The sequence below is a fragment of the Vigna unguiculata genome, chromosome 3 (assembly GCF_004118075.2).
Source record: "Vigna unguiculata cultivar IT97K-499-35 chromosome 3, ASM411807v1, whole genome shotgun sequence".
Taxonomy (NCBI): Eukaryota; Viridiplantae; Streptophyta; class Magnoliopsida; order Fabales; family Fabaceae; genus Vigna; species Vigna unguiculata.
The window spans coordinates 59458564-59602742 of NC_040281.1; the positions used below are offsets into that span (position 1 = coordinate 59458564).

General features: G+C 29.3%; 11 protein-coding genes across 15 annotated transcripts; 6 read left to right on the top strand and 5 right to left on the bottom strand.

The window, feature by feature from the left end:
* Nucleotides 1-1340: 1340 nt before the first annotated feature.
* LOC114175877 (caffeoylshikimate esterase) lies at nucleotides 1341-2520 on the top strand. The gene has a single exon (XM_028060719.1). It carries the CDS (start codon nucleotides 1397-1399, stop codon nucleotides 2360-2362), a length of 966 nt encoding a protein of 321 aa, XP_027916520.1. The 5' UTR covers nucleotides 1341-1396; the 3' UTR covers nucleotides 2363-2520.
* Nucleotides 2521-3025: 505 nt separating this feature from the next.
* LOC114178136 (protein TRANSPARENT TESTA 9-like) lies at nucleotides 3026-12709 on the bottom strand. 2 transcript variants are annotated; one of them, XM_028063864.1, is made up of 22 exons: nucleotides 12416-12709; nucleotides 12267-12318; nucleotides 12097-12173; nucleotides 11882-12015; nucleotides 11686-11782; nucleotides 11454-11511; nucleotides 10863-10971; nucleotides 10600-10723; nucleotides 10322-10508; nucleotides 10047-10182; nucleotides 9859-9919; nucleotides 9078-9166; nucleotides 8934-9004; nucleotides 8212-8316; nucleotides 8022-8087; nucleotides 6652-6789; nucleotides 5973-6078; nucleotides 5816-5887; nucleotides 5669-5727; nucleotides 5337-5496; nucleotides 3939-4105; nucleotides 3026-3555 (listed from the first exon to the last, which is right to left on the bottom strand). In XM_028063864.1, exons 1-22 carry the CDS (start codon nucleotides 12466-12468, stop codon nucleotides 3232-3234), a joined length of 2445 nt encoding a protein of 814 aa, XP_027919665.1. In that variant the 5' UTR covers nucleotides 12469-12709; the 3' UTR covers nucleotides 3026-3231. The 2 variants fall into 2 exon arrangements, with proteins under 2 accessions (XP_027919665.1, XP_027919666.1); XM_028063865.1 differs by lacking the exon at nucleotides 12416-12709 and having other exon boundaries at nucleotides 11882-12025.
* Nucleotides 12710-32600: 19891 nt separating this feature from the next.
* LOC114177183 lies at nucleotides 32601-33211 on the top strand. Its single transcript, XM_028062440.1, has one exon. It carries the CDS (start codon nucleotides 32815-32817, stop codon nucleotides 33016-33018), a length of 204 nt encoding a protein of 67 aa, XP_027918241.1. The 5' UTR covers nucleotides 32601-32814; the 3' UTR covers nucleotides 33019-33211.
* A 16030-nt stretch (nucleotides 33212-49241) lies between these two features.
* On the top strand, nucleotides 49242-53112 carry LOC114179774 (nucleolar and coiled-body phosphoprotein 1). Of its 2 annotated transcripts, none has more exons than XM_028066230.1 (7): nucleotides 49242-49594; nucleotides 50314-50378; nucleotides 50841-50884; nucleotides 51167-51693; nucleotides 52168-52257; nucleotides 52371-52432; nucleotides 52752-53112. In XM_028066230.1, exons 1-7 carry the CDS (start codon nucleotides 49370-49372, stop codon nucleotides 52855-52857), a joined length of 1119 nt encoding a protein of 372 aa, XP_027922031.1. In that variant the 5' UTR covers nucleotides 49242-49369; the 3' UTR covers nucleotides 52858-53112. The 2 variants fall into 2 exon arrangements, with proteins under 2 accessions (XP_027922031.1, XP_027922030.1); XM_028066229.1 differs by having other exon boundaries at nucleotides 49243-49594; nucleotides 51161-51693.
* A 13183-nt stretch (nucleotides 53113-66295) lies between these two features.
* Nucleotides 66296-94875, top strand: LOC114175892 (calcium-transporting ATPase 8, plasma membrane-type-like). The gene is given in 37 exon segments (XM_028060737.1): nucleotides 66296-66450; nucleotides 71822-71903; nucleotides 73782-73862; nucleotides 74283-74449; nucleotides 77122-77238; nucleotides 77321-77357; nucleotides 78434-78549; nucleotides 78640-78771; nucleotides 78855-78944; nucleotides 80073-80142; nucleotides 80345-80415; nucleotides 80515-80598; nucleotides 80685-80762; nucleotides 80842-80913; nucleotides 81577-81660; nucleotides 81738-81820; nucleotides 82231-82339; nucleotides 82466-82521; nucleotides 82875-82888; nucleotides 82891-82916; nucleotides 82998-83081; nucleotides 83397-83534; nucleotides 83632-83697; nucleotides 83782-83874; nucleotides 84033-84143; nucleotides 84410-84577; nucleotides 85179-85238; nucleotides 89284-89448; nucleotides 89526-89642; nucleotides 89844-89942; nucleotides 90191-90328; nucleotides 90428-90528; nucleotides 90897-90942; nucleotides 91116-91250; nucleotides 93556-93663; nucleotides 94101-94192; nucleotides 94446-94875. Coding segments are annotated over 34 exon segments (3237 nt in total). The 5' UTR covers nucleotides 66296-66450; nucleotides 71822-71903; nucleotides 73782-73862; nucleotides 74283-74293; the 3' UTR covers nucleotides 94567-94875.
* Nucleotides 94876-94917: 42 nt separating this feature from the next.
* Nucleotides 94918-98591, bottom strand: LOC114175893 (choline monooxygenase, chloroplastic). Of its 3 annotated transcripts, none has more exons than XM_028060739.1 (10): nucleotides 98251-98591; nucleotides 97707-97752; nucleotides 97349-97484; nucleotides 97034-97102; nucleotides 96725-96937; nucleotides 96381-96476; nucleotides 95992-96113; nucleotides 95755-95848; nucleotides 95263-95313; nucleotides 94918-95177 (listed from the first exon to the last, which is right to left on the bottom strand). In XM_028060739.1, exons 1-10 carry the CDS (start codon nucleotides 98528-98530, stop codon nucleotides 95040-95042), a joined length of 1245 nt encoding a protein of 414 aa, XP_027916540.1. In that variant the 5' UTR covers nucleotides 98531-98591; the 3' UTR covers nucleotides 94918-95039. The 3 variants fall into 3 exon arrangements, with proteins under 3 accessions (XP_027916540.1, XP_027916539.1, XP_027916542.1); XM_028060738.1 differs by having other exon boundaries at nucleotides 97028-97102; nucleotides 98251-98590; XM_028060741.1 differs by lacking the exons at nucleotides 94918-95177; nucleotides 95263-95313 and adding an exon at nucleotides 95350-95514 and having other exon boundaries at nucleotides 97028-97102; nucleotides 98251-98590.
* A 2296-nt stretch (nucleotides 98592-100887) lies between these two features.
* On the bottom strand, nucleotides 100888-102674 carry LOC114177455 (pentatricopeptide repeat-containing protein At2g37320-like). The gene has a single exon (XM_028062794.1). The coding sequence runs from the start codon at nucleotides 102594-102596 to the stop codon at nucleotides 101043-101045; it is 1554 nt and encodes a 517-aa protein (XP_027918595.1). The 5' UTR covers nucleotides 102597-102674; the 3' UTR covers nucleotides 100888-101042.
* A 533-nt stretch (nucleotides 102675-103207) lies between these two features.
* On the bottom strand, nucleotides 103208-103893 carry LOC114177456 (agamous-like MADS-box protein AGL61). Its single transcript, XM_028062795.1, has one exon. The coding sequence runs from the start codon at nucleotides 103886-103888 to the stop codon at nucleotides 103316-103318; it is 573 nt and encodes a 190-aa protein (XP_027918596.1). The 5' UTR covers nucleotides 103889-103893; the 3' UTR covers nucleotides 103208-103315.
* Nucleotides 103894-114839: 10946 nt separating this feature from the next.
* LOC114175019 (plant intracellular Ras-group-related LRR protein 6-like) lies at nucleotides 114840-118390 on the top strand. The gene is made up of 3 exons (XM_028059774.1): nucleotides 114840-115296; nucleotides 115862-116031; nucleotides 117221-118390. The coding sequence occupies exons 1-3, from the start codon at nucleotides 115093-115095 to the stop codon at nucleotides 117900-117902; spliced, it is 1056 nt and encodes a 351-aa protein (XP_027915575.1). The 5' UTR covers nucleotides 114840-115092; the 3' UTR covers nucleotides 117903-118390.
* Nucleotides 118391-124399: 6009 nt separating this feature from the next.
* LOC114176858 (nucleotide-sugar uncharacterized transporter 1-like) lies at nucleotides 124400-129221 on the top strand. The gene is made up of 7 exons (XM_028062038.1): nucleotides 124400-124669; nucleotides 126285-126436; nucleotides 126537-126745; nucleotides 126822-126915; nucleotides 127451-127617; nucleotides 127741-127911; nucleotides 128625-129221. Exons 1-7 carry the CDS (start codon nucleotides 124597-124599, stop codon nucleotides 128896-128898), a joined length of 1140 nt encoding a protein of 379 aa, XP_027917839.1. The 5' UTR covers nucleotides 124400-124596; the 3' UTR covers nucleotides 128899-129221.
* Nucleotides 129222-134381: 5160 nt separating this feature from the next.
* LOC114176195 (auxin efflux carrier component 2) lies at nucleotides 134382-137097 on the bottom strand. The gene is made up of 6 exons (XM_028061150.1): nucleotides 135708-137097; nucleotides 135275-135551; nucleotides 135093-135178; nucleotides 134824-134981; nucleotides 134636-134712; nucleotides 134382-134468 (listed from the first exon to the last, which is right to left on the bottom strand). Exons 1-6 carry the CDS (start codon nucleotides 136936-136938, stop codon nucleotides 134402-134404), a joined length of 1896 nt encoding a protein of 631 aa, XP_027916951.1. The 5' UTR covers nucleotides 136939-137097; the 3' UTR covers nucleotides 134382-134401.
* Between the last annotated feature and the right edge of the window lie 7082 nt (nucleotides 137098-144179).

The following is a 144179-nucleotide window of genomic DNA, read 5'->3' on the forward strand; positions in this document are numbered from 1 at the left end:
ACATGTTTTCCAATTGATATTAAAGTGAGAACGTGTCAAATGATGTAAACAACTCAAATAATATTATTTAACATGTAAAAAATATTTAATGTAATTACACTAATATAGTTCTCTTACCTCAATTACGTTTAATTTTATTTGCGTGTTAAATTTGTTTTTCAATTGACATTAAAATGAAAACATGTCAAACAGTGTCAACACCTCAAATAATATAGTTTAACATGAAAATATTTGATATAATTAGGTTAAAATTTATTTTTAAAATTTTGAGTTTGAAAAAAAACAAATTCTACTAAAAATATATTTAATCTAATCCTAAATACAAAGAATGATGTAAGTGAAAAAATTAAAATGTCTCTAATCTAACCACCGCACATGAAGTGTCATTATTACTCAAATAACCAAAACTAAACCGTTTAATGGTCTTGTCATAATGTCCTCCTGTTTGGACTACTGTACACATTTAATATTGGGAGGTGATATAAACTAAAGATGTTATATTTCTCTAATTAAGAGTCACAAATGTAGATTATTTCACGTTCCTGTGTATTCCATGCTCCTAGCTTGTCGTTATTCAAATTCACCAAACCAGCAACCCAAAGTCTACCTGTCATTAAGCAAAGAAAAAGTAAACAGAAAAAAAGCTTATAGATGATTTGATTAATATATAATAAAATAAATTTAGTTGTATTAATATATTTAGAAAATAATGTATAAAAAAGTTAAAATCATTTAACATAAAAAATAAATTTTAAAATTAATATGTTTTTATAAATAAGCTTTTATACTGAGATTTAAAATTAATTACTTCTATTTATTTATTATTTAATGATCATTTAAATTATTTATTTATAAATATAGTTATTAATAACATTATTTTCATTAAAAAAATCTAATAATCAAAACAGTATAAAATATAAATATAATACAATATTTAGAAAGATAATCAGCTATGTTTATAATTGATTATTTATATCAATATTACATATGAAATTTTGTAGTATTTTTTTTTCGTTATTTCAAATGGAAATTAATAATGTTTTTCTCTTCTATTTTCATATTTGTTCTTAATTTTCATTGTTTTTTTTCGCGTTTTCTCTTTTATTCTTTTTTCAAAATATTAACAAAGTCGCAATATGTTTTATATTGATTTCTTATTTTTAAAATGGTGAATTGATTACCTAAAGTTAGTCACCATGAAAGAAAAGGCATGGGGCAAGGGTGTCATGAGACATTGACATCTTCACCAACAAAATGTTTAAAGTTTCTTGTAGTGGTGGGGTTGGTTGGTTCAACCACTCCCTGGGTCCCACTCACCAACCCAATTAACCTAACACACTTCTCTCCCTCTCTCTATTTCTTTCAACTCACCTTCCACACAGCTACACACACAAAAATGGCACCGGAACCATCATCGGAGGTTCCCCCAAACTTCTGGGGCCACATGCCGGAAGAGGAATACTACACCTCCCAAGGCGTCCGCAACACCAAGTCCCAGTTCCAAACCCCCAATGGCAAAATCTTTACACAATCCTTCCTCCCTCTCCACCAACCCATCAAAGCCACCGTCTTTATGACCCACGGTTACGGCTCCGACACCGGTTGGCTCTTCCAGAAAATATGTATCAGCTTCGCAAACTGGGGTTACGCTGTCTTCGCCGCCGACCTCCTCGGCCACGGCCGCTCCGAAGGCCTCCGCTGCTACCTCGGCGACATGGAGACCGTCGCCGCCACGTCCCTCTCCTTCTTCCTGGACGTCCGCCGCAGCGAGTCTTACAAAACCCTCCCCGCATTCCTCTTCGGCGAGTCAATGGGGGGCTTAGCGACGATGCTAATGTACTTCCAATCAGATCCGGGGACGTGGACGGGCCTGATTTTCTCGGCGCCGCTTTTCGTTATCCCCGAGGATATGAAACCGAGCAAGGTGCATTTGTTCATGTACGGTCTGTTGTTCGGTTTGGCTGACACGTGGGCAGCGATGCCTGATAACAAGATGGTGGGAAAGGCGATTAGGGATCCTGAGAAGTTGAAGGTTATAGCTTCGAATCCTCGGAGGTACACGGGCCCACCTAGGGTGGGAACCATGCGGGAGCTTCTGAGGGTGACGCAGTATGTGCAAGATAATTTCTCCAAAGTGACGGCACCGTTTTTCACCGCTCACGGAACTGCTGACGGCGTTACGTGCCCTTCGTCGTCCAAGCTGCTTTACGAGAAGGCTTCCAGTGAGGATAAGACGTTGAAGCTTTATGATGGGATGTATCATTCCTTGATCCAGGGCGAGCCTGATGAGTCTGCCAACCTTGTGTTGGGGGACATGAGACAATGGATTGATGATAGGGTTCGAAGATATGGTTCCCAATAGATTAAGTAAATTACATGATTAATGGAATTGCTGTTGTTGTGGACAATGTGACATGTAAAAATGCGACAAATTTGGGAGAAGATTGCTGAACTGATGATCTTGGTGGAGAAAAATTGTTGACTTGATATATAAACTCAATCTTGTTATTTTAAAAATAATACTAACTTGCACATGTATAACTTCTATTCTAAATGAAATTTTCAAGAGTTATGATACAGTTAATTTTTTTCAAGAATACTTATAATAGAGTAATTTATAAAATTTTAGAAATAATAAATAAAATACATAATTATTTTAAGAATTTGACTCTGACTATTCAAATGCATAACCAATTAAAACTAAAACAGTAGATATACTATAAGATAGCAGAGATAAAAGTAATCAAAATAATATAACTATTTAAGCAAATAATTAAAGTACATATAATAAAGTTACTTAGCTATTTATTTGTTTAATAAATAAATTAAGACTTATAAAAGGAATCAGGGAGGTAATAAAAAGAAGTCGTATAACCTGATCTCATGCACAAGCCTACAAGTTGTTGCTTGTTTAAACTCTTGTCAGACACATTAGTATATATAAGTGGATTAAACAAAGCAATATGGGACAAAACTTTTTAAAATACTTTAAAATAAAGCCAAAAACAACCACGACCAAAAGAAAGAACAGCAATGAAATATTCCAATAATCAGTATTAACACACTGCAACGCAAGACGGAAGCGAAGGAAAAAAAAAGCAGGAAAAGCAAGCTTTCTATACGATGTTCCCTTGTATTTACATTTGTCGCAATATACAAAAGAATGACACAAGCAATAACTAATCTAAAATATATATTTCTTTGGAGGCATATACAAAAAGGGCGTCGAAATTAATTGGGATGTGTTCTGTACGAATAAGAATCCTCCGGAAAACAAAAAGACGAACCTGGTAAATCTATTGGAGTTTCAAGGTTGAGCAAAGGCTTTAGTCTTCTATGAACCTCATTACTCAGAAAATTGATTTCCTCAACAGTCATGAGAAAAGCAGATTTGCAAGTCTCCTCATCTTTGAACGACAAAGTCCATCTGCCATCTACCGAAGCTTTTGTTTTCTTTTTCCGAAAGTCTTTGAAGTGAACAGGATTTACAAAAGGTAAAGAGGAAGTCCGAATCTGCAAGTGTAACCACGTTGCATGATTGTCATCAATCCTGGGCTATACAAAAAGAGGACAACTTTGATAAGAAGGTTACTATATAATCAGGGTAAAAATAATCATAAATTTTCAAAATACATCAATGGTTTGGCTTTGTATCATCACCACCAGAATAAATCGAGAAAACTATGAAAAAAAAATATTTGACACAATATTTCAAGTTTAAAACACCAGTCAGTAATATAGGTAATTAAGTTAAAAAACAGTAATTCATCAATCAATTGAGAATCATTTATCCCAAGCTGAAAATAATTATCTAAGAATTTTTTTTATTCTATTTTTTCAAAATGACTTTGCATCATAATTGTCAGATTTAAAAGAAATGTTTCAAAACCAAATGAAATTAACTCAAGACAGATTCAAAGGAAAAAAAATATACATACATTGCACCCAGCCAAAGGGGCAACAGACCGAACCACTCCATGAGACTTCTTCAGTGGCAATTCTTCTGCAACAACAAGCCACCCAGAAATTCCTAAAGATATTGCTAGAAAGTACACATGAAGCTCTTTTCCCTTCTCGAAAGCTATCCTACAAGGCAGGGCATTGCCTGCAAATGGTAAATGAATAAGAGAATTTTATGAAAATAGAAAGGATCCCAGAAAGATTAGAGCTAACTGCTGTTTCATAATGATCTAAGCTAATTTAAACTACTCAAAACATAATTAACTTATTACAAGAGAGCTTTAAACATAAATTAAATTGTCTTCAAATTATCTTCCAATATTTGCTTGAGATTACTTTGTCATCATGAAATTTTGAACTCAATTCTTCCTCTTTTGCCAACAAAATTAGTTGATTGCAGACTAAAGATAATAGCCTGATGTTGCTCCATGGACCACAAAGGAATAACATGTGACAACCTAACAGAAGAAAACCTCCAAATACACATACAATCAAAAAGACCCACAAAGAAAAAAAAGTAACACTAAGGAAAACTGTAATTAGTGATAATTATTATTTAGAAGAGACCACCATTTTCTTCAAACTTCAAATAGGTGGAATTTAAATATTAGCTGCCTGCTGTCAGGTTTATTGCCAGAAATCAATAAATATGTGGTTTAAGTAACCCTTTTAATATGTGATAATGACATGAAGGCTCACAATATATTTTTCCACTTTAGTTTCAAAATCATCCCTTCAACCTAATACTTTGTAACACAATCAGTTCCTATATGCACTGAACCACTACAGCCTACAGACATGCCCATGTTCAGAAGTACAGAAGAGAGAAAATCCTTTCACACATGGCCAATGCCCATTTTAGACACTTCAAAAAAAGTCAGTATGACAATGTTAGTTTACTTTGATACAATAGAATTTATTAAGGAAGAAAATGAGATATAAAACAACATGATAAGGTATCCTCAAAAACTAAACAAAGAAAAGAAAAAGAGAAAATCAGAGTCTAAGCATGAAACACCAAACAATGCACACCAGTCACTCCAAGTCCCTCATGACTGTCTACACCAGCTTTCTCTCTTTGTTGTCACTTGTCTTTTCATTAATTGGTATAAAGTTGGTACTTGTTACTATTTGATTGATTAGACTATTAACTTTGGCAATGTACTTGGATTGGGTTCTCAGAAAATCCTTTGCAGCTGAGATTACAACTGAGATGTTTTTCTCCTCACTCTTTTTATTTCTACCCTCCCCTTTTTCCCTCCTTATTCTCTTCTTCCTTCTTTTTATTCTTCTGTTCATCCTAAAGCAAAGAATAAATCTCAAATTAAGTAAAACCATTGTAGAGAGTAGAAGAAACTGCAGTTCACATCACTGACCGAGGCTGACTTCAGTTCCTGCCTTTGGGCCTGACACGTCAATCCCAGAACCTTGGGCGCGACAGTTTGCAGGGAGATCACCAGGAGGGTAAATCAGTGGTTGCTCTGATAAAGTTCTGCCAAGAGTGAATATCTGAAGCTGGTGCAGTAGTACAAATACCTAAATGGGAAAATGACAACAAAAAGATCTTCATCATATAAAGCTACACATTAATACACAACCCAGGAAGAAACAGAATAGAGAACTCCAATTCACATTTTTATGCCACACTGCACTTTTAAAAAAAAAAAAAAAGCCTGTCGGGGCAGGGAGCATAGAAAGAGGTACAGACCTTCACCAACTCATGCATTCTTTTACCAGCAGCAAAAGATGACCCCTCTGGAATATGACCTGCAGTGACAAGAATCAGAGGGATCACTCAAAAGGCTTCTCACTCTTCCCTCGTAGGAAAAATTAATTGAAACAGATACAAGCTTACCTCCTGAAGAAATCTTCCATGGTAGCAAAAGTATGCAATTTGGTTCTTTCCGAGGAGATGATGACTCCATTGCTACAGGTAGGAAAAAAAATTGTTCAAGAACATAAGTACAACTATCACAATCAAACAAGCAGAACAATGTGATATAAAAATTCACCTCTTTTGCACTTTCTCCATTCATCACAGAGAACAGAAATAAGTAAGTCGGACCAAATACCTCTAACCTCCTCTACAAGAGCAGAAGCATAACTCTTGTATGAAACCTGTATACAAAAGAATATTGATATAATTGCATTGGGAGATGAAAATGGTGCAGATGATACTAGTAGGACAGACAGACATTTTCATTTTCCATTACAATTGTTTCTACTAGATCATCTCTTTTGCACTCTCGATACATATTCTATTCATTAATTTCTACAAACAGCCTACTAATGTGACTATTCATGAACAAGGCATGATCTATCAAAAAGTACAATCTTCAGACAACACATTTATTATTTCTATAAATATTTATACTGATATCTTGTCTCCAATTACTCAGCTTTCTTAAAATATCTACTGGATTCCTACTGAAAACCATTGACTGAATTATGTAAATGGTTCAAATGATATCGGACCTTGATTGTACCAAGACATCTATATGGGAAATATAGAGGGCATAATGAGAGAAGGGTCCAAGAAGGGGAGGAGTTTGGGGAGGGGGGTAAGCACTAATTTTGAGGACTGATAATAGTACTCTTGACTTCCATATTTTTGTAAACACCACGTGATGACAAGAGAATGTATTCAGTTCTCAAGGGTGTTGCTAGAAAAGAAGCCCCATCCATTCTTACTTTCAGTAATTCAAGGTGATGGTTGTTGAATTCTGAAACACTGTAAGGAAGCAACTGACGCAAAAGCCATCCACCATCCCATAGTATCTCTGCAGATATATCAGAGCGACAACTGAGGCTCACTAATGCATTAATCACCTGAAAAAACAGAGGATTCATAATAAATCAAACATAACAAACTGCAAAGAAGCATTTGGTGAATAGTAGTTTTGGACAATGCTTGCAGCACCAAAACATGAATTTTTAAGTATTACTAAGAAGAAAATGGAAATGATGCCAATAACATTTCATCCTTTAAGGCCCAACAAGAAATAGTTTTAATGGCAAACGCATACATTTGGTATGAAGTCTTCTGAAATTTACACTAATATAAGAGGGCAATCCAGTACATGAGGCTACCAACTAGCGTGGTGCGGGAAGGTTAGATTCTTAGACACACATGACCTTACTCCACCAAGGAGAGACTATTTCCAGGATTTGAATTCAGGACCTTGAAGTCATAAGACGATATTTCCATTGTGCTAAAACTCTACCTCTGATAATTACTAATAAATGGTAAATTAAGTTCAATGAAAATTATCAAACTAAATTATTTCACAAAAAATATAAATGTATGCATGTATTTGCACACTAACAGATATACAATAACCACTTATCCTGAGTAAACAGTAAAAAATCTGGTAACTTCAGTTTTACATCGATAGTCTAAAAGTTTTTCACATTAAACTTTTACAGAATAATTTCGAAAAAAGTTAAAAATGTTTCATAAACTGCTTTGGTTTTGATCTATTGAGCACATATTCATAATACTATTATGAATTTAAGCAAAAAGGTTAGTGGAAAAATGTAATGTTAACTAAATTTAGAATAACAAATTGTTTGTGAAGAATAACTCAATACACTTTCCTCTACTTGTCTAAAATTAAGAAATACAGGAGAAGGAATATCTCTGCTCCTATGAGACAAGAAGGAAACTTTGGGAGGCAAGTATCCCAAGAACATGGACCTCCTTATCACACACAGAAGGAGGGAAATCGGCAGGCTCAATCTCACACCTCAACTTCTTGCGCATGAGCCCTCCAACACTTGGTACCCACTTTAAAGGAATAAGGAGAGTGTTGGTATATAAAGCCTTGAAAGAAATTGAACTAGCAGTGTGGAACTTTTGCTTTTCTTAAACACACAAAAACTACAACAATAATCAACTGACCTTGTTTTCCCACCATTGAGCCTAACAGTTAGGGTTCCATTATTTTAAATGAAAAGACAAACCTACTAACTGCAATGCAATCAAGGACTTTCACGAGGCACAGTGAAACTATAACAAAAAAATAACATATCAACATGACTCCACTATATACAACATTTACTTGAAATCTATGTATATGAGGACTTATTCCCGCATCAGAAGGCAGGAAAGATACTCCATACTGCTCCTGTAAAACATGGTAAACTTAAGAAAGTCAACCTTCAAGCAACATAGATTCCAAAATCTAAATAGATACTGGTTGTTAATATTAAATAAATCAACAATTGCTGTGAAAAGATGGAAGTTCAAACCTTGATCTTTTGATGATAGACATTGATATCAGTACCAATGCCATCCCTATTACTTTTAGATGAAAAAAGTTGTTCTTCGCCTGAACCCTCACCAACTAAAGCTTGCTGCACAAAACATGCAAAGCCAATTCACCAGAACTGAATTGATGGGCTTCAGGATTTTTCTCCTCTAGTAAGTTATCTCTATAAAAAGCCTAGCACATGTGACTTGTGTATGATCCAACTTCAAGGAAGTGCTTGAAATGTATACTGTTTTGTGTACATTTAGAGTAAATTTCTAGGTTCGATGTATAAAGAAAATATTGTTGTAACTAGAAAATAGTCTTCGCCTGAACCCTCACCAACTAAAGTTGCTGCACAAAATATGCAAAGCCAATTCACAATAACTGAATTGATGGGCTTCAGGATTTTTCTCCTCTAATAAGTTATCTCTATAAAAAGCCTAGCACATGTGACTTGTGTATGATCTAACTTCAAGGAAAGTGCTTAAAATGTATACTGTTTTGTGTACATTTAGAGTAAATTTCTAGGTTCAATGTCTAAAGAAAATATTGTTGTAATTAGAAAATGGTCTATTTATTATATTCATTGTATAAATATCAGGTTGGTGTTGTAGTTGAAATAAATGGTTTTACAAAAACCCACCCCCAAACTATGTACAAAAGCACACCATCAAATATTCATAAAATGAAAAAGATAAAAAATGGAAGAATACAGCTTACCAATAACAGTTTTTTATGTTGTTTTCGTTGTGGAAGAATTCCAAGCCCATCAAGCATTGATTCATCAAGTTCTACAGAACAATAAATACTACGTAAACAGAAAACAGTGCAACAGTAGGACACACAAAAATTCAATGAGACAACCTTTAGTTTGCAGCAGAATAGCAAGCACACTCAAAGAACCCAAAACTAGGACATCATTTCCTTTTGTTACATAAGCAAGCAAAACCTCCCTACATCAATCATAAAAGTCATTAGGAAAAACATGGAAAAGACTTCCTGTAAACGAAGTTTAACTCTCAAGTTAAAGTAGAACAAACACAAAAATATCAATTCAAGCCTACATAATCACCAAGTTACTACCTATTTCAGCATAGTTTTACTACTATTGTAAATATACCTTTCCTTTTTAGTTAAGTTATTGACAGCTATACTCTGTAACTATCTTACAGATATTCTTAGACAGTTACATTCTGTTAGTCTCTCCAGATCAGCTATACATAGCTGACTTCACTCTCTTGAACTGTGGCTTTTGATTCTCAAAAATAATACAGTTTCTCTTTATTCAAAAATGCTATCAGAGCAACATCATAACATTCTGATACTTTGGCTTTTGGTTTTCAATAATAAAATGATAAAACATAATTTTACTCCAATATTACCAAATAATTTACTGAAACATTTTTAATTCTGAGATAGAATCAGAAGGATGTACACAGTGTCATTTTCTTTTCTTATTCGGATAGCAAACAGCATTACATATTTCACTTGAATAACTTTTAGTCAGGGTAGTTTAAGCTGGCATGACATATTGATTGTTTCCAATTCTGGTGACAGACAGAAATACAAAAAGAAACTAATATATCTAACTTATTACATATAGTAAGAAAAAACACAAGTTATGTAACAAAAAATGGGGTTTTACCTTAAAGACAAATTTGAACTGGTACAATCATTTTGCACTAGAATACCATCTGAATGAAAACCTGAAGAACTAAAAGAATGTGGAATACTAAACATTGTGTCTTGTCTCCCACTTGGTGAGATTATCACTATCTAACCCTTGGCATTCAGATGTAAAATCATGATCAGATATAAAGCAATTGAAATTACCCTGAGAACTATTTGTAAAGGCCTTTGAGGGATAAAAGAGAGCAGCAGCAATGGTGTTTGCCAAATCTTTGATTTTGACAATCCTCAGGATGCAACAAAGTAAGTATAGAGAAGGGGCAGCACCGTGTTGCATGTCCTATAATAATGCATATCAAACAATGATAAAGATATGTTGCATAATAAGAATCAAAATCTCTCCGGAATTTTTGAAGACCCTTGAACAAAGACAAAACTAGATTAAAAAAAATGACAAGGCCATAAAGTGAAGTTCATACATTATTGGGCATGACCCTTAGGGAAGGAAGAAGTAATGGGAATGTCAAAATCATCATAATGCCATCAGTAATCAGTCTCCCAACATCAGGAATTCCAGCAGAAACAACATCACTGAAGTAGTACAGATTATCCTCAATTTCATCTATAGCAGCAATAATTGCAGACATTGAATCTGGGCCCGGATTTCTGTCTCGGATTCAGGAACCACAATTGCATTTTCAGGGTGCAAGAGAATCTTAATGTAAAGTTCAAACAAAAGAGAAAAGAAATTGCTTACAGTTGTGTATCAGAAAGCAGTTTATTTAAATCCATGCTCTGCTTCCTAAAGAATGAAACCAGGTTTGAGAAGTAATCTTTGTGAGGAGTGCTGGTTATATATCTATTGACAGAGTCATCTCCAACTGAAAATTGTACAACAAATGTATTAGAAGAAAATTATAATTTTTGTCAGCATAAAAGTTGAGTTAATGTTTTCGTGAAGGAAATGATACGGACAAAAAAATTGCAGAAGAGGGCTTATGTAAAACAATAAAATCTCACCATGGTAGACATTAAGAGTGACAGTTCGTACTGCAGTGCGAACCATGCTCTCCTCGTGAAAAGCAAAGCGTATGGCCTCTACATACAGTGGAAATGAAACTACTTCGTCCTAAACACAGAAGATAGAGTGAACACATTTGGATAGCCCAAAACTAAAAGCAGAATAACATCCTCCACTGCCAAAAGAACAACAAAAACTATACTCAAAAGGTAAATGAATAACTACACACAAATGATCAAAGTATGAATATGAGAAAAACATTAATGATCTCATAAGATTTAATCATTAATGAGAAAAACTTGGAATATACAACAGATTTTTACTGTATTTATGCCTCACTTCCTATCTTATCTTTCTACTAATCAAGAAATTTTAATGATTTCTGTTCAAAGTACAAAAACCAGTATTATTTATCCACCTTATAAAATCAACATTTGAGAGCAAACACCTAGGGAACCCCACTACTATATTTGCAATCCCAATGATAAGAACATCAGGCCCACTAACCAATGGTTTTACAGACAACCTTTTAAAACTACTTTGAGGGCTATAATTGAAAAACATTAGAATAAAGAGAACATCAAACTTACACCATGAGTCTTCACAAGCAGTGAAACTGTATTCTTGTTCAATTTTCCACTTATTGCCCTTCAATAACCAAAAGACATGTAACAGAAAACTGATAAGAAATATTATAGAAAGGAGATGGGAAATGAACAAAAGCAAATATATACTGCCACCACAAAACAGATTCTATGAATGCAATCATCAACCACCAATCACCAGTTCAATAAATAAAATAACTTAAAGGTCAAAACGAACCTTAAAAAGGATATGTAGTACGACAGCAGCTCTTCATTTCGAAAGTCAAACGGGTAAGTAATCAAGTAATTTATATATTCATTACTGAACATATAGTCTGCCAAAAAACACCCAAAGAAGTTGGTTAACCCGCAACATTTGTACACCTCACTGAGAAACTAACGAAAGTCTAAATTCAATTTGGTTTTCAACTAACATATAGCATGTTCACTTTTTAGGTTCTGGACCATAATGCTCACTGTTTGCAGCAACTGAAGTGGAACGCTCACAGTCCTGGTAAGTTTCAGAACACGTATAAATTCACCCATGACTTGCTTTTCCATGAAGAATCTGTCACAAGCTAGGACACATTGAACTTCCAGCAAAACAAATATTACACCAATAAAAAGCATGAGCACCGAAGAACCTCACTCGAAAAAACTCGGGTCATGTTGGTCACCATATGTTATCAACTCCGCAATTGATCTCAGTGCCTCAATTACAAAACCCTTCCACACATAGCACAATTAAGAAAATTGGGAAAACCATGAAGAACATATCAAGGAAAGTTGACAGCAGAGACTAGCTAATCACATTCTTACCTTATTAACCTCATTAATAATTTGTACCTTCGTCAATTGATCGGTTAAGTACCTTAATAGTGAAAACCAAGAAAACAGTAATCAATAATCAATGGTGATAACTTGGGCAAATTTGAACGAAATGAAGTGAGACAAGATAGAGTAGTGACCTGAGTTGGTCCAGGGAGAAACGATCCCTGGATCTCCAGAAGGAATTCCACATTATAGAAGAATTAGACCTCGAAATAAAGCTTAATTGAACTTGAATTTGAATTCATTGTGCATCGAAACTGAAACTGCAGGATCCTTCGGAGCATCTTCATAGGAAGTGAGTGAATGCGGTTTGTGTGTAGAGACTAGGGTTCTTCCAAGATCGTGAGTTACCAAACACTTGATTTTGGATTTTGGAAGTACTTGCAGTAAAAGAACACTTACTCAACGATACTGAAGAAGGGGACTATACCTTCCTTACCAAAGTTACCGTAGGTATTCATATCTCATAATATATACTTCTTTTCATTTTTGTTAAATTCTATTTTACATAGTAGAACTCCAAATATAATTAAAGAATAATACATATCAGGATTAATTATTTATTTAGTCTCTTAATTTATTGATTTAGTTTATTTTGATCCATTTATTATTTTCTTATTTAATTTAATTTTCTAATTTTTTAAAAAATGTAATGTAATCAAGTTAACATTAACATGTCTATTCATATTACGTGTTAGTTTTTAAAATTTCTATATTTTATGTGTTACGTTATAATTGTCTTACATATAATTCGTGAAACTTTTAATTTTATTGTTTTTAATTAAAAAAATTGTCATGAGACAAGTTATGATTGTGTCATATGTTAAGATAATGGAGATGATTTTCAATTTAGTAATTTTTATCATCATTTAATTTTATTCTTTTCAATTTTTAATTTGAAACCAAATTAATAATTAAGCTTAATTACAATTTATATATCTACATTAAAATAAATTTTGAATTTATATATCAAATCACTACACCTAATTATTTAAATTATTTCGGATGCTGAAATAAATTTTAAAATAAGTATTCCAAAATATATTTTTAATCTATAAATAACTTTCAAAATACCTATTATGGAAACATTTTTTATATTTCGGAATGTATTTCCCAATCAAGAATATATTCCAAGTCTGAAAATACCTTTCATAACATCTTATACAGAATACAAAAATCTTATACCAAATTGGTATTTGGAAGTATATTTTCAAATCCAAAGAACATCCATTCTGAAAGTATTTTTCCAATTTTTTCTTTCATGTGCAACTCAAGAGTCCTACTCTTATTCTTGACCCAACACATGCAATGGATAAAACGTGGTAATAGGAAAAAAGTATGTTACAGAATGGTTAATTCGGGATGCGCGCACCCACTTTCAATGTCTTCTGCGCTTAGAATCATGGTGCATGGGGAGACACAATGTTGAGTAGGGCACAGTGCATGGGAAGGTGTTGTGTTTTGGAGAACAGTGAAGAAACAGAGGGTAGAGGGAGGAAGCTGCGACATAAATGGGGATTTAAAGTAGCAGCTCACTATGAGATGAAGAAAAATTGAGGTTCTTGAACTGGGCCATTTAAAGTAGTCCAAATCTCACAAAATAGACAGGCTTTTGTTTTCTGCACCTCTTTACTACTATCTGTACTCTCATAATTTTTAAAATGATTAATGATTTTTCAATGGTGTCGGTGAGCTTCCTGGAACAGTGAGTGTGTGCGGGTAAAATATAAACTCTAGAAAAACACGTAAAATGAATAGTTATTCGAACTCAAAATAAGAGCTTTCAAAACAAAGCAGAAGTTATTTGAAAGCTTTTTTAGTTTTAAAACCACTTTTAAAACTAACGAAATGTTTGTTGGAAAAAGAAATTTAATCTTTCGAAAATCTGAATGCTGGAAAGCATGTTTTTCGTGCTTGATTTACTTCTCAAGAGATAATATTTTCAAGAAACATATACACTAAGACTTATTTTTAACTAAATTTTTCAAAAACCAATGTTACGAAATAAATAGGTGGTAACTTTCTTGAATAAAATTAAATTTTACTGAAAAATATATCTTGATAATAAACTAAAAACAATTTACAAAAATAATGTACTACTTATCAGCGTTAAGGATTTTTTTTTTTTCAATGATTGATTTTATAAGAGGAAGTAGATGAATTCGAATAGACTTAAAAGATGAAGTATTTTTTTTTTCCTTTTAACAGAGTTGAAAACTATGATAAAGTAAATTTAGAATGAAACATATGAAAATTTGTGAAGAATTTTATTGATCTGACAAATTAAAAAATAATTAATTAAAATATAAAATTATTATTTTTCGTTATAATAAAAAATAATATATTATTAATATTATATTATTATTATATACTTTTGTTATTTATTATATTATTATTATATGTTATTTTTTATCATTATATATATATATATATATATATATATATTCATTTATTATATATATAAATATATATATTATTATATTATAATATTAAGCATATATAAACCATAGAATTGATTCCAAAAAACAAGGAATCGATTATTAGTATGTTTAGTTTGACGTTATAATTGATTTTCAAAATATATATATATATATATATATATATATATATATATATATATATATATATATATATATATATATATTATTGTAATATTATACATATATAAACCATAGAATTATTCCAAGAAACAAGAAATCGATCCCCTATTATTAGTGTGTTTGGTCTAGTATCAGATTAATGTATAATTGATTTTTTTTTAAACTATATATGTTTGATTTCAAATTCAGTTTTAAATTAAAAAATTAATGTGAATGCAAAACAAATAATATTAATTTCTATGTCGAATAAAGTGCTTCGGCCAAATAAACATACACTTTATATCTATAATAATATATAAAGAGGATATCTTTTTGTATTCACATTTCGATATTCTAATTTTATCCATAATTATTATTTTAAACCCTAATTATTTTATCAATAGTTTACTTCTAACCGTTAGCCTAAAAACCTCTTTTGTCTCTTTTGTCTTCAACAGTTGTTTTAAAAATTTCTCTTATGTACATATTTTATTTTTTTAATTTTACATTTAACAACTATTTTAAAAATTCATTATATATTATTTGATGAACTGAATCGAACAGAACCAAATCGAATTGAACTGAATTGAACCGAACCGAACCGCATTGAACCAAACCAAACCAAACCAAATTGAACTAAACTGAACCGGACCAGACCGAACCGAACTGGACCGGACCGAACCGAGCCACACTAAACCAAATTGAACCACACTGAACTGAATCAAACCTAACTACTTTGAACCGAACCGAACCGCAATGAACCGGACCAAACTGAACCGAATTGAACTGAAATTAAATACTCTTTATTTTTGTTGAATTTTAAAACACCTTCATTAAAAGAGGAGAAAATTTAAGGACAAATTTTACACTTTTATAAATAATTAATATAAAGCAAAAGGAGAGTTGTTTTGTAATATGCGTAAAAAATATAACACCCAAAAGCTTTTTCAGCATCAACACCACAATTGTTAGGTCCCTCTTCAGAAATTGAAACATAATGTTTTTCCCCAAATTAAATATAGCAAGTGTATAAACAATAACATAAACAAATTGTATACTTTCAATAAAAACAACATTCAAAGGACAAGCTTAAATTGGTTTATATTACCTTTCACGTAAATAATTGTTTTGTCAAAGTGGAGAACATAGAGTTCCGAAATTGGTAAAAACCTAAATATTTAAGAAAAATATTATAAAACGATGAAAAAAAATTGAAATGGGAGTAGTGAAGCATTGAGTACAAAAAAATGAGAAAAATGCAAAAGACATATAAAAGAAAGATAAAATATCAGTTATAATTAAGGTTCAAAAAAAGAGATATCCGTTGGGTGTGAGGTGTTAGAATTGCACGGAATGTGGTAAGGTGGGATGACAAGAGCAAGGCAGCATGACCTTATATAATAGTGACGGGATGAGAAGTTCACGATTATTGTGTCAATGGTGATGACTGAATTAAAAAATGGAGTGTGCGCGGTGTTTAGGATAAGAGGTCATTGAAGAAAAATGAGAAAATAAAATATATAATTCAATTAGTGAGCAGTTAACCGATAGAAGTTCATTTTTAAAAAAATAAACGATAAAACAATACTGCTTAATTTTTATTAATTTCTTTTTACTTTAATATTTATTTTTTGTTATAAATAGCTTAGTTTTTTTTTTTTGTACTTTAATATAATACAAATAATCATAGCTAAGTTTAGTTAGATTAATTTTTTTCATCTATAACAATATATAAAGAGGATACCCTCTTTTGTGTCCATATTTCGTTATTCTAATTTTATCCTTAATTATTATTTTAAAAACTAATTATTTTATCAATAGTTTACTTTGAATCGTTATCCTAAAAACCTCTTATGTCTTCAACAGTTATTTTAAAAACTTCTCTTATGTACATATCTTATTTTTTTAATTTTACATCTAACAACTATTTTAAAAATTCATTATATATTCTTTATTAAATTAAATTGAACAGAACCAAATCATATTGAACTTAACCAAACTGAACCGAACCATACCAAACCGGACCAGACCTGACCGAACTAGACCTGACCGATCCAAACTGCACTAAACTAAACCGAACCAAACCACACTAAACCGAACCGGACCAGACCAAACTGAACAGAACCGCACTGAACCAAATCAAATCGGACCAGACCAAACCGAACCAAACCACACTAAACCGAACCAAATCACACGAACCGAACCACACTAAACCAAACCTAATCACATTGAACTGAACCGAACCGGATCGAACCGAACTAAAACTAATTGAACTGAACCAAATTGAACTGAACATAAATACTCTTTACTTTTGCTGAATTTTAAAACACCTTCAAAAAAAGAGGGAAAAATTTAAGGAAAAATTTTACACTTTCATAATTAATTAATATAAAAGCAAAATGAGAGTCGTTTTGTAATGTGAGTAAGAAATGTCACATCCAAAAGTTTTGTCAACACCAATACCACAATCATGAGGTCCCTCTTAAACGATTGAAACATAATGTTTTTCCCCAAATTAAATATAGCAAGTGTATAAATAATAACATAAACTTAAAATGTTTGTATTCACCTTTCACGTAAATAACTATTTTTGTCAAAGTGGATAACATAGAGTTCCAAAATTGGTAAAAGCTTAAATATTTAAGAAAAATTTCATAAGATGATGAAAAGAATTAATTTTTTTTTACTTTAATATTTAATTTTTATTATAAACAATTTGGTTTTTTTTGTTACTTTAATATAATATAGATAATCATAGTTAAATTTAGTTAGATTAATTTTTTTCATCTATAACAATACATAGAGAGAATACCCTCTTTTGTGTCCATATTTCGTTATTCTAATTTTACCCTTAATTATTATTTAAAAACTAATTATTTTATAAATATTTTACTTTTAACTGTTAGCCTAAAAACCTCTTTTGTCTTCAACAGTCAGTTGTTTTAAAAACTTCTCTTATGTACATATTTTATTTTTCTAATTTTACATTTAACAACTATTTTAAAAATTCATCATATATTCTTTATTGTACTGAACTGAACCGAACCAAATTGAACTGAATTGAACCAGACCAGACTGAACCGAACTGAACAACATTGAACCAAACCGAACCGGACCAGACTAGACCAAACCGAATCGAACCAAACCGAACCGCATTGAACCGAACCAAACTGAACCAAACCGAACCGCCCTGAACTGAACCGAACCGAACCGAACCGAACTGAACTTAAATACTCTTTAGTTTTGCTGAATTTTAAAAGATTTTTTCAAAAAAGGATGAGGAAATTTAAGGAAAAATTGTACACTTTCATAATTAATTAGTATAGAGCAAAAGGAGAGTGATGAGTGCGTATTTTTGCCCTCAGTCAGTGTTTAATTCTGGGTATTTAATTGAATTTGTGTGTTTAAAGATTGATTTAATTGGAATTTCCTATAATTGGGTTTATTGAGCATGAGGTACAAAAGCATGTTAAAAATAGCTTTTTAGTTGCATAAATTTTCTTTGGATATTTTGAAGTGTGTTAGTGTAGTTGCAGCTAAGTTGAGCTCATGGAGGTGTGGAAATAAATTGATTAAAGCTTCATGATACCTTAAAGATAAATCCAAGAATAGGAAATTATCAAAATCACAAAAATCCAAGCCAAGCATTCCATGAAGACGACAAGAAAAGCTTGAAAAAGTGAAGAAGTTTGGCTAAGGCAAGAAGAGAGCAACAAAAAATTGGACCTTGCGATTTTCTTTATCTTTATGATAGAAGATAATTTGGGAAAAATATATCTTAGATATTTTATTTGATATTTTTAAATAATTATCTTATTTAATTATATCATAAAATATTAAAAGATAATAACTACCAAATCTTTTTAAATATGACAAGATCTTCTTGAATCTTTTTAGTTCCACAACAAACAAAAATATCTTGAAGATATTGGATTATTTAGAAGATAATTTAAGGAGATTGCAAAATGTTGATTTGGAAAATTAATACAAATACTAATTGGTGATAATTTATCATATATCTTTAATTAATTAATTAATTTAATTATATTAGATATTGATATTATCAACCAATTATATTTGTCAAATAGTCTATATCTCTCCAAATATTTTTAAATATTTATCTTTATCTTTATTTTAAAAGATATTTGAGAGATTTTAGCAACATAAAAGCCTAGTCCAATTCCTATATAAAGAGACCAAGGGAGAAGCAAAAAGAACAAGCTCGAGACTTCGGAGTTTTGGAACCCTTAGGGGTGCCTAATTTCGTTTCCTTTCTCTCTCTTTTCTTCTCTCTATTCTTCTTTTGTATTCCATGGATTGCTAAACTTCTTGGGTTGATTCCATTGTAATTTCATTATGGATTCTGAGGTTATAATGAAATAATTTCTTTGTTCTTTTTATTATTGTTGAGGTTTTCATTCATCTATGTCTTTTATCTTTGAATCACGTAAAAAGTAATGATTTTAAATCTATATGCATGTTGATCATATGAGTTCAAGGGTTTTTAAATTTAATTGAGACTTTACTTTGATTTTATTTAGAGACTTTCATGTGATTGAATGAGTTTTTACCAATAATTGAGACTTTACTTTGATTAAAGGTATTTACTCTAACTAAAATTAATTGAGACTTTACTTTGATTAATTAAGCTTTTTATTTGGTGAGGAGATAAAAGACTAGACATGATTAGGCATAGTAAATTTGATTGAGACTGTACTTTGATTGAATTTACTATGGATAATCTAAAGGTTCTCACTTTTAATTAAGACTGTACTTTGGTTAAAAGTGAGAACGTCAACAAATTAATTGAGACTTTACATTGATTAATTTGCAAATCTACAACAATAATTAATTGAGCAATAATATTTAGATAACCGATGATGAATCTATTTTGAAAAAGCAATGGAATCAATTTATTTTCCTTACTATTGTTTTTATTTCTTTTTATCATTTAAATTTTATTTCTATCTTTGTTTATCTTAATCTCCTATATTTTTTTATTTTATTTGACTAACTCATTTGTATAGTTTTATAAGAACTAATTTGTTAAAAATCAATTCCGTGTTCGTTGGGAGACGACTTTGGGTTACTTTACCCTTACTATTTTGTTGACTACTTTCTTAACAATACTGAAGTTGTTATAAGATAAGTAGTATTAATTTGATCGCGTTAACGACAGCGATATCAGAGAGTTGCTTTTGTAATGTGCGTAAAAAGTCTCACATCCAAAAGTTTTTTGAACACCAACACCGTAATTGTGAGGTCCTTCTTAAACAATTGAAACATAATGTTTTTCATCAAATTATATATAAAGTGTATAAACAATAACATAAACAAATTGTATACTTTCAATAAAAAAAAAACATTCAAAGGACAAGATTAAATTGGTTTGTGTTCACCTTTCACACAAATAACTATTTTCTCAAAGTGGAGAATATAGAGTTTTGAAATTTGTCAAAGCCTAAATATTTAAGAAAAATATTATAAGACGATGAAAAAAAAAGTTGAAATGGGAGTAATGAAGCATTGAGTATAAAAACTGAGAAAAATGCAAAAGACATACAAGAGAATGATAAAATGTTAGTTAGAGTTAAGGTTCAAACAAAAACATATCAGTTGGATGAGTGTGAGGTGTTAGAATTGCAGTAAAGGTGGTAAGATGGGATGACGAAAGCAAGACGGCATGACCTTATATAGTAGTGACGGGGATGAGAAGCTCACAATCATTGTCACAATGGTGGTGATTGAATTAAAAAATAGAGTGTGTGCGGTGTTTAGGATAAGAGGCCATTGAAGAAAAATGAGAAAATAAAATACATAATTCAATTTGTGAGCAATTAACCGATAAAAGTTCAATTTTTTAAAAGTAAACGATAAAACAATATTGTTTAATTTTTAATCTTTTTTTACTTTAATATTTAATTTTTATTATAAATAGTTTAGTTATTTTTACTTTAATATTTAATTTTTTTATTTCACATATTTCCACGGTTCAAATTGATGTTGATTTAAAAGTATGAAAAAAAAATATTCAAACACTTGCATCAATTGTTTTTTCTATTAAATTATAATTTTTGTAAATTAAAGTATGATTTGTGCCGTATATATTTAAGTTTGTCAAAAAAATAATTTATATACATTGAAAAAAAAAATCTAAATGTTACATTATTTTAAGGGAACATCGTGTATAATAGAAAAATATATTTAGTTTTGACCGACTTTTGTGTCTCATTTAATATATAAAGAGAATTTTCTCTTTTGTGTCAACTTTTCGTTTTCTAATGTTATCCTTAATTATTATTTTAAAAATTAATTATTTTATAATTAGTTTATCTTTAACTGTTATTTAAAAAAAATATTTTTAACAATTATTTTATTTAATAACTATTTTAAAATTTATTATATATATTTCAAAAATAAATATTATTATTATTAACTTAAATTCTTATAAAAATTAAAAAATACACACCGTCGCCCTTGTGTTTTCGTATTAATGATGCTATATGCAACATAACCGATTCCTGATGCTAAACAAAACCATGGTGCGCTCCATTCATGTCATTCCAAATCATTCTCAACCTCCATCATTCTTCGTCATGTTGATGCATAACTCAAGTCACCCTTTGTGAAATCTTCACATTACATCATGAAGAGCCCCTATAGAGGTCCACTTGAGCTCCTTTGATAAGGATATTTTTTTAAAACCTTGTTAATCACCTTCAAATCTTCACAAATATAGCGAGATTAGATTTTTGAGTAATCCCGTAATTCATCTCTCATCACCTTCAAATTCTGCAAAACAAGCACACTCTAATCACGTCACTCCAGGATTCCAAATTGCTTTGCATAATAAATCACTTCAAAAAACACAACATAAAGGTTTATAATAATATTTTCCAACAACGAATAATTTATTAATATTATGGTTAAAAAAAATGTAACATTTCTAAATTTCACCAAGTTCTAAATTCTCAAATTTTAAAAATGTTCTTTGAAATACAATTTTTAAATCATTTGAATGTAGTAAATTTGCTTGGACATAAAATGCCGAAAGTAATTCTGGGATTAACCATCTGTAATTAAGATGAAATTTTATATTATTAAACACATTATTCCTTTCACGAACATGTTAATATATAGTCCTACAAAAAGATGAAGAAAAAAAATTAGTTGGCGGTGAAATTTTTTTTTTTCAAATAGTCTTACAATTTGTCAGTTGTTCCCAAGACAATTTTTCTGTCCCCACCTATTGTCTCCAATCCTGTGTCTGTGATTAGAATTTTACACTACACGTTAATTGACATTTTGTATATCTTCTTGTATATATATACTTAATCTTTTATGTGCGTACACATCTTAAAAATATTATTTCAAGATAAAAAAGAACCAACAAAAATACTAAATATTTTAATATCATTGTTCCAAGCGTCTTTTTGTCTAAGATTTGTATTCTTAACCGTATAGTTTTAGTGTTTTTATCTAAAATTTATTGAAATATTGTAATTAATATTCTGAACATAATATCTATTTTAGTATTTTATCTTGATTTTCTTTTTAAAATATATATCTCAAAAAGTATAACAAAGAAAAACATCTATAAATTAAGATTAAGCAATATAAATATGAAGTTATTAGATTAGGAACATTTAAAAACCGTTATATGTCGAATTAGAAAAAATAAAGACAAAAAATAATTATCAAAATATATACACGGGCCAACTTTTTCTTTGTTTTGAAGGGGTGGATGTGCCTTAATTAGGTGCCCTTTCGATGAAATATATAGCCACTCGAGTGAGGTGGTGGCAATATCCATAAATAAGGACCCATTTGTTTTATGTTGATAAAATTATTTTCTTTATAATCCACAGACACTTAACAGAAAATTTATTATTAATGTTAATTTCAACATATATCATTTTTAGCTGTAGCACATGTACCCAAGATATATTTAATGATATAAAACTTAATTTTGTTGAAAAAAAAAAACACTGGTGGAAAGGGTAACTAAGTTATTCATCACATTATATAACTAATTACGTTATTAGTAAAGAAATTGAATTTAAAATGTAAAATTCATGGTTATTTCTATGTCTGAAACAAATTGGAATGTGTGAAAGAATACCTTAACGCGGAATCCACTGCATCCGCATAACACGTTAGGCAAAATCAAAAACTTCTATATAATTAATGACGATGCATTCTGTTGCATTCTCGTGATTTTTTATTTTTTTTTAGAAAAATCATCATATCCATAAAGTTATCAATTTATTTTTAATTTATAAATAAATAATATATTTATTCATTGGTACAGTTTATTTATGCTTAGTGAAGTATGATTTTTATCCAAGTGTTATGCTTTATATGTTTTGGTATGTGAGCATAGTTCATGTATCAAATTAATAATGATGTCTAACGTATCTTATTTGAAAATTAATCAAACTTAACTATTTTACTAAGTTTTGTTGGGAGTATAACAAAATAAACAACAAAAAAGCATTGATAAAATATTATATATATATATATATATATAATACGTAAAAATAAAATATGTAAAAAATAACAAAAAAAAAGAGAAACTAATACATATTTCAAAATAAATATGCAGAAAATAAAAAAAAAACTCGAGATTTAGTCCAATAAAATCTTCTAGTGATAATATCTAATGTATAGATCACAAGTTCTATTGAAAATTTTAAAGATCAATAGAGCAATATCATTTTCTTTTCACCAACAAGGTAGATAACAACACAAAGATACCTCAATAAGTATTTAGCTAAACAAAAGAATAAATATAACATATGAAATAAGAAATAAAACATTTTTTTCAAGGTAGTTTTCTTTGTACATGTTTGCACAATATAAACTAGTTGTTATTTCCTTCTTCTTTACTCTTTTTGATGACTTTATTTTTCTTTATTTTTTTACTCTAATTTTTGTCTATTTGTTTTGTCTATTTGTCTCTCACTCTCTTTTTTTTTTTCATACAAAAAACCTAATGTAAAGGATTACTTATTTTTAAATTGCATAATGGATCAGGAGTCCATAAAGAAAAATACTTCATTTTTATTTATAGTGGTAGACCAATAAATTAGTGATGCATCTAACAAATTTAATTCTCAAATTTATCTTCTTGAGCACTTCAGCATAAAGTGTATCATAGTCTCTTGTCTCTCAATCTATCCAAATTTGACAGACTAAAATAAAATTTTCAATTTGTCAGTTAATGTTGATAAGGACAAGACAGAATGGAGTAGATTGACCTACCAGTCCTTTTTTTAATTAAAATAAAATATAATTTTAAAAAATAATATTTTTTATATAATACTACTTTAAAAATAATATTATTATAATTTAAATCATTAACACTTACTAATTAAATTTTAATTATTAATTATAATAAATGTAATAATTATTTTAGTTTATATTATTAAATACACTAAAATCAATTAAAACTTGATAAAATATTTGTAATATTAAATATATTTTTAAAAAAACGTATAAATTATATATTTTATTGTGGAGATGGCCTCTATCAACCAGTCGGTCCACCCTTTAACATGATTCAATTCACTAAAATTCAATACTCTAAAAGTATTTTTTTTAAATATTTTTTAATTCACTGCAAAGAAAATATATTTTTACAAAAATCAGTATTTACAAAAATTCATAGATATAATTCAAATATTTTTTTGTAAATTAAATATATTTTATATATTTGATATTTAAAAAAAAATTATATATCTATATCTATATTTAAAGAAAATTTTATCTTTTTAGTCCATATTTATTTTCAAATTTTACCTTTTAAATATTTTGTTTAAAATTTAAATAATTATTGTATTAATTTTTTTAAGTGACCATTTGTTTAATTTAAATTTTATTTTTCAAGTTGACTGAATTTTTAAACATAATCATAATAAATCAAAATTAATTAGAGTCAAATTATAAAATTAATTCAAATATTTAATTTTATAATTTTAAGAATGATAATAATAATAATTTTATTACTTTTTCTTGTCATAAAAAATAAATAAATAGAGAGATTTAATTTGTTTATATAAAGACTATTTTGTACTTAATTATTATTTTGGTTCTTATTTTTTTTTAAATATCATGTTATTTTCTATTTTTTTTACTTCTAATTTGGTTCTGATTTTTGAAAAATTAATACAATTTGATTTTTTTTGTTAAATTTATTGACACATATCAAGGTTTTCCATCAAGATTGGACTTGTGAATAAGAATGATTTATTTTGTTGGTTGTTAGTGTAATTAACATAGTCCTAGTTGTGAGGATCGAACGCTCACCATTAGAAAAAAAATTATAGTCATTAGTCAGGGCACAACAAAAAATTATAGCTATTAGTGAGGGCACAACTATTTTTACTTAAGAGTGTAACACAAACTCAAGCACCACGATTCGATTGTGACCCGGCCCACTTGGCCTCTGTCACGGAACAATTGATGTTACCTACAACAATATCCAACTACAATTGTCCTACTACGAATCCAACACTTGGATTGTGACTTGGTCCACCTGGTATCCGTCACGGAACAATTGTGCACTCCTAAAAAATAATTCAACCAAAATTTTGACACTCCAAAATATTGATTGAAGATCCATCAATGTTAATATTAAAGATTATTTCAAGAGGAAAATAATTAACTTTAAAGATGAAGAATATTTTTTTCACATATATCATATTTTAGATACACAACTTTATTTGTTTATTTATTTTAGTGAAGGTACTTAGTATAGACTTATAATTTAAAATTAATAATATTCTTAAGCATCCTAATTGGAGTAAAATAGTAATCCAAGTTGTATAAGAAATTATTTCTTCCCATAGTCTAACCTCCCCTACATAGTTCCAACTTCCTGGTTGAACCCTAGTAAAAGCAACATCGTTCTTTTCATCGTACTAATTTTCTATGTACAATTATTGCTTCGTTTGTTTGAATTCACTCATAAAACAAAGCAATTGGGATATTCTCACGTCAACTTTTGAAATTCTTTTGTATTAATAGAATATAATTACTACATTATAAGAAGAAAATATACACTGTTTTTTATCAGTAACAAATTTTTCTCAAAAACCCTAATTTGATTAAATATTTTTTTTAATCCACCAAATGTAAATCTAAAGTTTTGCTTAAAACTTCGAGTTATTTTACAGATGATTGTGTTGACTCTTACCCATATGAAATGCTCACTTAAACTTTTAAAACATATTGATTACTGAGAAAGTTTGATATAATGGATTAATCATTAAAAACGAGTTTTTAAACAAGCATTCTTTTTATTACGTAAGCGTAAGAATGATGCATGCATGAATATGAAGAGGACAGCCACATGGTACTGGAGACAAGACAACGAGATTTGCGGACATCTGTTACAGATAAATCACACAACAAATTCACTATATCAAACATGTTTTTGCTTTACTTTACCTTATCATTCTTCAAGAGTTCAAGTAATTCCTAAACAAGGAAAACCATCATCATCGTGCAAGTTTACAAACTCTTCAACTACTAATTATTTCAAAGTTTATAGTTGTACCAACACGTTGAACATAAACCATAGGAATTAATGTGTTTTAATCTAGTAGTCATAATTCATTATCTTTGATTCAATACTATTATTATTATTATTATTATTATTATGATTATTATATTCTTTTACCATATTAGTAAAAAGATTGAACAAGTATAAACCTCATTCATTACTTTTACTATACATGATTTACAAATCTTCTATAAAATCCATTTGATTTCATTAATGTATTAAATACAGTTGAAATAAAGTTTTCAAAATATTTTTAGATAAGAGAATGCAAAACAAGAAGGAAAAAAAAACGAATTGAAAAAAAAATCATAAAACTTACAAGTAAATGATAAAGTTTTTCAAACAATTAATAAATGAACAAGATAAAGGTAAACATAAAAATTAAAATTGCAGGATAAAATAATAAAAGAATAAGAAATTAAAAAAAAAGTAAATGAAAGAAAAAACAAATGACCATATGAACTAAGAAAGAAAAAAATTACAGAGAGAAATGTAAATTATGGTGACCAAAAATATAATTTCTAATTTTTTTTTGTTTATCATTTTATAGTTTTAGGCATTATAGTGTTTATCATTAAAGTAATCGATTTAACCACATAAAATTCCTATTGCTAAAACTTATATAGACAATTTTTTTGAACATTTATCATTCATTATAATTTTTTTTATTTAAAAACCTACATTACACATAATTATTAAATTCACTTTTCGTGGAAGAACATGTACAATTTATAACTTATTATTTCATGTGTTTATCGATTAAAATTTGAATAATTCATGTCTCAAAAACATATGTTTTTTATTGACACCTTTTTATTCTGTGATGTATTTTTTTTCTTTCAATATTTTTCTTTTCTCTTTTCAATTTCAATAAAAATAACTTCCAAAATTTCCCCAATGCCTTTTTTTGTATAAAAATCCTTTATTCATTACTTAACTTATTTCTCGTACGTCATATTTCAACATTGTCATCAACTTCTTTTCTTCTTTTATAATTATTTATGAAAGGCTTTTTATTAATTTCGTTAACTTATTTTCCTTCATCTTGTCACATTTTTTATATAATTTTCACGCCATTAACAATACATTCAATTTAAAATAAGATTGTTTAAGTGAAAAGGAAAAAAAGTATTCATGGTCATCAAATTTGGGGATTTTATTCACATGATGATATCTCCTAAAGAAGTTCATCCTCACACAATCACAGTCTCAATACGTTAACTTGCAAAGTCATGAACACGCCAAAGGTAGAGGCAAAAGTAGCAATGTATTCACTTAAAGTGCCAAAAATAAAAATAAATCACCAGAACCAAATGCACCTCTAAAGGAAAGTGCAAGTGACTATAATTTGGTTCTAATGATTTAAGGTGACTTGCTATGATAAATGTACCAATTCGTTACAAGTAGTAAAAATGGAAGTCCAAGTATCGTTTTTCCAAGGGATTTGTGTTCGTTGTCTAAATGTGATTATTTACTAATTTTAGCAATAACGTCAAAGTAAAAGATTGATTTAATTTAAAAACAACATGCAAAATTTATAAACACTAAAGTTATAAAAGGATTTAAGAAACACTTCATCAAGGTTGGATTTCATGAACCATACTAACGCAATATTTCCTACACAATTTCTCTATCGTGCTCAAACATCCTCATCATAAGCTTACTAACCACTAATTCCTTAGAAGTAAGTTTTAAGTCAAATATGTCAAAATATTAATTCCTTAACTATTTTAACACATGACTTGCATTAAGATTTAATGTATAGAATGACCTAGAGATTACGTCTATTTCTAGAACCCAATCTCATGGTTGTTCTATCCAAGGTTAAGTTCCAATTCATTTTCCAATAATTAGATACAACCAAATAGCAAAGATTTCCATCAAGCACATTTATAATTGAGATAAAACATATGAACAACGAAAGAGATTACATTGCATAGGAAAATTACAAAGAGTATAGGTTCATTACATCCAACCCCAATGAAGGAGGAGTTTAGTCACTCCTAAGCATCTAGAACAAAGTATGGATGAATTTGATGGAATGGATGAATTGTTGTGAAGTCTCCTTGCCCTAGAATGGCGCTTTTTCGTCTCCTTTCTGGTTCTGTCGCGTTCCCACACTCCAGCACACCGTTTCGTGTAAGTTTTCGAAACTATAACCACTTCAGAAAACCGTCTTCTCGCTGGGCGAGATGACTTACTCGCTGGGCGACCGGTGATTACTCGCTGGGCGAAAGAGAACACTCGCTGGGCGACTGGTCCATTTCGCTGGGCGACTGGGTCCTGACAGAATAACTTCACTTCTTCTCCAATCCTTCACTTTCCTATACAATAATCTCAAAGATAACACAAAATATATCTAACCTAAAAGAACCTAAAAACAACCTAAAACTTCCCACAAAACACATGATTAAGTACAATTAAGAAGTCCAATAAAATAAGAATAATAAGTATTTTTCATACTTATCAATAAATAGTTAAGGAAAAGTGGATGAAATACGATGTACTTTTCTTTAAATATATATTTAATGTCTTTCTTATATATTTCCATTTATTGTCAGACATGTGAGTGTAATATGAATTAAATCTTTTACAAAAAAATTTCTCATTCTATTAATCTATTACACTCACTATATTTTCTTTGTTTTTTTCACTTTCACCCATCCACTCAAACAACATTATAAAAAAAATATGACTAGGCTAGGTTCACTCCAAGTCATATAAAAAAGGAAGAATAAATTATATATTTGATCTCTATTTTCGTAACAAAATATTGATTTGATATCTTTATTTTTATTTATCTCATATCGATCCCTATTTTGAGAAATTTGGTGTAATCGAATACTTTTTATTAGTGGTGTAGTAAAAACGTGATAGAGGTGCCACGTGTCAGTTCTTAGACTTTTTATTTTATTTTTTTGATTTTTTGATTTATTTTTTGATTGATTTATTTATTTATTTTAAATTTTTTTAAAAATTTGACACGTATCAAATGGAGGTCGTGCCATGTGACAGTGACAGTGCACATTTCACTGTTATGCCAAATGTTATTTCCTCATTCTAAATTTGGTCCCTGTGTTTTTATTGTCTCAATTTAATTCATTTTTTGTAAAAAATGAGCAATTTTGTCCCTATCTAAATTTAAAATGAAATATAATTTTTATATAAATGTACACAACTATTTTTATCAAAATTGATATTTCTAGTAAATATTTTTAACGAGATTAATTTTATTTAAATTTATATTTTATATTTAACTTTGTTTAAAATTATTTTAAAGTTGTTAATAAAAAATAATGCTAACAGAAAAAAATTCAATAAATTATATTGATATTTCATTTCATTATACTTTAATATTGTTTTTGTTTAAATTTATATTTTAAATAATTGTATATTTTTAAAATGTGTAAAGTTCAATAATTTCTATACAAATGTTTGAGTTGGTGTAAAAATAACAATTATATAAATTCATATGTAAAATTTTAAAATAATTTTAATCGGTTTATATAACAATTGAAAACAAATAAAATTAAAATTTAAAAGTAATTTTAAATAAAGTCGAATATGAAACACAAATTTAAATAAACTTAATTTTGTTAAAAATATTAATTTGAATTAAAATACCAAATTCAATAAAAATATTTGTATAACGTTTATATAAAAATTAAATTTTATTTTAATTTGGAGAATGATGAAATTGTAAAACTTTTACAAAAATTGGAACTAAATCGAGACAAAATAAAAATACTGGGACCAAATTGAGAATGGGAAAATGACACGTGACATTGTCACATCTAGGGATGTCAAAAAAATTCGTATCCGCGGATAAAACCCGCAACGGGTAAGAAATTAATATTAAAAATGGATACCCGCTACTCGCAGGTACGGGTATAATAGTATTTGTACCCATGGATACCTGTACCTGTTAAACTTTAATTCATAAAAGTAGCCTTATATATATATATATATATATATATATATATATATATATATATATTAGTAAAAAATATTCTAGCCTAATTTTTTCTAAGTTGTACATCTTGTCTTCTGTCTTCATTCTTCAAACTTCAAGTATTGGTACGTCATCTTCTTCCAAGTACATCCCTTACATTCTTCTCTTTCTTTTATTTGAAATTGTGCATATATATCAAATCTTATATAGACAGTGACGTTTATTATATGCTTATTGTCAAATGATTGAATCAAAATAAGAATACTTGGCACGTAACAATTGAGATTTATTATTTGTTTATTTTGTTTATCTTTTAAGAATCAATTGGAGAAAGTTGACTTTTTGATCAAAACATTAATTAAAGAATTTTCATTGTGTTGAATGTCATTTTATATTTACTTTTATAATTATTTGGACCTGTATAAATTTGAGTTTATTTGAACTTTATTTAAAATTTATGACAGTCATATATTTTTATTTTATTTTATTTGAATCTATGATTAAATATTTATTTTTTAAATACCCGTGGGTACCCATAGATACCCGCAAATATGAAAAAAATAGACGGGTACCCGCATAACGGATACCCGACAGATATAGATATGAGTACGGGGCAGATATTTATCCTGCGGGTAGTATACGGGGGAGCTACTATGCGTACCCGTCCTGTTAACATCCATCCCACTTTCACCGCTACATGACATGTGAAATTGTTTTTATTTTTTTTAAATTAAAAAAAATTACAAAAAAGAAAACCAAAAAATTTAAGAACTAACATGACACACCTCTAACGCTATTATTATACCACTAACATATTGTTTGCAGTATAAATATAGATATAAATATAAATTAAAATAAAAATAGAAGGACAAAGTCGATATTTTTATAGAATATTGAGAACTGAAAACAAAATTAAAAAAAAAAGGATAAAAGGATCGAACCTGAAACTACATTTTAGATATAATAAATCTATTTCTTAAAGAAATAATAGCCCTTAAAATTTGTTAAAAGAGAAATTAAAAGGACTACACAAGTCTAATCCCAACAAAGATGTCCATCGACCATGGCATTATTAACCAATGCATGTGCTATCACAAAGTAATAAATATAAAAATGATGAAAACAATGTGAAAAAACATTTAAAAGCTAGTAAAAACTGAAAAATAAAAACATGTTATAATTAATGAAAACATATTTAAGCCATAAAATTAATAATTATAGAAATATTACATTTTTTATTTAAAAAATATATAAATCCCACTTCTTTTTAGTCTTATCTTTTTATTTACTTCGTTTAAACTTTTATAGAAAATAAAACATATAAAATATAGAGTCAAACTGAATTAACCCATTTATCACAAGTTAAAAATATATTAATTCAACTCAACTTTTTGTTATCTAAATATTTTGTCACTCAATTCTACCCGTAACATATTAATGAATTAATGAATTGATTCGGTTGCAAATATTTTGATTTTACAATTTAATTTATTTTTATTATAGTACATAAAATTTATTGGCTTGATTTATCTTTTTACAGTAAAATCAAAATATTTATTGCATTTTTCAAATATTATTACAATAATAACAATTGAAAATTAAAGTATAAATTTAAGTAATTCGATAAACAAATAAATTAAAAATATAATAATATTTTAATATTTAATAAATCAAATTGTAAATTTATATAATTAAAAATAGTAAATAATTTTAATAAAAAACTTATAAAAAATAATAATAAAATATTATTGTTGATGAATTAGTGGTTTACTAGTCAAATTCACTTAACTAGTGAATCAAATAAATTGGACTAACTTTAATTACATTAAAAAATAATTATTTTCAACTAATGAAACTCAAATTCCAAATTAACTCACATCATAACCATTTTAATTCCTCTAGTCACAATCATTTATTTATTTATTATAAAATAAAACAAACAAAAGGTAACATTAACTAACTTCCTTAAATCCTAATATAATACAGCTGACAGAGAACCCGAATAAAAGCCACCATTCATAACAAATAAATACATCATTGAATAACATTTCATCATCATATACAACGATATCAGTACATAAATGCACAACCATTAGTCATAAAATATTGTAAATACATGATTCCAAAAGAATTGAGAAGCATTAGAGAAGAAAGATAAATATAAGTTATGAATAAAACAAGTTACCCACGGGGTGATGTCTTAGCCCACTGTTTCTGCTATCTGTTATTAAGGGGAAAAAAATATGGGTAGCTGAATTTAGCATCAGTGTCCGCAACAAAACAACCTTAGCCGTTTGTCTATAAATAGGACCGACCGAGCCAGCTGCACTACTACTTCGCCCTTAACTTTTACAAATTCTAGATTTGGACGTTCCCCCTTCTTCAGCTGTCCCACAAGCAAACTCTGTTTGTAGTTGTTGTTGCTGTTGCAGGAGAAAAATGTGGTTCGTGTACGTTTGCGAAGAGGAAGAGAAGGAACTCGGAAGACAACAAGCCCCTGGTTCGTGTCCCTACTGTGGAGCCAAGGTTCAAGCCATGGATGTTGAGATCCAGTCCAAGCTCTGTTTCTTACCCCTCTGTTTCAAGATCAAGAGAAAGTACTTCTGTACCCACTGCGCCAGGCGTTTAGAGTTGTATTACTGAACCCAAACCAAATCCTCACTCCCATAAACAACAACTTCTTGTAAATATACATATATAAGTCTAGATTAGATGCTATTAATCTTAGTTTTCTTTCTTTCTTTTTTAACTTGTATGTTTCGTGAGGATTCTTGGGTGAGAGATGCTATGTCATATTTTGTCATTGAATCAATTGAAGATTAAATCTTTTTTTCTATTTTTGTATGTTTCCCTCTCTCTCTCTCTTTCTGCATCATCTAAAGTTTCAATTTTTTAAGTTTCTCTTTTAAATAACTGGGTATCCTTGAAACGATATACAGAGGTTTGGTTTGTGAAACTGTACAATGGATATAGGAGTGTTGATGGGTACTGGTCTGGTCTGGTTTGGGTTTCTTTTTTCTTACAATTTCTTGTTTTTTTTTTTTTTTCTGGGTGGGTACAAATCAGAGTATGCAAACGTCAATCAAATCCTCAGGTCCCAGTTCTGCACTTTTGAGATGGTGTTTTGTCTGAAGATTTAATAATTGTTGAGTTTGAAACCAAAGTTGCTGGGTCAGATATACCTATCTGTCTGCAACTAAAAAGTTGAATGCTTTGAAAATCAATGGCATAAATGCATAGTGCCTCCCCGGGTTTATCACTCTTATTTTGCTTTCGTTTTCTTTGGTCTTTTTTGGATTATTTTTCTGATATGCACCAATCCCTCTGAAAGTGACTCTTGCAAAGGTGTTCATGAGGAGATCAGAATTAAAACAGTAGAGTTTTTCTCAGCCTTCAAAAGCTTGGTTTTATGGTAAAATGTTGAGAACCATGTGGTCTAAAATTTAATGTTTAATATAATATATTATAATGTAAATATTAATAAATTAAGTTTAACATAATCAAATTTGTTTTTTTGTTGAAGGCATAGCTAATCCGGTAACTTGTGCGGCAATCTCTATGGGTTGGGGTGGGATTTTTAACCTAATTAACATTTTTGTTTTTTATCTTTTTCTAATCTTTATCGCGCATTAAACTTTTCTTCTATCTCTTTGTTTCTTAACCTTGCCTTAGATTCTTAGAAGTTCACTATTGTTGATTGAGTTTGAAGAAAAAATATAGAGATAAAAATTAAAAAAACAGATTAAAAGTAAAAATTAAAAATTTAATTATTTAGTAGAGTAGAAAAAAGTAAAAATAACTGTAATTTGATTTATTTAATACAAATATTAAAATAATACAATTTTTTTATATTCTTGTTCGAGTAATAAATATTAATTAGTTTTCTCTGCTTTTTTCACTATCCAACGAACCACGAACACATTTTCTTTTGGGATGGTGGGTGAGCTTCACCACCACCGCATCCATTTTCGGAAATTCTGACATAGAAGACAGTCTTTTGTATTGCAGAGAGTAATTTGGACTTATATTCATAATAAAACACAAAAATCTCATTCACCATTTATTTATTTTTGACTTTATGCTTTTCTACAGAGATAAAATAAAATGTCCATTCTTCCTCAATACTGTCTTGTCCACATCAGCTAAGTGTTCTTAATATCACAAATATTTTACACTCAAATCTTACAAATTAAATGTTTCAGATGATAGAAAACACTTTAATATTTATTTTATGATTGATAGAATTTGAAATTTAAAAAAATAATTACAAATGATATTCAGTAAAAAAAAAAATCATAATCGGCTTCTTACAAGAAGTAAAAATATATATTCATTCTATTCACTCAATAATGAGAACAAAATATATACTATTGTCATCTCCTCTAGAAAACAGTAATACTTTTCAATAGTGTGAAAGCGAAATATAAATACGGATATACAGGAATAAAATTTACTTGAAGAGGTGGAATTCTAGAAATTACTAGTTTTCTCTTGATGGATTAGGATTTTTAACAATTATTTTCGCATATAATTAAAAAAAATGACAAGATTGAAATGGTTAAAAAATACAATATCATAATAAAGCTTAAACATATAATATATAATATTTTATTTAATTATTTTTTATTATTTATAAGATTCAATTATATTTAATTTATATTAGCATACCGGTATCCATGAACGTAGACGACATATCAATACATCTATTTCAGTTACACGTTGTTGTTGTCCTCGTTCTCATCTCACATGGTCCACCTAAGCACTAATATATTAAAATTAATATAAATTTGAAAAGTACTTAGGAGAATTAGTGAAAGTAATTGTATTGTCATTCAGTACCTAATTTTTGAAAGATACTGAAGTTCATGCGCAACATTATCGTGATTAAATTAAAGGTTAATTTGATTTCCCTGCAGTTTGTATGAAATTCTCATTACATATACGTAGAAGATACATATACATACACTGTAAATACTGTAAATACGTATATTGGAAGTACCACAAAATGAAGAGAATGAGTGAAAAGACGACACCAGAAGAAGACAAAATAGAATGGTTGTTTGCCAGATATGCAGTTTTGTCGTTTCATGTAGTTTTTTTTTTTCTAAATGTGAAATATAAAGGTACGTAGAAAAAGATAAAAAAAAATAACATATCTTTCATCTAATTTCTCTGGTGTTGTTTGTATTGAGTTTTGTTGTCTCCTCTGTGGCATCTGGTGTGAGTGTTCACGGGTGGATTGAGATGAGGTTTGTGGATAGAAATACAGCGACACCAGAATGAGATGCAGGGACCCCAACACATGCAGGAACTGAAAATTTGTACCTTCTTTGCACATGCATACTCTCTCTTTCTCCATTTTTTCTCCTTATATATAGTCAACTTTCTGCGCCTCACCTATACGTTCACCACTCTAGAAAAATGGACCTCCAAACTTTTAGATTTATTATTCAATTATTATTTTTTGTAAAAAATATTTAAGAATGATTTTATGATTTATTATAATATCGTCGGTTTTTTTGCGTATTTTGTTTGCTATAGTATTTCTGTTTTTTTATATGTCTTTTTCTGTTGTACATAAAAATTTGATGAAGAAGATGGAAGAAACTATAATACTTAAGTTAATATATGTATAAATAAAGCATATTTTTAAAATCTTGTCTATTAACTTCTATAATCAATTTTGTGAAACATATACTGTCACTATAGTATAGGTCATTTAGCCTTTCTCTGTTTTTTGTAATTTTTTTGCATGAGTTGATGGATGAACATTGATTTATAGGTAAGTGAGAGTTTAGTTTAGGTGAAATGTGAAGATTTGGAAAAATGAATCGGTGAATTTGATGGCAACCAAAACTTAAGGAAAGTCATACTAGCATAGAGAAATATATCATTTTATCATTATGATATCATTAATATCTTATAAGACTTTTTTTTTTTTATCACAATGCAATCTAACTTGATCCATTTGTTTTACAAAATGCGGATTCAAAAGTTTGGACCGTTTCAAGTAGGTTCTAATTTAGAGACCCACTTCGTAGTTTATTTTCTTTATTTTTTATTATAAAATTTTCAATACTTTCAATGTTCAATAAATTAAAATTTTTTAATAAATTCACAAAATTAAATAAAGACTGCGAAAAGTTAAATGAAATTAATAATCCAAAATTGTTATCATATACATATCGTACTTTGACATACACGATGAATTTTGTAAATTTTAACACATTAAAAAATACATAATACTTATCTTCTTCACACATACAAAAATTTTGAACATCCATATAAAAATTCAAAAAGATATCCAGCATATACAAATACAATTTTTTATGCACGTCAGCCCCTCTCATCCCGCCTTTAGCCCGCACATATTGTGAATTATGCAAGTTATATTTTTAAAGACCAACAAATTTAATATCTTAACCCGTGTTTTTTCGACGGACCCGCAAGCTGATCCAAACCCACATTATATTCCTAATTTTTTTATGTGTGATGTTTACATAGTAATTATTTTTTCTTTTGTGGGTTGTGTTCCCAAATAGTTATATAATACCATGGATGTTAATTTTATAAATTGATTTAAATATAATGATCGAGAATGTTGTACTAACTTGTTCATTCAACAAAATGTCCGCACTTAAAAACATTCATAACAGGATTTACATGTTCAATCTTTATCAAAGAATATAAATTTAATATTTATAGGATATAAATTCTAAGTATTTATAATTATTTAATAACTACCATAGTTTCTAAACAACTTCCTCTTTGATTTGATATTTAATCAGCTTTGCTTTATTAATATTTAATTTTCATCATTAATAGCATTTTAATCTTAATAGAAATTTGTATTTGACAGATTTTTAATATTAAGGTTATTTTGATATAAAAAATAGAAACACTACACACAAAATATTATGCGAAAATTAGCAGATCTCTTTCGTATCTACTTTATATATTTTGGAAAAGTAAAGATATTATGTACAAGAAATACTGTACATTATATATTATTATAGAAGTAAGAAAAAGAATACTTAAACAATACATTATAAATAAGAGTTCCAATAGTCTGACGCTCCATAAATTATTACAACCACTTCACATCTATTTCTTCTCAAATGACCATATTACTCTAAAAAATTATTGTCAAAGGATCAGATGTAAAAAACATTAGAATAATTTTTATATATATAATAATAATAATAATAATATAACCTAAGTTAATATATATTTTATTTATTTAGATTACCACTTTGACGTATATGACCGACACATTATCATTTACAGTTTGTTTTGACCCTTGTTAATAAATTAGCATCACATTGTTTCACTACTACGAGATAATTAACAGTGTTTGCTAAGACATGTACACCTATGCTGGTCTCAATAATACAAAGATGTTCAAGTTAGAGGTAATTAAGATGATTAACAGTAACAAATATTAGTCAATAAAATATATTTTATCACTCAAATCTAAAAAAATTCAATTTAAAAAAAGAAAAAAAATATGGGTTAAATATGTTTTAAGTTTCTTAATTTTCAGAAAATACGTAAATTTAATTTTTTTAATCAAATTTTGTTAAGTTTATTTGATATTTCAAATGCGTTTCATAATAGTATTTTATTTAACATTAAAGTAAAAATATGTCAAATATTATAAACAACTCAAATACAATAATAAAATGCGTACATCAAATAAACCTAATAAAATTTGATTAAAATAACTAAATTCACGTATTTTAAAAAATGAATAACTAAATTAATCTAATATTTCAAAATAAACTGATTCTGAAATTCATTAAAAGTTAAGGAACTAAAGGTATATTTAACCTTTTTAATATTCTTATTTAATATGAATATATGCTTTTAATGTGTTCGCAAATGACTAAAATCATGTCACTATTAGATTGTATTTGGTGGATGTAAAGGTTAAAAAAAGACATTAGTTTTTTATATAAATAATGAATCTGAGATTAAAAACATGAAACACGTAAAAAGTAATAAATGCAAAAGATTTTGATGTGTGTGTGAGAGTTGCTTTCAGTTGTAGCTTTCGATGTTTAGGCATCATAGCTGGCATCACTGGTGTCTGGTAAGAAGCCATTGAAAGACTAAAAAAAAGGCTGAACTGAACTGCACATGTGGTGGTGGTGGCCAATATTTGCAGCTACTCAAACAACACACTTTTCAACCTCAGTAAGCATCGTTCATTGTTTTTCCACTTCTGCAATATGAAAATGACCCCATAACATAGTCAGCTTAAAAACCTTCATCATTCAAATCATACATGCTTTCTTTTACTCAAATAAGGAGAAGAAATAGTTTTAACGATTAACTTACTCGCACCTGTGTCAATCAATGTATATGTAGATCAATATTTTCTTAATTATTTTGTTTAAAAAAATAAAAAAAACTCTACGTTATAAATAAAAGAATATGTTTTCTATTTTTAAAATTCAATTTACGAAAACATTTCATACTTGTATAGTAAGATAGAAAGTATGTTGTACTTAATAACATGAATGGAAATACCTAGATCTTATCTTTGCAAATTATGGCAATAAACTTGTTTTTCCCATTTTGGAATTTTGAATTCCTTAATTATGAAAATGAAAGTAATAATAATAAGCGTACCTTTTGTCGCTTTAAATATTGAATGATGATGGAAACTTCTAGTCATGGGTTATTGTCTTGTCCAAACAACACAAACTATTGATTATTTTCCTTAATTAAAAATAAGATTTTTTAGCAGATAAAATTATGTTTTCCTTTTTGAACAAGTAATCACGTGACTCATGTCCTTCTGCTATAATAATACCAACTGAATGTGATTCCATATTAAAAAGTTTAATTTATGTCAAATAAATATATGTATAATTGATCATAATGAGTACAGCCAAGTAATGTAATTCTTCAATTTTTAATTAGTGTGTCTCTCTCTTATCCTATTAGACACAATGATGACTCGTTACAAGGAATGTATATTATAATTTCACAACTCAAATTTTATCAATTAATTTAATGGAACTTATGAAAATATATATTACTTCAAATCCTATATATATTTTAATAAAAGCATAGATACCGTGTTAGAAAACTGAATAAATAATGTCTTTAACTATCAAGTGTCTTCTCAATTTAGTATTTACTGGTAATATAAAATATTAATATTTGTGAAAAATTTCATAAGGCGGAGGCTTCTTTCAATTTTGTATGATTAACAACAAAATATTCATTGATATCGATCAAACTAATAATTGATGGTTAAAGCAAAGTCATGGTTTGTTTGTGCTACATTAACTATCACACTTTTACGATCAATTCACAAAAAATATTCATCTGAATCATTATCTTATAATTTTCCATAAATTACTTCAATATGATTTATCAACTATCCATGTCAAATCATAATTCACAATATATATACTATTTATTAAATTTTGTAATATAAAAAAAATAGTTTAAATTTTTAAAAGATAACTCTCGATTATTTTAAGATTGAGACTATAAACATAAATTTTATTAATCGAGTTCATTCTGCAAAACACTATCTTTAAAACTTTTTTTCTAAACTCTCGTATACTTTCTCTTTGTATATTATAACATTTCCTTTATTCTTTTGAATATTAAAAATCCATAAGAGTAATTTTGGTCGAGAGTTTTACACATCTATCTTATCAAAGTGAATGATAGAATAAGTTCAGTTTTTTTTCTCTTTTTTAAGTAAATTAATATTTTGAGTTGCATATTTTTTGACAGTCCGATGTATGTCATTTAAAATTCAAAATAAATTTTTGTACGTTCATGATTATAATGATATTTTTAGATTTCTAATCATAATTTTTTTTGTATAATTGGATCATTCTACGGGGAATAAAACTCTAAGGAGCAGTTTGAGTGAAATAATTGTCTTTTAAAAGTAAGGGAAGCTTATAAATTTTATTTTTTATTTTGGGTTAAAAATGTTTTTGGTCCTTCAACTTTCAGTGAAATTTGAAATTAGTCCATCATCGAAACTTTTGACCAATTTAGTCTTTCATCTTTAGAAATGTGTGAATTTAGTCTTTTTAATCAAATTTTGTTAAGTTTATTTGAAGTTTCAAACGCGTTTTATGATAATATTTGAGTTAGTATTTAAACAAAAATGGGTCAAACAATGTAAACAATTCAAATACTATTATGAAATGCGCTTGAAATGTTAGATAAACTTAACAAAATCTGGTTAAAAGGACTAAATTCATACATTACTAAAAATGAAAGACTAAATTGGCCAAAAATTTCGAAGAGGAACCAATTCCAAATTTCATTGAAACTTAAGGGACAAAAACATATTTAACCCTTTTATTTTTACAGATTTGTGTGTGGTTGATACATGTGAATGAAATGAATGGTTTCCTAATTGGCTTTTGAATAATGATATAATGATTTGACCTAGTTGGTGAGTGATATAGTGTGTTGTTGAGATTGTGAAATGTGCTTTGTGATGGGTTGTGTGAATTGAATACAATTTTTTAAGTGTGATGTAATTAAATTGGTTTTAATGGTACTATTTGAGAATGTTTTGAATCAAAGGATACTAATTCCTTTATCGGAACTTTTTATAATTTTATAAAAAATAATTAATTGATATTAAAATAATAGGTTCAAGTCTCATGTATACCTATTACGAGATGATAATGAAAAAAAATATACTCATTAGGGTTTGATACAAAGATGAAGATGATTTTTTTTTTCTGTAGGAATGAGTATGAAATAACAAAACTCATCTCTGTCCCTTGCCATCCCTTGGTGTCTAATTATAATTGTAAAAATCTAATAGTAAATCATTGAGTTTGTGTTTTTTGTGTTGTCACTGTACAAATTTATTTGATGTTATTGTAAGTTCTTTTGTTCTACAATTAATTTGTCCTTAAATTTAAATCCATTAACTTACCTTTTTTTTTTTCCTTGTGTTGATTGTTTTGATGCGATGATCGTATAAATGTGTGAGCATATAAGAACATATGGGTTCATTCAGTAGTGTTGGGAATGATCTAAGTGTGAGTCAAAGTCTTCATTGAGTATAAATGACAAAGTTAAATACTATATAAGATGAAAGACTCCTGAATTAATTGTCTAAAGATTTTTTGTTAAAAGTGGTGTCAATTATCTTATGCATGTAAGGCTAATGTTATACATGGAGAACCACAATCTCTCAATAACAAACCCCTATACGAGAAAAATAACACCATAAATCTCTCAATGACAGACTTTATCCTTACTTAATATCTTTTTTATTTAAATTAATTTTTATGAAATATTTCAGTTTTAGAAATATGTTTCAATTTTAAAAATTAGTTATTATTTTATATTAAGATTAAGATATTGTAAGTATTTTATATTTGATATTTTATTACATTTTACTTTATATATTAATAAAATAGAACAAGTTCTTTCGTATAATATGTCTCATATCTCTCTCATATTTCTAATTTCAAAAGTCCTAAAAAAATTTCAGCAAGGGATTCCAGAGCAAGAATCTATTACTGATAATTTAAATTAGTGATTAATTAATAAATGAAGTATTTGTTTCTAAAGATGTTTAGGTGAAACTATTTTGATATACTATGATAAAGTATTATAAAACAATAACAAAAGTTCGGTCAAAATAAAATAATAACAAAATTTCAGTCAATGCTTAAATCGACCACTATTCAAAATAATTACTTACTACTAATGAATCACTACTAATTATTGTTTTCTTATTTATTAACTAATGCACATTAATTAAAATAGTAATTCAAAATAATGATAAAATCAATAACTGAAAAACCAAACCACTAATCAGTTGCTAACCCATTTTTAAACACTCTGAGATGACCATAAAACTATAACGGAAATTTGTTTACTAAATTTGTAATTACTTTAAAAAACTCTATTTCAACATATATCAAAACTATTTCGAGACTTAAATAATGGTTTGATTTTAGTTTTTATTTAGTTTTTTTTTTAATGTGGTCCTATTTTTGTTTTCTTTTTCAATTTGGTTTTAATATTCGTCAATTTTATTCAATTTGATCATTTTTGTTAATACTGTTAAAATAGTTAACGAATGTGAACCGTAACTGCCACATGTCATTTTGTGATTTTTTTTATTTTTTTTATTTTTTTTTTATTTTTTAAATATTTTTTATTTTTTTATAATTTTTTTTTAAAATATTTTAAAAAATGTACATGTATCAAACTCATATCATGCCACATGTCATTTTGTGATTTTTAATTTTTTTTTTAAATTTAGCTGTTTTGTTTCTCTCCAAAGACAAAATATAATTTGTATATAAATATTGTATGGATATTCTTATTAAAATACATATTTTTATTAAATAATTTTAATTTAGAATTAGAGTTGGTTTAAAATTAAATATTTTTAACCTCTTAAAATTTTAAATTAATGGTGTTATTGCTTTTTTTCGTTTTAATTTTAAACTAACTCTAATTTCCAATTAAAAACATTTAATAAAAATATGCATTTTAATAAGAATATCCATATAACATTTATATATAAATTAAATTTTGTCTCAGAGAGGAACAAAAATGCTAAATTAAAAAAAAAATAGGACCAAATTGAAAACAAATAACGAATATTGAGACCAAATTGAATATAAAGAACTGACCCTAACACGTGGCATGATATTGGCTTGACATGTGATTTTTTTTTAAATTAAAAAAAAATAAAAATCACAAAATGACACGTGGCATGATGTGAGCTTGATGCATGTACATTTTTTTTAAATAAAATAATTATAAAAATTATAAAAATCACAAAATGACACGTGACGATTACTGTTCACATCTGTTAACTATTTTAACGGTGTTAACAAAAATGACCAAATTGAATAAAATTGACAAATATTTAAACCAAATTGAAAAAAAAAAACAAAAGTAAGACTATATTGAAAAAACTAAACAAAAATTAGGATCAATCCATTATTTAAACCATGTTTCAAAATGGAGTGATAGTTTAGATAATTATTAAATAAAATTAACAGCATAGACTCCTTGACAGTAATTTCCTTTAAATTCTCGGGTTGACCCTGTACAACATCTTAAAAAACAATACCGTCAGTTTACATTAATTATAGCTAAAAATAATTTTGACCTATCACAATCTATTAAAAAGGTACACGAAATATATTGTAAATTATTTTATTCAAGTGATATTGGATACCTGTATTTATTTGGTTTTTTATCAGTGCATTCAAACTAACACATAATTTATAAACTACAACAATATATAATTTTTTATATAAAACACAAAGAAAACATAATTGAAATGGTTGGAGTATACTTTTACTTCAAGATTATCATATTTCTTTCCTGCTTGAAAAACGAAATTCAAAAACTTATTATTACATTAAAAACCAAAAGAAGGAATTAGTTTAAAGAATTTATAACTAAAGTGTAAATTTAAATGTCAAGTTTCAAATTTCTGTAACTAAATTGTGTGTTCTCATATTGAAAGTTTTTGACTTTGGAAGGTAAGAGATTGTGAATCTTAATTTCGTTTTTTATTTATTTAAGACTTAAATCCAAGTTAGTTTACATATGATGTACTGATACTTCAATTTAGATCATGTATTCGTATCCAATACGAGTCTGTGTCCGATACTTTAAGATACATTAACAATTCTTATCAATGAAGTAGTTAACTTATGAAGTCAAAGTCGACTACAAAAAATCATTGAATAATTATTAACTTTAGTGACAAAAAATAATTAGTTAATAGAGTAACCAATTTAGGTATCAATTTATAAATTAAACATTATTGACAATTAAAATAGTTCAAAAAATTATAATTGATCCCTAAACTGGTAACTAAAATAGTTTTTATATACATTGGATTATAAATCGGTCATTAACATTAGCTACTAAGGTTTTAATTTGGATTCACACAGTAACAATCATATATTTATTATATTATTAAGAATTATTGTACACTTTTCAATATTTATATATCATACATCTATTACGTATCGTATCCTATTAATTTCAAAACAAATATATCGACGAATTAGATACGTGTTGTATATGATACCTGTATCGTATCCGTGCATTCACAGTCTAAAACATGTAAGGATAAAATATTAGGTTCAACCTTTTCACTGTCTTGATTTATAAGTTATAATAAAAATTATAATATTCTTGAAAAGATAAATCAATCTAAACCGTTTGTTGATTCACAATTATAGACGATAATTGTTAACTTTTTATGTGACATTTTCATTTTTCAACTTGATGACTCAAATTAAACCACTTTTTTACTAAAATGATTTGATTAAAATTAGAAGAATTCAAATCAAATTGAGTTAAGTTAGTTACTTTTTGATGTATTACTTCTCTAATTAAAATCAATTTTAACTTTATTCATTAATGCTAATATTAAGAGAGAATTATACTTGAAGATAGCAACTGTGATTTAAACTTTAGAAATGTGTTCAAATTAAAATAGAAAATAGTCTTTTATTCGACAATAATACATATTAATTATTAAAATTTATTTTCAAATGTCACGTTATCCTTTTTTAGTTAATGTTTTTGTTGTTGTTTTATTCCGTGTGTTTACTAATTTTATGTACATTTACAGAAGTAACTTTATGTTTTTTGAAAAAAAATGTTATAAAAGGCATTAATATTTATGAGACGAACTCAATATATTTTGTAAATAATATAATATAATATAATAATTATGTTCTTTGTGTGGGGCTTTGATTAATAGCTGATCATTAAATTTGTATATGCTTAAACACTTTGTTTTATTCATTTATAGGTGTGATATATGTGCATTTGTTTTTAAATTAAGTGTTTTATGACAGTGGGGTAAATCGGGGATGAGAGTGGTATTTCGGGAAGGTACAGATAGTAAATAGACTTGGGCTTGGACTTCAATAGAACAGTAATAAAATGGTGGGGTGGGCACATTTCCTGCACCTCCATGGATTTCACCATGCACCACTATAGGCATTCAAAATATTTATTTTTCCTTTTACCTTATTTCTTTCATCTTCTACTTTCTTTCGAATTATATATTTGGGAATGTTTCTAAATTATAAATTATAAATTCTAAAGTGTTCCTGAATATTTCAAAACTCAAAATAAAAATATATTGAAATTATAATTTTCACATATATGGAAGTTTTAAATAAAATTATAGAGATGTAGGGTGAATTTGTGTGATGGATGCCTGCACCAATTTGAAATATTTCTTTACTTTATTTATTAAAAAAATATTGCAAAGGAAAAGAGCATGTCCTTTAGGTAATATAGAATTTATACTGGTGTTATTCAATCTTTCTCTCCTCCTTCAAACCATGGTATATATATATATATATATATATATATATATATATATATTAGTAATTTACATAAACATTTTCAGTTCTTATATTATAATCATAATTTTTTATTGATCTAAGTTACCAACTTCTTTGTTTGAATATCTCTTAAAAGAATAATTAAGTTTATTATCTTATATTACTTTAGTTATGAATAAATTGCTTGAGTAACATGGTTTTAATAGAAAGAAAATGAATACTAATTATTGACACTCAAGTATGGTAGTGGTTATTTGAGTAATAAACATTCTAATCAAGGTATTAATTCCATTAACATTTATCTTTGCTAAAAATATTATTAGATTTAATTAATACTTCGATAAAGATCAAGGTAAATATTTAATCAATATTTCCTTTTACTTAATTAAATCATAATTTTATTTAAAGTCATGTTTATTTTTGTTTACGTGGGTTTATGAAAAACATATGTCAGTATTTTGAATTTTTAAAATTTAGTTCTTTTATTTTAGTTCTTTTCTTCATCCATTAATTTTTTCCTCTTCTTCTCACACCATCTCTCAATATCCTTCGTCCTCCTTCATTAACTTTCGTTTGTTTTAGGGTACTGCACAATTCACGTATGTGAGGATGAATTTATGATACTGTGGGCGGGATGTTTGTTTGGATATTTGTGAAACTATATGTATATGATCATTTTGTTAAAAATTTAAATATGAATTTAAGTTTTACATCGGATAAAATTAAGAAAATAGAATAATATATAAAAATAAAAATCCACAAATTTATTATTTTAAGGTTCTAAATTGATAATAATGTTACTTCCTAATGTGGTTGGGCTTAGACATTATTGATATTATATGTTTCCAATAAACATCCTTTTGCTCATATAAAATAAATTTGTAAGGAAATATTGTTTAGTTTATGCATGTGTAAGAAAAATAATACTTTCTCGGCCTTAAAAAAATTACAGCCATTCTACTACCTATTTAAAAACAAAAAAAATATATTATTATTTAAGTTATTAAATGAATTTTAATCTGGTAATAATTTAAGTTGTTAAATGAGTATATTTTGTTTGGTGGATGTGAAACATAGCATTACCATAGTATTTAAAAGAAAATGCAATTATTATTATTTTATTATAAATATTAAATTTGATTTAATTTTAATATCATTTTCATTATTACGTTTAAAATTGTATTAATCTCCCTTCTCAATTCCATAACTCTTGATTGTGATCCGACCCACTGATCTCCATCATGGGAAAATTGTGTAATACACAACAATATTCTCCTTAACAATTATTCATCAAGAATCGAAATTATGATCTTAGCTCTGATACCAATTGTTAGGATCGAACGCTTACTTCCAAGCCAAAAACTAAAACTATTGGTCAGGGGACTATTTTTTCACTTAAGAATGTAACAATCAAAGTACCACCATTCTCGACTGTGACCTGACCCACTTGACCTCCACCAGGGGACAATTAATGTCACATATAATCATCTCTCTCTCAGCAATTGTCCTACTACGAAATTCACTTTGATTATGACTTGGTCCACCTGGCCTCTGACACGGACAATTGTGCAACTCGCAACAAAAAATACAATATATTTACTTCTTCAATTCTTTATAAATGATTTAGAAATCTGAAATATTAATTATTATTGTAAGTATAATTTTAAAATTTATGTTTTTACATTATTATCACTATTATACAACATTATTAACGAATGAACTTAAGTTAAGAATAAAACCAATGAATCGTAATAATAATCTTTTTCAAATCCCCCTCAAATCATATAAGATGAGGAGATATGCAAAAATAAGAAAATTTCTATATTTTTTTTTCTTTCTCAAATTCCTAGACACGGAACTCATCCTCCCCCAAACAATGTTTCTTTAATCTTTTTTTACAATAAATCTCTTCAAATGAACACAACATCATTCTTCATCAAATCACTACCCAATCCAGACACACCCTCACACTTTGTTCATCAAGACAATGTACTTGTTACTCCTTCATATGTGTTGAGGAACAACAAATTGAAACTACAATGAACCAACAAAATCATTATTTGAGTTTCTTGTCTCGCATACTTATACCTACAAAATCTTTATGTTTGGGAATTCTTTTGATGAATAAAATCGAAAGAGAAAGAGAATAATAGAAGTCAGAGGTGGTGTGAAGGTTGGGAACTCCACTTTCCCTATCTTAATCATTAAAAGAGTTACAAAAGTTAAAAAAAAATATATGATGTTTTGACTGTTATACACCACTTGAATTTTATTGACTTTAGTAAATCGCAATTTTTTTTTTCAAACTAAACTTTTTTTTCTGTTCAAGTACAATCTCCTTTAATAAAAAACTAAATTTTTATTATTTTTTTCTTCTGATTTTGCAAGTCTTTTATTGTTAGATTCCTATGTTTTGAGAAACGAATACTTAAAAGCATGTTATAAATTTGTATAGTCATTTATAATAAATTATTTTATTAAAAAATTATAATTATTTTATAAACTCATACAAATATAAATTTAAAAAACAATTTTAATTTAATATTTATAAATTAATAAGAAATAAAATTTTTGAAGAGTGATTATAATAATTAAGATTCTAAATATATTATAATTATGATAATTATCATAATAAAATATTATATTTATCGTTGTTTTTTTAAATAAATTATGAGAAATGTATATTTATTTAGTTAAAATAATTTGTTCAATATTTTTTTTGTGTAATTTAAGTTAAAAAAATAAAATAAAATAATAATATGATTGGTGAAAATATTTAAAAAGAGATTTAATGTAAAGATAAAAATTAGTAATATGCATATTAAATTTATTTAAAGAAAATATAAAAAAATAGAATTATTTTAAACAAGTTTTATTTAGAAAAAATATATCAACTTAAAATATAGAAAAATATAATATTTTTAATAGAATTTTATAAAAAAGTTAAGATACAAAAGGTATAGAATTCAAAAATTCAAATTTAAATTCAGATTAAATAATTATTTGTTGAATATATTAGTTATTTAAATTAAAGTTAATAATTAAAAAATATTACTCGGAATTAAAATTTGTAGTTTTGAAAAAAGTTAGTAATAAATGTATAGTATATAAAGAATGAGAAATATGATGAATTAGGAGAATTGATTTGAATTAAATTCGACAAATATATACTTATGTAGTTAAAAATTTATTTTATTTTTCTAACTTAATAAACACATATTTTCTTATTAAATATATAAAATTGGTGCGTATGAAATATTTTTATCTACTTCTTTTTTATTTTGAAAAATTACTATAATTAATTTCTAAATAATATATAATCTATTTTACTGGGTGAATTTTATTAATGTTCCATACTAACATAATATCACAATCAATTTTAAAAGAAAAAATATTTCTTACAAAATATCAAAATAAAAATTAATGACTAATAACATTTTTAGAACTTATTTATGTATTAAAAAAAAACACATTATGTAATCGTGTGGGTATATACATATATGGGTTTATTGGCCCGTTATAACACTAAGCAAGAAAAGGGTTTTGGTGAAACCCTAATTGAACCCTTCGTCTATAGCTTTGTGGCTGTGGCAGGGGACTAGTTTGGTTACAGAGAACGGAGTGAAAGGCCACTCTGTTTTCGCATGCCTGCAACTCCACCGTGTAACAAAGGAAGCTCAACCATCTTCGTTTTCACTCCTCGCCAAGTTTTGTTAAGCAACCAAACCATGAAGAACACCGCACAGAACGGAACCTCAAACTCCAAGCGGGAACCCACACTTCTCCTTCACCAATCCATTGCCCGTTACTTGGAACTCTCTGGCTTCTCCAAGACGCTCAAAAAATTCCGCTCCGAAGCGCAAATTGAGGTCGGTTACGTAGCCGAGTTGGAACTTCATTATGTTGAACCCTAATTCTATGCTTGAACAACTTCTAAGTTAGGTATAGGATATTTCACAAAAGGACCGTAATATTATGCATTTGGTTCTAACTTTTTTTTATTTTTTTAAACTTCCATTTTGTGGTTGACGTGGAATCTTTATTAAATCATGCTTGTTTTCAGGTTACACAACGTAATTTTTATTCATCAAATAAGTTGGAATGCATTGGAAATGGAAAGTCCCTTGTCTTGATTATTGTACTATTTTGATGATAAAAGCCTCGTTCCCTTAGATAAAATGGATATCATTAGAAATTACTACATACATGTATAGGTTCTGTTTGGGTTAGTTCCTCCATAAACTATAGTGAGAAAAGAAACTACAAAGTTAAAACAAACTAAGTTTCTCAAATTTAGAGAAGCTGTATGAGAAGATTTTATAATAGTTAAGTGCCTAAGTTAATTTTAGATTAGTGAAAGAATCTCAATTCGTTTAATCTTCTCATTTTTTTCTCTTACAAGTGCTTTTGGTACAATTGGTCCAATTAGGGAGAATACATAAATGAACTTTATATGCCTGATGCCATGTTTTTAGTAAAATTCTTCAATGTTCCATGTTTTTTATTCCGTATAACTGCTGAGTGGCAGATTTCATGTATCTGGGTCTTGTGTCAGTGTTTTACTTTGCTGTTCATGCTTGTGATGCAGAAAAATGATTTGGAGGAATCGCCGGTTGATCTAGAAGAAATGTACTTCAAGTATATAGAAATATGGTAAGACTAGTATGGTAATGTTAGTTTTGCATTGTGAAGTAATTATTTAGGATTTTTTAATTTATGGAACCTTTAGGCATATAACTGTAAACCAACTAAAATATAATTATGGTAATGTAATATTGTTGCTTTTGAAGAATATAATCAGTGTTTTCTTGTTTTAAAGTTTTCTTCTTTAAAAATGTTGCTTTTGAAGAAGGTCCTTTTGTTAAAATTCTGTTTGACCCACGTGCTTTTTCCCTGTTGATTTTAGTGAGATTATCTAGAATCTTTCCTATCTTAACGGAAAATATTATCAGGAAAAAGTACAAGTGTGACTGTCAAATATCTTCCAATCCATAAAAAGTAAAAGAAGGCATAGAATCAAGCTGCGAATGAAGGATGTTTTGTATATTCAACTATCATGTCTGTGTCATTTGTATGTTAATTGAGTTTTTCCTTGTTTATTTTGTCTCTTTTCAGTGGCAAAGATGCTAAGGCAAATATCAATGATCAAAATGAGCAAGGTAAGCTTAAATTCGTTGAAATTTTTTCTTGTCTTCGTTACTTCCTTGGCACAGGTAAAATTGTTGCATTGTGACATAGAGGTCTGGTAAATATTGGAAATGGTCTCTTTACTAGCAAGGGTATGATTATGTACCCTTGTAGACTCGACCACATGAGAGCCTTGGGCTCTGATACACCCTTTTATTGTCATAACTTTAAATGCCTTCGTATCTCATTATGTTACTTCCTAAGCTCTGGCAATTGAATCTTTATTTGCCTCTTCTGCTTCTGAATAGTTGCAGATGTACCTGACAAAAACAAAGAGGGTAAATCCAAGGAAAAGAAGAAAAAGAAAAGCAAGTTAGTTTCTGAGTCCCTCGCTAATAATGTGGAAGGCAATCAATTGGAGTCTGTTACTACTGTTGCAGATAATAAAGTAAGCGCTGATGTTTCTACAGATGCTAAAGTTATTAATGGTTCTGAGGCGCAGAAAAAATCCAAGTCTAAGTCGAAAAAGAAAGACAAGCGAAGTGGTCAAAGTGATGAAATAGCACATACTGAAGATCCCAATGAAACTGTTTTGAAGGAAGAGAATATTGTATTGTCAACCAAAGAGAAGACTAGTGAGGAGAAAAAAGATTCTAAGAAAAGAAAAAGAACAATTTCTGAAGAAAATGGTCAAGAGGTTGCAGATGTAAAGGCAGATGAAGAAAACAAACGCAGAAAAGTAGAAAATACTAATGCATCTAAGGATGGAAACATTGAGAACACTGGAGAGAAATCTTCTGTACAGAGGTCTCAGAAGAAACAGCAAAAGGAATCAGTTGAGGTATGCTTTAACTAATGGTTATTCTCTATATATGTCACTTTCTGTTTGCTAATATATAAAGCTCCTCTGAATGAAACTCCATGTTTATTTTTGTATTGTTTTAAGATATATACCTTATATTTCTTTCATACTGGCCTTCGCCAATGCTATTGGTTCGAGTTGAGTTAGCCTTCATTATTTTTATTGAGGAAATATACGTTGTTAATGAAGAATCACATCATCAATCAATGCTATTAGTACTCTATTAGACTAATAGAGTTTTGTCAAAATGCCCATAGTTTACTACGTTTCCCATATCTGCTATCTGTCTGTCTTTTTTAGGTTGTTTGCAATGCTTAGTTTTATGTTTTCTTTCATTCTTTGCCGATGATTGCTGTAGTCTCCAATTTTTGTTTATTTAGTTATATGAAAATATCAGTTTCTTTGATGAAGCTAACATGGTGGAATTCATGTTTCTGATAACTGTAATTGCAGAAACCAGTCAAGACGGCATTTCAGCGAGTACAGGTGGACAAGATACAGTTTAGTGATGAGAGGCTTCAGGATAACTCTTACTGGGCAAAGGTGTGATAAATTGATAGTTTTTCACTTTTTTTTTTTATTGCATTTGGTGTTGTAATTTTCTCCTTTTTTTTTTGCATTCTCCAACAAATTGTTACTGGTGTATCTATCTGCAGGATGGTGCCGAGAATGGTTATGGTGCTAAAGCAGCAGAAATTCTTGACCAAGTTAGAGGAAGGTTTGTGATTTCACGAGTAGTGATTTTTGGCTTGCAAGTTTAGCGCTTTTATGGACAGTATAAATTATTCGCATGGTTGCATTAGTTCTATTTTAGTCTACTTTCAAGGGAAAATCGTTGTTTATGGGCTATTCAGAACTTAGCTTAGCTTCATGTTATGCATTGTGTATATTAAGGTTGTCATTCAATTCTAAATTCTGTTCAGCTCACTCAATATAATTGTTTAAAATACAGAGCCATGTCTTTATGCACAAGTTCTTTAACTGTCTTTTGTCTTTTTTTTGTGTGTATTGACATCAAACTTTTTTCTCTGTTTCAGGGATTTTCGTCATGAGAAAACCAAGAAGAAACGTGGAAGCTATCGGGGAGGTCTTATTGATTTGCAATCTCACTCAGTAAAGTTTAATTATTCTGACGAGGAATGACTGGGAAACATCTAGAATTCTTTTGCCTCAATTTTTGTTATATGAAATTTTGTGATCGGGGAGTATATTTATTACAGCCAACAGACTTTGCTAGCTCGCGGCTAACAAGTTGATTTTCATATATGCATGTTGTCTTTGTCTTTCATGCCTGATAGATGTTCCCGAAGGAACGGAAATTTTTGTCGGCAAAATGAAGAATCCTTTGTCTGAAATTGTGATAGTAGATGGATGAAATTTGTACTTGATTTTCTATTATGTGTGGTTGGTCTAGTGTTTTTGCAGTTCAAACCGTGATATTAGCTTGGGATATCGGCAACATGATTTTCTGTGCATATGAAACCGTGATGCTAGACGAACCTTAATTTTAAATTTGAACAATTATGAAGAGTTGGAAAAGCTAATTTACTTTTTTTAATATTGATGTGACATAAGTGACTATTTTTATTTATTTCAAAAACATGCTTATATCACGGAAAATCAAACGTATTTTCGTTATTGATTGTAAATCTGGAACATTAATGCTTCGGACCAAGTTCTAACTTCCAGGCGCCACAATTTTCTACAACAAATAAATAAGGCAAGGAATTCATGCACCCTGCTGCACTCCATCAACAATTTCCGGAAAATTATTTCGGTAATAGAAGTGGGGGTGATTGTCTAGGTGTTGGGATATGGTGGAGTAATATAACCAATAAATAAAGACACAAAACAAACCTTTTTATTTATTTTACGAATATGATTGGTACATATGATTACTCTAAAGTGCATAGTTAAGATACAATTAATTACTGTTGTCAGTAAATTTTGATAACAAAACTGCTAATTACATGAGATATCATAACAAAAGCTGTAAACAATCATCTTTCACAATTCAAAGCCGGGATATCAATTTTGACAGCACAACAAGAACTCGATAAGACAGAACCCGAAAGTAGCTACATCTTTTAACATACAAAGTATAAGGTCAAATTCCTTTTTATATTCTATTGTTTAAATTATTGAGAAAATGATATAAAGTAAGCTTTTAAAACTGACAACATAATGAGCTTTATATGCATATATCTTTTATTGCCTATGAAGGGTCATGTTACTTAACGTTGGTTGGTTTTTAATACGTAATGGAAAGAGAAAGGATTAACATGTGAATAAATGAAATATGAGTGGTAGTTTGAATAAGTGGATGCGTCAAGAAATATATGAAAACGGAAGGCACGTGATAATACTCTCTCTAGTTGTCAAAATGAGTTAGAACCCGCAAGTTAACCTGATCTATCATGGATTTGAGTCAGGTTGGATTAAAATTTTGGTTAAATTACTCTTTTGGTCCTTGTATTTGTCAAGTAGTGTCAATTTGGTCCTCAAGTTTTGTCTGTCTAATTTGGTTCTTGTTTTTTTAGAAATGATTCAATTTGGTCTTTACTGTTAGTTTGACCAAATGGTATTAAAGTCAATGTCACAAGCCAATTTCTGTTTTTCTTTTTTATTTTTTTAAATTTTTTGATTTTTTTAATTTTATATGTGTCGTTTCACTGTTGTGTCATTGTCAAAATAATTCAATTTGGTTCCTATATTTGTTTTTTGTTTAAAAAATGAAGCAATATTGTCTCTTCTTAAATTGAGACATATTTTATTTTTTGTATAAATATTATGTGTATAAATATTATGGTGATATTCTTACTAAAATTAACATTTTTATTAAATATTTCTTAAAATATTTTTAAATTAACCTTAAATTGTATACAAAAATTGTTTTGTTTTGAACTTAAAATTTAATTCCTATAAAAAATGTAATTTTTTTATGAAATAATAGACTGTGTAACCCTGTAATCAAATATGAGACTTGATAACAATGATGGCAATCCGAAATAGATTATGGATGTATTTTTTTATTTGTTATTACAATAATAAATAATTTAAAAATATTAATCAATAGATAAAATTAATAATAACTTTTGTGAACCAATATTTATTTTTGCTTTACTATTATTATTTTTTCTCTACCTAACAAAGTATCAAATAGTGTTTCTACTTTTGTGCATATTGCCTAACATGTGTTTCACTCCAAATGTGGGTTGTGGAAAAAGAAAAGGGTGAGTTAAAAGCTAGTTATTTTGCGTTGGAAAATATTTCAATGGTTGACTTCATGTTAGTGAGGTCTAGTTCTTCTTTATATTTAATTTTATACTATATTTTTTTAATAGAAATATGTAACTTTACTTTCATCAAATGTGCTAACTTTGGGAGTATAGTGATCATACTAGAGTAATTAAAGTTACGCTTTACTCAACTTGGTTGTAGTTTAATAGAAGTGTTTGATATATTTAAAGTATTATTTTTTTAAAGTGAATATTTAATGTCACTAAATCTAAGGATTAATTTCTACAAAATTATTTTAACTTTAATAAGTGATATTAATTTTCATTTATAAGAACTAGCCTAAAAAGTAAACACAAGCACTTTGCATGCATTTTTAAATCATTTTTAAATATGCATTACATTATACAAAATAAAATCATATTTATTAAAAATAAAGTGAGATGACCTGAGAAAAGTAAGAAAATAAAGGTTGATGAATAGGAAAAAAGAAAAAAAGAAGATAGACAGTTTTAAATCATTATTAATTTTTAAAAATTTAACAAATAATTATATTTTAAGAGTAAAACATGGACACAAAAAGAGAAAAATACTCTTCATATATAATTATATATAATAATAGATATAGGTGCATCAAATATTTAAACAAAGTTTTATCATGTGGTTATGGGTGACCTTAGTGGAACAATATTTAGTGGATGATTTTTGTGACTTATATAAAGAAATTGGTAAAGGATAAGAGGGAAGGGGAAACTAGTGGTGTGTATTTTATTTTCAAAATCTAATTCCATCTTCTTCTTTTTTTATAAAAGAGAATAAGTTCCTTAACTTTTTTTTTAAGATTTTTCTCTTCGAAAGAACTAAATTCAATTTTTTTAAAAGAAAAAAAAATCAACCAAATCACTGTAAGAAAACTTTTAAATAATGATCCATTACTTTAGTAACCAAGATCTTAGTAACTAATGTTGCAATCAATTTAGAAATCAATTAATGATAAAAAAATTATAGATCAATTAATGTTGGTGTGTGTGTGGTGTGATATTTGATTAAGATGTTTTCATTCATTCTCAGAGCATTTAATTTTAGGTATTATTGGTTATAATTGAGATTAAAACCACTCTTTTAAGTGAAATTTGTCTAATTGGGATCAATCGAGCAAGTATAATCATTAATAAAAATTACTTTCAAAGTTTTAATAAATGATTGGACCTTCTAGTTAGATTAATCTCACTAAACGATCTAATTTGTTGATTTTTACTAGACAGATCGACGAAACGTTTATATATTAAAATTTGATGATAAGATACTTATATTATATGTGATCTTTCAATATTTCAACATGTTTCTTATGCAGATGAGGAAAAAATTGAAGCATGTAGGGTCTATAGCTGGTACAACTATAAACAATTTAGTGAACTTTGGATGCTCCAATAACTTATTTGATTTGTTTATTTGAATTTAAATTTTATTCTCAAAGTACACACAATCCAATCATGGAGAGAAACGATTGTGATCAGTTGTAATTTTTAATCCTATCTATGATATTACTTAATTTATTTCAGAAAAAAGAGACAAGAACACTTTTTTTTTAATATCATCTAAAAACTTTCTATATAAAGCGTTTTATAAGGCTTTTTATGTCAAAAGATGAAGATACACGTCTCATAATGCAAATTATGTAAGATTAATTGTTAACTGATTTAGAGTTTCAAATATTTTATTGAAAGGGCTACATAAATACATATTCTGCATAGTGCTATGAGCACCACATGCTTGACCTCTACACTCTACTCATGGTTACCACTGTTTTTTTTTTCCATTTAAATCTTTTTTTGTTTTCTTCGTAGAAGGCTAAACCTTTTTGAACTTTTTTTTTTCAGATTTATGAGATTAAACGCACACACAAAGAAGGTAAACAAAATAAAAGTAAAGACCACGCTATTGATAATTGAGTTGGGAACAAACTAACAAAAGTATCGATTACACAATCTTCTTGAGGAAAAAAAAATATCTCGATAAAAATAAAATATATTCTTAAAACTCAATAAAATGAAAATTTTTAATAGTACATTAGATTCCAAAATTTAACTAAGCCTAACAAAATTTATAATAACAAGGATGAGAACGAAGTAGGGGCAGTAATATGGACCTAGCCCGTCGGGCTGGCCCGCAAGCTCGCATAAAAAAAATTGTACTTGTGTGTATCAGTCAATTTTTTTAGACTCTTGTATTAACATTCTTAATTCTTGTATGACTGAAAAAGACAAGCATTATGTATTGTTTAATGTACTAAAATTTGAAGAATACATCTTGTATGTCAAAATACGAATATTCATGAAAATGTTGAATTACCAATTTATCATCAAACTTCCCAAAGTTTTTGTTTTAATAATTTTGTGAACTTCTTAAAATTTTCAAATTTTTTGAACATTGAAAATTTTATCATAAGAATTAAAAAAAAAATAAAAAAGTGAGCTGGCCTGCGGCTCGCACTTATACGAGACAGACCAGACATTTCAGCCCGTGTTAATAATGTGGAACAGAGCGGACCAGCCTGCATTGTGCTGGCCAAATATGGGTCGGGTCTAAACAGGCTGGACCGACCCACATTATCACCCCTAGAACGAAGAGAAACCTTTCCAGTATATTAATAATAAAAGTGATAATAGTTCTTATAATAATAATAATAATAATAATAATAATAATAATAATAATAATAATAATAATAATAATAATAATAATAATAATAATAATATGACGCTTTTACGATAAATTTTGTAACAAAGATGCATGGACTAGAGAAGTGATATATATGAAAGAAGTTGTAACAAAAATAAAAAAGATGACAACCACACATTAATAGTGAAAGTGACATGACAATTTCAGTGAAAGTGCTTACAAGGAGAACAAAGACTAACAAAAGTAACGATGAAAGTGAAAAATGACTATTTTATCTCGTTGTCTTCTACCTCCATTATCTTTAATAAAATAAATATACAACATTGATATAATATAATTAATGTAGTAGAAAAAAAATCGATTATATAAAAAAAGGATACATATCCTATTATTATATTTGTGTACCCTAGGCAATCTAAATTGTTTGATTATTTATGATATCCCCAATTATGAAATTTTAAAAAATAATAATAATAATAAACAATTAAAGACGACCTAGAATATCAAAGCTCGTGTATATATTGCCAATGACTTTCAGAGGTCATTTGTCAAATTACCGCAAATTTTCAGTGTGGAGGCAATTTTCCTCGTCGAATATATACTACATATATAATATAATATGGTTAGTTTCTTCAATGACTACAATGCCATCTGCATCAACCCATTTATGAATACAAAGAACAAACCCAATTCTTAATCTAAGTGAGCATTTATCTTACCATGTGAATTGAATAACATTCTTATAATTTAATGTGTATTTTGTTTTAAAAAAATTGTTTTTTTTTTGGGTAAGTGTTTTTCTAATTTAATTATCTTTATTTTTTGGGAGTAAATTTTAAATTTAATTAAGTATTACAGAATTAGTTTCTGAGGTAAGATTTGTATCCATAAAACATATATTCACTATCGGAATATTAAACAAGGAAATGGAGGAACTTGACAATGGATGATATGACATATTTAACTAATCTCGTTTATAATATTGATAAGCTCCGGTAATATTTTAAATAAAATTTAAAGATAACTCAATCTTATCAAAATAATTTATAAATCAAAACTTGTATCTATTAGTATATTATAATTTTATTTTATTTTTAATTGATGTGAATTATTCAACAACCATTTATATTGATATTTTGGACATAAGACTAAAAAAATACGATAATAATCCCAAATATGAAATAAACTTATATTATCCTCAATATTTGATTAACTATTTCAGTTTCAATAAGAAGTGTTGATTATCATATAACTCGTATGTTGATGCTTTACAATTTTATCAGTTGGTAGTCTATAGTAGAATTGGATATTCTAAGATGTGTGTAGTTACATAAAGTTGTTAATATTCATATATTTTGTACGCCCTTTAAATGTTGTGTTTAAAAATAACATTAAATAATGCTTTGCATTGCTCTAACGAAACTGTTTCTAGTATGGTATTAATATAAGAGTCTAAACCTTTCTTACAATATTAGGATCAAAGTAAAGATGGTTCTTTACCTACATATTTTTTTCATGCAACATTTTTCAATAATAATGTGCTCCCTTACGAGGATTTGACATGCTGTGAATGATCTTGAAAGAGATGGGTGCCTTTGGGAACACGGACAGAGGAGATGCATGACTATCGTGAGCTCGTGTCGTAAGATTTTGGGTTAAGTCTCGCAACGAGCGTGATCCTCGTGTTTAATTGTCAAGATTAAGTTTGGAACCCTAAGCAGACTCTCGGTGATAAGTCGGAGGAAGGTGAAAATGATGTCAAGTCATCATGTCCCTTATGTCCTGAACTACACATTGAGAATGAATAAGAGGCTCATGGGATTACACAAAGGATGGATGAGATATATTTCTGGGAGCGAACTCCAGTCGAATATGAATCGTCTGGATAAAGGTGATGTCTTGGAATGAAAGAGAATTCCAAATCATCTTTATCTACGAATAAGGAAGCTATAAGAAATGCAACTAAGAATTTTATGAAAAGTTCGATCCTGACTTAGGATGAACGCGGCTTTTTTGTATTTAGGGGTTCTTTTAAATTCAAATTTGTAAAAATGGGTCTGTTGAATTTTTTTTTGCAAAATAGGATCAAGTCGTCGGGGTGGAGGATGACATTAAAGGTGAAGTCGTCCTCCACCGTGCCGGTTTCTTTCTTTTTTTTTTCCAAAAAACGAAATCGTGCTCTCAAAAGCCGGTTTCCATTTACTTTAAAAGTGAAGTCATCCTTGGGCCTGACGACTTCACTTTTTGTTTTTTTTTTTTGTTTTTTACATTCAGCTTTATATATATATATATATATATATATATATATATATATGTATATTTTTAATTATATATTATTTAGTTTTTTTTAAAATATTTATTTACAGTAGAGAAACAAAGTGACATCCTCCTTTGCAATTTTTTCGCTAGTTTCTTCAGATTTGGTCAAAACGTTCTCTACTTCTTCGTTTGATTTTACAAATTTAGTATTTTATTAAATGATATTTGATAGTTAGTACTAACTAAACCACAAATAAAATAAACCTAAACAAATTAAATATTCAAATATAATTATCAAAGGATTTTTTAATACTTTTTAATTTGTATTATTTTATCTTTTTAATTTTGTATTAAGATTTAACGACTAAGTATTTTAGAATTTTTTAAAACTATTTTTTATATTTTTACTATAAACAAATATTTAAAAAATAAATAAATAATATATATTTAAAAAATATACATCAAGCTAGACGTAAAAAAAAAAAGTGAAGTCTCCATGCCCAAGGACGACTTCACTTTTAAAGTGAATGAAAACCGGCTTCTGAGAGCACGACTTCGTTTTTTTGAAAAAAAAAAAGGAAACCGGCATGGTGGAGGACGACTTCACTTGTAATGTCGTCCACCGCGACGACTTGACCCTATTTTGCAAAAAAAAAAATTCAACGGACCTACTTTTACAAATTTGAATTTAAGAGAATTCCTAAATACAAAAAAGCCGAACTCCAGTCGAATATGAATCGCCTGGATAGAAGTGATGTCTTGGAATGAAAGAGAATTCCAAATCATTTTTATCTACGAATAAGGAAGCTATAAGTAATGCAATTAAGAATTTTATGAAAAGTTCAATCGTGACTTATGACAGCATGCCTTACACATGCAGGTCAGACCAAAACTCCTATTTTATAACAAAGAATGTGATGAATTTGAAAAAAATGTTAGTAACTTTTGTTAATATAGGAGATTAATTTGGTAGAAAATAAAGACGAAATCAAATTAAAATAAAATAAAAAATCTTAAAAATAATTGGATAGGGGTTTGGAAATTGCCAAGAAATTTCAATAATGTACGAGCTGGTTGGTTGTCATTAGTTTCACATGGGGTTGGGTTTGTCCTCTTGTACGGTTCTTGGTCCGGCACAAGCATCCTATGAAAAATGTAAACGTGCACGGGATGAAAATAACAGAAACACAACACATAAAATAACGTAAACCGCGGGGATAATTTTTATTTAAAAACCTGAATCTAAATTTAACACAGAGGTGGTATCATCTCTAATTATCTGTCTCCTTCTTGGCCAATATCTTCACCCGTCCTTCGGGATATACGCTTCTATGATTTCTTAATTCTTATGAAAGTGGGTGAAAGACAAGTAAAAAATAAAAGAACATAATAGAATGCTCGAATCATTTGATTTATAGTAAAATTCACACTCGTTTTAAATCATGTTATGATATGAATTGATAACTTGATAATTCATGCATCAAATTGTATGATTCTGATGATGATCCCAAACATCTGATGCATAGAGCTCTGGAAGAACAATAGTACAAAGGATGACCCCTAGTTTAAATTTAAAAAATATAATGCAAACTAAATAATTCATACTATGTATATAAATCCTAAGTTTACCAAAAGTAAATCCTAAACAATGTTGTCCTAAGGGTACAAAAACTGGGTTTTGGAAGCCTGTATCATATTTCTATGGTGCAGAAAAATCTGTTATTGCAGCCACTTTTTAAAACACTCCACTGTTTGAGTCTTGGTAATTACATCACTGTATACACTGTATATTTAAATTAAAATAATTAATGTTAACTATTCTTGTATCCCGTGTCCTCTTGTAACGGAAAATATAGCCCAATTTGTTTCCTAAAAGAACTATTATAAAATGCTACAACTCGGAAAACAGATTTGTCAAGGTACATGTAGCTTGCTAATATACTCTTGATCACAAACAAGTGGAGTACACAGCAAATTGCAGTGAACGCGTGATGAAAGATGAAGGATGCACGCTAATGGAGCAATGAGTTCAACAAAACCTGATAATTTTGATATACAAAACCACAGGTGAAAACAACTCTTTCCACCAAATGCCATGCATTTTGTAACACTACGTAGAAAAAACAAACAAAGGTAACCACGGACAAACCACACCCAAAAACACATTCAATCACGGTTACGCCAAAGGTCACATTTATCTTCTTGAACAACAAAAACAACAAAAGGCCAAAGGTAGTGCATTTATCGTCTTGAACAACAAAAAAAAACAAAAGAAGGAAAAGGAACACACAAATGTATACGTGAAGTTGTAGATATATAATAATAAATAATATTGAATAATTTATTTAATTTTAAAAATATATAGAAAATGAAATTTTAACTCTCTTAATTAGATACTTTTAATTATTTACGTTTTACCGAAACTTGAATTACAGACGTTATTTTCATAATTAGACAAAACAACATATTTCTCCATTGTTTTAAACCATTTTTATTTTGTATACTATATTTTTTTTAACTTCATATTCATTCTAATTTTAAATTTAAAATTAAATGTTTAAATGAACTATTTTAGAAAAAAATATATAAATAATTTATGTTTAAATGGATTGTTATATCAAGTCATGATTACAAAATAATTTCTTCATATAATTTAAATTTAAAAGATTTCTTCATGATAATAAAAATAATAAAATTATTGTAATCGTTGTTATTATATGTTACGAATTATTAAAATAAACACTACGCTAGAAAAATGGGAGAGGATTTGTGATCAAAATAACACCCATTTTTTATAAGTTTGTAATTTCCACTACACCTTAACGTGTAAATATATATATATATATATATATATATATATATATATATATATATATATTACAAAAATAAATAATTCTTTTATAATAAGTAATTATTTGAATTTTAAAAAAAGTAGTTATTAAAATAATAAAATTAAAAAATAGTTGTTTATTACAAATAATTGTTTAAATTTAAAAATAATAATTAAGAGAAAAAATTAAAAAAAAAAAGTAGAACACCATAGAGGTATCTTCTTATATATAATTATAGATTATTAAAATGATAAAAGAGTAAATAATTCTTTCAGGGTTAAATATGTTTTTGGTCCCTTATCTTTTGGTGAAAATTGGAAATAGTTCATTCTCGAAACTTTAGACTAATTTAGTTCCTCAATTTTGGAAATGCGTGTATTTAGTCCTTTTAACCAAATTTGTTTAAGTTTATTTGACGTTTTAAACGTATTTTATGATAATATTTGAGTTGTTTACATAATTTAACTCATTTTCGATACAATGTTTACTTAGAAACACGTTTAAAATGTTAAATAAACTTAACAAAATTTGGTTAAAAGGACTAAATTCACCCATTTATTAAAGATGAGGGACTAAATTGGTCTAAAATTTCAAATAGGGACTAATTTCAATTTTCACTAAAAGTTAAGGACCCAAAAATATATTTAACTCATTCTTTTATAATGCGTAATTATTTAAATTCAATAAAATAGTTACCAAAATGATAATACTGAAAAATATTTTTTTATTATGAATAATTTAAATTTATAAAAATAATAATTAAGAAGGTAAAATTGAAAAACAGAAAAGGACACCAAATAAATGTATCTCTTTATATATAAAAAATACATATCTTTGGTGTACTTTTTTATTTTTTTCAAATGAGTCGATCAAAGCTAAAGGTCAAGTAAAGTTAGTTAATGGCAATGGTCGACCTGAGTCCACTTGGTTTAAAAAAATCAAGCTGAGGCAAGCCAAGATGGAAGTCGAGACAAATCATTGTAGGCTGAAGGTCAAAACTAATTGGCTCAAACAAAAGGGTAGAGTCGAGTCATTATGGGCCTAGGATCCAACCGAGTCAACACGAGCTCAAGTCAAGTCGAGTTGACTTAGATCGAAGTTTAGCTTGGTTGATCCAATCCTAGGTCAAGCTGGGTCAAAATGAGTCAAACTTAATTTGATTCCATTTGTGCCTAGGTTGACTCAAGTTAGCTCTAGCCGAGATTGAGGTAAAGCAGTCCAAACTCAAGTTGAGTCGAGTGAACCATACCCAAGTGAGTATGAGTCAACCTGGGTCTAGGTTTATTCGAGTCTAGGTTGAACCAAGTCAATCTGAAACAAAGGTTGAACTTAATCGAGTCAAGATCAAGTGAAACCAAGTCAACCCGAACCCAAAGAGCCTAATCAGTTCGAACCCATATTTAGTCAAGTCGACCCAACCTGTTTCTAATAGGCCCAAGAGTTACGTTTAATAGATCTAATCCTATTAAGTCAATCTCATTAGATTAAATCTAATTGAAAAAATGGATTTAGTCTAGATTTAATCTAATACAAATTAAATTAAAAAAATCCAAAACTAATTAATTTAATTAAAATAAAATTAAATGATAAATTAAAATTTAATATATTTTCAACCTTCTTAATTTTGAGAGGAGAGAAAGGATATTGAAGGAGAAGAAGGTGAACATCATTTTTAATGTTTTCTTTTTGGTTTAAGTAGTAAGATGATATTCACTTTCGTTTGAATGTGTGAGTTTGATATCCGCTTTTAAAAAAATGTCAATTGCGTCTCAACTTTTGAAAAAGTGCCTTAATTAGGTCCATTTTAGAAACAAAAAATTATTAACGTCATTAAAGGCGTGGCGTACCACATGTTAGTCTCTAGTTTTTTTAATTTTTTTTTTCGTTTTCTTTTGTCACGTGTCAGGTCCTTGATGTGACACGAAGCATTATAAGTGGCACATGGTAAGGTACTGTCACGTGGTAATGTCATTACCAACTGTCATTGTCTTGATTTCAATTTAATTTTCACATATGTTTTTTTTTGTTTCAATTTAGTCCAAATTTTTTTTTAAACAGACAAATATTTTCTCTCCCTTAAGACCAAAATTATTATTTATATAAATGTTATATTGATATTTGTTATTAAAAATGACTTACAAATTAAGTATTGATATTTGTATTAAAATTTAGTAGTAAAAGTCATGAATAGCAAAACATGTGTTAACAAATTAATAAAAATGTAATATGTTATAATGTAATTTCCAATAAAAAATATGAGTATAACATTTTCACTAATACTCATATTTTTTATTAAAAAGGACATTATAACATATTACATGTTTGTTAATTATGAACCGTATTTTGTTATTCACGACTCTTATCATTAAATTTTAATACAAATATCAATACTTAATTTTATAAGTAATTTTTTTAATAACAAATATTAATATAACATTTATCTATAACAATATATAAAAAGGAATCCTTCTTTTTTGTCCACATATCAAAATACCAATTTTACCTTTTAAAATATAATTATTTATTAAATTTTTGAAAATTGACCGTTATTTTTACAAGTGTTTCATAAAATCATCTATCTTTGCTTCTTCTCTTCTTCTGTATTTATCAACGGTTATTCTCTCATCTTTTCTGATATATTTCACTTTATTTTTAATAAATATTTTATTTTACATATTAACTTATTAACATTACAATATCATCACCTACTAATATAATATCACACATATTTAAAAAATGCCTACACATAGGTGCGATAACGTCTGTGTTTATGTTAGTATAAATAATAAATTTTGTCTTAAGAGAGAGACAATATTTCTCTATTTTGAAAAAAAAAAAGACTAAATTGAATCAAAATGACATATGTGAGAATTAAATCGAAACAAATAAATATGTGAAGATTGAATTGAAATCAATATAATAACATTAGTAGTGACATTGACACGTGACACCAGCTTGCCATGTGGCACCAACTTGCCATGTGATACCACCTTGTCATGTGACACTGACATTGTCATCACTACCTTGTCATGTGGCACTTACATTGTCATGTGTCACACTAGGGACCTAAAATGTGAAAAAAAAAATCAAAAAATAAAATAAAATGACATACTGATACATGACACAGTTAATGACATTAACTATATTTGTACTTTTTTAATTGATACTTTTTAAAAAACGAGTACCAAACTGACAAATCCGAAGATGGATACCATTTCACTAATTAAACATTTATTTTTTATACACTCGATGGTTCCTTCAATTACACAAGTATATATATATATATATATATATATATATATATATATATATATATATATATATATATATAAACTTTTTCGGTGTTGGTAAACATAGTAAAAATGAACAAATTTATCGTACAAATAGTTTATTTAATGTGATATTACTGGGAATCAATTATTGAACGAACAAATTGAAACATAACAATAAAAATAAAAATTAAAAAAAGGTAATAATCGTAGAAAATAGTATGTATAGACCCCACTTAAATTTCCAAGAAGTTTCGTTTTTGGTGAAGAGAAGAGTGTAGTATATTTAAGGCGACGATGATGCAGTGCTTAAAACTTAAAGATTACTCCAAAGAATAAGCAGATTCAAAACTTGGGATGAGAGCAGAGAGAATATTGCGTTTTCTTCGTCACTTGCTGTCGCTGTTCACTTTCATCCATGGATCCATCTATCCCTTTTCCTTTTTTCTGCTGCACTGAAGGTATGATGCCTTCTATTCTATTCCATTCTCACCACTTTTAATCCCTTAATTAGGGTTCAAGCCAAGTACTTAGCTTTGTAATATACTAATTACTTTTATAAATCAAACCCTTCTTTATTAATTGTGGAACGAAACAAGATATACTAATTAGTTTTATGGTTTGGAAGCTTCTGAAGTAAATAAAGAAATTCAGTTTTAACTGTTCATTTGTTTTACGAATTTTATTATATTTTTTATTTTTATAAATTTTACTGATCAATTATTATATGTATAACAACATTGTGTTGGGTTTAGATATATTGATTAAAGTTGTGATTTGAGTTTAAAGGAGAAAAACAATTACCGCAGGGTTAATAGGGAGATCTAAAAAGGGAAATTTTGATTTGTAATGTTTGAATCATATAAACTAAACGACTCAGTGTAAATAGTTTTTTTTTTTAATAAATATGATATGCATTTATTATTAAAATTTAGAATACAAAAACCATAAAAAAAAAGCAGATTCCTATGACATATTTTATTTTTAATCTTTTGTCTTTAGTATAATGTTTGTTCCATTACGACATCTACCATTATTTGAACCATAAACAAATAAGGACCAAAAAATTAAAGGGATAAAAAAATGTAATAGAGACTAAATAGTTATTTAAATCAATTTTGTAAAATTTAGACACTAAGTAAAATACCCTTACGATTTTGTAAAGGCCATTTTGTAGCTATCACTTTGGCCCACAATTTTAAAATTTTCATTATAGTCTTCTAGTTTTAAGAGAGAGAAAAATAGAGATAATTTTAGTCTTCTAATTTTAACTTTCCAAATGTAGTTCATACATTTGAGAAATAGACGATTTTAATCCTATTAGTAACTTTTAGCATCTAATTATTAACAGATGTCATAATGTGATAAATCCATATATAGATATCAGTGTGATGTTAATAAATTTTTTTAAAATGAATTCCTTTAATATAAAAAACGTAAAATAAAGTGATATTACAATTGTTCACTCAAATTGGCTAATTAAACTGACAAGTAAAAGAATGGTAAAAATTGAATTGTAAACTAATAATATAATTAATTTTTTATAATTTTTCAAGGGTGTCATAAAAATTCAACAATTAAAATTGTGTGGGTTATTATAGTTGTCCGTTTATTAAATATATGGACTAAAGACAGTAAATTAAAAGTATTTCAAACTCGTCTTCAACTAAACTAAAAAAAAAAAAATCAAAGCAGAATTAATTCTCTTAAATTAATGTACCATACTTCTCCTGAACAATATTTACATTTTCTTCCACTTTCACATTAGATTGTTTTATTTTTGTTGTATAATTTTTTTTATTTAATAATAGTATAAATTAGAAAATCCCATATTTCTCCATCGAATATTAACCACACAATCTTTCCACTAAAATAATAAATAAAATTATATACGTTTAGTATTTTTGAAGTCAACATCACTCTATCATACTATTAAAATAAAATTATTTTATTTTTAAGGTATTTTGATTAAATAAAACCATTAAAATCTATTTTTATTTTTTATTTTAACTACCACAAAATAATACAATCATTGGTGACCTCGATAAAAAAATTATTAATATTCACACTAAAAAATTAGTCACTCTTGCAATTGTATAACTCTGGTTGATGTCCATAAAAAATAGTATAGAAAATAACTTCCAACAATGTCGACTGATTTTTTTTATTTACACTATTCAAAAAATAGTTTAATTAATATCAATAAAAATTCAATTAGACATCAATTCAAAAATAGTTTTTGTTAATATTGGTTGAAAAGTAAATATAACTTAAATTTTAATCAATATTGATGACAAAACAACTTCAACTAAAAATAAACTCAATTTGTCATCAACAAAAAATGTTTGATAATTAAAAAATATTAGAAATATCGACAAATAAAATTCTAACTAACATTATCTATGAATAAAAAAGTCTCTACAATGATAAATAAAAAATAATTAAAATTAACTTTAATAAAAACATATCTTAAACATTAGTTGAAATAACGGTATCAAGTCGTGAAAGTCCATTACTTCTCGAAAAAATTTGACTCAATTATATTTTGACTGGGACTGAGAACAACAAATTTATAAATTTGAGAAGAGAAGTAATATATATATATATATATATATATATATATGATTATTCTTTTTGTGTTCATATTTCAAAATATCAATTTTACCCTTTAAATATAATAATTTATTAAATTTTAAAAAATTTGACCATTACTTTTACAAGTTTTTTATAAAATCGGTTATCTCTGTTTCTTCTCTTCTTCTTTATTTATCAATGGTTATTCTTTCATCTGTTATCATATATTTTATTTTATTTTTAATAAATATAATTTTAGTTTATATATTAACTTAATAACATTACAATATAATATTACGTATATTTAAAAAATTGCATACACACAGCCGCGATAGCTGTTTACGCTAATATATATATATATATATATATATATATATATATATATATTATAATTATTTATTTTTAGATGGATTTTAACATTTTATAATTTTAAGTTATCCATTTATATTTATAAAATTTCAATTGTTTTAAATTTGTTATTAAAACAACATATTTCATCATATAAACATTTTAAATTTTTTATACAAATAATTTATCTTCATTTTTTTTTTCATTCAAACACAGTTACTTTAAAAAAGATGCATCCAGTACTAGTAAAACATGAAGCAACTTATTTTTGTAATCATAACCAATAATATATAGATAAAAAATATTCATTACTATATTAATTTTATGTTTTATACAGTAAATAATATTATTTATTTACCTTTAATTTTTCTCTCACTTAAAATTATATTAACATTGATTACTTTGGCCTTTTCACTATTTTTTAATAATTTTATTGTCAGTTATGTCAACTAATTTGAAATTATATTGAAATACGAGTTATTGTTCTTACTTAACAAAAGTAACACATTAACCATAAATATTTGTTAATGAAAATATATGAACTAATATAATTTTTTGTGAATATTTAAATATTTTTATTTCATGTTAGGAAGTTACTAAAAAAATATGGATCTAACACTATATTTGACTTGGAGTAATTGTAGAAAACTTTTATGTTTGATGAAAACTTGTATATTGTTTTTTTCTTCTTTTCTAAATACGAATAATAAAGCACATGTTACGTTATTTAAAAATTATTTTTAAACAGTTAAATCTATAAATACTCATCCAAACACACATTCGTTATGTTGACTTCGCGAATATTAATTTTTACACATGTTATATAATACTATTTAAAATTAATTTACAAGAAACAAAATTTTATTTTATAAATTTATATTTCTAAACTATAAATGTCAAATATGAATTTCTTAGACAATTTAACTCATCATTGATTCGAGAGGATTTGAATCGGTTATTTTTTTTTTAATATAAATTAAATTAAATTTACATTACTTAATTCTGTATTATTTTTTTTTGTTTTTTTCATAATTATATTATAATTAATTATTATTATTTTTAATTATATAAATGGACAATTTAATCTTTTAAAATAAAACAATGTTGAATCACCTATATCATTATATATTATACTAATTTTATTATTATATATTATAATAATTTTATAGTCTTATTCTTTGTGTCCTAAATGTGCCTACATGTAATTATATATATATATATATATATATATATATATATATATATATATATATATATATATATATATATATATATATATATATATATATATATATATAGCCATCTTTACATAATTATATAAAATACATATATTCATACAAAGTCATTGGAAGATAAAATGCCTTACTAAACACGCAAATATACACATCTTTAAATATTAAAAAATGAAAAAATCTTATTAGTTCTATTTAATCTCTACACTAGAACTTGCAACACCACTTATTTCAATATTGAACATAATAACTGTAATCCACATTATGTACACAAAAGAAATAATTAATTATTTTATAATCACTACACAACATCGTATACATATGTGGAATCAGTTTAACGAAACCATTAGAAGCATTTTCAAAACAAACAATAATATGATAATAATAAAATACACAAACAAAATAAGGAATAATAAGAAATATCACACCAAAATAACTTAGTAGTTCGGGTTAAGTGTTTTCAAAACCGTGTCTACAATCAAAATTCTTAACGAATAGAAGTTACAACTTAAATTTTTTCTTTTAAACTCTGATTCAACCCATTTTCCCATTTTTTTATTCTTCTTATAACTGAACAACAACTCTCAAATAACAATAGTAGCTTATATAAGTTTAGGGACAAATTTTTGTTGATACTGAGGCGACCTTGTATATTAGTATAAATATACGCACTATTGTATTAATATATATTTTTTAAATATATAATATTATATTAATAAGTAATGATATTTTAATATTATTAAATTAAAATAAAAAATAAAATTATATTTATTAAAAATAAAGTAAAATAAAGAAAAAGAAAATGAAAAAAACAATTGTCGATGAGTATTGATGTACAGAGGAAGAATAATAAGAGAAGATAGACAATTTTATAAAAAACATTGTAAGAATAACGATTAATTTTAAAAATTTAATAAATAATTATATTATAAAGAACAAAATTAAAATTATAAAATGTAGATTCAAAAGGAAAAAATTTTCTTTGTATATAGTTATAGATTATAGATAAAATTTTGTATATAAATAAGAAATTAACTTTTAATTTTAATATATTTATCCCTTAAATTTATATATACTTATAAATATTTGGTATTTTAAAAATATTTATTGAAGATTCGTTATAAATTATCATTTATACACCATAATTGTTATAATTAACATTTTCTGAAATACACCTAATAAACTAATATTACATTTCCTACTTGTATTTAAACACTGAGTTGCAACATCACACAGACGAAATGGACTAGATAATCATATTACATTTCCTACTTGTATTTAAACACTGAAATGGACTAGATACTACGGTTAACTTTATTTACCTAATGTACCTACGACTGTCAAAAGCTTCCTTTATTATACAGTTCCCAAATTCTAACCACTCTTTATAGAAGAAGCATTTTGGTTTTCCCAAAAGGACAAGACATGTTGCAATACCTTTCTTGATTCTGTAAACAAATTTATTGAGTAATGGAAGTTTCAAGGAAAGAGGGATATACTATACCAACAAATAAAATCAGCACTCTGCAACTGCATTCTTCAAATGCTCTTATTCCTTCATTTCATGCATGGTGAAATGAATTTCAAACTCTAAAATACTAGTTAACATTATTTGTTGAAGACAAACTAAAGTGTTCATTTCTGAAGAGAAGATATCATATCTTGCAAGGAGTTGCAGATTTGTTCTGACTGCAATCTGCTGCAAATGATGTATACATTGCTCCAGAATAAATAGTTCAAGCCAGCATCATTCTGTAAAGGTAATAATAATCTCTCTTAAACAATCTTTTACTTCTATCTGTCTCTTAAAGTTCAACTTTTTTTACTTGTTATGAAATGTTAAGCTCTTCCATAAATGAATTTTACTCCAAATTCTTATCCCCACATCGACGCGAATTTCAAGTTTCGTACAAGTAAAATGATTTGCCTTTTCTTATTTTTGGAGGGACAATGTCACGTGAAATAGGGAAACTTTTTTTTTTTTCTTTCATGTATAGAAATGTTTGGCCTAATGTCATTCATTTTCTTCTTCGGTAATAATGAATTCAGCGGTGAATCTGATTTCCTTACTCGTGTGTGTGGTGGATCTAATGATCATCTTTTAATTTTACAATTTTCAATAATAAAAAAATATATAAAGTTTAAAAAGAGATAGAAGTCAATTGCATATTCTGAAAGTATTAAAATGTATTAAATTAATGATAAATAATTCAGAAAAATTTAATAAATTGTAATTAAATAAAAAATTGAAATAGATACATTAACATGAAAAATTTATTATTCCCGGTTGGAATTCCAATTTGTGACCAGAATGGCGTGCATTCGGCCATGATGCACGGAGACATGCTCTTCGGTATTATAGTGACTGGTGGAGAAAACCTATAATCTACTTAATTAAGTACACATTAATTTCAATAATGATTATTATTGAATAAATTTCTCTATTATAATAATAACAAATCGGCTAAAATATCAATATAATATTAAAATAATAAATACAATTATTAAAAGTAAATAAATCATCAAAGGGTAGTTATTTCCTTCCTTTGTAGATGTTTTCAAAGCTCAAAAAACAAAAACGGAAAAAAAAGTGTATTTTCTTTTTTTAATTGCTTTCTCATCAGCCACTGAAACTTGTTTTTTCTTTTCAAACTTATCCTTAAAAGCAGATTTTGAAAATTAATTACTAAAATTGTTTTTAAAGAGTAAAAACGAAAACTAAATCAATACGAAATTGAAGTCTTTTTACCTTCAAATTATTCTCGGCGCGTTCAACAAGATCTGCATAGCTGTGTTACAGAAAAAGAAGAATGCAAGAGCGTATTTTATTGTTTGCCAGCAGTGCGCAACCCAAACCAAGTATGGAATATAAGAGTAAGAGAGTTTAAGCTCTAGCATTATTGAAAGTTTGTTTGTGTGCGATTTCACTGAATCAATCAACTGAGAAGTGCAAACACTGAGAGTAACGTTCCATTGAATATTTTATGACGGTACGGTTCGTATTATTCACATGCCATTGTTCATTTCCTCGCCTGAACTCTGAAGCATCCAATCTCACGAATTGCATTAGTGAGTGCTCACTTGCCGCTTTTGATTTGTGCCACAAGTTAGTTATTCGTCTTTTTCAACCATTATTTCGATACTTCCTGCATCATATGTCAAAACTTACTTTGCATTAACTAAACATATTCAGTTTTTTTGTCATTGTCGTTTCCAAAAGTGAAGGTTCTGATTTGTCGTGAAAAAAAGAGGTTCTGATTCTCGTGCTGTTGTGGCTATTAATTGGACTGAATCAAACCGAGCCACTTTCCACTACAGGAAATGTTGCGTTTATCAACTGATGACGCGAAAAGGCTTCTATTAGAAATTGGAAAAAAGGTTGATTCAACAATCTTGGAAATGAGAAAACGAAAAGTTAAAGAGAATATAATTTAGGCGCGTAAACTGTATACTGCACTTAAATCGTGAAACGAAATTTCCTCGAAGGAGGGAACCGATGCGTATATATATTCTATTAATGAGGATTCTTTTGCATGAGGTGGAAATCTCGTGAACGGAAATGGAAATTAATTTAATTGTTGTTTTAAATGCTGTTGCGTTATTTATTAGTGTAATAGTGTTCTTTTTCTTCTCTGAAGGGTTTCAGGTTTCAGAGGAAGAAAAAGACGAGAATACCGCTATCGGCACCAGACTACTGATATAGTCTCTTTATTTTCCCAGTAAGTCCACGGGCTACTATGCTTATTGCTACATAATAAAGTGATGATACTCATTATGCACTATATAAGCCTAATGTAATGGTGCGTATATATTAGGGGTCTTAATTTTCTAGAGATATGTGCTTTACTGTGCAATTGAAAGTGATTGACTTGAATTTAGGGATCAGTGCTAAGTGAACTGCGACTTTGAATAATAATGAAACGACAAATATCAGTTGAGATTTGAAGGGTGGATATTTGAACTGCTTTCTTTTCCGAAGTAGAAAAACTGAATTTAGGTTTTCTTGTTGTGATACGGCGAGGTTTGTCCCGAGAGTGGAGGTGGAATGGTTGTTAATAAAAACGGTTATTAATGATATACTGTGAAGTGGTAGTAGTAAGTGATACTAGGTGGTGACGGTGTCATCTTTACTGCGACAGTTTTCGGAAGCATGAGCTTCTCCAAGGGTTCTCCTGGCAGCCAGACGCCGGGTGATGTAGAGGCCGGGCCTCCCACTGATGATTTTGATGATGGAGACTTTTCTGCTGATCCATTTGATGTTACCAGAACAAAGAATGCTCCGGTTCAACGCCTCAGGCGGTGGAGGGTACGTGTCGACATTATTTCTAATTCACTCTATTGCTGTTACTATGTTATGTCATATTATTTTCAATAATACGACTAATAAATTTTATCTGCTTTTGAATTTGTACCGAATACATATATTATTCCCCATGGGCATGGGTTACTATTTCAATGAAGCTAGTTAAAACTATTTGCGGTTTTGACCTGTCCAATAATCTTGTAGGGGTTGGGCATTTGTTGGTTTCCCTAGCATGCTATTGATGTATTGTCTTCTGGGATTTTGGGTGCCGTCCCCTACATGGGTGGCAGGGATTCGCTTGTTGAGCCAATATATTTTGCCAAACTTTACTGTGAACATGTTTGGTTCAATGTCCCTATAAACGCTTTTAGGAAAAGAAAATTAGAAGAAAGGATGAAATAAGCTTCTCCATAAACTAAAGTTAATTTACATATGAATTAAAATTCATCAGATAGAAAAATTAATATGAAAGATTTTTTACAGATTTGCTTAAGCATGAGTTATTTTAGTTCTAGAGAAACTCATTTCATTTTTAATGCTTATGTTTCTCCTTTAGAGGTGCTTATTATTTTTTTTTTAAACAAACTCTAGATGACGCAAACATAAAGAGATATAGGGAGGGAGAGAGAGTACTTCCCATCATTTTAATAGTCAACAAAACCTATATTAAGAGCCGCAGAAGGGGAATGAATCCTCTTTCTTTCATGTGTTAGGGCCATGTGAAGAGAGAGAGAAAGACATGGAGAATATAGGGCCTTATCTGGGGTGTTGTTTAGGGTCTCTTGAACTCACATGAAAATATCCATTCCTTAAATGAAGTGAGATCAGGGGCTGTGGGAATACTGGATCGACAGTATGGTTTCTAGAAGACATGTTTGAAAGATAAGTGGATAGTAAATGGCTTAAAAGATACCAAGTCCATGTGCTGACTGATTGGTTTTTGCAATATAAATTTGAATTTTATTTCATTTAAATTTCCCCTGCTAGTACAATATTTTAGCATTCATGCACCTACCTGTAGTCATTGACGCAAATATTTGAACATGTACCAGTTTAGCATTAGTACTCAAATGCTGTCAAACCGGAGTAACTTTTCTGTTGTGGGGTTTAGGACAAGTTTATACAACCTGTTTCTTATAGATATTTCTTATAGATATACCCGTTTATTAAGAGGTCCAAAATTATAGTGTTTTGAATTATGAGACTAAACAAGGTTCTTTCTAAGGAGAAGACTGATAAAATATACAATATTAGCATAAAGACTAGGAACTGATTGAATTTTTGTTGCCAAAGACTCAGCATATCTAACAACAGATCTGTAGTGGATTATTAGAGTATTGAAGACAACACAGTACCCATTCCAATTAGCACAGTTTTGGGATCTTCAGTATTATTTTGAACATCTTGTGAATCTCTTCCAAAACACTGTATTCCAAAGTGTTTCATTGGAAGTATTACTTTGAATAGCTTTCTGTACTTGGAAATAACATATTTGAGGTATTGTCAGGACTACCAGCGGCAGTCCAGGATTCTTATTATCTACAAACAGCAATATCAAAAAGCTCAGTTCTTAATCTTTCTAGAGAACGTCCGTTGTGAGGGTTTAACCTCACCTCATAAGTTTGGGAAAAAGTACTTGAGAGGCAAAAAGGCCTGCTTTGAGTCTTTGATTTGCAGGAACTCCAGCTGTGCTTGGTAGCATAATATTTTGATTGAAGATTATATTGCATCCATTTCAAATTTTTATCAACAACCATTGATATGTATGGAGTCAAAGAGGGAGGGCATATTTGTGTAATTATTTTGACAGTTATGGTTGAAGACAAATTTGATCCCTTGTTTGCTGGTCGCTAGATAATGAGGACAATAGTCAATTTGGAAGCTACATTGGGATCAGTCCTTATGTTTCTTGTAAAGGTTATCGAAGGATAAAGTGCTTATGCCCTTATTGGGAGCCAGTTTCTGAAAATTTTGGTTTAATTCATTTTGATCTGAAATGCCTTCCTTGTGTTTCCCAAATTCTAATTTTTGCTAAGGTGGTGAGTTTAAGAAGACTTGGATTAGATTTAGGGATTTGAGATTCTGTTAGGGTAATAAATTTGGACTCCAAAAGACTAATGCAAATTGCTGGGTTTCTATATTTTTGCCCATTGCAAAATATAGATGGATAAATATAAGTTTTATTAATGGGACAAAAGCACGGTGATATTTAATGGAATCTTTAAAGTTAATTTTCAATTCTTCTGGCATTTGAAATTTTCAGATGTTGCAGGAGGTAAAGAAATCATTCAATTAATAGAAGGGTTTAACATTTTCACGTGGGGAAAAAGTTTTGTTTGTGACAAGATAATAAGTATTACTATCACTACAATTCTGGTAGTTTTGTCGTAATAGGCTCTTAATGATTGTCTTTTTCATGCTGGTTTGAATATTCAAGATATATTGTATTTACAATGGCTCGAGACACAATACATCGCATTTTCTTGATCTTGCACCAGGGACTTGAAGCCACCTTTTTTCACTATTTCTGCAGTATCAGAGTTCTATTTTATAATAACCGTGTTAGCATCAATTTCTACTTGTATATGACTATTTTTGACATGCATTTAATTTTTATCTTTGGGACACACAATGTTTTGTTCAATGACGAGACAAATATTCCTTTGGTGTTTCAGCAAGCAGCACTAGTACTCAATGCTTCTCGTCGATTTCGTTACACCTTGGACTTAAAGAAAGAAGAAGAAAAGAAGAGAGTATTAAGAATTGTTATAGTGCATACACGCGCCATTCAAGTTTGATTCTTCAATTGACTTTCTTTATTATTTCTCATGTTACATGTGTTAAGTATACTAATTAACTAATTGACTCTGTTAGGCTGCATATCGATTCAAAGAAGCTGGGCAATTGAATGGTGAGTCACTAGATTGTTTTCACTATTATGTGTAAAAATTGTAGTACACTAGTAATTCATAGTAGTTTTCCAATTTAGAACTTACTCCTGTCTCCTATATTGTTAGAAACACTTTTGTTGTAAATATATTTCATTATTGTTCTGCAACTTATAAAATTTACTCTCAATGTTTTTACTTATCTTGTGTATCATTTGCTTTGATTTCTTGTTCTGCTAATCTGCATCTTCAGTCTGTTTGACCATGAAGGTTGCCTGTTCTAGTAGTTTGTGAACAAAATCAATAGGTTTCTTTTGTACCTTTGTACTACTTTTGGTCATAAAGAAAGGTTGCTATAGTCTGGTGTACTATCACCTGATTGGCTGCATATCAGTATGGAAAAAGTCTGAAATAATTTGTCTGGTATAACTGATCTCCCTTGATAAGCCCTGTTAACGTTAATGACCTAATATTCATTCCAGTCGCTACATGTGTCTGAAAAACTTCTAGCTTAGTAGTTAAGTACTATAATGTTTTTGACATATCTGGTTTTAACTGATAATCATTCTAAGTATTGTGTCTGACATGTTTTTTAAGGTGAACCAATTATCCTTTTAGCAGATCAACTCCCTTTAGCATGTCAATTGTAGTTTTATGACTTGTCCATTCTCTTTTATATTGTTTTGTTGCTATACATTATTTGCATGTTAGTTTTCAGCATAGGTAATGTTTAAAAATTACTATTACAGAGATTTTTAATGGTCTTGCCAATTTATTATTATAGAAAGTGTGTATTAATACCTTAATTCTAAACTGCTTCCATGATATATCCAATTATTTTTTGTGATTATCAAGCCTTGGACATATTTATCATTTGGGGATTGTAGTTCTATCCTATTTCACAATGATAAAAGGTGTTTATAATATTATCTTAAATTGTAAACTTAAATACCAAAGTTGAAAATGCTTTGATATGCTGCTGATGCTTGATGCTCCCTAGATCTTTGTTAAATCATTTACAGCGAGTTTACCCTGGTATACTAAAATTGTAGACACTATTTTCCTTCCAATATCAATACTCGGTACTTTTAACTGATAGGACTTGGAACTATAAAACCTCATTTAAGCGAAACTGGAGAATTTTCAATTGGACAAGAACAACTTTCTTCAATTTCAAGGGACAGAGACACTACTACTCTGCGGGAATGTGAAGGGGTAAGTGTAATAAGAATGATTTGCTTAAATATGTAATTATATTTATTAGAGTCATCATTTTCACTTGATTCTTCTGAATCACTTTATAAGGTTGTAGGGTTATCAAATTTATTGAAAACCAATTTAGAGAAGGGGATTCGAGGTGATGATGCTGACTTGGTAATACGGAGGAACGCCTTTGGTTCCAACAACTACCCTCGAAAGTCTGGAAGAAGTTTTTTGGTACATTTTGTGCACATTAATCATTTGAAAACACCTCTTTTTATTGGAGGGTTATTGTACTGATGTTGTTTTTGTTGCCTTAGACGTTTATGTGGGATGCTTGCAAGGATTTGACATTGATTATTCTAATGGTAGCTGCAATGGCTTCATTAGCACTGGGGATAAAATCTGAGGTGAGATTGGTTGAGAAAGTTGATATGATCTTGAGGGGGCTGATATAATTTTTGTTTTCTTTGTAATTTTTATTATGTTTTTTTTATTAAGTGGTTGAATGGTCACATTAGAAGACAAAAGAACCACAAGAAGTTAATTACTAGTGGAAATTAAAGGTCACGTACTGGAAATTAAAGTGAAATTTAGAGAGTCTTACATAATTTAGTCTGTAAAAGGATGTACTTGTAATGCAATGAGGGAGATTATGAATTCTGAAAGAAAATTAAGTTTTTTCTTTGTAAGAACTTTATGAAATGGAGTTATAAGTACCCAAATTTGATCTTATTGGGGAACCTGCGGCATTCGACTCCTTGACTTATCACTCACCTTATTTTTTTTGAGTGTGATGTTAATAACTTTCTCCAAACTGCATATTTGAATGATTCTCCTTCTGTTTTCTCATCAGTATTTACCTTATTGTGATCTTTTATCTTCCCATGTGACCATTCAACCACTTAACTAAAAACATAATAAAAATAACAAAGAGAACCTAAAATTATATTGAACCCTTCATGATCATATCAAAAGTTGTGAAACAATTCTATGCTTTATGTGATGATAAAGTTTTGGTAGTTTGTCTTTTTAGGTAAGTAGACAGTCTGATTCCAAACTTACACTGTTTTTCATTAAAAAAATGCATGGAAATATTAATGTCCTGTACTTTCAGTCACTGATTACTGTAGTTTCCCCCTTTACTAACTCAGCCCGCAGACAAAAATTAATCCTCCCACTGTGTGTTGTCATATTGCCCGTTTCATTGTAATGCTTCCTTATTGGTATTCTTTGATAGTGTCAGTTGCATGCTAGATAATTTTCGTTTCCTTTTTGTTCAATCTCTATATTGATTTCTGGTGTACAACCCTTCTGTTAGCTTTATAGCTCTTATACCAGTACCATGATAGCATCTATACACCAGGCTCATCTGCTTTTTATTTGACTAATCTATTACCAACAATAAATTCTTTTGACCTTTAGTGCCTTTAGTGCTCCTTTTTCATTTCTCATTTCATTCTTGCATAATTCGGTATTAGGAGTATACTTTTGTTAATGCTAAGAATTAGGTTCATCTTCAGAATTAATTGTTTCAGGGCATCCAGGAAGGATGGTATGATGGGGGAAGCATTGCTTTTGCAGTTGTTCTTGTTATTCTTGTTACAGGTATTAATATTGTCTCTGTATAGTTGATAATGCATTAAAGCATTAAGATTCCGCCTCTGAATTTTCAATTTTATATAAATCCATTTGCTGTAGACATAAGTCCATCATCAACTTTGTTATCTGTTATAGCTGTTTACCGTAATAGCTATAATATTCTCCTTTGATGGGCAAAATATCCTTGTTTGTTTCTCCTCTTTTGTAGCTATAAGTGATTATAAGCAGTCTCTTCAGTTTCAAGATCTAAATGAGCACAAGAGAAACATTCATTTGGAGGTACATTCCTGGCTTAGATATACTTTATTATTATTACTATTGTTATCATCATCATCATCATATATCTTTAAATTTGTGATTTGATTTGTGCTTGAGAAGGTCATTCGAGATGGTAGAAGAGTTGAGATCTCCATTTACGATGTTGTTGTTGGTGATATTATACCCCTTAACATTGGTGACCAGGTATTTCATTTCCCATTTTTTCATAATCTCACACCTAACCTAATAGTTCATTTCTTGTTATTTAGTTCTTAACTGATGTTTTCTAGGTCCCCGCTGATGGAGTTTTGATCTCTGGTTACTCTCTTGCAATTGATGAATCAAGTATGACCGGGGAGAGCAAAATTGTTAGTGTTTATTTCTATCTTGTGGAGAATAAGTTTAATTACTGCTCACTTTTCCTAAGTGGATAATAATTTTTTTCAGGTCCAAAAAAATTCTAATGATCCTTTTCTGATCTCTGGATGTAAAGTTGCAGATGGCAATGGAACTATGCTGGTAAATTCTGGACTTTCGTTTTCCCTTCTATATTTTGCAATTGTCCTGTCTTGATTTTATTTACAAAAGGTGAACCCAAAGGGGGTTGTTGATATAATTAATAAATAACCCAAAGGTGAACCTTAACCCCTATAGCTTAGATTGGAATTGTCCCAAGGGCCCGAAAAACATGTAAAACACCATTTTGGTCTTTGAAAGGTTTGAGGTGGACCATACCAGTCCTTGAAAAATGAAAAATGGATCATTTAGTCTTTTATTTACATCAATTAGAAGAACTAAATTGATTGACATTTTCATCTTTTAAGGTCCAATAATTAATTCAAATCTTCCATAGACTAAAATGGTGTTTAACCAAAATGGTGGAAGCTTTTTCTAGTTGGATCTGTAAGTAAATTTTTCATTTTTTTCTTCTGGAGAAGTCACTCTGAAATGATCATACTGGTCAGGAAGGGATTCTTGCCACTGTTTGATTTTTGAAAACAACAGGCAAAGGGAAATTAGATTGGTGAAATATGGATTAGATTGTACTGAACTTCTTTCAATAATTCAATATATTAAATTTAATTATTTATTCTTTTTTAGTTTTAGTCCATCTACTTTATGATTGATTAACGATTTTTTTTTTTCTGATGTTTCTTTTTGTTGGTTGCTTTCCTTCCTCAGGTAACGGCTGTTGGTATTAATACTGAATGGGGGCTTCTGATGGCTAGCATTTCAGAAGACAATGGTGAAGAAACTCCTTTGCAGGTCCCTTTTTGACATGCAGTTTGTTTTTAGTTCCTGCTTCCAATATTATGTTTACCTATATAAAGCTCTCAATGTAGGTACGCTTAAATGGTCTCGCTACCTTAATTGGTATTGTTGGACTCTCTGTGGCTGTTATTGTTCTGATAGTGCTACTGGCCAGGTTTCTATGTTTCTTTCTATGATCTAAATCTATTTTAGTCTAAGCTGATTTTTTGTAACGCTGTCCCTTTATCAAATAGACCTTTGGTTTTTGTTTTGATGTTAACATTCTTGGAATTTCAAATTAACCTACTTAAAATAACAATGTGTGGCTTCTTCTCTGCTAACTCTTTTGGATAACTGTCAAAAATTGGAAGTGCGGTAAATTTTCTATTTATTGAGTCAATTATTGAAATTTGTTATTTTCCATGTATTGAAAGTTATAGCATGTTAATTGTCGACTGTGAAAGGGTAGGATTATTTGCCAAACGGTCAAAGTTTAAGTGGATAGTTTGCACTTTATCTTAGTTTTAACTTTTGAACTTTTTCATATTTTTTACATGTCCCTGAAATGGCAACCTGTAAACACAGGTATTTCTCTGGGCATACTAGAAACCCAGATGGAAGTGTTCAATTTATAGCGGGCAAAACCAAAGTAGGTGGTGCTATTGATGGAGTAATCAAGATATTCACTATTGCGGTATGTGCATTGAGAATTACCAAAATGGCTGATCGTATATGATCCATTTAAAGATAAATATTCACATCCTTTCACAGAATTTAATGTTGATAACTATAAGGTGATTGTAATGGGTTGAATATGTAGGTCACCATTGTAGTGGTTGCAGTGCCTGAAGGGTTGCCTTTAGCAGTTACGTTAACGTAAGTTTCTTAATTTTTATCTCAGTTTTACCTAGTTTTGATGGATATGTGGTAACATGAAAAGTTCTTTAATATGATTTATAGATTTTATCTTTAGTTCTTTTAATGATTGTACCAATTATTGGTCCAATGTAGATTTTCTGTTTAATCTGATATTTTTCTATCTTAAGGTTTTTTTCTTTTTAATTTTACTATTATTTTCTTATCATTATATGATGGCTTTCATTATCTCTGTTCTATCCATTTTAGATTTTCAATGTGCTCTTTCGTATTCAATGAGGTGTTACTCTGTCTCTCTCTCAGTGAATCTTATTTGTCTCTACTAACACTGTTTCCCATCAACTATTTTACAGACTTGCCTACTCGATGAAAAAATGATGGCAGATAAAGCTTTGGTATGCCAATTTTTGTTTGTACTATTGAATTTTGGCGTATCTATTTGAAAATGATGTATGATATAACACATTGATTTGCAGGTGAGGAGGCTCTCTGCCTGTGAGACAATGGGGTCAGCCACAACCATCTGCAGTGATAAGACTGGAACATTGACTATGAATAAGGTTAGTTGTTATTCAGTGTTTAAACCTTTTTTATAATATTTATTCTAAGTAACTTATACTTGCTGGAGAGCACTTGTTGCAATATTTTAATTTATTGTGGCGTATCTGTTTCCCAGCTTATATCAAGTAGGAAACATATCAACATGTACGATTAGGACTTAAGAATAACTTTAACGAACAAGAATAGGCTATAAAGTATGGTGTTTGTGAAGGTTGACCAGTGGCTATATATTTTGGGTGAATATTTCGAAGTAGTTTATGATGAAAATAATAAAGTGTCCAGCAAATTTTAATTTCTCCAAAATTCTGATATAGATGACTGTGGTTGAGGCTTGCATTGGTGGGGGGAAGATCACTCCTCATGATAAATTAGACCAGTTGTCTCCTATGCTACGCACTTTGCTGTTTGAAGGTGTTGTGCTGAACACTAATGGAAGTGTTTATGTCCCCCAGGTATGATAGAAAGGTTTTACTTTGTTCAGCTCCCCCCCAATAATAATTTCATAATTGAGTGCTTCTTCTAATTTTTGAATAATTATATTTGTAACAGGGTGGTAATGATGTTGAAATTTCTGGATCACCAACGGAAAGGGCAATTTTAGAGTGGGGAATAAAGGTCTGTTTTGAAACTTTAAATTTGGGCTTCATTTTAATGACCTTTATGCAATTACAACTAGTTAACTCTTAGATCAAATTTCAGCTTGGGATGCCTTTTGATTCTGTCAGATCATCAATTATCCATGTCTTCCCATTTAATTCAGACAGAAAGCGAGGAGGAGTTGCAATACAGAGGGTAATAATTTATTGGCATTTTAATTCAAATATGTAAATCTTTTGCTTCTGTTCTAAACTGATATGTTATTTGGGAGCTAATATATTATATGGTGAGATACCTATATGTTGATTTTCATCCAGACCACTATTGCTAATAATTTTTTTACTTTCACGCAGCCCAACTCTGAAATCCATATACATTGGAAAGGTGCCGCTGAGATAGTCCTTGCATGCTGTACAGGATATATTGATGTTAATGATCAGTTGATGGAGATGGATGAAGAGAAGGTTTGAGTAAATGGTTAAATATTTAGATCCGTAGTTAAGCAAAGGCATTGATTATTCCTCCCAATCAAAATTCTCTTTTGGAAACCTTATCTGATTACCATTTTTTGCTAAGTTTTCCTATTCTGTCTTCTGTCTTTTCCCTATCTTTCATACACTAATGAAACGACAGCTAATACAACTATTAGATGAACTGTTGGATGCCATTTGATACTTGCTTTTTGACTGATTTTTATAATGTTCTTAAGTAAAACATTCCTGTCTCGCAGATGTCATATTTTAAAAAGGCTATTGAAGATATGGCTGCTGATAGTCTACGCTGTATTGCCATTGCATTTAGATCATTTGAAATGGAGAATGTTCCAACTGGTGAAGAACTTGCTCACTGGTCATTACCAGAGGATGATCTTTCTTTATTGGCTATTATTGGCCTGAAGGTAATATTTCCACTAGAAATTAGATTATCATGGAGTTGCGAACCCACAAATGAGAGAGTGGACAGATAGAATGAAAGAAAGAATGGAAAGGAGCTGTTATTGATATATGAAACTTCATGAAAAAGGAGAAATTCTCCTTTCATGGGTTTCCCCTTTCACAATAGAGCTACTGCTGAGTTCATTAATCTTATCTTCACAGAACGATCCTCGTCCCTTGCATTCCCTTATGTATTTTTCTTACTAACTTTTGTAACTGTCAAAACTAGATATTTTGTCTGTCCTCCCCTTATTCTTCCAAGTAAATACCCTTCAGTCATAATGCACTGTCATATTTGTTTTGTTTCCAGTATTATAACATCCTGATTGTATTCTTGACTTATATGTTATTACTCACATTTTTTCTTTAGTTTTGTGTTGAATGACAGTACCACTATAATCTATAATTTGCTCAATTTGTCATTCTTTATCTGGTATATCTTGTTTAGAGTCTATAGTCATTCTTAAAGGGCCTACACTTTATTGCATGACTTCTACACGTTGACTTCTACCTTTTAGTATGTTCTTACAATTTGTTTTATGCCAATTTTGCATCGAAATGCAGGATCCTTGTCGACCTGGGGTCAGAGATGCAGTGCAGCTTTGCCAAAAGGCCGGGGTTAAGGTATGTCTATACATGCTTTTGATGTTGAAAGTCATTTTGTTTCATTAAGTGGCTTAAGTCATTTTAACAGTTATAAAATGTTATAGGACTCTATTTGTGCTGGTAAGTGGCCAATGTTTCACCCACCGATGACTTTTATAGAGAGAATGATTTATTTTAGGAAAAATAAAATTCATTACTCAGGATAAATTCTGTGAAAACTATTTAGTTTTTACCTATGTAGCACACTATTTAATTTTTACATATGTAGCACAAATACTAACATAGACACTAGACACAATAGGACACAAATACTTCAACACATGTAGTCTCCAAAATTTAGGACACAGGGACATGGATCTATATATTAAATGAATTATTTAATTTAATAGCCAATGTTTATATACTCAAAATCATATATAAATAAGGTGAGTCAAATATAATAATCTAAACATATCGTCACCTAATACAAAAATGAATTTAATTCATCTATCTAATATCCTAAAAGTTAAAAGTAGTGATCATATAATAGTTGTTCCTTATCTATAGTTATATATAAAAGGGATTCTCTTTTTTCGTGTACACATTTTCTTTCTAATTTTACCCTTTCAGGAACTATTATTTTAAACTAAAATAGTTACATTTTCATTTTTACATTTTAAATAGCCGCAAATTTAAATTTAATTATCTTTTAAATTAAAATAATTAGTTTATCATTTTATTCTTTTAAATCATTATCTATTTAAATTTATCTTTTATAATTAAATTAATTATCTATACTAAAAAAAGAGGACACATGTGCATTGGGCATGTGTTTCTACTAGATTCTATAATTATAATAGAAATTTATGAAATAAGTTTACAAATTTATGGTTTTTAGAAAATGGTAGTGAAAAATGGCAAGTGCATCAGTTGCATATAGCAAGTAATAAATATCATTCTCTCCATAGGGATTTGTACAACACATGACAACTCTCACAATTCATAACTCAAGTAGATAACAAAGATCACAAAAGCACAAAGAAACTCTTTTTGGTATTTTATCAAACAGTTGGTGTGTAACAAGAAAGTTAACATAGAGTATTTACAATTATCAATATTAGATTTTATTCACTTCATTCTCATTCATTCACAAACATCTCAATTCCATATTCATGTCAAAAATCAACTTACAGGATTACTCAAATCTTATTTTTAGTGACTTTGAGCCTATGATAACTCATCAAAGTCCAATTCCTTGGATCATCAACAAGCAATCATGCATGAAGTTCAAGAGTCTTAAGATTACTAATGAATTAAGTTTTATCCCTAGATACAAGTTCCATTAGGTATTCAATTTCAATTCTAGGTTCAAAAGACATTTTCCAACACCTCAAGAACCACAAATCATGCATGGATGGCCAAACCAAAGCAAGCATTAAGCATAGAAATCCAATACTAACATTGAAATGGAAAAAACATATGTATAGTAACAACACAAAAATAATTGAGAAATATCTTCATTATATCTAATCTCCACAACAAGGTTTATCTCTTCATGGTGGAGAACTTAGGGTTTACAAATAGAAGAGAAAGGGAAGAGATGAAAACCAAGGAGAAGATGCAAGCCCTCTCTCAAGGTTCTTGGCAACTGCTCTATGCTCCAATTGTGCCTCCCATTCGCATCTCCATCTCCAATTCGCAACCCATCTTCCTCTCTTATCCCAAACGGGGAAAATCACCATGAATGGAGGAGAAAACCCAAGGAGGAGTGGGAGAGCTTCCCAACACTCCTAGCAACCTGCAAGAGGCTCTTCAAGCACCCAAAAGTGTTTTTCTATCGTGCCAAATGAGGAATCCCCCAAATCCTTGTGAGAAACATGTTTAAATACCCTTTTTTGACCTGTCAACGTCGTCACCGCTTGGTGCCATCTCAACACCGCCAAGTGCTATCAATAAAACAACAAAATAGGCAAATCTAGAGAGTCAAATCTAGAGAGTCACTGCCGGGTAGCAGTCCTCTACCGCCAGCACCTGGCGACCTCCTAGCGACCCTTTTCCACCGCCAGGTGCTTTGTTGCTCTGCAGCTAATTTTGATTTCTGACTTTGTAGCGGTGGCCGCGATTCATTATTAACTTATTTAACACACTCAAAATAGAGATTAAAGGTAAAATAAACATAAAACAACTAAAATACAAAATAATACAAAACACACTAAACTTGAGAATATAACAAGATAAATTTGGGTCACGTCTCTATTCTCATCTATGATGCACCGATACTTTAATTTGGGTCATGTATCCGTGTACGACACGTATCCTTGTCCTATACTTTTGGTTACTTTATCGATACTTATCAATGAAGTATCTAATTTATAAAGTCGTAGTAGACTAAAAGAAAACATTTGAATAATGATCAATTTTAGTGACAAAATAATTAGTCATTATGGTAACCAATTTAGGTACCAATTTATAAACTAAACATTATTAGCAACTAAAATAGTTCAAAAAATTATAATTTATCTCTAAATTGATAACTAAAATAGTTTTTATTATATATTGGTTTATAAATTGGTTACTAACATTAGCTACCAAGGTTTTGACTACCAAAATAATCATCTCTAACTAGGAGATTGGTCTCTAACATATCTTTGTTACTAAAATTAGTCATCATTTAAGAGTTTTCTTGTAGTGGTACTTTTATGATGACAATAATTTATATTTTTTATGTTGAAGACTTTAGTACATATGATTTTAATTTGGATTCACACAAGCAACCATATATTTATTATGCTTTTAAGAATTATTGTACACTTTTCGATATTCATATATCACGTATCTGTCACGTATCGTATCCTATTTTATTTTCAAAATAAACATATCGATGTATTGAATACGTATCGTATCCGATACATATATAGTATCCATGCTTCATAGGTTCTCATTAACATTGTGTTGAAACCATGTCAAAATTATGTAAGAAACAAAAGAAAAAAAAAAATCTTCCAAATTAGACACTTCACCGATATGTGTGTCGTACATGTCATAGGGACACAACATTTGTGAGGCATGTCCGAACTTCATAAGTTTTCTTCAAAAATAATCTATTCTAAAGGGGAGTTTATAAGAGCTTATTTCAATAAGCTTCATAGAGAAATGTGTAAAATAAGTTCTTTTTAGCTTATTTTTGCAAGCTTCACAGTCAAGCTAATGATTAAGCTCTCACTTGATAAGATTTTCTTAAATACATGCTTATTTAAGCTATTTACCCAAACGTGCCCTAAATTCAGTGGCATTTAACTCTTCATTTTGTCAAAGCTATCCGCGTGAATCTTCTGAAAGTTAAAACTTCCAAACAGTTTCACAAGAGGATAGTCAAGTCACACCTCCTTTTTATCAAAGCTGCTCCTCATGAGTTTTGTGAAAATTGAAACCCCAAACGGTTTCACCAGAGGATCGTCATGTCACTATTACCTTGGCTTATGGAGTTTTGCATGCTCCTCTTGATATTTCTATTATCAGTCAATGTTCTGTTTCTCACAATAAGAGTTAGTAAGCATGATATATGTTCTACAGTTTTGATTGTCTAATATGCTTGGATTCCTCATATGAAGGAACCTTGGGTGGTATCAGGGGCCTTAGGCTGCGCTACATTCTCTAGGAAAATATGGGGTTCTGACTTAGGCATAATCCTTCAAGAGTTCCTGAACTTTCTTAGTGTTCCTTACCAATTGGTCGAATTTCTTCAGGATCATCTCTCATAATTGCTATCACCTATCCAATAATGTCTTCATTTTGACAATCGAAGTTTTAATTCTGTAAGACCACAGATATGCTACTAGTGAACTGCCGACCTAATCCAGATATACAATTCCCTTTTTTTTGTCTTTATTTTAATATTTAAAACTATATCGTTGTTTTTGATATGATAACAATCAGTTGGCCAATTTTTCTATTATAGGTTCATCTGAACTTCCCTATCCTGCAAAATGAACACTGTTTAGGTTAAGAAATGGAGTATGCAAGGCATGTGTAGTTTTCTCCTTATAGGAAGAACTAATTTGCTTCGTTGGTTCTTTAATCCCAGGTAAAAATGGTCACTGGTGACAACGTTAAAACTGCAAAAGCAATAGCTGTGGAATGTGGAATTCTTGGTTCAATATCTGAAGCAACAGAACCAATCATCATTGAAGGAAAAACTTTTCGTGCATTGACAGATCAAGGGAGAGAACAAATTGTTGACAGCATATTGGTAGAATCCAACAACTATAACAGCCTTAGTGATGTAACTGTTTGGTCAATAAGATTAAGTGTCTATTTATGTTATAGGTTATGGGACGGTCATCTCCTAATGACAAGCTTTTGCTTGTGCAAGCATTGAGGAGGAAGGGGCATGTTGTGGCTGTAACTGGAGATGGAACAAACGATGCTCCCGCACTACATGAGGTTTGAAAGGCATTTCTTATGTTTTTGGGGCATATGCTTATACTTTTATCTTAGATACATGTTAAGATGATGGCAGTAATTATAGTGATACAATATGAGTATAACTGTTGCCAAAATTGTTGAGGCACATTTTTTGTTAAAATTATATAATCTAATTTTTGTTTTCATAGTTGTGTTTGTGACTCTATCTTTTATTTTTAGGCCGATATTGGTCTTTCAATGGGTATTCAAGGAACAGAAGTTGCTAAAGAGAGCTCTGATATCATTATTTTAGATGACAATTTTGCTTCAGTTGTGAAGGTTAGTCCTCATTTCTTATTTGAGAAATGTCGGAAGTATTCTTACTGAATGATGCATACTTAAGGCCTCCCTCTTGTAGGACTGTTTCTGGCACTAATTGAAATGCATAGTTATGATTTTTTCATGCTGTTGTGAGAGATTTTTAGTATTAAGGTGCATTCCACAGCCTCGTTATTTCGTGTAAGCTGATTAAGAATAGATGTTTGAATCATAAGTGTACCACCTTTCAATATCTCTCGCCAATTCAGGTTGTCAAATGGGGGCGGTCTGTATATGCAAATATTCAGAAATTTATCCAGTTTCAGCTTACAGTCAATATAGCAGCACTTGCTATAAATGTTGTTGCTGCATTTTCCACAGGCGACATCCCACTAAATACAGTACAGGTTTGTTTTCTGTTTATCACTAACTGCTTGGTGTTCCCTCATTTATTTAGAATCAGAAGGCCATCCTTATGAACTAGTCCTTCATTAATTTCTTAACAGCTTCTCTGGGTAAATCTTATCATGGATACTCTTGGAGCATTGGCCTTGGCCACTGAACCACCAACTGATTCTTTAATGGATCAGCGTCCAATGGGCCGAAGGTAATTTTTTTGTTCTTCACATTTTTTTAATGGAAGAAAGAAAATTAAAGAGAACAAAGTACAAGGTCGAAGTTATATATCCTTCACAAAATACCAAAACAGCAGGGTACATATACAGTAAGTAAAAACACATTGTTGCGGTAAAAGGCTTTGTGAATCACTGTGTAAATAATCACCAAAAGCTATAAAGATCCTACTGAGTGCTGAATTTATCATGCTTGCTTGGATTTCAAATAAATGCCCTTGTGTACAATGAATGGACCTATTGTTAAACTCCATTATGGGAAGATCAGATGTAGTGTCTATGTTTTTTTTTTTTTTTATGGTTTTTGTGTTATAAAATTGATAGTATCTGTTTTTCTGCACAGAGAACCGCTTGTATCAAATATTATGTGGAGGAATCTGCTGATACAGGTGAATTCTGTTTCTCATGTAATGGCACTTCTATCGCATTGAAGCTGGCAGGGATTCTAAATTTATGTGGACCAAGCCGGAAACAGCTAACTGATGAATGCTAAAAATATAATGCATTACTTATGCCATATTATTTCTGCTGTCTCTGAATAGTAATGTTTGGAAACTTTCAGGCAATTTATCAAGTTTCTGTGTTGCTTATACTTAATTTCCAAGGTGTGAAATTACTGGGTTTGAGGAATGAACCCAACCGCCCTGCAATCAAAGCGAAGAACTCTCTGATATTCAATGCTTTTGTTTTTTGTCAAGTAAGTCCTTATCATCAGCAATTAATGGGAATTTACAAAGCTCTAAGCTTCAGTGGGTGTTAGCTACCTTTAATATATATTTAAGTTTTTTTTTTTTTTCAAAGTGGTGGGTTGATAATATTGTTGAAACGAAGACCAGTCACTTCATTAGATTGAAATCTGAAGAAATACTTATAACTTAATTGTAAAAAACTATAATTATAGGTATATAGAAAATTTAAAAAAGAATATTTCCATACCAACCTAATTATAAAACAAAGGAAGTTTAGCGTCTCTATTTTCTATTATATATGTGATTAAGCTCTTCCTTTTACAATCTTTATATTCTCAAATGGCTTTCAGTGTGTTTATTGTGTATAGCACCCATATAGCATCCAATACGTCTTGAAAGAGTGTAGAGTGCATAATAGATAAGGAATTACTTAATTTTCAATAGTTTTTGGTGATGTGTTCACTGTAACTTTAATGTTTTGGGAGAAACACATTAATCCACGTAGTTTATGCCAATGAACGGGGATCCAAAGCAATTTTACTTGGCTTCCCTCTGCCATAGAGTAACTCCAGTGATGCTTGATTGTTACTGGACATATTCTTTCCCTAATGACTTTTGATAGTAGAGCACTCATTAAGGTGTAAGTGAGGAAAGATAGAGTGGCATGGAGGGAGTAATTGTAAAAACAGTGTTATAGATGAAGAGGCGAATAAGGGATTTAGAGGAGTTGTTGCAGGTAGAATCTCGTGACTTCCGTTAATGACCTTATTTGAAAAAAATATGGCCCGTGAAGATTGATTGGATGATAGAGTTACAGTGCACTAAATTAGATTACATTTAAGTGGCAAGGAGAGAAGAACAAAACCATTGAATGGGGAGGCAAGCTGGTTCAATTGGACCTAAAAGGTGCTGCTGGAGTCACCTCAAAGAACTCCGGTAACTGTTGGGTGCGATTCAACGTCACGAGGTCATGGTTCTAGTTGACTGTTGAGCATCTCGTAATCTCATTGCTTAAGAAACAGTGGCAGCTTCGGGTTTTCCCCATGCTAGAGATAGAACAATATTGGGATAATGTAGGAGATGAACATGGGGCCAAAAACTGGTACTTTGCACCTGTGAGGTTTCAATTGCAAGGGCTGCCCATTCACAAAATTTGTATTTATGCTAGATAGATGGGGTGGATGTAGTATTGGGTATGAGAAAAATAAGGTCCAATTTCAAAGAACCCCCACAAGGAACTAACAATAATTTATTTTATTAGATCAATCCCCACTTTCGCGGGACATAAATCAAATTAAACTGATTGATTTATTTGATCATTCCATGGAAAAATCCTAAAAGGCCATGTCTGTTTTTGTGATTTGAATCCTTATGTTCAAATTTATAATTTTTAATGTTAATGTTCAACTTTTAGTTCTTCCTTGACATATATGACCATTTAAATAAGAACCAATCAAACTCATAAGCGTGAAGAATATCTAAATTTGTACTGAAATATATTTAGCGTTAACAAATGAGGGAAATACAAAAGACTCTGTCACTATATAAGATTGAAGGGACCAACATTCCTAAATTGAGTCCCTTGTTCCAGCCCTATCATATATATCATTAGTGAAGAAAAAAGGATTGCAGAAGGAGATTTTTGTGTGGATTATATGGCACTATTTAAGATTACGGCGGTTCCATATAAATTCCCTATCTCTATGATTGAAGTAATGTTGGATGAATTGGCTGGGGCAGCAATGTTTTCGAAATTGGATTTGAAAATTGGGTCTCAAAAAATGGAAGATGAAGAATTCCAATAACAACCTCCTTGGCTAACCAGGGATAGAACGAGTTCCTTGTGTTGCCATTTAGACTCATGCGTGATTTCTATACTTTTCTATGCGCTTTCTATACTTTTCTATGCTTGATGACTGAAGCTCTAAGAACCTACTCATTAAGAAGTAAATGAGGAAAGATAAAGGGTGATGTCGGGAATTCTGTAGACAGAGTAATATAAATAAAGAGTGAATAGGATATGGAGTTAGTTAATTGAGGAGTTGTTGAGGGAGAGTCTAGGCCCTCGGGACCTTCATGAATGACTGGAAGCGTTCATTGACAGAAATGAAGTCTACCACATTTTCTCTTACATTTTCATGTTACTCTTGCGTCAATGTTGGATTCCTCTGTTTTTATTTTCCGCTATATCCTTGTGATGTCCGAAGAAGGTTTCGGATTCATACCCAATTCATTGTAACCTTATATTTGCACTACATTCTTTTGAAATTTTATTCAAATGATGGCAAAGAAAATGTCCTTCCAAATCTGCAGGTCTTTAATGAATTTAATGCCCGAAAGCCAGATAGCTTCAACATTTTCAAGGGAGTCACAAGAAACTACCTCTTTATGGGGATAGTGGCAACAACTGTTGTGCTCCAGGTTAGCAATAGATACTGATGTTACCACACAGATAGTAGGAAAATTGCAGAGAACAAAATTCTGATTACAATTGAAATAGTAGAAAATTTAGATGTTGAAAGGTAAAAGAAAAACTCCCCGTGGAATTATTGACCCCAAAAAATACCTAAATGGATGGTTCACCCTCTCCACCACCCTCCATTCCCTTCGAATTCCCCGCCCCCGATATTGCTGCATCATTCTTTCCAAGCTGCCCAGTGTCCTTTCTGTTTGAGACATGCATTATATTGTCCTCCACCCCTTTCCCAAACTAGCCTATATACTCTCCCTTGGAGGGTATACTTCAATAGAGGGCATGGTGTTCCGGCACATCAGTTAGTCGTGTTAAAGTCTTCAGTTGTTTGCTTTTATTTATGACATATTGGTAGGGCTACCATAACTTGGTTACTGTTTTGCAGATTGTCATCATTGAATTTCTTGGAAAGTTCACTAAAACAGTCAAGCTTGATTGGAAGCTGTGGCTCATTTCTGTTATTATAGCATTTATCAGGTCAGTTGGTGATCACCCGTACTAGAATTCATAATGTATCTTGCTCTTTGCATATGCTTTTTTCTTCTCCGATGAGTTATTCTTGGAGATTGACTTTGATGAATGCTTGGGAGAGAGCCTTGATTTTTTTTAATACTGGGCGCATATGTACTACTCGAAAGACAATTATGCATTTATGCAAATCCATGTTGCATGCGCGAATGCTAACTGAAATTATTCCTCTGCTCCCTCTTCCCTTCCCCGATTCTCTCAGCTGGCCTCTTGCTGTGGTTGGAAAGCTGATACCAGTACCTGAAGCTCAATTCAGTAACGCTGTTCGAACATGCTTTGAAAAATTTAAGAAGACGGAATCTGAGGCGTCTCAACGGAGATAAAAAATAGGCTTCTCAACAGAGTCAAATCCAGCTTGCCTTCGCTCCGTCTCATTTATTGATGGGTTTACCTACATTCTTCCGACGATGATAAGTTATATAAAATTTGTACAGAGATTCTACACATAAAAAAGTTGGATTTGTTTTATACGTAGGTTCTAACCAAGTTAGGTTTCTTATATACGGAAATTTAGCTAGTCTTCATTTTTTCTTGCCACCAGTGTATTTTCTGTATGACAAACGCTGATTTATAATTTCATGTTTGAAAAGTTGTAGAGATTTATATGATAGTTCCGGTTCATTGTTTAAATACAGATTTATAATCTTGACCTAGATGATATTGATCAATTTCCATTTGGCACAAGTTTTACTCTTAAATAAAAAAATAATAATAATTACATGTCACGTAAGTATTGATCAAGACTACACTGTACATAGTCCCAAGCATGTAATAATTTTGCGTGGCAGAGAGGAGTTTACTTTGTCAGGTTTTCATAGAGCAGACAATGGAAATGGTGCATGGCCAGCTCAACCGTTGGGGCATATCTGCCGACCGAATATGCTGGGGACTGGAGACCTTTCTGGACACCTTCACACAACACCACATCTTCTATCTGCGCATCAACCACCAAATAAATATGGATATATATTACAATATAGGAAAACATCTAATCAACCTTGCAAAACCAATGCTTTTACCTGCACTTTCTCACTATCTTGTAAACTTTTTTCTACAAAATCTGTGTCATTCTGCTCAGTCAAAGAGAAGGCGGTACGTGTCAGTGTTTTAAATTCACTGCAATTATTTTAATAAGAATTTATTTATTTATTTTCTAATCCTAGTGATTTGTGGTGTTAAAACCCACAAACTAACACTCCATCCTTTATCATGTAGAAATGTATTAATGAAGGTCTTGAGGCTTCAGTGTAAAAGAAAGTCTCGAGACTTCACTATACTTGTACACAAAATCCATCAAAAGTATGAGGGCAAAGATCTGAACTTCTCATTTCATAATATTTCATTAATCACAAAGTGTTTCCGCCTAGATTACCTAACGGTGGCTAAGTTTCTTCAAATCTAATTCCATGAACAGTAGTTAAAAACTATCAGAACAAGGTTCATTGGAAGATTATTTTTTTTTATCCCAATTTGAGTAGAATCTGATTATTGCGTACATAACTAGGAGTTACCTTCAGAGAGCGTTCAAGATAGTAGTCAAATATTACTTGACATTTGTTGGGTCCTAGTGGAACCACAAGATTGGTGTCCATCCAAGGTCCGTACCTGTGAATGCCAGCAAGCACCACAAGTTATAAAGCATGCTAATTTGCAAAACCAATACATTGAATGTATCAAAATATCTTTTTTAAATGAATAAGATGACTAAAAAATGATCTGCCATGCTTAAACAACAATAAAGCAAGCACCTATTAATCATGAAGTTTGGGTAAATAAAAGCATATATAGCTTTTCTTCCAAGTCGATCATAATTCTCTTCACTTTTCTCTGAGCTACCTTCACAACTCTGGATGCTAACCTTTTCAAACATCTGTTGTCTCATTCATAAACCATCCTTTTAGTACATAAGCAATCAGATGTGTAACAAAAAGAAAACAAAATGAAAATCCAGTGCCAAAAGTTTCATATTTTAGTTAGTAGACTGATAAAGAGAATTATTTATTCTGGTTGCAGAAAAGGATGAAAAGTCATGTAACAAGGGTTCCAAAAAACCATCTACATGACTCAATTTTCATGCTACAGTACAATAGCATGTAAAATGAAAAGATTTTTTTTTAAAGACAGTAAAGAACCTTACAGTGATAGAATAGGAATCCATCTTAAGACCAGAAGCAAGGCCTTTATGTGCATACGGCACATGATAGCCACCATCTAAGTAGTTATCACAGAATACCTGCAAAAAAAGACCATGCAATTGCTAAAGTCCTAGCAACTCCTTGAATCATACAAACAAGCTGATGCTTAAAAATTCTTGTAATTCACTGGTGAGATAAAGCAAACAGGTTTACCTATTATACGTGAGAGTGAAGTTTCATAAACCAGGTAAAATATCTGGTGACATAACTATTAGGAAAATGAAACTGCACCTCAAGTAATAAACATAACTTCCAGTAAAATGAATAAAAAATAGTCAATTCACACCTTCCAATTGCATTCAATTGTGTATTCACGCCTGCAAACATAACTTAGTGAAGAATCGATTCCACTGGAACTCAGTACTTCTGAACAGCTACCCAGCCATTCCTTTGACACATTATGACAATCAACTTCTTTCTGAGAACGATTCTCTTTCTCCAAATTGAGAAGAATAAAAGGTCCCCAGGTAGCTACTTTGATTGGTAAAAGGCCAAAGTCCTACCCTTCATGGTGACAGAGAAATCAGTTGACCTTTCCCTCGGAAAAATATACAGTACAATTAACTTATCATAGAACATATCTGCATACATTTACATTGAAATTTTTCATTCCTGATATTCTAGTGGCCTTTAGAAGTGCTCCATTGAAACCATAAGTCCACCCCTGCAGAAATCATAGTATTTTCATATCTCAGTTTCCAAAACAAAGAAAAGAAGTAAAAATAGAAACCTACTGTGAGAAAGTATCAGATCATGATAACTGAGTAACAGCCATTACCTATGAAGGAAAGCTTGACAATTATGCCTTCAATTTCACAAGGATCAGAATATAAAAATGGAGGGGATCTATAGAGAAGAGAATCAAAATAAGTATGCTAATATGCATATTTATCACTGTTGGTAAACTCACATGATAAGGGCAGACAAAGCACGACTTCTTTCCACTCCCATAAGCAAGAAGGGAAGCATGATGACGACAGACATTGTGAAAGGCACGGACCATGCCACTGTCATCACGACAGACCACATATTCCACATCTCCTAGTCTGCAATATTTAGTCACCACTTCGTTCTCAGAAACTTGGAAGAAAAGAAAATGAATACAGTGCACTACTGATTAACTCACTCCTAAATATTCTTTCTCTCTACTAAGAACCAAATGGAGCTACAAACGGAAAACTGTCATTAACATGTCCAAATACCACAAAATGAAATCAAGTCTACGAATTTCTATTGAAGAAAAAAATAGATGGATTGGAAAAGAAAACCTTCCAGTGAAATAGTCACGGGGATCCTTTATCTGCTCCGTGGATCCTGTAATAAAGATTCAGTGAAACTCGAGAACTTTTGGCGGACAGAAAGTCAGGTAAAAGTAGAAGACATAATTGAAACTTGAAATGGCTTCTTTAGACTTGTAAAGACTTGTAAAAGAGAAAAAAAAAAAAAAAAGTTTATGCGTAAACTAATATGTAAATTTTTTTATATAATTTCTTTAAATCTTTATTTTTGATTTATGTAAAAATTACTTTCACCTTATTTCTCTTTACTTCTTATCTTTTTCTCTTAAACAGAAAGTTTGTTTGTTGTCTTACTCCCAAAAGGGAGAGGATCACATTTCATATTTGTGCAACCAGTGATAATGGTTTGCATAAAAATTAAAATCATTTTGTTCTTTTCAATCATCAAAACTATTCATCGGATTGAAATTCTACATCTACAATTTGTTTTCCTCGAGGGGTCAAGAAAGCAAAACGAAAATAGCCAAGAAAAGAAGGGGGAAAAGGTTGAATCTTTGGGCAGAATAAAACTGACCCACTACTTGCCAGCCTCTGTAGAAGACGCGATCGAGCTCAAGGTGGAAGAAAGAGGGGTCGGTGTACCATGATGTTGGGGGGGTAACGGCTTCCTCTATAGGAATCTTCGGATTGAAGTGGTGGACAAGTCTCTGAGTCTGAGATGTTTGGATGTCTGAATTGTGAATAAGGCAACGAGAGAGTATTGAACTTTTGTTTGAAAAATTAAGGTTTATGAGTTGTCCTTGTCGAGGAGTAGAGATAAAGGGTATCAGCTGCATGCTCATTGCCATTTGCATCTTCGTTACAGTTCACTTGTTTTCCCTTCTTTCTGCACTGCTCAATCTGTATATATACAACTAATCACAATAAATAAAAGTTCATACTAACTCACTTATGTACCTTGCTTTCTCCATTAAATTAACAAATAAATAATTTAAATCAAAATAATATTTTTTAGTGGGCATCTCCTCGATTAGTTCTCATCCAATTTTATATTTTGAAAATAATTTATTTTGAAATGATATGAACCTATCTCTCATATACAAACATATATATTTTTATTACGAAATTAGACATTAATGAATGGTTTAAGAATAATTTAGTAGTAATGGTACAATAAATTGAATAAATAATAAATATTCTGATAATGAGTAACACAATAAATCTATCAAATAATAAATTTCGTGTTAAGATAAATTTACGAGGACTTTACATTTAATTATATAATATTATGAAATTATTTTATCTATTGGATATGAGATTTTCGACATTTTTTATAATTACTCATACATAAAAAATCAATGATTATGTAGGACAATGTTTTTGAATCAAATAAGAAGCTCTTTTATTATTTTTATGCTATATAATCAATTATACAAATAAATTATATAACTTTCAACACTAATCACAAATTTGCCAAGGACTTACATAATTGATTATCTAAGGTCCATGATAAATTTATAGGGTTAAATATATTTTTAGTTTCTTAATTTTAATGCGAAATTAGAATTTGTACATGTTTCTAACTTTAATATAACATTTGAGTTTTTTATACCGTTTGCAATCCAATCGTTAACATAGTAATACAATATTGTCCTTTGATATTGACTCGTTGAATACTTCTATTTTAGTCATTTTGAGCAAATGAGATCCAATAGAATTGCAAACATATAATTATAGTAAAAACTTAAATCCATATAAGAAATGTCAGAAGATTGATTTCGTACCATTTCCTAAAGAATTCTATTCCCTTTTTAATTGATGCAAGCAAACCACTTGAGTTTACTCAGAGTTGTTTTACCCTAATTCCTTAGGTAGGTAAAATCTATTTATTGAATTCTAACCCCCAATCCCTTATATCAGTTTGCAAAAATTCAATAGAATCATGCAAAATCAATAATCATCTATATTGCAAACTAATTAGATATGTCTAATTTCCTAATTGTGACAAAACCTAACATGTTCTATTTATAATCGCAAACAACCCCCAATTTTCCAATTGTGAGATTGCTCATAGAATAAAAAGTACAATAAAACCATAAACAGACCACTAAGATAAAAAAACATCAACAAAACATCAAATGTAAATAGTAGAAACTATAATCCAGAGTCTTACATTAATCCATCAACAAATAGAAAATTAGTTCTGCATAATGTTAAAAAAAAATTAAAACTGGCAGAAGAAGAGAAAATGATGAAGATGAAGAAAGAGATTTTTCCTGAACGATCCTCCCGTTTTTATTTTTCTACATTTTTTTCACTTCTGAGGTGGTTGATGAAGATGAAGAGGGAGAGAGAGTTTTTCTAAACGATCCTCCCATTTTTATCTTTTCCACATTTTTTCTACTTGCTGAGGTGATTATTTCTCTCCCTTAACTGTTTTCTGTTTTTCTCTTTCTCTTATTTCCTTTTTCTTTAAATCCTTATTAGTCCATGTCTTCTTAAGATTTCTCGCTGAGAAATTCACATGTTGTGGAAAAATTCACAGACCACCTATGGAACTCGTTGTTTTGTATCCTATATTCTAGAGCCAAATCCATAGGTAAGTCATGGAAAAATCCACCAAGTATCTATGGAACTCGTTGTTTTGATTCCTACACCTTTGAAGCAAAATCCACAGGCAAGCCCTGAAAAAATCCACAAGTCACCTGTGGATCTCAGTGACTTGCTTCCTTCACTCTTGACAATAACTCCTTCCAACTATGATTACACCTCAAAACACCTTATTACACAAACAATGCACAAATCCAAATGTATGATCCAAAACAAAGATAATGTATGATAAAATCATTCCAATAATGTAAAAAATAATAAAAATGGCCTAACTAATGTATGAATACACATACGTTTTATCTGCTCATCATTTAGCATGCAATTTAACACAAAAAAATAACATCATTAGGTTAAAAAGACTATATGTACGAATTTCAATTTTACATCCAAAATTAAGAACTACAAACATATTTAACGCTAAATTATATAAAAAAAAATATTTTTTTATATATCATGACCTTGTAATTAAGTATACCGTAATTGATTACGTGGCTATAATTTAGAAAAAAAAGAATAAATGTCATCATTATTAAATATAAATATATTAAATGAGAATTGTAATAAATTATGATTAACTAGAATTAATTATGCACATGTTTTAAATGCAAATTCAATTAAAAATTGAGTCTAAGAATTGTTTTTTTGAATTTCCAATCATCCGCGAACATTTCTCTGCTCAGAAAAATGACTGCCCTCTGGTTCCCGCCCATTTCAAATCGTCAGTGCTGGAAATGTTAAAAGGTCCACACAATGGAGTTAGCATTGTGAAACTGAAAGCCAAATATTTTCCTCATCACACATCTGAAACTGAAAGTTTAAACTACTCATGTGGTCTATCAGACTATTCAATGTTAAAGCAATCTCTGTCCTTCTGCTGTTTGTCTTATTTTGTGCTTCAAATCTATGGATTTTGCTCTTCACTTCAACCCAACTACAACCAGGATTTGGTTTAAGACCTTTGTCTTTCATTAATTTTCGCACTCGTGCAGCCTCATTCCACCAACCAACTCTTGCATAGAGATTCGCCAGCTGCTGAAGAGTAGTTGAACACCCCGGTTCCAGCAACAACCTATTCTCTGCTGCATGGATTCCAATCTGAACACTTCCATGAAGCCTAGAGGAAGACAGTAGTGAACCCCATACTACAGCATTAGGAAAAACAGGCATATTTTGAACGAAATCACGAGCCTCCACAAGTAAACCAGCTCGACCAAGAAGATCTACAATGCAAGAATAATGATCTACTTCTGGCTGCACACCATGCTCAATCATGGAATTAAAGTAAACTTGGCCTTCTTTGACAAGACCGCCATGTCTGCATGAAGATAAAACACCAAGGTAAGTAACAGCATCAGGATTAACACCCTGCTTTATCATCTCCTCGAAGAGACTAATTGCCTCTTGAGCAAGCCCATGCTGCGCATAGCCGCTAATCATGGTATTCCATGTGATAACATCCCTACCCTCCATATTTTCAAATATGTACAAGGCCTCATCAATTGCCCCACATTTGGAATACATAGCAACGAGAGCATTATCAATGTGGAGGTAAGAGTGAAAACCCAGGTGAATTATTTGACAATGAGCACATCTCCCATATTCCAGTGCTCCACTGCCCATATATGCACTTAGAAGACTAGTGTACGTAAAATAATTTGGTCTCAAATCTGATCCCCTCATTTGATGATAGAGCTCCAAACACATGTCAACACGCCATGCTTGGGCAAACCCAGCAATAATAGCCGTCCACGAAACTACATTTCTAACAGGCATTTCTTCAAACACACGGTATGCATCGTCCAATAAGGCACACCTGCCGTACAAACTTATTAAAGAACTTCCGACATAAACATTGGCAATGAAGCCAGTTGTTATTGCTAAGCAGTGATACTGAATTCCTCCCCAGAGGTCACGCTTGGACCCACATGAGCTCACAGCCTGTGACAAGAAGCACACATCAACTCCGAACCTTTGTTCCATCCGTAGAACAGAGGACTGAATATTCATTTCAGTTGTAGTCCTCAGACTAGGTGAATTGTAACCAAGAGGAATGGTCATGGTTGCATTGTTTTCCAACATGTTCTCAATGAGCCTCAGATGGCTTTGACGACTCTTAACATCAGCACCACGTTTTTTGGGGGATACAAGGTTAAGGACTCTTAGTGCATTGGTTAAGACTTCGTTTGATAACAATTTATGGGAAGAGAAAGGCCTAAAATTTTGATTCCTAAGACAAAATGATGGATTCCTTGTGAGGAATGCATTCATTGATTCAAGTTGAATCCTTAAATGGAACAATTTTGCGGACATTCTTATCGGATTGAGGCCTCCTTCCTGCTGGTGACAAAAATATGTCGATGTGCAGAAAAAACATGACACTGTGTATGTATGGATGTGTGTAATGTGCTTATCCTAAAATTCAGAAATTCACTCTATTTATAGTTCTCGGTCCCCTTATTTAACTGATTCAATAATCTTATTTTAATTGAAAAATCATTGTTAATAAATTATTTAATTCAATAATATTTCTTTAAACATTTTACATTATCTTTTCTATATTCAATAAAGAAGTTAAACAATTCATTAAAAAAACAATCATTTGTATAAACAATTTTGAATACCATAAAATCTATGTTGAATAAAAAGTAACATTTTGTTGATAAATAACTCATAAAATAATTAAGCAACTTTCGTGATAAAAAGGTTTTTGTCTCACATGTGTAAAGTGTACAAAACACAAGGTTTTATTAGTCGTAAATTTATTTTTGATTTTCTTTTAACATCAGAATTGAAGATTAATTTCGAATATCCATGACTCTTAACATAAAAAAGGGAAAAATATGAAATAAAAATATGATAAACACCCAGAATACTCCAAAAAAACAAATTACAGATTCAATTATTCCATATCGAACCTGTAATTGGTCTTGAGTTGTTGAATATGGAGCAAAAGATTTAAACAGCAACAGAGTAAAAGTAAAAAACAAAATTGGGTTCATCATCAAAAATGAAAAATAAAAGATTCTACATCATTGAATTGAAAGCATGAACAATTGAGCAGCCCTTTCTGTTAATTTCTTCCTCAACTCATAAAGCGCCATCATAAACTGTTCCAACTCACGTTCACTCATCTCATCAATGGGGTCCTCCCACCATCTTCTGCTCAAACCCTTAACCATTTTTTCAGTTTCTGTCAGATTCTTCTTCTCCAACGCCAAATTCTTCACTGCCTCCTCGTATTGCATGTTGCTTTCTTCATATGACCCTCTTGACTCTGATGCTACCAACACTTTCGCTCCCTTCAGGTAGCTTCCAACAATGGCTTCCACGTCAGGGTGACCGAAGCAGAACAACTTTTCAGCCGGAGAAAACACAATTATGGCTATGTTCACATTGCACAGAATGCACAGTTCACTCGCTTTTTTGAACAACCCCGCTCTTCTTTTCGAGAATGTCACTTGCTTGTTGCTGGATTTCTCAATCTTCTTTATCACGGTCTTCTTCCTCCCTGTGTTTTTCTTCTTCTGCGGCTGCTTTAACCTATCCATGGCTACAGCAAAATCAGGATTATCCATGCTTACAGGAACAAGATGTTTTTCCATGCCCTAACAATACTTTACCTCTCATCAAATGATTTACGTATATGTATATTTATATTCATCATTCTTTATTGCCAACAAATCCTACTTTTACGCGTTCTCTTAGATTATGTATTTGCAAATATTTGTAATTACATTAATTACAAATAATTGAAGATTCATCATTGATTTATTCTCCTAATAAAATCCTACAATTACGTACTGTCTTAGCATTTAATTCAATTACGTAATAATGTAAGTATATATTTTCCCTCAAAATAAAAAAATTTATAGATCCTTCATTCCGATTTTCAACATGTTTCAGGTAATGAAAGGTAAATTAACAAATCAACTTGAGGTTTTATTTTGGAAGCAAATATGTTTGTATTTATGGAAAACAAGTTGTGATTCCGTTTTCTTCTCCTTTTTATACGCGGCGCATGTATATGAATAAATATAAGACTGTATTTAAATATATCTTTATTTTAAAAAAGGTAATAAGATAATACTTTACATCTACCTCAGGACTACACAGTCTTCTTATAATAAAAGTAGTAACAAAAAAATATAAAATATAGGTAACTCAAATAGACAACAAATATTTTTTAAAATAATAATATTATCATATTTAAGGCTCGTGTAATTCGAGGCCCAAGCACCAATCATTTGCCTCATCGATTTATTCTTATATTACAAATCAGAATATAGACTTTAATGAGTAAGATTCTTATTACTTTTACTTTTTTAGTATGATTTTTTTTTCAAAGCTTAATTATTTTTTGAATTTAATTAAGTTGAAAATTTTTAATTGAGTTTCTAATAGATTTTTGAGGTATGTTGAATCCTCGGAAATTTAAAACATTTTAATTAAATTCTAACAATTAAATGTTGTGTTGTTGTTAATTTTGTGATGTGGTATTTATCTTATATTATCATTCTCTTTAAATATCGTTACATAATATTTGTTTACAAGAGATTCTGATGACGAAATATATCCCAAACATTTATTCTATTAACGAAAATTATTTTTAAATTTAATTAAAATAAAAAATTTCAAAATAAAAATAAATAAATTATAAAAATACTAAATATATAATTATAAAATTATGAAATTATGAAATATAAAAATAATTTTCATTAGATTTAAAAATAATTTATAAATCAACTATAATTTTGTATTCGTGACTATTTTAATAACCAATAATTTTTTATTTTGTAAATTAATATTTAAATTGGTCACTATAGTGACTACAAATTTTTTGACACTAAAATTGATTATTAATAAAAGATTTTCTAATAATGTTAATTGTTAATTTGTTTTCTTAAAATGGGTTAAGTTCAGCGTCGATTTTTAAAGCTATTGCAAACCCTTATAGTTTCTAGGTGTTTAGTGACAATTTTTGACTTAAACAAACAAACATGAACCTAATCATGATTAGCGTGGATTTTATTTATTTTGCATGGAATTTTAGCCAAATCTAAACTTTGAGAATTCTTGCAGTGATAAGTGTTTATTAAATTAAAATATTACAAAAAGTATTAAGTCTTTCCTATTACTTGTTCTATTAGAATATATTTACCAACAATGTAATGAAAGATATATAGATCGTTATGATAAAAAATAAATTGAGAAATCAAGTAATACATTTATAAATATTTTAAAAATAAATTAAAATAGTTAATATAAGGTCAAATTAAATTTTAAGTTTGATAAATTTGAAAATTTTCGATTGAGTCTATTAAATTTTTATGATATAATAAGTACTCACAAAAATTATATTTTTCAATTAAATGTTTGTGTTCCATTTAATATTTTTTTAATTGGGTAATATGATAGTTAATTAGATTATGTAACCATTATTTTACTTAATCACCTTACTTAGTTATCATCAAATATAATGTTATAACGGTTAAATATGTTTTAGTTCATAAACTTTAACGTAAAATTGAAATTTGTTTTTATTTCAAATTTTGATATGTTTTAGTTTTCAAAATTTAAAAATAAATAGATATAATCTTTCTAATTCAATTGTGTTAAATTTTTTAGTGCATCAGATTATATTTCAAGCTATCATTTGAACTATTTACATTATTTGACATGTTTCAACTCAAATGACAACTTCAATCATTTAATACATAAAAAAAGTTTTAACATCACTGAGTTTAAACAACTATATTCATTCATTGTTAAAGTTTGATAATTAAAATGTATTAAAGTTTGGAATGGAAATTTTTGTATGCAGGTTTAGGTTTAGAGACTACATATTTAATCTATCTTATAATTTTATATTTACCAAGAGGGTAAAGTGTTATATATACCAAGAAAATAACATTTGAAACAAGAAAAAGATAAAATATAATTATTTTAAAATATTAAATTAACCATTTTGAATAAAGGCTAAACCTATACTATTTCAAAAACGTAACTTTTAAAAAATTGTAAAAAACTTACAATTCACTTAATTGAATGCATCGTGATGTATCCAAACATAATATATATTAAGATAAATCATTATAGAGGTCCTCATTTTAATAGGTCTCTTCATCTTTATTTGACTCAATTAGGTTCTTATTTTGGAAAATTAGTACTCTAACGGTGTTAATTAGATGCTACGTGTCAGCACGTGGTTTTTTTAATTTTTAATTTTTTTAATAATTTAAAAAAAAAAAAAAAAAAGTTGCCATGTGTCAATCTGACCTTGTGGCAGTGTCAGTGCCATGTGTCACTATTGGATGTCAAAATTCTCAATACAATCCCTCTCTTTGTTATTTTGTTTTAATTTGGTCACAATTTTGTTAAAACTGAATCAATTTCATTCTTATATGAAATTTAATTTTTATATAAATTTTACAATGGTATTTTTATTATAGTTGATATTTTTAACAAAATTAATTTTATTTAAATATATATTTTGCATTGAATTTTATTTAAATTTTGTTTTAAATATTTATATATCTTTAATTTATAGATAAATGTTAGAGTTTGTTTATGAATAAAAACTTTATAAATTCAAATATAAAATTTTAAACAATTTAAAATAAATATATTTATTTAAATTTTGTTTCAAATATTTATATATCTATAATTTATAGATAAATGTTAGAGTTTCTTTAAAAATAAAAACTTTATAAATTCAAATATAAAATTTTAAAACAATTTTATAACAATTTAAAATAAATATATTTATTTAAAATTTTACAATTCAATTTATAAAGTTTTTATTTTTAAACCAACTCTAATATTTGTCGATAAATTATTGATATATAAATATTTGAAAAAATATTTAAATAAAGTTCCATGTAAAATATACATTTAAATAAACTTAATTTTGTTACAAATATTAATTATTATAAAAATATCATTGTAAAATTTGTATAAAAATTAAATTGATATAAAAATGAAATTGATTCAGTTTTAAAAAAATTGGGACCAAATTGAAACAAAATAACTAAGATAGGGACTACATTGATACTTTTCACATTTAATAGTGACATGTGACATTGTCACTATCATATCACATTATTTCTGCACGTGATACAATATCAGATTGACATAGATTGACACGTGATAATTTTTTATTTTTTTAAAAAATTATTAAAAAAATTAAAATTAAAAAAATCAAAAAATTACTTGTTAACACGTGATACATAATTAACATTCTTAAAATACTACTAACAGAAAACACTTAATTATAACAAATTTTCTAAAACAAAAAACCAATTGAATTAAATAAAAATTATGAAACCTAATTATGATTTCGTTCCTATGAACTCGTTCCTGAAATGCGGAACTATGTAATTATTTAAACTATATATTATATATAAACTAGAAAAGAAGAAGACAGCAACACGTTTAATAATCCAATTCATAGCGCCAGAGATGACGTGGAGGAAGATGGAAGCAAGTCTGTGATTTCTTTACCGACTTCAATTTTATCGATGATAAAAATGGTTTTATGAGTTTCTTTTTTCTTTTTTTTAAAATACTAACCACTTGGTAAATTTTTGATCTATTATCGACGTAAATACAGACACTATGTGTGTATAATTTTTTAAATATGTGTGATATTATATTAGTAAGTAATAATATTATAATGTTATTAAGTTAATATTTAAATTAAAATTATATTTATTAAAAATAAAGTGAAATATATGATAACATATGAAATAATAACTATTAATAAATAAAGACGAAGAGAAGAAGTAGAGACATCCAATTTTATAAAAAGCTTATAAAAATATCAGTCAATTTATAAAAACTTAATAAATTATTATATTTAAATAATAAAATTGATATTTTGAAACGTGTGCAAAAAAAAAAAATCGCCTTTATATATTATAGATGCTTCCACATAATAATTTTTTATCCTCGCTTCAAACATTCAAATTGCACTATTGACCATTTAGAAGTAACTTTTAGGCTTAATTACTCGGATCATACCCATTTTGGTTCGAAAATTTCAAAATGGTACCCACTTTGAACTTTGTCTCAATTTAGTACCCAATTTTGATTATTGCATTAATGTAGTTCCCTCCGTTAAGTCTTCACAAACGGCGTTAACTACCTTGCCACGTGTCAGCCTCTGGATTTTTTAATTTTTTTAATTTTTTTAACAAATATCACTATAACATTTATATAAATAATAAATTTTGTCTTAAAAGAGATACAATATTTCTCCATTTAAAAAAAAAATATTTGAATAAAATTCAAACAAATAAATTGGATACTAGATTGAAACAAATAAACATATATGAGTACTAAATTGAAACAAATAGACACATGTGGGGACTAAGTTGAAATGAAGACAATGACACTTGCCAGGTACCTTGACACGTGGCGATATCTTGCCATGTGTTACTGACAATGCCACGTGTCACATCAAGGGTTTGACACGTGACAATTTTTTTTTTAAAAAAAAATTCAAAAAAAAAATTATAAAAAAATTTATAAAAAAATAAAAATAAAATTAAAAAATCCAGAGGCTGACACGTGGAAAGGTAGTTAACAGTGTTTGTGAATACTTAACGGAGAGTACTACATTGATGCAATAATCAAAATTGAGTACTAAATTGAGACAAAGTTCAAAGTGGTACCATTTTAAAATTTACGAACCAAAATGAGTATGATAACCTAACTTTTATATTATATAACAAATCTACCCACTTCTATAGTTGGTTGGTCTTTTCATATTAAAAAATGAAAAGTCGGGATGCTATTATTATCTTTGCTATATTTTTCAATTTAATATTTTATTAACTAATTAATGAAGTCAACTTGTCGGGGGAAACTATCACTAAAATTACTGTAAGGCAAGTACAGTTCAGTAGTGGTTTTTTATTGAATATTTTCTCTAGAAAAAAAAGACAGAAAAGAATATAAGATAAATGAGCGATGCAATTGAAAAAAAAACACAAGAATAATATTATTAAATTTATTTAGTGTTTTTTTTTTTCACTAATTGATAGCTTGAAGTCGCAATCACGATTACACATTTGATATAATCTGATAGCTACAGCTAGTGATCTGAAACTTGAACCGAATTACCCGTCACTCTTCATGCTTTAAATATTCAAATCGCATTAATCAATAAACTTGAAAAGCCTTTTATGAAGGACACGTTCAACTGTCTTTCACGATTTCTTTCAAAGGATTTTCAAATCCAAAAACAACTTTTTTTTTATCGAAAATAAAAAACATATATATAACAGCATAAATTACGTATTTTTTATTTTAGATTCTTTCCTTTAATAATTTTTGGTATATTACCCCTTCTTAAGTCTTTTCTTAATCTATTATATGAGACATCTTCGGTCTCCAACCACAACTTATCGGTATGTTTTTTTCTCAAGAATGGAGTTGATACTGAAAAAGTATATTTATGCACTGTTTTTATTTACGCAGTGTTTGATGGGTTGGTTTGGAATTAAACTTGTTAAAGCTAATAAAAACTCGTAGTACGTGTTTGGTGAATTTAGAAAGGAAAGTAAAAGACATTGTGGGTTCAATAAAAAATAATTAAGTTAGTAATAACCAACTTCTACAACAAGTATAATATATAAACGAGTTAAAATCCAAATATTAAATTGAACAAAGAGTACATCAGCCATAATCTAAATAAACTCAACAGGTCCTTCATTCTTACAAAATATTTTATCAAAAATGTATTTTGAAATTTTCTTAAAGGCAATGTTTAAAAGTGTTAAAATATACTTACAATTTGACAAGATATAATAATATAAGAATTATATTAAAATTTGAAAAGGCTTGATATAACTGCATTATACGAGAATTATACTTTTATAATAAAGTTGCATCTTTCTTACTTAATTTATTTAAACAAAAATGCTTTAAGTAATATTAAAAAATAAAATTCATTCTGTGTGAACTTGACATTTTGAAAACCTTTCAGACAAAGGTATCTGAGATTCTTGTAACCAGTGGAGGTACAACTACAGAAACATATATTAGATAACATAAATCATGCATAAAGCAAGAATAAATTAGTCTCTATTAATGGTATGCTTGATGACGAAACAAACATAAAAAAGTAAGAAATAAAAATAAATAAGTTGAGAAAAGAAAATAAGTATGTTGTGAAAATATGAGAAAAGAGTTTTAAAATCGTCTAATTTGATTAATTTAATAAAAAATACTAATATATATATATATATATATATATAATAATAATAATAATAATAATAGATCTTAATATTTTCTAAAATTATTTTTCTTTTTCTTCTCCTATATCAAATCAACAAAAATAATTATCTGGACCCTTCATTCTCCCTAGTTTCCATCAATCAACCATATCAGATAACACTAAAGTTAGAGTCAAAGTCATAGCAATAGCTCCAACCTGTAACTCATACAAATATATACATACATATATATATATATATATATATATATATATATATATATATATATATATATATATATATATATATATATATATATATATATATATATCGTCAACTTTAGATGAACCAAATTATAATAAAAAAACTATGTCAAGTATAATAAAATTAAATGCGGTTGTGAGATAATGTATTTTTTTACCGTATAAAAAAATGTGGCAAATAAATTAGTGTTCAACAAAATCCTTGTATATATGAGTGGAATTTTTACGAAGATATGGTGTTACATATTCAACTACCAACAGACGTTTTCTGAATTCTGAAAGTGATGTTTATACAATTTTAAATATAGTCATAAAGAGACGATTATTCTAATGGAAATGTCTGAATATTAAAAATAATAATTCATATTGTGGCTACCATTAATTCAGAAGGGATATGTACCACAATAATTATTTTCCACTTATAAAAGAATAAGCTGGTCAAAATATATTTTTTATCATATTTCATTTCACATATTTATTTTGGTTGAGTGTATTAAATAGTAAGTTTAAATTTAATTTATTATTATAAAATTATTTCATAAAATAAAGATTGATTTTGTTATTGAGATATATATCTTGTAGATAAAATTATATATGGATGATCTCTTACTCTCTTCATTTTGTAAACTTGATATGAATTTATAAATTAAAAAAAAATTATTAAATAATAATCAATTTTAAAAACAAAAGAAAAAATAATTAATCACTGTTGACTAAATTAATTACTATTTTATAAACATAAAATTATTAATATCTAAAATATTTTTTGTTATAAATAATTTTAAATAATTTATTAATATTAATTATCAAAGTTTTAACTATCAATGAATCAGTATCTAAATTATTTTTTAATTTAAAATTAAATACTAATTTATAATTAATTTAAACCTTACTAGTTAATATTAAAAATCAATTTATACTTTAATTTATAAACTAATTATAATTTTTATTTATGAAAAACAATTTTAGATAGTGATAAAATACTAATTTAATTAATATACTGAGTGATTATTTTAGTTTGTTATTTAATATTTTTTTAGGTGATAAACAAATCTAACATGTATTTTGATCCTGTATATGTTTTTGAACCTTATATTAGTAAAATTGGTAAAGGTGTTTTGAAATTGGATAGATGGTATTGCATAGAAAACTAAAGAATAATGAAATTGAAATTGATTTTCATTTGAATTAGATGAGAACTTCCCCAACCATTGACATTGCCCGTGATTCGCGGTGGCCGTGAGGGAGACACTGTTTGAAGAACAACACTTTGAATTGTCTTTTCCCTGACAGGCCAGATATAGTTGTGCTCCTTTTTCTATAAATAAATCATACTAATTATTTTGGAGTAAATAAGATTAAGCTTTTTATACGAACTATTTTCTATTTTAACTTATGACTATTTAATATTATTCTGATTAGACCCGAGTTCATCTAACAATATTATTAGAAACACTTAATTTTCTTTTAGATATTATACATATTTTAGAGAGTTTGAAATTCTATCACGATTTTGTTTTTAAGGGTGTGTTCTCATGCATAAATTTACTGTACATGTACTCAAAGAATTGAGAGTGATGATTTAATAAAAAAACGATTGTTGGCTTTCGGTGAAAGCAAGCGATTGATAGGCGATGATTTTGCGAGATTATATTATATTTTCAATCTCACTGTTTAGAAAAGATTTGTAAAATAAATGACCATTTTATCCTTGTTATTATATTGAAAAAAAAAAGCTCCATTGCTGCATACCCATTCCAGAATTTATGTATCCAGTTTCATGCTTCATTATCCGAATCCATATTAGTTGTATCCGATTCCACTTTTTTTTTATTTTTGGATTGTGTTACTTTGTGGCAGGAAGTTGGAACAGTTCTAAAGGAGTTCACAACACTTTTTTTTCTGTATTGAAAAAATTTAAATATTTTATTTTTTGATTCAAATATATTAAAGTATATTTTTTTCAATTAATATTTGTCTTTAATATTTAAATTTATGTAGAATTTTTTTTAAAATTAATTACAACTTATCTAATCATGATTTTATACTATATTTAATACAAAGAGCAATTTGATAATTTAACTTTTTTATACATTAAATTTTATTTTTTATTAGTCACATCACTTAAATCCTACACAAATTTTGACAAAATTTACTCTTAAATCTACTATACTATCACTTTTAAATCTCTTAAAAAAAACACAAATTTCACCCTCAAATTTACTCAAATTTCAAATCAATCATCTTCCTCTTCCTCAAATCAATCTACTTATAAAGAACACATCTTAAAAGATGTTTCAGAAGGATTAAAGAGTATTTAAACTATATTTGATCTCGACTTTTAAGTTATGTAAGACTTATTAGATGTACTAGAACAACTATTTTTAAACTTGATATTTAACAAAGTAAATATTTCGGGTTCAATATTTTACTACTTATATTATTTTTATTGTTCGTGTATCAATTAAATTGACACATGTTTAATACAAAGTGCTAAAGAATAATATGAATTAAATATTTATGTTACATAATTTAGATAACAACACACATCATTAAATGATAAAAACACGTATTTTTATTATAGAAAATAAGTTCAAAGACAACAATTTTTAAAATATTTAAAAATTAAAAAGATAAAGAGCAACATAGTATTATAAATTACATACAACTAAATATTTTATTCGAAAGACTTAACTTAAACCAACACTTGGTAATTTACTAAGTTTTTTCTTTGAAAAACTAATTATGGTTACTAAAAAAATACAATATACTGGGGGCTTGAGACTTATTTAACTCATAATTGTTTAATATAGGTAAAATGTATAATGAACAAAATACTTTAGATAGATTAAATCAATTATTTGAACCTATAAATATTATTTTATCTTAATGACTTTTGAATTTTAATATATGATTGGTTTTTATTTTGGATACCTAATAATTTTTATTTTATAAATTTTGTATTTTAATTAAATTATTTAATTTAATATTTTATTGTTATTTAGAATTGTTAAATGATTGTAAAAGATAAATGAGGTATCAAAATAATGTTCTCCACAGGAACAATAATTTTTTTCATAAGAAAATAAAGAGGGGTGAGTCATTCTCATCAGAATATAATTCAAAAAATGGCTTATACAGAAAAGTTATTTGAGACACTGATTGATAGAATTACGTAGTAGCTATGATTATTGACACAATCATGATTGATTGAGAGATTCCCTCTAAAAATGAGCGATGTAATTTAAAAAATGGTAATTTAGGTTTAAGAGCATAGGAAAGGTACACTGTCTTGTAAGTTTATAACTACCATAACGGATGTGCAAGCTCAAAGGACTTTGATACTTCCAAAAAAAGATGTGTTTATTTATTTATTATTTTATTTTCCTCAACCAAACACGAAATTTTCACATTTACATCATTCTTCAAGAAATGTTAAATATCTACTTATACCAAATGTTACATTAGATGAGTAAGAACCAAACTACTTTTTACATTTTTTAAATATGAAATGAATGTAAGAATCTATTATCCAGCAAAAAGTCTAACAAAGTATAATATACACTATTTTTTTATTGAAATTAGTTTCCAACTGATATTTGGATCTCAATAATTAAAATTAGTAAGAATTATTGTGATAGAGTTAAACTAGATGGACCATTATCGATTTATGTTATTCAACCAACTCGAATTGACTCAAGAAAAAAAAAAGGATTGGATTGATTTCACAAGATTTGATTGAAATAGATTGTATAAACCTAATTAAAGTCGGATTGATGAGCATCGCGTTCATCACACCTAACGCAATTATACATATAAAAATATTCATTTATTTATTCAACAAAAAGAACTATTTTGTTACAATAACTTATTATTTATTTATTTTTGATTAAATATCATGGGTTGTTCCGAATTGAAGTATAATAGAAAGAGAGATGGAAGAAAAAGAAAGAAAAGTGTGTTGTTGACTGGATCAAAGTGAGGAAGATGGCCACGCAACCCTAAGCATACATAAATACATACGGTTGCTGTACTTCCATGATACGTCACTTACAAGTGGACCGCACTCTCCGCTCTTCTCTTTCTTCTCCTCCGTACATCCTCTTTCCTTTCTCCATATAAACCCAACAACTCTCTTCTTTTTCCACCATTCAATCCATTCCCTTCCCCGTTCTCTCTCTCTCTCTCTCTCTCTCTCTTTCTCTTTCTTTTCAGAGGCCTACCATTTCACAAAAACAAAACACCAACAAAATTAACAAAAACAAAATCAACAAAACCAGATTTTACTTTCAACTCTGTTGCTGTATTTCATTCATTTTCCACAAGATGATGTACGAGCAACAGCAACGTTTTCAGCAGCCCATGTCTGTGCAGGTCGATTTCAGGAAGAAAACGGAGAGAAGCAAAGGCATAGAGGAAGAAAGGCTTGAAATAGTAGACTTGAGTGGCATGTCCTTGGACTCCCTTCCCAACCCCTCTCTTAATCTAGCCACCATTTGCAAGTTGGACCTCTCCAATAACAATCTTCAGGTAATCACCTCCATGCATACACCTTCATTTTTCTGCACAAATGTACAGCCTCAACACAACTTGCTTTTCATTTGCACGTATAATCCATTTCTTTTCCTCAATCATCATAAAAGGAGAAGCCACTTATCAATATATATATATTGTGTTGATGTCTCTTACACTCAAACGCGTACGTGCTGTCGTACGTTAATAGATGTACTCGAATAAAAACAAACGATATAGGCAGTAATATTATTTAATTATATCTTGATTTAGAGTAAGACTTTTGAACAATTATTATTTATAGCAATGAAATTATAAATTATACACTTTATTTTATCAATGAAAAATCCAAATTGTTATTTAATTATCTCTTAAACTTTAATGAGTCTGTCTTAGTAGTAATAGTTTTACCTTCCTTACGGTACGCTATATATGGTTGACGCTACATACTAGTTAATTAATTAGCTAGCCGACATGATTTTATTAATAAGTCCTATGTGACTGTCTTCATGTTGTTGTTTAAGAAATGATGGTGTAGTTTATTTTTAATTAACGTTTGGTTTTGAATATGTTGGTGTGACAGAACATACCAGAGTCCTTAACAGCGAGACTGCTGAACATGGTGGTGTTGGACGTGCACTCCAACCAGCTTAGGTACCTTCCCAACTCCATTGGCTGCCTCTCCAAGATCAAGGTTTTGAATGTCTCTGGCAACCTCATCGAATACCTTCCCAAAACAATTGAAAATTGCAGGTTCACCTTCTTAACACATCTCTTTCTCCTTTTCCTAATTAATTCTATGCATGTTGCTTCATAGGATAAGGTTAGTACAACCCCGTGTAGAGACAGGAACAGGGAGAGAGGAAAACTAGAAACATGTATATTATCAAGTCCGTGTTTGAATTAAAACCAATAATTGATTATGTCTATGTTTTCAATTTAAATATTGCATTAGTCAAATCTAATAACAGTTTAATAATAAATTTAACTAATTAAGTCTTCACACAAACTTCTTGCTGATTCCATTTTAGTTTGAGTCATACACTTGCTTTCCACCTTTACGTTAGTCAAACAACAAAACACATAGTGCAGAAAACAGTCCTAAGCACTTCAATAACTTGCTTTCCCTGCTATGATGACGTTTAATTTCTGTTGTACGTGAGTTTTTATTTTATTTTGTTTTACCTGTTCTTGAATATGCGTAAGAATAATGAAATTCCTGATCAGTAGTAGATTTGAAAGCGTTATAAGTATTTGGTTATTAAACTGTACCGATTAAAAATACACCTACCCATTTAAATATATTTAAACTTTATTCAACCGTTATTATATTTAGAAAATCAACCGTAAAAAATAGAATTTCTAAGCATTCATTGTGGGCCGTTGTCACAAGTTGCGGACAAAAATAAAAATCTTCCATTTTCTTCGGGTATCATTATTACTTAATTGACTAGCTTAAAAACAACAAAAGATGGAGGACACCAGGCCAATACAAAATTCTTAAAACAAAGGGGGAGAAAGTCAATCAATAAGTGATACTTCCGTGGAAAACCATTATTCTTCCAACAAGTTTTTTACAAGAATAGTATTCGCTCAAACATCGTTTTCCTAGTTACAAGAATCCACCGGACATCATCACCAAACGACAAATAGACAATAGATATTTGGATACCCACGTTCAAATGAAAGCACAATCCAAGCAACACATCAATAACCACATAATACTCTTATCCTTCCAAACCTAATATTATCCATTACGTTGTAATTTTTGGAGACATGCATGCATGAGTGATATGAATATATATTTCACAGACAACCTTAAATGTGCAGTTAACTGTTTGGTACTTATGAAAAACATTTTTGTTAAGAAAGGTTAAAAAAGAAAAAAACTGTGATTACCGTTTTTTCTGTGACTAATACATTATGGGTTTTGAATTAGCAGAAGCTTAGAAGAACTGAATGCGAACTTCAACAAGTTGATCCAGCTTCCAGAGAACATAGGGTACGAACTGATAAACCTGAAGAAGCTATCGGTGAACTCGAACAAGCTGGTGTTCCTTCCTCGCTCGACAAGTCACCTAACCGCTCTGAAGATTCTGGACGTGCGTTTGAACTGCCTGAGATCTCTCCCAGAAGATCTGGAGAACCTGATAAACCTAGAAACTCTGAACGTGAGCCAGAACTTCCAGTACCTGGATTCTCTACCCTACTCGGTGGGGCTCCTCCTCTCCCTTGTGGAACTAGACGCCAGCTACAACAAGATCAGGTCCTTGCCGGACTCCGTCGGGTGCCTGAAGAAGTTGCAGAAGCTGAGCGTGGAGGGGAACCCTCTGAGTTCACCGCCGCCGGAAGTGATGGAGCAGGGATTGCATGCGGTGAAGGAATACCTGTGCCAGAAGATGAACGCGGGCCATCAGAGCCCCACGAAGAAGAAGTCGTGGGTGGGGAAGCTGGTGAGGTATGGCACCTTCAATGGACACACCAGCAGAGGTGTGAGCCGCGAGGAACGTGAAGCCTTCATCATGCCTGATTACAGACCAATCGATAGCCTCACCTCGCCGCGCTACACCGGCATGTTCTCGCCGCGTCGCCTCTTCTCACCCCGCAATTACTTCAGCGCCTGAGCTCAACGTCGCCGTTTTGCGCTCTGAGTAAGATCACTAGTTTTGATTGATTTCAGTGCATTGTTATGTTTACGTTCCACCGACTTGGGAACCGTGGCGGGGTATTCAGACTGTGCAGTAGGTCCCTCTTGCTTCATGGATGGACAGGATCTATTAGATTTAGTTCCAGACTATTAAGCAACTACTGCATATATATGCGCACACACATATATATGTAATGGCTATAACCTCGCTCTGGTCTGTAAATAAACTTTGTGCTTATCTGGCCAATGTGTTAGTGTGTGTTTGCTTTATCTGCACCACACTTTCTGGTACATTTCAACCCAAAAAGCATATCTCACATTAATTGGAGTGCCGACTCTCTAAATTTGCCTCCAAAACATGTTTTACCATACGTATGTGTATGTTCCTTTAAAGCAATAATGGTGTGAACTTTGAAGCAATATTGGTGAACTTTGAAGCAAATAATAAAATAGCTGTCATGGAAACTAGCTATGTATCATTTACTACTTTCTTGCTTGATGTTGTGTTTGGACGAGTAATTCACTTATTTAAAAGATTTGAAATTTTTTGAAATAAAATAAATTATTTGGACGAGAAAATTACAATGAAATTGAGGAACTTCAAGAAACTTATTTCAAATATTTAAAAGGGTAGAATTTGAAATTCATTCAAAAAAATAAAAAAATTAAAATTTCACTCATTCTCATTCCACTACCATTCACCCACTAGGTTAACCTAAGTTAGCCTGTGATGAAGGTCGAGTCAAGTCGACCTGAGCATAAGATCGAGTCGACTGGTCCGAGCGATCGATCCGAGCCGAAATTGAGTTGAGTCAGTCCAGGTTGAAGTTGAGCTGAGTCGGCCTAGGTTAAAGGTCGAGTGAGTCGACCTAGGCTGAAGGTCAAATCGAATCGGCCTAGGTCAAAGGTCAATTTGAACCGGTCTAGGATGATTAGCGAGTCGAGTCAGCTAGGTTAAAGGTCGAGTCAAGTCGACTTAGGTCGAAGTCGAGCCGAGTTTGGCAATCAAGCTGAGTTTGCCCTGATCAAAGTCGAGACTAAGTCAACTCGAGTCGAAAGTTGAAACGAGTCAGCATGGGTCAAAGGCTGAATCGATTCGACCTAGGCTGAAGGTCAAGCCAAGTCAGTGAAGTCGAGCTTATGGGGGAGTCAAGTCGGTCTGGTTCGAAGGCCGAGTCGAGTCGGCTCGAGTCGAAGGTCGAGTTGAGTTGGCCTAGGCCGAAGGTTGAGCTGAGTCGTCCTATGCCGAAGGTCGACCTAGTTGGCCCAGGATGAATCTTAGTGAGTCGACCTGAACCGAAAGTTGAAACAAGTCATCCTAGGTGAAGGTTGGGCTAACTCAAATCAGGCTTAAGGATAAAGTTGAATTTACCTTAAAATAAAAATTAAATTGTTTTATCCAAACCAGAAAATTGCAATCTAATTTCTTTCAATTACTCTATCTAAACAAACTATTTATTAAAGGAAGGAAATTCAATTATAAGTAATTCAATACAACATATTTCAATTTTTTGAAATTTTTGAAATATCTCATCCAAACACAAGGTTAAAATAACCTTCTGCTTCCACATGCAACCTGTTTTGAAGATTAATTCAAATAAATATTATATTGTCTAGTATAAATATGTTATTAAATTAATATCTTATGAAAACAAAAACCTTTCATAGATTCCTATGCAAGCAAATACAAAAAAGTCATTAGACACCAATAATTACCATTTGACATTCTTGTATAGGTATAAAATTGTTCTAATAAAAGTGAACTTTGGTATATCTAAATAAAAGAGAATGTAAGGTATCAAATGGATGGAAAACAGACCACCATGATCCGCGTTGTGTGGGCCTATTGCAGGTTGGGCCAAAACAGGTCTTGCCATTCAGAAGATTCAATCACATAGACTAACTAAACAACCAACGAATACCCTCAGACGAAACTTTTGACAATTTAAGCTAACACCCAAAGATTAAGATGTTCTTAATTGTAAAGCAATCCTCCAACAATCGAGACAGAAATGAAAACTGATACTCTTTCGAGATATTGACCAATAAGAATTAGACATGAATCCAACTTACATACGAAATTTAGACCATCTTCCACCTAAATTATTAAGGCAATGATTTTATAAATTCTCTTATACAATGTTCAACTTTTTTTTAATCTTTAATGAATATGTAATTTAAATTCACACTTAGATTCTCAATAAAATATATATAAACTAAACATGTGTTATCATAGGTCACTAAATGTTAAGACTTTGAATTAAGAGAGAAAGAATCAAAAAGACTTTTTAATTCTTTCAAGGAATCATAGTCTATAGTAGGGATGACAACAGTTCGGATCAGACACGGCTACCCGATACCCGATTCGCAAAAGAAAATCTGACCTGTTACTCACCTTGTTATCCGTCAGATATCCGTTTAAAAATTACATGTGAACATGCGAGTAGTCATGAATATTTTAAAAATAATTTATAAATTTAAAAAAAAAAATTAAATAAAATTATAAAAATAATATAAATATATTGTAAATTAAATTTTATTTTAATTAAATTTAACCTAATAAAATATAAATTAAATTTTAATTTTAAATTTTAATTTTTTACAGGTAATGGATACCTGCGGGTACAGATAATATGATACCTATATCCAATCTATTTATAAGAAGATATTAAATTACTCATGACCCATTATCCATAGATACTAACATAAATATTTTTGTCATCTCTAGCCAATAGTCAATAGTTAAATAAATTATGTTTTTTACTGAATCGTAAACTAATCTTTACTATAGTAATTTTTAAACGTCATTGCTTCAATATAGGTTACATTTTTTTGGATATAATTTCGGTTCATCTTCGTAGTAATTTCACATTTGCACCAGTAGAGAGTCTTGAATAATTTGAGTTTTATCCACACCATCTCTCCATAAGAATTGTATTATTCATTAATAATCATGAATTACAAATAATATTTAAAAAAATTAAATCTTATCATTATTAGCATATCGTATTCATGTAACTTTATTTCAATTGTGATAAATAATCTGTTAGAAGTCTCACGTCGATTAAAGATAAGATATTGTATAGTATATAAGTAGGTACAAATCTCACTCTACAAGCTGATTTTATAAGGTTGAGTTGGATTAAAGTTTACTTTTTAACATGGTTAGAGTATGGATGTCAACGGGACGGGTCGGGTACGTGTAGTAGTTCCTTTGTACCCTACCCGCTGGATAAATATTGGCCTCATACCCATATCTATATCCGTGCGGGTATCCGTTATGCGGGTACTCACATATTTTTTTTAATATCCATGGATATCTACGGGTACTCGCAGATATTTACAAAAAAAAAATTTAATATTTAATAAAAAAAAACCATAAATTCAAATAAAAATATAATGAATAACCTTTATAAATTTCAAACAAAGTGAAAATAACTCATTTAAATAGTGTTGAATGACAATTTACAAATAAATGAAGATTTTTTAAAACAAATTGATAAAAAATAACCCATTCAAAATTAATGTGTTAATGTTTTGATAATTTTTTTAATTTAAATTAGAGTATAGCGGGTATGGGTATCCACGAGTATGGATACTATGATATCGGTAACCGCCTCGTTAACATGCGGATATAAAAAACACTTGTTACCCGCAGATATCCATTTTTAACATCTATTTCCTACCCGTTGTGGATTTTATCCGCGAATACCCGCAGATACAAATTTTTTTAACGTCCTTAAATTAGAGTCTATACTAATGACATTTATTATTTATTACATCTATTCTTCTATCAATTATCGGATCACTACTCAAAAGTTTACCTCTTAACGTAATTAAAAAATAATATGAATCGATTCATGACATGGTTTCTAATAAAAGAATTATCATCATCAATTCAACTTCACTAAAAAGAACATCAATTCTTTCAAGTGTGAACATTCTCCTAAGCATATATTTAAAGTTGTGGTGCGGATATCTATCTAATATTTCCATATATACTTTTAAATTATTGTAGATACGTATTTTAAGCATACACAAACGTACCTGTATTAAATATCCTTGACACTAAATGTTGGATTCAAGAATATATAGTTGCATCATACAAACCACATTGCTTACACGATTTCTTTAGCTTCATGATACCCATGAACATAACACTTATAAGAAACTGACTGGCCTCAGTTCTCGTGAAAACCAAATCTGAAATTCAATGCTGAAAATGTAATAAACCCCAAACAAAGAAGCTAGTGAAAGCCAAATGTTTTTTTTTCTCCTCACACATCAGAGAACGAAGGTTTAAAACAATCATGTTATGTGTTCCATCAAACTATTCATCATCAAAAGAATTTCTGTCATTATGTTATTTGGCTTATATTGTGTTTCAAAAGACTTTGCTTTGGGCTTCAACCTAACTAAAACGGTTGTGACCTTTGTCTTTCATTGGAACTTGTGCTACCTGATCCCACCAACCAACTCTTGCATACAGATTTTCTAGCTATTGAAGTGTTGATGAGCATAGCAACTCATGGTGTTCCATGTGATAAATGCCCTCTCTAAAATATTTTAAAATATGTTCAAAGCATCATCAATTGTCCCACATTTGGAATACAAGGAAATGAAAGCATTATCATTGTGGAGGTGACAATGAAAATCCATGTGAATTGTTTGACAATAAGCACATGACCCATGTCCCAGTGCTCCACTGTCCATTCAAGCACTTAAAAGACTAGAGTTTGTAAAATAATTGATGCCCATGAACTCACAGGAATTTCTTCAAACATGCTGTATGCATCATCCAACAAGGCACCTCTGCGGGTACAAACTTATCACAGAGGTTCCATCATGTACAAACTTATTGTAGTGCAGTGATGTTGAATTCATCACTCTTGGAACCTGAAAATTTCTGAGATGCGTTGATGCCCATGTGATTAGAAAGATAGAAAACAAGAAAAATGTATAAGAAATATGTAAAAACTAAATAATGTTAAGACTAATTATACTGTCTAGTGTACTTTTTTTACAATTATCTTATCGATTTTGTTTTCTTAACCCCTTTTTTATTATTTCTTAATTTAGATTCTACCTATAGATATCATTAATTATAAGCTTAAACAAGATATTCTAATTGGGCTATACCTTTTGTGTATATAACCTTTCATTAATAAAAACGTTTCTTTTTTTCAATCTTATTATGTTTTCTTTTTGGAGAATACAATAATTATATTATTATTTGATTTTTTAATAATTTCATTATTTATAACTGCTCAATATTAGTTATTGAATGGAAAAATTAGTTTTAAGTATATATTAAATATTTACCTTAAAAGAAGAAAATGTCTTGCAATAAATTTTCTTCTTATATTTGAGTATTAATAATTTATGTGAATTTAAAGAGGTATAGTGAATGATAAGTATTATGATTATTAAAATTTATTGGATCAATAAAAATATTTAAGAAAAGTTGTATATAATTTGAAACACAAACAAGCATATTTATGAAAAAATATTGTATAGGTTGAGTATTTTTCTTACTAAGTATTAAATAATAAAATAATATATTATAATTTCTATAATCACGTGCATTTTTGTGTAGTTTTTACTTGTGAATTTTTATGTGTTGAGACTCTTTAGAATGAATAACCTTTAATGATTCATTATGAAATAATTGAAGAGAAGTAATATGATATTTCTGTGAAGAAACTTTTTATTTTGATTTGAAAAAATTAGATTCACATATTCTCTAGTAAAAATATTTATGAGAAACCGGGTTAAAATAGTTCTCAGAAACATTATTTTTTTAATAATGTTATTTTAGAAAAGTAAAATATAACTTTCCAACTTTCCATTTGTAGGAAAATAAAAGTAAGCCTGTATAATAATAGCTCTCGAAAAAATATTTAGATGATTCTACTAATTAAGAAATGTAACTGATAGGGTTTGAAATTCAGGAATTTACTTGCCAAGCATGGATAAGAGTGGATAGAACGAGTTAGACAAACCCAAAATAAATATGAGGAAAGAGAAATATTCATTTTAGCAACAAACATGTATAAAAAATAGATAGAGCACATTTCGAACCAATACATTATCTTGGTTAAAGTGTATATTTATCTGAGAATTTTGGTTTTCTTATTTTATTTGCATTTAATTTTATTTTAGTTTAATTGAGCTTTAAATCTAACAGATTCATTCAATGGACGTTAAGTTCATTTTTTTCTTACAAAAAAATCACCTGTTATTTATTCATATTAAAAAATCTAAAATATATTTAGTTGATGAAAGTAGTCTTGAAAATATTTATATAAATTTTCATAGATAAGAGTAATGTGTTATTCTAAAAAAGAGAAGTATGGACAATGTTGTTGGTAAAGTGTTTGCTGAATGACCCTCTGCCGTCACATGGATTGGGTACATGGGACGACACCGTTTTTGTCAGATAAACAACAACGTTAAATGTCTTGTCATGTGAAAGGTATTAAGGGGTCGCCGACAGCTGCCATTCTCCGCCATCACCGGCATAATCCACGTGTCCATCACCTTTTTCTTCCAAACTTTTGTCTCTTCTGTTCTCCTTCTCCTTTCTATTCATTCTTCCTCTCCCAAACCAAGTGCCATTGTTACTTCTTCTCTTACTTTGTCTCCCCCATTAGTATTATCCTCTTTTCAAGATGTTCAATTTCTTACTTAGAAAAGATGCAAGAAAGATTCTCAAGCGCAAAGATAGCGATGCTGGGGAAAGAGGTACTCTATGCATTCTACATTCCTTTCTTTTTACAATATTTGAGTCCTCAATGCTTCAACTTTTCTCCATTTAACTGGGTTTCGGGTTTATCAATTGCTGGTTTAAGATTGGATAGTGTAAATATGTAGCATCGGATTATTCTCCATCAACTTTTCATTTTTTACAGTAACTTTGAGCCTTTTCAGAACACTCAACTTCTTACACTGCTAACTCTATTTTCACATATTGTTGAAGAGTAGTCACATGCAAAAATGGGTCTGGATTTGGGACTTCCATTTTTGCAAACTTTTGTGGTCATTTTTCATATTTCAATGTTTGTTTTTTTTTAATCCTTTGGTGCTCATCAGAATACGAAGCTGCTTCAATTTATTTCAAGTCCGTGTATCATATTCATGGATATACTTCTTTAATGCAAATAGGCTAAGTATTATCTAATTTATATTTTTTTTTTGAAAAATTAATATAATTAGGGGAGACATATAATATAGAAACATGGAACCATTAATTCTGCATTAATGAACCAAAAATTAAAAATTGTTGCCTTAATAGATGATTTCAACAAAACAATGAGATTGATAGTATACTTTTTAAATGATAGGAAGGAATTTATGATGAGAATGATTATGATTTTTGTTTTCAGTAATGTTAAAAAAATACATCCTTAGTATATTATATATTTATTATACTTTATGAATTTGTATGCATACATAGATATAATAACATAGAAACACGGAAGCATTCTCCCTGAGGAAGCAAAAATAAAAATTCTTCTCATTACATACGATTTAAACAAAAGAATGTGACTGATAGTACTATTCTTATCAGTAATGAGAAGGAATTTACGATAATAATGGTTTCTGATTTGTGCTTTTAATATGTATAGTCTCATATTTTTAAAATAATCATATCGTTACACCGGTACGTCTATGCATATCATAGTCATATACATAAACATTTGTTAAAGTACTTTAAATAATTTTGTTTTAGAATTTTGTGCTTGTTTGGATTCAGGTTGAATCATCCAAAATGAACTGAAATATTAGTTTAAGTGATTTTATAAATGTATATGGTCACATTTTGGCCCGATTTTAAGTTTAAAATTGTTTTTGATGTTTTTGTTTTAAAAACAAGCTAGGAGTAAAACACTGTGTAAAATTTTTATCCAACACAGTTTACTTAAAATTGCTTCAACTTAAAAAATCAAGTTTGAATCAAGAATTGATTATGTTGGACTAAACACATGAAGATTTACTCAACATTGAAATGTTATTAATATAGTTCAAGTAACATGATAAAAAATTATATTAAGTTTATTGCTAACTCCTTTATAATAAAAACATTTAAACGTAATGAAAGCACTCCATCGAAACACAGAGTGGATCTTGTTATTTTTTTCAGTCTAGTCTCTGCACCTACTTGCATATACTAACTTTGAACATTCAAAATTTATTCAAGTTCATGTCTTATTCAGCCAACTCTGAATTGATGAATTTTCCTTGAACTTGATATATAAGAATGTGAATGTGATGCATAGTTAGTTGATACTTTTTACTCTATATCTCCATAAGAAACTTCTCCAATACCTCCTATTATAACTTTTATTGGTCATTACAGGAAGAGCACTGGAAGACCTGAGAGGCTCACTGTTTAATGAATTTCGTTCCCCTGAAGGTGCAAAACGGCATCAACATCGTACATGTGGTCCAGCTGCAGCACTTGCCTTCAATTTTGTAGTAGCAATTAGTATTATCTTCATGAACAAAATGGTTTGTTTACTTTCCTTTCTGTCTGGTTGGACTGTGTTGTGTGTCGAAGTTTCAAATAACCATGGTTGTAGATTTTGACTTCCTTGACTTTTCTTTTCAGGTTCTTCAAACTGTTAAATTCAAATTCCCTATTCTTCTCTCACTAATTCACTATGTAGTGAGCTGGTTCTTAATGGCTGTACTAAATGTGTTCTCTTTGCTTCCTGCCTCTCCTTCCTCAAAATCAACTAACCTGTCTGCTTTATTTACTCTTGGATTTGTCATGTCTCTATCTACTGGCCTTGCTAATGTCAGCTTGAAGTATAATAGGTAACACAACTATGACATTTTTATTTAAAGTATTTGTTTCTTTCTCTGAATTTAATATCTATATATATATCTTCAGTATTGGTTTCTATCAGATGGCAAAGATTGCAGTAACACCTTCAATAGTTATGGCAGAATTTGTATTGTATAGGAAGAAAGTTTCTTGGCCCAAGGTAAATGCATTAACTTTGGCTGGGAATAATTAAGAGAGTGTTCAGGGGCTTGTAGGAATAAGAGTTTTTTTTTGTTACTATTGATTTGAGTTATGTGCACATTTTGTGCTATGGTGATCTCTTATACCTTCAACGTAAAATTACAAACTTCAAGTAGCTAATCTCATCCTTTCATTGTTAAGTTCCTAACCAGAGTGTGTCTCTTCTTGTCATTATATGTGCTTCTGAGGACCTATGAATGCAGTTCAAAATTGTTGTTGAAAATAAAAGTCTAGTAACTACGACTATTGTTTTTGAAGTTTATCATTTTACTCATTTGTTGATCTTTAACATCATGCCAGATGAACAACATTGATTCAATTAGTAAATCTATACACTTTAGCTACAATGATGCTTGTATTCTATGTTTCAGAAGTAAATGATGTGTTATTCTCCACAATTAATTCTAGATTTCAGAATTTTCATACTTATCTCATTTGTTTATTTTGTTTTATTATTATTGAAACCCTAACTGAGTTGGTTTGAAACTTTACAGGCTTTAGCATTAACGGTAGTATCCATTGGTGTTGCTGTGGCTACAGTGACAGATCTGCAGTTTCATTTCTTTGGTGCCTGTGTTGCATTAGCATGGATTGTACCTAGTGCTATAAACAAAATCCTCTGGTCCAGATTGCAGCAGCTAGAAAACTGGACTGCTTTGGCGTGAGTAATTTGTTTGTTTATTCTTTGGTCATTAATAAGTATTTATGACTGCCTCTCCCCATTCCAAGTGCTGATTTACATACCAATATTCCCTCTTTGCTTTATTTGTGGATTATTCAACAGGTTAATGTGGAAAACAACACCCATTACTTTAATTTTTCTGGCTGCTATGTTACCCTGCTTAGACCCTCCTGGTGTACTTTCCTTTGATTGGAACTTCATTAACACATTGGTGATACTCACATCAGCCATTCTTGGATTTTTGCTTCAGTTATCTGGGGCCTTAGCACTAGGGTAAGGCACATGTATTACCATCTTCAATTGTTGAATATTTTGCCTGTTAAAAGTTATCAAATTTCTGTTTTTGGTAAAAAGTAGGTGTCCCACTTGTTTAATACTTTACTAGGGTGTTTCATCAAATTAAGTGATCATATAGTGTGTCAAGAAGGTATAAGCTTATTTGTTCAGGTGACAGAGTTGTGTCAAGAAGTCTTTAGTGGCATTTGATACCATCTTTGTTTCTCATGTGAATATAATTTGCATTTCCCTATCTGACCATAAATCGCAATAATAATAGTGTTTTGAATAAAGTATAAATTATCTCATCTAGGATTCAATGGCATTTGATACTATTGAATCGTAGACTATTTACACTTTTTTTGTTCCACTAACATGTTTTGTTGTTAGCAAACATTTCTTTAGCATGCTATAATCTATACTACAACAGTGACCCTATGCACTGAGAATTTCAAAAAAAATTTATAGACATGGCAAACTTGATGGTTATGTGCTAAGCCTAATACTGGTGGTACTATATGGCCAGATGTACAAGTAAACAAGTGTGCAAAGTTTATGACTATGTTAATGTTTGGTCATTTAAAACTTGTCCTAACCAGACCATCATTGAAGTTCAACAAATTGTACATCTGTTTCTATTTACATTGTTGTTTAGCTAACTGCTTCGGGCTAGTTTGTTCATGTATTTTTTTTTTCCTTGTAATTTACAGTGCTACATCTGCGGTCTCGCATGTTGTTCTTGGGCAGTTTAAGACATGCATTATCCTTTTGGGAAACTATTATCTCTTTGGATCGAATCCTGGCATAATCAGTATCTTTGGAGCATTTACAGCTATTGTTGGTATGTCTGTTTACACTTGCCTTAATCTGAAGCAGCAAACAGCCAAGATATTTCCTCATCAGACCTCCCTTTTACCAAAATCTAAACTAAGCAAAGAAAATGGCAGTTCCCATAATGGACATTACAGCGCAGAAAATGTCTAACAAAATTCCTGATACTGCATTACATGAGATGATAATTAACCAATCATTTTTTTTTTCCTTGCTGTGATTTCTAGATTCGAATCTGACCATTTTTGGTGGTGATAGTTTATGTTCAAATATAAAAATTCATTAAATTCATACTAGGATTCAATGCTTCTATCATGGCAAGTGGGAACCCCATCTACTCTGTAAATGAATTATTTGGTTGTTTCTTATCCTGAGTTACGAGTTTTTTCTGCGGTATAGAATAGGAGCTACTGTTTCATTTGTAATTGTCACAGAAAACAGAATTTCATCATTTTATTTTATTTTTGTTATATTCATCCCAGTTTGCTACATCTCATTATGAGGTGTGAAAATAGGTTTGTTAATTTGGTATTTAGTAAGAATTATGTAGACTTTGTTAATATGCATAAGTCATGAGAAGGGAGGATATGTACAAAAACGTATATACAAAAGGTATTTGTTTAAAATTATTCAAAAAGAGTTTGTTTACTGATTTATTAGAATCTTGTTTAATATATAAAATATAATCTCACATCGAAAGAAGTAAAAACTAATAAAACAGAATATATGATAATATAAAAGAGAATCAAATAAATATATCTATCAATATAAATAAAAAACAGAAGATATATAATATCTTTATCAGTCTTTTGTCATTTTTGGGTTTTGCTAACCAATGTTGTTAAGAAATCAAGAATAAAAATTGTCTATTTTGAATCTTGTTTACAGGGAGCATTGAAAATCATGGAGGAAATTATCAATTTTATAATAAAAAAATTATTATTTTTCTTTTAACAGACTACCAAAATTAATTGGCAGTTGTCTTAAATTTTTAGTTTAATTCACTTAGCGAAAAAGGTTTTATGCTGTGAATCAATCATTAATAGTTGATGGTATTTAGGATTAGTAATATATTCTTTAGGATAGTTTAAAAGTTTGGATAGAAGAGGATGCAATGAAAAATGAATATAATGGTATTGTGTTTTATTGTTTAATTTTATTTTATATTTTTATTGTTTATACTTATTCTCTCCCATAATAGAAATTTGGTCTCCTTTCATTAATATATATATATATATATATATATATATATATATATATATATATATATATATATATATCTCGGAAATTGTCTTATGCTAAAATAATGAAAGTGGAACAAACTTTAATTATTGAATTTGAGCATGTATGAAATAAGGAATCTTGGCAGACTCGGAATTTAACATTAAAATATAAGTTTTAAAAATTGAAGTTGTCATCAAATTGTTTAAGATATTGATTGAAATAATAATAAAATAGTACTAATAATTAAATTATACGTAAAATAATTTTATGAAACACAATTTAATAATATTAAAAATTGAAACCAACATATTTTATGTTTTTAAAATATTCAAAATACACATAAAAATAAAATATTTTATAATTTTAGATTAATTAAAATTTGGTATTGAAAATTATAAATTTATTATATTTTTAGTTCAGGGAAAAATAATCAAAATAACATACTTTAAAATAATGTTGTTTTGATTGCTATGAAGCGATTTTTTTTTTACTAGTTTGAACTGCTTCACGAGTGTCAAATAATTTAACTTGTGACTATTTATGGTTCAAATGGACTACATAGTATACCTATTCTCCAGTTTTACACTGATCCGGTTGTTTCTTTCTATGCAACTAGTCAAACAAAATATGGATTATGTGGGCTGAGTGTAAGTATATGTTTATTTACTTTTTTTAATGATAATAAAATTATTAATTATAATTATAAAAATAAATATAAATAATTTTATTCACGATAATTCTTTTGTTATGAATAATAATTTTGTATTAAAAATGATTAAATTTTTTAAAAGAGGTCAAATTAAAAGAGTAGATAAATTTTTAAAAAAATTATTTAAAATTTTTTTGATAAAATAATTATTTTAATTTAAAAAACGTTATTAAAGAATAAATTGGAAACAAAAGATGTGAAAAAAAATCCTTTACACGATGATATAAATAATTATAATTTATTTTAAGATTATCCTAATTAAATGTTGATATTTTATAAAAAAAAAAATCATTTTAGTCCCAACCAAATAGGTAAGAGAGAATATTGCTCAAAATCATTTATTCATTAGTAATATAGAAGAGTGTAAAGATATTCCAATAAAAGTTTTACATAATTATTTTATTTTCTTAACATGTATTAAAAAATCTTAAATAACAAATAAAAGACTTAATGGTGCTTCATGTTTTTCGTATATTTGTAATTGAGTCAAATTTTTATATATTATTGAATCATATAATTTTGTCGTAAACGAAGTAATGTTATACTTATCTCATTCTATCATTTTGCTTTATTGTGTCTCCATGTCTTAATATAAAATAATAGTACATTGTAAAATGACACTTGTCTTTTATTATTTTAATATTATTTTATATATTAATTATAAAATCTCTATTTCTTGACTCATAAAAAATATGAGATAATATAACAATTACATCATTCTATTCAATTAATGAAAAAAAATTATGACTGAATTAAAAAATAATTCTTTTAATATCTAATAAACAAAACAAATTAAAAATACACGAAACTTAAAATTTAACTTACTGTAATGGATAATAATATAAAAAAAAATTCTTTCTATGACTTCATTTAATATCACAAGAAACATTAGTGAAGATAAATAATAAACAATTTGTGTCTTTTGATAAAGCATTCAAAGATTAATTCCCGAAGATTTCAGATCGAGTGCATCTCCGGAATTCTTCATTGTTAAATGATTTAATTTAACTTCTATATTTTAAGTTATTCCTTATGAGCATACAAATAAGTTCCATCTCCTAACATAAACATAGTATTTATTTAATATCAAATTAATAGATTCAGAAAATCTAAAATTTCATACTTTTTAAATAAATCAATTACTAGTTTTAAGTTTAATTTGCTTAAATAAAGTGAGTCAAAATCGAATAACTTTTTTGCCACCAGGTCTCCCTCCTCTTTCAAGTGTTCAAATTTCCTTACAAAAATTATAATTCCTTCAATATATATTCTTGAAATTCTTACAAATATATTCTTGAAATATGATAATACTTGCCCTAAATAAAAATAAATGAATGTGATTAGACCATCTTATAGTAAATTATTAATATAACTAATACTTACAAAAATTACATCAATTAATAATTCACGACGAGGTTGTTTAGCTCATTTTTATTTAAAGATGAATTAAACTATCTTTGCAGTTTGAACTGATAAAGAAAAGTCATATTTGAAAATTTGAATATAAATATATTCATGACAGGATTTGCTTAGAGACGGTGCATTTATTTGTCTGCTGTAAAATTATTAGGTGATTACTTAATAATTAATCATAATAACAACATCTTGGATATGATGAAATACACCTTCCAAATTCAGATTAGCTTAGTCCAAGAAAAGTAAACATTGCTGCGCTTATTCAGAAGAACAAAGAATGCAATTCACTTGCTCTAAAATTGATTTACATAACACACAAACAAAGAAACACCCACAGACAACAAATAAACCAATTAGGGTTTCCCCATTTAGGTCAGGGCTCTTATGCATTATGTTCTCTCCACTGTCTACACAAACTGTTCAAAATCGTTTTTTTATTCATCAAATGTCTTAAAGGTTCCACCAACTGGGACAACCTTCATGTGCAACACTGTCAATTTCCAATATGACTATGAAACAAGACAACCCTTTGGAGTTCCACGTGATCAGTGACCAAGACAACGTGTTAATCTCAAAATAAACTAATACACAAAACCACTTCTTCTTAATCTACACCATTACGGTGCTTGTATGTTTCTTAAACCCTATCGTGGGGAGGGGATCAAGATCATTTCATCAAATTATAAGGAACCTCAGCACATGTCATGTTTCTGATCTAATCTCGTTAGTTTCATTAATGGATTTTTCTTGTCATGTTTCAAATACAAACGATTCTTTTCATTCCTCTCATAAATTCATCAGTATCTACTCGGGATTATGATTTTTAATCAAATTGTCATACGACATGGCTTTATGTGCTGTCTGCAATTTCCAAGAAACTTTCTCCGGTCAATGCTCAAATTTAACAAACAGACTCCTTTTATTACTTTTTCTATTCCAATGAATATTTAAGTAATAAATAGACGAACATACACATATAGCTTCTTTTTTTATAGATGTAAAAAAGTTAATAAGAATAATGTTAGATCCATAGCATCTATGCAACTCTTTGTAAATAGTAGAAGAAATTCTTCACGACTCTATTACTAGCTGGAGTCGTAATAAGTATATTTATAACGAAGTTGATTACTTTAATCGTCAAAGTTGTCGGGGCATATATATATCATTCACTGCATGCATCATTAACTGTGACATGAATAATGGCTCTCCGAACAAGACAATTCATTGAAACTTTTGGTATATGTCGACTCAAACACCCATAATTAATAAAAGGGTAACATATGAATTAAGAATTTTGTTCCAATTTGAACCGTTTATCATCCGTTGTAAGTCACATGTGAAGTTTTCAGTATTTATTATGTTGAACAGGATCCCAAGAACAGTAACCAAACTTTTTTGGAAAAGGCAACCGCTGGAACGATGCACTGAAGCCACCCTGCTTTTGATCTTCGATCTACTCATCAATTTGACTACTAGTAGTTTATTTATACACATATATGCGCGTTCATATATAGTACAAAATACTGAAAAAGCCAGCATTACCATGCGTATATAATGCTGTTAATTGTATTGTTCCTTCCTCGATACATGCAACGTTAAACTTATACTCTTAAACAAATCAGAATATATTCATGTATTATGTGATGATCATTGCGTGCAAATAGAGTCTATGCTTTTTAGTAATATGTCTGATGAGGAAGTTTAATTTCTGCAATTGTTCGAATCTTCAATTGAAAATCTTTTATTAAATTGAAAAGAAAATTTCCTGATCAATGAAGGAAATTGAAAGTCAACTCTTCGAAAATTATAAAATCTCAGATACCTAATGTGTTTCTTTTCTGTGAGGTTGAAAGGGAGCATGAATGCTACCTCATTCAGAAGTCCCCAACTCCAACTTTATAGCTAGTTTTAAAATGCCGAAAGTGTGTAGTTTTAAAGTTGCTCCATTGATATATAGTGTCCCAAAAACAACATAAAAAAATTGATCTATCTTGCGTCTCGTAGGTTGTAATCTTTTATCTTTCCTACCTAACTAGAAGATTTTTCCATTAACAAATATAGAGAGTTCAGAGTGGACTAGAAATTTGGAAGAAAAAATCAAAGCCAAACTTTCATACGAATCATAAATAATTAATATATAGCATTCTACTATATACTATATATAATTTCTCTTTCCCTCTCTAACATCTAAAATCAAATATCTTCTACATTTCTTCATCCACCCCGCTTGAGCGTGGTGTTACGTAGTACGTACAGTTACAGCATCATAATTCTCTTCTGTTCCTTCTTCCTCCCAAGATAGATTAATTAGAGTCCAAGCAGCACGTAGTAGAGTATGGTTATGGGCAATGCAATCAGCATTCCAAATATAACCCTGCAAAATTTGCAAACTCTCTTTAGTTTATGATCATCTGCATCTCATAAATTTTCTTATTTGAAAATTTTAAAAGGGGGGAAATTATCAAAAAATGAAACATTATTCGGATCAGGAATATTGAAATCATTCATTTAACCAAATAAAAAACATAAAAAGACACTTACGCAGTACTAAGAATATCTGCATGGAGATTGTATTCTTTGGCAAACACAAAGGGAACGATACCCTGGGGAAGGGCAGCCTGCAATAAATAGGCCATAACATAAACAACTAAGAATTAATAACAATATAACATTACAGACTTTGACTGTAATAGATAGTTGATTAAAGAAAGTTTCATTGTTCATTTCACCTGGACAATTGCAACATGCAAAAGAACTCCACGGAGTCCAATGCCTATGGAGGTTGCAGCAATAACTGCTGGACCTGTCAAGAACCTTACAGCCATAGAAAATGCTGCAACAGATTTTCCACAGGCAATGATCTTGGGTTGTAATGCCATGAACAGACCTGATTACAATTAAGATTCCCATATATATAATTTACCCTTCTTTTTTTTGTATATATGATATAGTGCTGACAGAAAGGAGAAAAACTTAATAAAGGGTTCATAACAAGTACCTAGACTGAACATGGCCATTCCGAGACCAGCATCAGACAGTATTGAGATGGAACCTTTTACAATAGTTGGCATTTCAATGTGCCACCTGCATGCATGCACATGAGCAATTAAGCGATTTATGAGTGACAGCAACAGCGATTGGTAAACATTTTTTCATTTTTACTTTGAGATTCATGTGTACCTGAATGATATGAGAGACCATGCGAGTCCCAACAGACTGGAGTAGGTATTAGGATTTCTTATGAGTTTTCTCCAAACCATGATGAGGATGAGTCTTGTCATAACACTTGCAGGTGGCATCCGTTGGTTTTTGTTTGCATTGCCTTCTAAGTCCACCTTCTTCTGGCAGGTGTATGGAGATCCACTTGTGGGAAATTTCGCTCCCTCATCCATTTCAAGCTCCTTCTCTCCACTCCCTCTACGACCAGGACTCATGTTCTCAATCAGTTCTTGAACAGCTGCATGCAAAATCGAACATTTAAAATCAATAAACAAATTAACCCTACTCCAAACAAAAATGGAAGTCCTAGAAGCAATGTTTTATAAGGATGTTTTCAATAATCACATTCTTTGAAAAGTGTTTGAGATATTTTGATATATGATCTTGGGGTTACCTTTGGAAGCAACAGTTTCATGTGGAACAGCCTTAGAAGGATCAACTGTCCCAAAGTCGGTGGAGGCAGCTCTATTAACCGCATGCCTCAAATTCCCCTCAGAAACTGGTGATGCGCTTGAACTCCAAACAAACATGTGTAACTCCTTGTTAGGTGCAGCACTGCCACCACTGCTATCTTTCTTTTTGAGGCCACCGGCGCTTGTGGACCCTGAAAACATTGGATTCGGAGGTGGGTAAGAAGAAACCAAACCTCCATTAAACAACTCTCCACTCATGCTTCTCCCTCCTCTCTTTTTGTGCATCTTCAACATCTCCTCTTCAAAATTAGAAGTCCTTGGTGTTGCCCCCTTGGAAGATTGCAACGAGTAAACATCACCGATACCACTATTACTCTGGAAACTGTTTGTGTAGCCATGCTTTGGACTCGGTGCCTTGCTCGCAAACATGGCATAGAAGTCTGTTTGATTGAAACTTGAAGCTCTTGGGGTTGGTTCTCTTGATGACTGAACGGAATAGATCTCTACCCCAGTGAGATTAGATGCTCTAGGAGTCATAGAAGTTAAATGGGATTTGTTGAAGGAAGATATCATAGAAGAAGCTGCTGATCTCTTAACCACCACATGGAGCTTTCCATCTTCTCCTATCTCGGCATCCGTTTGCAGTGGCTCTCTACCGTTGAGTGAGACAACATCTGAGTCAACCCTGAAGGAGGTGATGGAGCCTGCAGTCTCAGGGAACTGTTCTGTGATGAGGAGTTTGGCACCTCTATATTCAAACAAGAACAGCATGAGGGTGTACCATATGACACTTTGCAGCACCACAATTTGAACCATGAGGCTCCCTGAAAAGTCCCCATACATGGCCTTCAATAGAGGGATCCCCATGACAAGGGTGTTTGGAAGAGTGGAAAGAGAGAACAGGGTGATGGTCCAGTCCAGGCTGCCATGTTTTGTGAAGGTGTTCCATAGAAAGAGAGCACCCAGAATGACAACTTTCTGAAGACAATCAGCTGCTATGAAGTGGTAGTTCATAGCATAAGGGTCATTGGAGGAGATGAAGTGGAAACTAAGCAGTGGAACTGCGAACACAGCAACAAAGCGGTTTATACCAGAACATTGATCAGGTGTGAAAATTTTCCACCACCGAACTGAACCATATGCTAATATCATAGCCACGTAAAGGGGCACAATAGCCGCGAAAACATCATAAATATCCTTAATGGTTATCATGGTTAACGCAGGGTTGTAGCTAGGTCAATGTAGACAGAAAAAGAGAGTTGTGAAAGGTTTTGTAGGGTAGCGTTTAAGCTGGAAAACAAGGAAACATGACTGAAACTAAGGACCTCTCACCACAAAGAAGGGCAATAGGCTTAAACCTTCAGTGCTAGTCCTCTCTTATAGACACGTCTAGGTTGCTAATTTTTTAAAAAGTGCCACCAATAGAAAAAGCAAGAAATTTCTGTTTGATTCTGTTTCTTTTATATATATGATTTCTGAAATGAATAGAGGTGATTCTCCCTCAGAACCCAACAAGTGTGATTATTTACAGAGAATCGTGAAATATATTTCTTAGATTAAATCTGATAATTAAAAAGAAAAGCTCAAGTGGGTTAAATGTAGTGAGAAGAAGTAAAGGGTTTGGATTTTGTATGAAGTGTGTGTGAATTTCATTATATGCCTAACTTGGCGCCATTGTAGTCGTTGATGCACATGTAAGTTAGGCCATATTGAGTGATCTGCGGTAGCAGCAAAGATCTTAGAGAGAGAGAAGTATTTTTTTAATGGTAGTGGGATGTGAAGAAGATTCAGACATAAATGAGCTTACTCCTTTTTGGATATTACAAAGAAGCCAACGGTTCAATCACTCTGCTGCCAAAACAAAGAACTTCAAACCATGTGGTCAACATTGATGCCTAACTTTTTCATTGTAATTAATTGTTTCGGTTTGTCTGATTTTTATATGTCGTGAGTCACAGTTATGTTACTGTGAGGTGAATAACTTAATTTTTTCTTCATTTTACAAATGATGTAACAGTTCACGAAAGAACAAATTCTAATGATTCTTCGTAGCATACTTTTGCTGCTTCTCAAAAGTGAGTTGTTTTGTATTTCACTAATTGGGACATTACTGATTTAGACATCCCTTTGAATAGAGACTTTTATTAACCAAGAAATAATTTCTAGAAATTATAAGAATGGTGAGATCTTTAAATTTCTTTATGTATTTCCTGTCTACTAATCATATAACAATATCTCATTTATAACTTTATGTAAATAGCATAAACTAAAAAAAAGAAAAGTGTACAACAATATCACATTTATAACGGCTTTTCAACATTAATTTTCAAATAACTGTTTTTGGAAGGTAGTTAGTTTTGAAATTTTGAAAAACCAACTGTAATAAACAAAACAATTGTCATTCAAAAGTTAACGATAACAATTTTATAATTAATGTAATATTAATATTATATTTTTGATGAAAGATTTTGGAGAACCATTACCAAAATTGAAGAAATAACGATGGTAATCAAAGTTGAAAACACAATAATGACAATTTAGTAACTTTAAGTTTAAAATAAAAGGCTTTTAATGATAATTTTAAGTCAATTGTTATAGTTTAGTCATTTTCAGCTATCATTACTACAAATTTTCATTTTACATGAGTTTTTTTTACAAATTTGTTAAAAAAATTTATAAAATTTCTTTTTGTCATTTCTTATAAGAATTTTAATTGGTAGATAACTTTTTTGTAGATAATTATTGCTTACAAAACTATAGACTTTATAAGTATTTTCTAAAGAATTTTTTTCAAAAATTATTTTATATAAAATATTTTGCAAAAGAAATTGATAAGATTTTATTACAAATTTTTTTTCATAACAAAATTTGTAAATATTTCATAAAAAAAATATTAGAAACAAAATTGACAAGAAATATTTATTTTTTAATAGTAAATAATTGCATGTATAACCATTATCTAAAGTCATGTTAAATAAATTTATATTTTTGGTTTGCTAGTTATTCTTCCTACACAATTAAGCTCTTTACAATATAATATGTCACCATTGTTCATTGTCTCCATTGTGATTCCGCGAAAAGAAGAAGAAGGGTTGTGTCACCACTAGCGTGTTGTTGCTGCTATCGTTGTCAGGTTTTGTTATGTTGTCACTATTTTGCCTCATGAGAGAAAGAAAAGAATGTATGTCACTAGGTAATCCCTTATATAACTTTTTTCTTAAATTTCATTTCTTTAATTTGTTAGAGAAATTAATTTTTTGGATTCAGCAACTTGAATTTTTTGGTTTACAATTTTTTAAAGTCTTTGGAAGGAGTGTAAACTTTTGTGTACCTCAAGTTGTTTCTTGACAAAACAATCTAGTAATTCAACTTGCTCTATTGGTTGTGGACTAATAATCTAGATAATTGAACCTTTATGTTGTTTATACAGTAGGATTTAAGATAGATAGGGTTTGTTAATAAGAAGATACTAAAAAGATAAATAGGAAATGAGAAAATTATTTTTGACAAAATTTTGTTGATAAAATTTTGACAATATAGACGTGACAACATCTTAATGGATGAAAGAAATGTTTGATGTGACTTGAAAAGATAAGTAAAAGATTTGGTGTGTGAAAAAATAAACTTTAAGAGTATCTATTTTAAAATATCTATACTTCAATAAATAAAAAATTTCTTGAAACATTTCTAGCTATTAAAACACACCCTTTGACTAACACATTTTATTAATTGTTTTAAGGGGAAAATATAAGAAGAAAAGTGAATGGGTAAGTTCAAAGTTTTCGTTCATCACCCATAATGAATTGGGCTGGAATTGAGAAATTTGCGAATCAAGTCCAATCCTTTTATCTCCATAGTGAAATGAATATTTAAATGAAGCCCAAGTTTGCTTGGTCCTTCTTTAACCACTTAATCCATTAGTTAATGGACGAGTGAGCAAGCCCAATAATTAAAAATAAAAAACTGTTGGGAAATAAGAAAAACCATTGAAAAACTAAAAATTATTCTTTTCACAAAAAATTGGAAATATCTAATATAAAATTGATACAAATAAAATATAATAAAACATAAATTCATAAAACAGTAAAGTTATAAAGAAAAACTTTATCTCTGAAGTAAACATGTAAAAACTAATATCTCTATTTGTATAGGTTTGATTAACCTTTTGGTTTTTATAGAATAAAAGTGTTTGTTCTTTTCTTTTTTGTTTATTTCTCCTGTATAGTTTGTTTCTTTTTTTTTTAGTTGCTCTTATTATAATTTTATCCATTAAATTAAACGGTGATAAAATCGCGATAATGTTATTACATGTGATATTAATAAAATTGTCAAATCCAATATTATGTCAATTATAACTACTCATGAGGTGTATCTCCTTGAAAAGAAAAAACTTTTTGAGTGATATCGGAGTTTAAGTTCATCCTCGTAATAACCGAGACGAGTATGATATAAAAAGATATAAATGTGGTGTTTTGATATTTTATATGGATTTGTATATCATTTATTAATGTCAAATCTTTCAATGTTTTTTTATTGAAAAACCTTACATTAACAATGTTCAAATACGTAATATTTATCAAAAAAATAATTGATCCATGTATTAATCTGTAATTTAGATTCCTTTATTTTTTAAGTTAATCCACATTTCTTAGATATGTATAAGTTATGAGAGAAAAAAAATATAAACAAGAGATGTTTGATGAAAAGTAACTCAAAGATAGTTTTATTATTTTTCATATTGATTTATTAGAAATTAGTTCAAAATATATAGAGTATAATATATCATTATTTAATATTTAAGGAAAAAGTAAAATCTAAAATATCATCATAATACGTAATATTTGATAATAATAATAATAATAATAAAGGAGAATGAAATATATTATATCTTCGTCAGTAGAATTAAAATTACGAGATATATGATATCTCTAACACTCTCTCTCTAGAGGAGCATAAAATTTATGAAGGTCCAACTTGAAAGTACCAGCTTTGAAAAGCAGACGAATGAAAAAAATTTTAAGAACTTGAGAAGACCAAGAACTTGAGAAATTCAATAAACTTGAAAGTTTCAAGAACCTTGAGAAATTCGATAATCTTGAACAATTTAAAAACCTTTAGAAACTCCAGAACCTTAAGAAATTTGATAACCTTGAAAAATTTAAGAAAGTCGAGAACCTTAAAGAGAAGTCGATAACCAAGAAAATCCCGAAAACATTAAGAAGACTGAGAAAGTCAGAACCTAAAGTTGATTAAGATAAATAAGAAAAAATTTAGTAAATTAGCACCTTACCTTAACTTTTTTGGTGTGTTGCCTACATAGATTGCTTTAAAGTTTACACCTTCATGTAAATTTATAGGGATATTTGTTAAAAGTGAAAATTTTAGTTAGTTTGATGAGTTTTGATTTCCATTTAAAAAATAATATTTTGGGAACATTAGTTTTTAAGTCAAATTTTCCGAAAAAGCAAAATCTTCACGAGGGGGTAATGCTCTAACGTTTTCAAATTTAAAATAAAATGTGAATTAAAAATACCATACTTCTTCTAATTAAATCATATACTATAGTAACAAATTAAAAACTTTAACAGAAGCATGAAAAAAATTCATGGGCTACTAAGTTTCGTTAAACAAAATTGATCAATAACCTTTTGTATAGTGTTTTGAATTATTATTATTATTATTTTTCATTTATAACGCTTAAATTTGAGATGGGGACGTTATATCAGTTTTAGTTAGAGGGTGTGAATTTTATCAAACTTTGAAAAGACATCTTTATCATATAACACTTTCGATTACGAGATTCAACTATTGAAATTAATGTCATTTCTGAAAAGAAAGTTATTAACCATTGACTGTGAGGTGCAGCCATTTTCTGTTTTCCTCTTTCTTTCTGACCTAAATGTGAATATGAATCTATAGAATGAGTGAGTACCAAACTTCACTTATGGCGCTTTGAATACTCTTCCCACGTGTTGCGAGTTTCGTTGAAACTATAAATTCTATTTGGGCATTATAGTCATTTACTCTTCCTTTATATAATGTTTTTCGATTAAATAAAAATTAATTAATTTTAGGGAAGTGAAGTTGAAAATATAACATATTCAACATAAGTTTCGTTAAAATATCATTAATATTTAGAAATATAAATTATTTTTGTTTCCCTTACTTTTATTCTCAATGATAAAAGGTGTGTGTATATATTATATTATTCGGAAAATTACTTTCTACTAATAATTTTGTTTAATAGCATGTTTTACAACCCAATTATAATTATTTTATTATTTTTATTATTTTCGCAAACTTTTTATTATGTTTTTCATCTTTTAAATGTCTAACAACATGTTGTCATGTTGTATTTTATTAAATACATAATTATCAAAATGATATCATTTTACAAGAATAGATGAAAAAAAAAACGTCATTTTTCACTATTTTCAATTTGTTTTATTTGTAACATGTCACTACACATTTAGCACACGAGTAAAAGGTAAAAAAAATAAGCGATACTAAAATAGAGTGAAAACATGGTAAATTTGGCAAATATATTTTATATGCAATTAAATCTAGAAACTTTCTATCTTCACTTCATTTTTTATATATTTACTTTTTTTCACACTTTTCCATTAAATACCTTTGAGATTATTAAATATCAATTACTTATATTAGTGGAAATAGTATTTTGAAACACGACTTTTCTTTATTTAAGAATGTGATTCCTTACAATATAGTATTATATTTTAAAATAGAGTCTTCCAATAAACACATTTATTTGAAATCTTGCATTGTAGGTCAACCACCGTACGATGAAGCCATAAATGGTGGTCCATGTTAAGAAACCCATGAAGGTTTAGTTTTCTCCAAGGTTGCAAGAAATGGTGAAGAAAACAGTGGCTAATAATGGTTGCACAAAAACGTTGAAAACAATATTGTTGCTTATATTAAAAGGATTATCGTAAATGTCAACCAAACTTTAATGAAGTTTTGTACGTTGGGCTTCACCTTCTCACCACCAGCACAGACTCTGGTGGCTAGTTAGATGCCATCTTGTTGACCAAAAAACAAAAGTTAGATGCCATCTCCCACCTCTCAATTATTAGTGTTTTCTTTTCTTTAATAAAATGGAGATAGTGTACATGTGCGCATGAAAGCATATTAATTATTAGCATAGAATACAAATATTATCATAGAATAAATTCCTATTAAATATCAACTCTCCAGATCAAATCAAATCAAATCAAATCAAATGTGTATTATTTTTACGGTGTTAATCTGCGTATTTTAAAACCATCAAGAAAAAAATATTTCTATTATATTCCCATATGCGTTGAATTAGAGTGACAAAGAGATTCGGACATGATTTTTTTAGGGTAAACACCATGATAATGTTTATATTCCTGGGTGTTGTGGCTGACCAAACTAGGCATTGACCTAACACAAGGAATCAAGTTGAGTAAGCTTTGTTACTTTTTTTTTTCTTCTTCTTTATTGAAACTACACGCATTACTTTTTTCATCGTATTGGGAATCCACGTTAAAATTCAAAATTAAAGTTTCATTTAGTTGCCATCACCATAGATGGATGGTCAACCATTAACAAAAGGACAAAATGGAAAAGGTAAAGGGCGAAACTTCCGAGGAGATCGATATAATTTTATACTATTTTTTATAGTGGAATACACTCGGTGCTATACGTATACGGTAACTTATTATTGCCAAAGTCTATGGAAGTCAACAAGAAAATAGCCTCTTCACTTTTCAAGGAACAGAACAGTGTTGATTTTCGATAAACCTCAAAAGCCAAATTCGGAAACTAATAAAACATAAAGTGATTTATAGTAGAACTCAAATAACCAAATTCCCTTTCTGTGTGCTAAGCAGGACACGAAAGTCAAAACTCATCACAAATTTGTCATAATAATAATAACAATGAAGTAATCGATATGAAACATCTAAGTTGTTTTCAATATTAATGCAGTATAGTTAGTGCATGAATGCGCTTGAAAATGACAAGATTCTACATACAAGTGTGGCCTTTACATAAACTAATGCTATGCTTAGCCAAAGAGAGAAACAAAGAAAAAACAAAACAAAAGAAGATAATAGCCAAAACAAAATTTTTTTTTTTTCCATACTTCATTATCTTCCCCACAGTTTCAACTTTCCAATACAGTGAAAGTTGATGGGCATAGTTCTTTTTAAAAGATGGGTCAGATATTAAAATGGAAAAAATAAATAAATCATTTGTTTTCCCTCTCTTTATTGAGGAAAGTAGGAAAATAGTAAGCAAAAACAGTAGATGCAATGCCGTTGACCAGGTTGGGGAAATACTTGAAGACATTAATCTGTTTGGGTAAAGGAAGCTGGTGCCTTTGGCTTGGCGGTGATGATATTTTCTGCATTTTAATTAAAAAAAATTGTATGGTAAAGATTTGTTGAGTTGGTTTGGCAATTTCC

What these genes read in the sequence shown, in the direction of transcription:
- LOC114175877 (XM_028060719.1), top strand. Translation starts at nt 1,397, where the DNA reads ATGGCACCGGAACCATCATCGGAGGTTCCCCCAAACTTCTGGGGCCAC.
- LOC114178136 (XM_028063864.1), bottom strand. Translation starts at nt 12,468, where the DNA reads ATGTGGAATTCCTTCTGGAGATCCAGGGATCGTTTCTCCCTGGACCAA. An exon ending in TTATTAATGAGGTTAATAAG is followed by an intron (nt 12,174 to 12,266) that starts GTAAGAATGTGA and finishes TATGTGTGGAAG; the next exon opens with GGTTTTGTAATTGAGGCACT. An exon ending in CATGACCCGAGTTTTTTCGA is followed by an intron (nt 12,016 to 12,096) that starts GTGAGGTTCTTC and finishes AGCTTGTGACAG; the next exon opens with ATTCTTCATGGAAAAGCAAG.
- LOC114177183 (XM_028062440.1), top strand. Translation starts at nt 32,815, where the DNA reads ATGTGGTTCGTGTACGTTTGCGAAGAGGAAGAGAAGGAACTCGGAAGA.
- LOC114179774 (XM_028066229.1), top strand. Translation starts at nt 49,370, where the DNA reads ATGCCTGCAACTCCACCGTGTAACAAAGGAAGCTCAACCATCTTCGTT. An exon ending in GCTCCGAAGCGCAAATTGAG is followed by an intron (nt 49,595 to 50,313) that starts GTCGGTTACGTA and finishes CTTGTGATGCAG; the next exon opens with AAAAATGATTTGGAGGAATC. An exon ending in AGCAAAAGGAATCAGTTGAG is followed by an intron (nt 51,694 to 52,167) that starts GTATGCTTTAAC and finishes CTGTAATTGCAG; the next exon opens with AAACCAGTCAAGACGGCATT.
- LOC114175893 (XM_028060738.1), bottom strand. Translation starts at nt 98,530, where the DNA reads ATGCAAATGGCAATGAGCATGCAGCTGATACCCTTTATCTCTACTCCT. An exon ending in CGTGACTATTTCACTGGAAG is followed by an intron (nt 97,485 to 97,706) that starts GTTTTCTTTTCC and finishes TAAATATTGCAG; the next exon opens with ACTAGGAGATGTGGAATATG. An exon ending in CCAAACTTCATGATTAATAG is followed by an intron (nt 95,849 to 95,991) that starts GTGCTTGCTTTA and finishes TGGCATTCACAG; the next exon opens with GTACGGACCTTGGATGGACA.
- LOC114177455 (XM_028062794.1), bottom strand. Translation starts at nt 102,596, where the DNA reads ATGTCCGCAAAATTGTTCCATTTAAGGATTCAACTTGAATCAATGAAT.
- LOC114177456 (XM_028062795.1), bottom strand. Translation starts at nt 103,888, where the DNA reads ATGGAAAAACATCTTGTTCCTGTAAGCATGGATAATCCTGATTTTGCT.
- LOC114175019 (XM_028059774.1), top strand. Translation starts at nt 115,093, where the DNA reads ATGATGTACGAGCAACAGCAACGTTTTCAGCAGCCCATGTCTGTGCAG. An exon ending in TCTCCAATAACAATCTTCAG is followed by an intron (nt 115,297 to 115,861) that starts GTAATCACCTCC and finishes TTGGTGTGACAG; the next exon opens with AACATACCAGAGTCCTTAAC. An exon ending in AAAACAATTGAAAATTGCAG is followed by an intron (nt 116,032 to 117,220) that starts GTTCACCTTCTT and finishes TTGAATTAGCAG; the next exon opens with AAGCTTAGAAGAACTGAATG.
- LOC114176858 (XM_028062038.1), top strand. Translation starts at nt 124,597, where the DNA reads ATGTTCAATTTCTTACTTAGAAAAGATGCAAGAAAGATTCTCAAGCGC. An exon ending in GTCAGCTTGAAGTATAATAG is followed by an intron (nt 126,746 to 126,821) that starts GTAACACAACTA and finishes ATATATCTTCAG; the next exon opens with TATTGGTTTCTATCAGATGG. An exon ending in TCTGGGGCCTTAGCACTAGG is followed by an intron (nt 127,912 to 128,624) that starts GTAAGGCACATG and finishes TGTAATTTACAG; the next exon opens with TGCTACATCTGCGGTCTCGC.
- LOC114176195 (XM_028061150.1), bottom strand. Translation starts at nt 136,938, where the DNA reads ATGATAACCATTAAGGATATTTATGATGTTTTCGCGGCTATTGTGCCC. An exon ending in TGAAACTGTTGCTTCCAAAG is followed by an intron (nt 135,552 to 135,707) that starts GTAACCCCAAGA and finishes TTTTGCATGCAG; the next exon opens with CTGTTCAAGAACTGATTGAG. An exon ending in AATGGCCATGTTCAGTCTAG is followed by an intron (nt 134,982 to 135,092) that starts GTACTTGTTATG and finishes AATTGTAATCAG; the next exon opens with GTCTGTTCATGGCATTACAA.